The following is a 144,179-nucleotide window of genomic DNA, read 5'->3' as shown; positions in this document are numbered from 1 at the left end:
TATTTGCCACATTTTTCACCATTTTTTCCTGTGCAAGCTGTATCTATAGTACTCAGATACTGATCCAGTGGGAGGAACCTGCAGTTATTCTATATTCTGCAGTGTTCTATAAAACTTTGGTGCACACCATGTTTTCTTCAAAAATTGCAATTTTTACCTTTTCTTGTCACCCATAAAAAAGTGGTGAGAAAATAATGAGACTTAGGTGGAGGGATGTGATATCCCACTGCTTGTCATATGTAATGTAATTAGGTCAGAAATTGGTGTAAATATAGTGGAAATCTTTGTCAACTCACAGCTGGCATAGATTTCAGTTTAAGGAAATCGAGCAGCTAGAGATATGCCTAAGGGCAATGCCCACGGCCGGATTTCTGCCACGTTCTACTGAACCGAATAGCTCAAGGTTCACGCTGCGGAATTCCACCACAGAATTCCGCAGCGTGAAAGAAAACGCGTCATGTTCTATTTGCTGCGGGAATACGCTTGACCAGCTTCTATTGTAGTCAATGGAAGCCGGCCGTCACACTATACTTCTGCTGTAGCACAACGGAAGTATCGCGTGAATACGTGTCCCCACCCACCACCAGCCGCGTCATCCGCCACTGCCAACGCGTCATGAGCTGTATTGCGCATGCGCTTTGGCCTGCCACGAGGGACGTGTACAGTGAATCCGGAGTGGTGAGTATGGGTGCTGTGGCGGACTCCATTAGGATATTTCGCTGGCGGAGTCCATCATGGCGGTGGGCATGAGGCCTTATTTATTAAGAGCTGCATGTCTCTTAATAATTTATTAGGCGTTTCTCATTTAGTATATTGAAATTACACTTATCAACACTTACACAAAAACACATCACATACATGGTAAGTAGCTGAAGTTCTTGAAAGTTTTTATCATATCTAAAACTTACCTAACCTTTCAAATGACTTTTCAAAATTAGCTACCACATATACAATATGTACATGAGAAATAACACCATGTCTTGCCATTAAATTTCTTGTATCCTATATTGTTTAGCAGTTTTCACCTCTGCAGGCTCCATTTCTAATTTATTAGCTGTCCCCTAACTATTGGGTGGAGACTTGCTGCTATGATGTCTCTCATACACTGCTCTATCACTACCTCTCATATACAGAGAAGCAGAAGGAGCATGGAAGACAGTATACAGCAGTACTGAGCAGTGTAGCTGTGACAGGCAACTTGTAGGCTGACCTGTTAAGTGAGCTATTGGATTTTAGTAGTTTTTTTCAGAGTGAGTGAACAGTTTAAGGTGGAGAGGGACAGAGGAATTGGCAAGTGAAAAAAGAAGCATTTTCCTTTGATAAGCTATATTGCAAAGCTGTTTTATATTTATCCGTACTATTGATTTGAATGCGCAGTGCCTATTTAAAGATCATGTTATCCTTGCTTATTGGGTAAAGTTTCACCTTGTCACACTCTATGCTATGACAACTATCTATTTTAAGAAATGTTATTTATGCAAGCATTAGCTGCTTTTTACTTGTATGCTATTCTTCAATAGACAGAAGGTCAATATGCTTTGTGTTTTTGATAATTACACGTATGTAAATTATCTAACTACCTAATGAGCTTCAGCTATGACTAAAAGACCAGGAGAAATAAAAGAAACATAATCTTCTTGCTCTTAATGATACCAATACAAACAAGAATCAAGTCTCTTAATCAAAATCATCATATATTTATCTATGGGCTCATGTATAAATTGGTATTATCCATTATTTACCAAAATAATTACAGAATTATTCATAGGATTTCAGAAAATTATATGGATGAGTATCCTGGCCTGACCATGGTTCAACTGAACAGAACTCACAGCATCTTAGGAATTTATGATGCTATGAGTTTTGGTGAGTAGACCTAAATGCACTCGTAATCCACTTGTATGAAGCCATCCTAAAGAGAAATAGCCGTGGCAGCAGGAAACGATGCAATCACAAAATCTTTATTCCTCCAGACACCATACGACGTTTCGATCTAGCAAGATCTTTATCAAGTACTTGATAAAGTACATACTTGATAAAGATCTTGCTAGATCGAAATGTCGTATGGTGTCTGGAGGAATAAAGATTTTGTGATTGCATCGTTTCCTGCTGCCACGGCTATTTCTCTTTTGACTGATTCCTTGGAGCTGAGCGATCCGGCTCCTTGCTGCGGCTGGCACATTGGACGGTCCCACCCAGAGGGTTGTATGGCGTTGTGCTGCCCTGGACTTTGCTATTGTGTATGAAGCCATCCTAATGTGAAGAATAATTAGTGACTAGAGATGAGCGAACGTACTCGGATAAGCACTACTCGTCCGAGTAATGTGCTTTATCCGAGTACCTCTCCGCTCGTCCTGAAAGATTTGGGTGCCGGCACGGAGCGGGGAGCTGCAGGGGAGAGCGGGGAGGAACGGAGGGGAGATCTTTCTCTCCTTCTCTCCCGCCCGCTCTGCCCCGCTCCCCGCTGCGACTCACCTGTCAGCAGCGGAGCGCCCCGAATCTTTCAAGACGAGTACAGCGGTACTCGGATAAAGCACATTACTCGGACGAGTAGTGCTTATCCGAGTACGTTCGCTCATCTCTATTAGTGACCCCTGTGGCTTGGTTCAAAAAAATTCTAAAATTTTGTGTGGAACATGCATGAGGAAGTGGGTAGATTTCCCTGAAATGTTGTGTGGTAGTGATGTCTGGTCAACAAGTCAGAGTTCTCTGTTCAGTTCAATGAATATTGTATTTAAAACACAAGATGAAGCTTCCAGGAGTTACGCAATTCATTCTCTTTATGAATTCTCACTGATAAAGTGTTTTGCTGTATTGAAGGATTTATTATCTTGAGTACATAAAAGAACTTGTACTTGATAGATGAAAATGGTGAGAGTTGATCCATAGGGTGACCCAAAGTCAGCAACGACTGAAGGCTTATTCATTATCATATGACCACATAGGGACTAAGTGGAGGTCTACTCTGGATAGTACCTATGCTTCAATGAAATGCTGTATAATGGGTGATATGCTATAAAAGAAACAAAACCACACTTTGTTTGTTTTATAGGATTTGAAAGCAGGCCCTGAGAGGAAGGTGTCAAAAGTTCAAATCAGTGTTAAACTCTCATAAGACACTAACTGAATCTTTATCAGCTCTTGGATGACCTGCAGTGAATCGCTGGTGTAGGTAATCTTCCAGTTGTTCAATACAATCAGCAAAAAAGGGCACTAATAGTGAAATACTGCCAAGGTTTAAATTCGACACAGGTTTTAGTACACTTACAAAATGATGAAATCACAAACATATCCAACATAAAGCGTCAACTCCATGTGTCAAATGGGGAGTTTCGCCCCACTAAGCATTCCCGGATGCTTAGAATGACGCTTGGTACTATTTCCTTTTATACATTCTTACAAAAGAATAAACTACATGTTAAAGAATTAAAAAACACCTTCCATGCATCGGACTCCAGAACTTCACTTGTCTATGTGTAATTCATTTATAACTAATCAAACATAAAGCACCAACTCCACCTGCCAAGCTACCGAACTTGAGTTTCACAGTTTCGCTCCCACCGAGCTCCTTCTGGGGCTTTGTCTTACCCTTGGCATTATTTCCTTTATGTACTATTACAAAAATAAAATCTACATAGTAAACAATTAAAAACATCTTCGGGTCATTGGTTTCCAGCACTTCACATGTCTATCTGTAATTAGTTGGCAACTATTTATCAAACTACAGGCAGTATAAACCCAGGACAGAGATGCCTGTTGCCTAAGGAGTTTTTTAGAATAAATACACTTTGAAGTTTGACTGGTAGTTGATCTTTGAGTCACGGGGGAGCTTTCACTCGGCATGTGGTGAGCAGGAGAGGCTTGTGTATCCCACCCCATGACTCGGAGCTCAGCAACAAGCAGTGTTTCAGAAACAAAAACACCCACAGGGGCAACAGACATCCCCGGCATGTGGTGAGCAGGAGAGGCTTGTGCATCCCACCCCATGACTCGGAGCTCAGCAACAAGCAGTGTTTCAGAAACAAAAACACCCACAGGGGCAACAGACATCCCTGTCTAAGGTCCATGTTGCCAGTGGTTCACAGCATGAACCTGATGACAGAATCCCTTGAATGTGGCTGAATACTTCAAGGTATATTTGTATGAGTCTCATAAGCTAGGAAAGGTTGAGGACATCTGTTTTGAATTCTCTAAGTTTCCCCCTATTTTGGTCAGTTATTTGGATAGCAGTATTATTTCTTCATATTAATATTAATAAGCTATAAGAATTGTTGTGTATCGCTAACATGCCCAAGTTCTGATAGAAACCTTCTCTGGGGCAAGAAGCAGGGTTTCTCCATTCAACTTTTCTACCCCGAACAAAGTAATTATAATTTGCATAGAACACTGAAAAAAAATCGTAGATTGAAACTAATAATTCCAAATCACTTTCCCTTTATTCTATAAACTACAGAAGGATTACTAGTAAATGTTAAATTTTTAGCACCATCATGGGATCACTGTATTAGCTTCTGGTAGACAATCAAGAGATCGCCAGGAAGCTGCAGTCTTTGCTATTGTTATGTTTAGAATTGAAAGAGGCATCTAATAAGACGTTGTATGGAAGAAATAAGGGATATGCTCATATTCAGCAGAGGTCACACTCCTTCCTCCTAAATGCTTTAATATACTATGACTTTCTGAAGTTATCTGATACTGCTCTATAATTAGCCAATGGCAAAACAAGAAACAAATGTAAAATATCTGATAATATTTACAAAAGTTTACCATTAGCAAAGCCATTTTCATTAGACATTAGAGGCCGATACACTACTGGTCTCAATGTCAATGCCATATTATAGCTGATGTAGAGGAATTTATTACAATTGCCTCTATTCATTATTCAGTAGCTCTGATAGAATAAAACTTGTCATGCTGGCTTTTCAGTAACTCCTAAATTTTTCCAGGATTGCAGAACAGTTTCAATTGGCAATTAGCCAATAACAGTAGCTCTACGGAGACTCTATACCTGACGTCAGGTTTAGGAGGGCATTTTTGCTGCTTGAAGTAACTGTGCATGTTTATTGTAGTCTTATACCGTACTGCCATATCAAGAAGAACAGATGCTGTATGAGTAAATAGAGTGGAGCTGGGTATTCACAAGATACACAAGCAGTGTAGGGGTATGTGGATTAGCTAGCAATGTCACACTAAATGTGAAGTATTGTCTATTACTGCCGATTATTGACTGACTATGGGTGTGTGATACGGTCTTAAATTAAGTCTAGAAATAGAAGTGGTTTGGAAGCATCACTGCATTTATCCCCATACCTTTGTGTAGAGGACGGTGGATTGGCTTGGAACATCATACTAAATCTAAAGTATTGTCTGTCACTGCTGATCATTAAAATATGTAGGATGGGTTACTGTTTGCACCTTTCTGTGTTTATTGCATATGACAATGAACTAAGTATATTTGCTGCTGTTACAGCCTCATGTCCACGAGTGTACCAGTAAAACGCTGTGGTTGGCACCGTTTTACCGGTGTTTGTGATGCCGGCTCCACCGGCAGAGACCACGAATGGGCAGCGAGTGTACTATGCAGGCTTGCATATCTTCCACACACGATCATGCACAGGGTGACTCTGTCTTTTTTTGTTTTTAAATTCCCGCTGTTTCATAGCGGGATTGCGTATGAATCGCGGCTAGAGATGAGCGAGCACCCAAATGCTCCGGTCGGCGTTATTCGAGTTGAGCTTTTCGTAAAATTCGAGAGCTCTACTCGAGTAACGAACCCAATTGACTACAATGGGAGACTCGAGCATTTTTGTATGTGGGACGCCGGGTGCCGAGCTTCCCCCCCCCCCTCTCTCTCTCTCTCTCTCTCTCTGTCCTGCCCGACAAAAAATTTGCCATTGACCCGCGCTGCGACGCGGCAGGGAGGTGCCAAAAACTGGGGCAGGGTCGAACACAGCTTAATGCTCGTTCGAGTAATGAGCACCATCGAGTACGGTAATACTCGAACGAGCATCAAGCTCGACAGAGTACATTCGCTCAACTCTAATCGCCGCCCATACACAAGGTATTGCATATGGACAATGTTGCATATGCTGCGCATATAAAAGTAAAGGGCTCACACTGCGTGGTACACCGAGAAATAGAGGATGCTGCGATCTATTTCTCACGCGTATCTACATGCAATGTCTACACGCACATGTGCATGGATCAATGAAAGTCTGTTGATTTTCATTGACTCCATTCACCGACTATCTTGCGGCCGTACAACGCACGCGTAATATGCAGTGAAAAAATGCCTGTGGACATGAGGCTTAATACATGCAACAACACTAACTTTAGCCTACTACATTTGGGGCAGATGTTTGCAGCAGTGGCTATTGGATACATCATCAGAAAATAAAGGTCATATAAGAAATTTTCTCCATAAAGGGCAATGTAATCAAGGGAACCTATTATGTCCTATAAACTAAGTTATGGCGCCATTATACAACTCCCATTTGCATTATAAGTATGAGTACTCGATAAGAAAAATGGAAATCCCCTTTAAGGTCATCAGGCACTTATTGACTGTAATAGCTATTATTGACCCCATGGTCACTCTCAGTTCTCTCCTAGATTCAAGGCTTCTTGTATTGTTCATCTGATGGTAATTGTTCTACATGACTTGCAGTATGTCAAGCTGAAATTTAATAGAGCGTGAAGAGTGTATAACAGGTTATAAACTTCTGAGATTATAATGTGAAGATCTGTTTGAAGAGGTCAATGTCAAGTGGGTTTTAACACATCAAATATATTTTACAAATAATTGACTAAGATAAGGTCTCCGAAAGGTTCAAGGCATCATGACATGGACTATTAGAAGCAAATTAGTCTAGCCCACCTTTTCCTAAGCATGATTAATGGGGCCGAATAATTCAGACTGACTTATCCTTTTCCAGGAACCATTGTGAAATGAAATGACCAATGTAACCATTCCATTTCAGGTTTCTATGTGCTTTGCTGTTCAGGGGAATGCGCAAAAATAATTTCAGAGTAACTGTTTTATGGATAGGATGCTGAAGTTTAACTTTTGTAATATTGAATTCATTTATTTCACTCGCACGGCTTGTGATTTGGTCCTCTGTCTTCTATAGTGTGCATCCGTGCAGTGTGTGTAGACCAAGTGATCAATCGAATCTGTGTAGTTTTAACAACTGTATCTGCAAAATATCTGTTTACATCTTTAGTCTTTTCATATTAATGCAGAAGAAATTAAGAAACCTTTGCTCAGCAGAACATTTCTGCAGATTCGGCTAATTTACTTAGTGAAATACATGACATCCACAGAAGTTACTCAGAAACTTGCAAATTATAGTTATCCTTTAAGTCTTTATGAAAACTGTTCAGTACCTTCCAAACTGTTGCGGCTTTGTTAAAAATGTACTCAATGGAAAATCATACTCACTGTATATACTGGTAGTGATAGCTCAGGATACATGAAAAGATACCTGAAGGACAGTGATTGACTTCTTTAGGAAGGTTATCTATCTATCTATCTATCTATCTATCTATCTATCTATCTATCTATCTATCTATCTATCTATCTATCTATCTATTCTACCTCTGGGCCCAATAATTTCAATAAAACAGGACTAGAGATGAGCGAGCATTGCCCCTAGCGAGTACCTGCCCACTCGAGGCAAAAGGTTCGGGTGCCGGTGGCAGGCAGGGAGCTGCGGGGGAGAGCGGGGCGGAACAGAGGGGAGATCTCTCTCTCCCCCCCGCTCCCTCCTGCTGACTGCCGCTACTCACCGCTCCCCCGCGCCAGCACCTGAACCTTTCGTCTCGAGCAGGCAGGTACTCGCTAAGGGCTATGCTCGCTCGAGCAATTGCCTTTAGCGAGTATACTCGCTCATCTCTAAACAGGACCCTTCCACATACAAAGTATCCATTGAACGTTTTACAGACTTCATCCTATTTGCAAGCTTTTTCAAAAATTGGCAATCTATAGTCTGCTATAAGGAAATTTTAATTTCCTACCTTGCTGTATTTTAGGGTCATTCTGAAGTAATCCATAAAAGTATTTTAGGGAATTACCGTATATAGTCGAGTATTAGCTGACCCGAGTATAAGCCGAATCAATAAGTTTTACCACAAAAAAACTGGTAAAACCTATTGACTTGAGTATAAGTCTAGCTATACTTGAGTATATACTAGATAAAAAAAAACCGCAATACTCCCCTCCCAGCGGGCGTCTGTGTCCCCGGCGGTGCGGCAAGCTGCTTGAGAATTCTCCCCACTGTCATCTCCCAGCTCGGCTTTGAATTCCCCCGTCATCAGCGCTGTGTAAGCACTGTGATTGGATCGAGCGCTGGCTGTGATTGGCTGGCACTCAATCCATTACAGTGCTTACATACACAGCGCTGATGACGGGGGAATTCAAAGCCGATAAACCAATCACAGCCATTCAGTGATGTAATTCACTGAATGGCTGTGCATGATCAAGCGCCAGCTGTGATTGACTGGTGCCCGATCCAATCACAGCGCTTACTTACACAGCACTGATGGCGAGGGAATTCACAAGACAGCAAAATGTAAACATGTCCAAAAGGTGTAGAATGGATGAAAATTTAACCAATGCCATCCATACATTGCCTATAGGAGCTTATCTCAGGGAGTCATTTTAAAGGCCCCATACATATTAGACTCCAGTCATCTAAACCTGCTGGTGAGACTATATGAATGTGTATGGGAGCCTCTCAACCTTTTCCCTATGGATGATGTTTGGGAAAAGAAGATTGGCACACCGAATCTCAACATATTCCCCCTTTTTTTACCCCTATAGATAAGTTACCACCAGAGCAGTGGGGTTACAGCTTTCTCCAAAAAAATATGAATGCTCAGCCCAACCAAGCATTCACATCTTTAGGGGATTCAGGCAAAATAGCTGTGGACCACAGCTATGAAAGGTGTATGAAGGTCATAACAATAAGCATATTACAAGTTGGGGGTGATTTTAATGTCCAATTAACGGAAGTGTATAAGGCAGCTATTTAAGACACAGATACTTATTTATATAAATGTATATCTCTGCATTAGGTTCCAACATGCAAAAATATTCTGTTAAAAATATATGAATTTAATGTACATTGTATAGTATATGCAGTTCTATCATCAGAAACATCTCAAACAGACAGAAAGAGGGATGTTCCAAAAGTAATGCCTTCATTACACCCTGATAAAGTTCTCTCCCACCCAAGTATTATTGTCCTGTCTCTGTTAGTCCTTCTTGCTATTGCTGTGATTTTTTTATAGTAATGTCTATTAAATTGGTGGGCAGTGTTTGGATGTCACATTTACTAGTTAGCAATGTTCTAGTAGTAACATGTGACAGCAGCTGCAGACTAAAGGCCCATTTGGACGGGATAAATGTCGGGCAAATGATGCCTGACACTCGTCCCGGCACATACTAGCTTCCATGCTGCTGCCCGGGAGCTAGTATCGCCAGCTCACAGTGGGACGGCTGGAGGAGATTTCTATCCTCGCACTCCCCCGCCCCTCTACATTGACCTAATATAGTGGCCGTTCAATACTGAACATCTGCTATTTACACTGAGCGATAAGCGATCTGCTCATTGTCAATCATTTATGCTGCATAAATGATGAATCATGATCTGAACGATCATCGTTCAGTGTAAATAGCAGCCATTCAGTATTGAAGGGCCTCTGTGTTTCGTCAATGGAGAGGGGTGGGAGAGCATGAGGAGTGAAATCTCTTGCAGCCTCCCCACCCCCCTGCTGGCCGCTCTGTGAGCGAGCCGGCGATACTAGCTACTGTGCAGCAGCATGGGAGCTAGTATGTGCAGGGACGAGTGTCGGGCATCATTTGCCCGACATTCGTCCCGTCTAAATGGGTCTTTACAGTCTCTTAATTCTTTTAGTTTGCAGAATGGCCACTTTAAATACCTGCAGAATTGCCAGTTTCTTATACAAAGCAGATAAATATACCCAAAGTAGACATAAAAGGGCATAAACCTACTAAGGATAAAGCTATAAGACACATGTGGCAATAGTCAGAAATCGTTTCATAATCCTTCAATACTGATATGTGTAAAGCACATGGCTACGGGCACTGCAGCACCTGGCACAGATGGGTGACTGTGGTTGTTCTCAGTAAGAGAAACCAAGTAAACTTGTAGATATGATACCTTTTAATGGCTTAGAAAAATACATGATGTTAATGTGAGCTTTCGAACTACTCCGGGTCCTTCATCAAAGCATAACTAAAGTGTAAGCAGCCATTCCCACACAAATGCTTATGCAACATAAAAGTTAGCACTTTCAACATGTAAATTAAATGTGAAAGTACATCTAAGGCTGTGCCAAGGCTGTGACAGATACAGTAACAGAAACAAGTTTTTAGCACTCATACACATTTAGTATCTACATATGCACAACTATGTATACTGACTGCAAATTAATGCATGCTTCACAGCGCTCATTTTGATCTGTTCCAGGTACACTAAGAACCTTGCATTTTTTACGCGGTTAGTATAAACAGTTATGCAAGTTTTTTCAGAGATTAAAGGTGTATGAGTGTTGAAGCATGTGTTTCTGTTACTGTATGTGTCACAGCCGTGGCTTACGTGCCTTCACATTTATTTGTTGGAAGTGCTGACTTTGTTTTTCGTTGCATGTGTATTTATGTGGGATTGGCTGCCTCCATTCACCCATCTGTCTCAGGTGCTTCCATGACAGTATATATACAAGTATCTTCAATGGAAGTCTTCAAACAGAGACTCAACAGACATCTGTCTGGGATGACTTAGTGAATCCTGCACTGAGCAGGGGGTTGGACCTGATGACTCTGGATATCCCTTGCAACTCTACCAGTCAATGATTCTTTCTTGCTTTCCCGTTCATCTGCAGGCTTTTGGTTCAAAGCGAGGTGTCTATAGAGTTAGGGACCTATCCAATAAGGTTCGCCTGGACATAGTAGGTGGGCCCATGTTTTGATCAAAATGTGCGCTAAGAACCTTGTGGTTTTTATGAGGTTAGTATAAACAACAGTTGAGCAATTTTATTCAGATATTAAAGGTGGATAAGGGCTGAAACGTGTGTCTGTTACTGTATTTGTTGCAGCAATGGCATCCGTGTAGCTTTGCATTTAATTTATTTGTTGCAAGTGTTGTTTTCTGTTGCATGCACTTTTTTCCTTTTGACGGAGGTATGCATTGTGAGCTTACCATTAACGTAATGTGAACAGAGCTTTATGCTGACTACAATCCGTTTGTGGTGTCACAATACCTTACCTGACTGAAACCCGCTAGTAATGTCACAACAGCTTACCTCACAGAAACACAGTTGTGATGTCACAGCAGCTTATCCACTTGTGCTGTGACAATAGCTTACTTGTCTGAGAGTTTTGATGTCACAGCAGTTACTACACAGAAACAGTTGTGAGGTCACAGAAACTTATCTGACTGAAATAAACTTTAGATGTTACAGTACCAAACCTATCAAAAACTCATGTGATGTCACAGCAGCTTAACTGACCATAACACGTATTTGATGTCACAACAACTCAGCTAACTAAAACCGGGCAGTGATGTCACAGTTACCTCAGTAAAACCCAAGTATGATGTCATAGCTGCTTACTTGACAGAAGCAGATACCTGACAAAACGGTTATCTATTGACCATTGTGCCAAAACAGTAATTATGAGATACTGTACTATATGACCAGGAAGGAACATATCCTCTTACACGTTGCCTTGCAGAGACTAGTAACCGTCATTCTTTTTTTTAAGGTAGCAGTGGCCCCCTTACTTTTGACATGTCATAGAAAAGACGTCATCTGTGAAGTTCAAGCTTTGTAAACCCCATAGGCTAAAACTTAAAAATGTTTCTTCTCCTTTGTGCTAGTGATTAGTGAGAGTCTCGGCACATTGACACCGACAATCACAGCATCTAACATGTCTTTAGCATGTATCATGAGTTGCTTAAAGGGACATTTATACTTTAAGTGTATAGGAAATAACAGTTCGTAACCATCCTCCAATTAGGGTAAATGTGTGTTTTGGGATTAGTAGCAGTGCCATTTTTATGTGAGACACTTTCTCTAACCAGCCAATTGACTGGGCTAAGCTACTATATGGATAATGTAGCTTAAGGGCTTAAACAGATAGTCGTGTCTTTGTCCCATTTTGCAACCGTGAAAATTACGTCAGCAAAACGAGATAAAACGAAACCATTGATTTCAATGGTTTTGTTTTCAATATCAGGATTCTCACGTGTTAATAATATGCTTGAGCAAATATTGGACTTGCCTTATCTTTCTTGCATGTAGTTTTCCTATGTATGAATGCTCTTGAAAACGCATGAGCAGGCGCACAAATCAAATATTTGTGTGCCCATTCAGACGGCCCAGTCCCAGCGCATCTACGCCAAGGCCGCAATGCCGTTGGGCGGGAAGAGACAGTTTAGCTCTCCCTTCCCTCCCCCTTGCCAGATCACCTCCTCTCTCCTCCCCTCTGGCTTTTTGCAATGGGAGGGGGTCGGGGGCAGTGCTAAGCTCCTGCCCCCTTCCCACCCTTTGTGCACAGCCAGCAATGGGAGGGAGCAGTGCGGGCAAAACTTAGCTTCACCCCCTTCCTGCCCCTCCCATTGCAAACAGCCGGAGGGGAGAAGAGAAGGGGGAGGGAGTTTAGCAGTGACGCTGCTAAACTCCCTCCCACCTCCCTTCTCCGGCCGCAGTTATTGGCTCCCATAGGAGCCTATGCAGCGGCCGATGTATTCCGGGCAGAAAGATAGTTCCAGGACTGTCTTTGCTGCCTGCCGTAAAAGCATCCGGCGCTATATTGGCCAGCCAGGTGCTTTTATGTCACGGGAATACGCCTATGTGATCTAATGCATTGGAATCCAATGCATCAGATCATAGCATATATTGACTGACTGTGAACGTCGGCTGATATACGCTCATGTGAAGAAGCTTAGAAAGATAGGGCAGGATCTATCATCCCGGTTTTTTTTTTCAAACTAGTGCACAATAGCACAGAGTTTGAATAGTCAAAAAAAAATTTTTTTTACCTGGTTCATGCACTAATATGCTCTGCAGCACGAGTGTATTAGCACATGCGCCTGTCTGTTTAAGCCGTAAATTGGTAACACCAATTCTAGTGTCTACAGCAACATAGTAGTGGCTCTCCAAAGAGTATGAGCTGGGAGAACTTCTGCTGTTCTTCTAAATGTGTGTATTTCTATGTACTTATTTCTAAGTATTAAGAAATTCATGAGTGAGCTGCTATAATTTATCAGCAGGGCTGACCTCTATTCCCAGTGTGACAAACAGGGAATTGCATTGCTTTCTGCAGTTAGAGTAGATAGAACATGTTGTTACAACAGCAGTTTGTGCACCAAGTAAAACACTGTATCAGATAAGAAGACAGAACCATTTGTGAGGACATGCATTTTATTATTTAGGCAGAGGAGTTCTTGAATTATTGTTTAAGAGGTAGAAACAATGGAGCACATATGGCTTTATTCCAACAGATATTAGTCAGAGCTGTTTGCTGAGGCATTGTTCAGTAATTAAAAAGACAAAACAATTCTATGCTGGCAGCAACAGTTAATTAGTATGTGAATTAGTTTGTGAAGGATTTGTTGGGTGAAGGAGGCTTTTTCTTTTTAGTGTGTGTATATATATATATATATATACAGTATATATATATATATATATATATATATATATATATCCCTTTTGCATAGACAGTATGTGGACGTCATCCAAGTGCTGTCAATTTTTTTTTTGCATAGCCATTGACTTGAATAGGCAAGTTTGTTTTTTCATGATTCACGTGTCCATGTGAAAAAAACTATCTGTGAATTAGCATGTTGGTTATTATGGGTCCAAGTGGAGTCAGACTCTAGTCCATTATAGATTGGGACAAATACGGTTGTAGGACTTAGGTCTAAGGCTGGGTGCTCATAGGAGGGAAATCCCGTGGAAATCTCTCAGAATGTCTGCAGCGGGACCGCACAGAAATTCTGTGAGATTTCCGCAGCAGAAAGGCTACTTCAAAACCTGTGCCCTTTATTGCAGGTTTGAAGCAGCCTTTCCGATTGTATTCCACTGTGGGAGAGAAGAGAGCCCCCAGCGGAAACGGTGATACAATTGACATGTCGTGGATTTGAATACTGCACTGCACTGCACTGCATGTCAATTTCTGTGCGGCTTGTCCGCGGCATGTGGTCAAGATTTTTGCAAATCGCGTCCACTTTGCTGCTTACTTTCGGGTTTAAAAATTCTGCGGCAATTTCCCCCCTGTGGGAACCCAGCCTAAGGGTGGTTTCACACGAGCATGTTTTTGTGCGTGCATATGCAAGCACAAAAACACGCTTCTATTTGCAACAATACATTCCCTATGGTGTGTTAACATGTCTGTGCTTTACAGGCGTGTGCCTGCAAAGATAGGACATGCATGCACCATAGGGGATGCATGCATTGTTTACAATGGAGCGGCGGCTGCTGCCGGTGGCTCCATTGAAAACAATGCCATGCCGGCACCCCAGTATTTTTTTTCAGGGAAGGGCTTTACATATAAGCCCTTCCCTGAAAAAGAAAACTTTTAGTGTAAAAAAAATAAAAAATATACTTACCTGTCCGCTGCAGCTGTGACCCCCGCAGGGATGAGGAGCACATCTGCTGCATGCGGCAGATGTTTCCTTCATCCCTGCTAGTTAAAAGAATTCCCTGCTGCTATATCTGCTACATCCTCGTCCACATACAGATGCAGCAGAGGAATTCTTCAATTGTCTACTGCAGCTGTCACACATGTCAGCTGCGGAGGAGGATTCTGCTGCCGGCAATTGATTTCAGGGAAGGGCTTTAAATATAAGCCCTTCCCTGAAAATCAAGTAAAAGTGGTTTAAAAAACAAAAAAAATAGATACTCACCTCCCTTCAGCTGCCGGGGCACAGCCGCATCTTCTCCTGCTTCATTCATTTGGCGGGAGCTGCCTGTGATTGGCTGAGCACCTTAGCCAATCACATTCAGCTCTTTCAGCAGCCGGGGATTTTAAATCCCCGGCTGCTGATGGATCAGCACAACAGTGCAGGGGACAGCAGGAGAAGACACGGCTGAGCCCTGGCAGCTGAAGCAAGGTGAGTATGTATTTTTTTTTGTTTTTTGCAGTACTTTTACAGGATTTTCAGGGAAGGGCTTATATTTAAAGCCCTTCCCTGAAATCAATTGCTTGCAGCAAAATCCTCTACTGCAGCTGACATGTGTGACAGCTGCGGTAGAGAATTGAAGAATTCCTCTGCTGCATCTGTCACAGATGTGGCAGATGTAGCAGCAGGGAATTCATTTAACTAGCGGGAATGAAGGAAATATCTGCCGCATGTGGCAGATGTGTTCTTCATCCCCGCGGGGGTCACGGCAGCGGCGGATAGGTAAGTATTTTTTTTATTTATTTATTTTTTTACACTAAAATGTTTCTTTTTCAGGAAAGGGCTTATATGTAAAGCCCTTACCTGAAAAACAATTTAGGAGTGCCGGCAGAGCATTGTTTTCAATGCAGCCGTGGCTCCGATGAAAATAATGCACGGACCTGCATTCACGCAAGTTTTTGCACATACATGGGTGCGCTCCTATGTATGCACCTATGTACGTACAAAAACAAACTCGTGTGAAGCCACCCTAAGGGTCCAAGCAAACAATGTCAGAGTTCGCTCGGGCAGCTTGTTTATACAGGCAGATACATTGTTGGCTCGTTTAAACAAGAAATCCTTCACATTTACTGTATGAGTGACTGAGAACGACTAAACAATCGGTATTTAAACTGAACAATTAGTGAATGAGCCAAAAATGATTTTTAGACCTGCATAAAATGAACGATGAATGAAAAGCAAGCAATTTACCGTTCATTGTCCGATCATTTACACTGAACGATATTGTTCACTTTCACTTGTTTGAATGATTTTTTTAACGATAAGCGTTCCGTGTAAAAGGGCCTTAAGATTTATCTAAAGTCTCAGTGAATGACCTTTACGGTGACTAGTTTACTTTTATCAAAATTAAAGAGATAACATTTTAGACTTGCATGTGATTCTCAGACATCACATAAAATGGGTTCTATTCACTGAGGATTATGTGTGCAAATACATTCCTGTGAACGAGCCATTACTATACAGTCTTAGGGCTTATTTACACGAGCATATATAGACCGGTGTTTTTACGGCCGGCTGATATACGCTTCCATCTAAGCAGTTCCCCCCTTTCCTCCCCCTCACCAGCTCTCTGCCTCTTTCCTCCACTCTGCCGTTTGTAATGGGAAGGGTGGAACGGGGGCGGAGCTAAGCTCCGCTCTGTCCCACCCACTCACATTGCTGACTATGGACAAGGGGTGGGAGCTTAGCCCCACCCCCGTCCCACCCACACCCCGTTGCAAACCCCTTGGAGGGGAGGAGAGAGGCAGAGAGCCGGTGAGGGGAAGGGGGGAACCTTAGATGTAAGCAAATATTGGCTGGCCGTGAAAACGCTGGCCTATATACGCTCATGTAAATAAGCCCTTACATTTACATTCGGTTCTTTGAAGACAACCATAAGGCTAATGTGGCCGTTGATGAATATACGTTTAACACCCTAGCGTTAGGGCTTTCCGCTTCTCTCTTCCATTTTTGGTACAGAGAAACTGAGTAAAACAGAAATAAACTGATTTGTTTTTTCCTCATTGATTTCAAGGTTTTTTTTTTGTTTTTTTTAATGGAAAGTTTTTAGTTCGCTTCTGTTAAGTTTAGTTTCAGTTTTAAACTTTAGAAATAGTGCAGTTTACAGCACGATTTGGTACATAGTAACATAGTATGTTGGGCTGAATGAAGACAATGTTCATCTAATTCAGCCTGTTTCAACCTCCTTGTTGATCCAGAGGAAGGCAAAATCCTCAAGAGGCAGAAGCCAGTTAGCTCTTTCTGGGGAAAAATTCCTTACCAACTCCATAATAGCAGTCAGAATAATCCCTGGATCAACCTCTAATAGTTCCTACCTGTCTGTAAGACCCGAAACAACAACCCTCTGGTCACCTAATGTTTATATCCTGTGATATCCTTCCGCTCTAGAAAGACATCTAGTCCCCTCTTAACCTCCTCAATGGATTTTGCCATCTTCAGGTCCTCAGGCAGAGAGTTCCACAGTCTCACTGCTCTTACAGTAAAGAACCCCCTTCTGTGACAGTGTTAAAACCTGCTTTCTTCTAGACGTAGAGGGCGCCCTCTTGTTACCGACGCAATCCTGGGTATAAACAGATCATGGGAGAAATCCTTGTATTGTCCCCTCATGTATATATACATAGTTATTTGATCGCCCCTTAGCCGTCTTTTTTTCCATGGTGAATAATCCTAATTTTGATAGCCTCTCTGGGTATTCCAGTCCTCTCATTCCATGTATTAATTTAGTTGCCCTTCTTTGAACCCCGTCAAGCAATGCAACATCTTTCCTGAGGATGGGTGTCCAGAACTGCACACAGTATTCCATGTGGGGCCTGACAAGTGCCTTATATAATGGAAGGATAATGTTCTCATCCCTCGCCCCTATACCTCTTTTAATGCACCCCAAGACTTTGTTTGCTTTTGCAGCAGCTGACTGGCATCCAGTCCACTAGTACCCCCAGGACTTTTTCCATATCACTTTTCCCTAGCAGTGCCCCATTAAGTGTATATTGGTAACATCCGTTTCTCCTGCCCATGTGCATAACCTTACATTTATCAACATTGAACTTCATTTGCCATTTGCCTTGTTCAGTTTAAAAAATGGACCTAAATGCAACGGGGATTTAGAACAGTTCAACCCCAAAACTCCTCTCGAAATTTGCACTTTAAAAGAATGAAAATTCTTAAAAGTTCTAATTATTTTATTATGTAGTTGGTAGTTCTAAAAAGATATTTTCAGCTTTCCTAATTCAGTACCATGCCAGTGCTGAGTAACGAGGAATTTTTAAAAGGTTTTCCAGGCACAAAATGGAAAATCTGAAAATTCTGAAATCTAGGAGGTACAGCTAAGTAGTGTCAACCTGTATCTTTTATCTACCTCTCTGGACCCTCTTCTTCATCTTGTGCCGCCACCGATCAGCTGTTGTTTGCATGCATCACTTCTGCAGTAAACACAGCAACAGACGGATATCTACAACTCCAAGCATGCATAGAACTTGTTTACCAACCAGCGCTGTAGCTCCGCCCACAGCTCACAGGTCCTGCAACTTACCAGCACCAACCCCCTCTCATTCAGGAGTGCCAGAGAAACCTACTAAAGCCGTCAGACAGGACCTTCCGGCACTCTGAGCTGCACATGAGCAATACAGCACAGTGCTTCCACTCTTGTCCTCCCATCATGCACTGCTCACAGGAAGTTGGAGGCTCTGAACTGGGCAGGAAGTAGCAAATGTGGACAAGACGTCAAAGGAAGTGGAGATACTTTTTAGGTAGAGGGTTATGTGACATGGATAGAAAATTGAGAAAGTAGCTAGACCAAGTACAGGGATGTACATTAAATTTAAAAATGTTAGTCTGTCCCCAGAATACCCCTATACCCCTTTTAAATACATTTACATTCTAACTTTTACACCATGACAATGAAGAATATGATCTTAGAACTTAGCTGTACTGTGTCTTGAACCTGAATTAGACAATTGGGACAAGAGAGAAGAGGTAAATTAACCATACATTTTGGTTTCGGCTGGTTGAAGGTAGATGTTGAGTCTTCCAAGAAAAAACAGTTGTAGCAAGCAACATATGAATATTCTTTGCATTAAGCAAATGTTTGTTAAAAGGCAAACACCTGTTTGACTGTTTCAGAAATACTGACACCAGACCTTCGGGAAGCAGCAATCTGACAACGGTCAAAGTCACTCAAGTCACCACGTTTACCTGTGACGTTCTCTACTGCTGCGCAGAGTAGAGGTCAGCACATTATCTGAAAGCAGATCAGTATAGTCATCGCATGGTACTGTGTTACTGACCACAAGATGTTATGCGCCAGCTGGTGCTAATGCAGTCATCATTCAGTGCATAATACTGCATTGTCCGTATAATAGACACTGCAGGGTGAATGAGTATTGATGTTCTAACTCGGGTGTTTTAACTGGTTTGTCCGTGATAAGACAATTCCGTTAAAATCAGCTAAATTCTAGAACCCATTGAATCAAACTAATTACTGACAATGTTTGTACACAAACTCATGTTTTATACATAAAAACCACCTTAACCCCTTAAGGACCAGGCTATTTTGTACCTTAAAGACCCATGTGGTGGTTTTACTGCCCTATTTTTTTTCCTTCAGCTACCAAAATAATTTTTGCTGCGTTTTTTTTCCTGTGACATATAGAGTTATTTTTAAATATCTTTTTCAGTTTTTTGTCTTATTGGGGTAAAAAGCTAAAAAATGATTTTTTTAAAATTTAGATATATTTTTTTAATTAGTATATTTACGCTAAAATAAAGTATGGCAATGCGTTCCTAATTTTTTTTGAACGTTGTCATATATAACATATATGGTTTTAGATTACAGGGTGCATACGGCACATATTTTTGTAACTATTTTTTTTTACCATCTATGTCCCTCATGACACCATATAAGACCTCTGGGGGACATTCACATGGGTTGTTGTTTTTTTTTTATTACACACTTTTCCACTGGAGCAGCATCCATAGTATCCCCAGTTACAGGGGAAAATATTCCCTGTAGTGACAATAGTCTGCTAGGACCCTGCAGCTCTGCTGTGCCAGAGGATCCTGGCAGTCAGGTGACCGCTGACTCGCGTGGTGGAAGAAACACTTCCACTTTCACTTTTTAGTACGTCACACTCATTGAGCTTTATGTATGCAGGAAAGGAGAAGACACAGAAGTGGCTAAAAACTGCTTCTCCCTTCTCCTCCGGGTTCTCAGCTGTGACTAAAAGCTACAACCCGACCTGCTTCTGCTTGATTCTAGAAGCAGAGGCTTTAATCCCATGCTGTATTTCTGCAATTGAGATTAAAGTCCAGGACCGATCGCCGTAAATTTACAGCGCTTGGTCCTTGAGGCCCAGTGTCTACAGGCAGATTTGATTTGCGGAATCTACGCATGGCACCTGCACGTGAGTCCCGCAAATCAAGCTGCCCATGGGGAAGCATTGGGCGTTAGCAGTGCTTCATTTAACACCATCGGATTTGTTTTTTATTTGATTTGCGGATGCCACGCGCGGATAATAAATTACAGCATGCTCCGTTTTACCTTGAATCACACATGGATGTGCTCCATTCATCTCTATAAAAGCTTGCGATCCGCAGTGCATCCACAAATACATTTGCGGATTCACTACGGATTGGAAGGCTAAAATCAATTAGAGAGGTGGGGAAAAGGCTGTGACGTGGCGTTGCAGATTTTTTCCACACAGATGATCCGCAATTTCCCGCAAGCATTAAAAATTCAATTTAATGATGACTCACAGAGCATCCGCTGCGGAAATCCATAAGAAACATCATCGGATGCCGTGGACATGAGGCCTAAGGGGTTAAAAAACATTTAGTGATATTGCCATTACTACTGACCTTCCATAATTAAGCAAATTTATAGAATCTCAATTCTTTCCCGGGAAAAATAAAAGCGGAGCTATCTGCTTGCTGGTAGCCATCATGAAAGCCCTTCTGTTCTCTGCATCTGTATTCTGCTGATGGCGCCAGAGAGAGACCGCGGGGAATTCAAATTTCCCTGCGACTCTGCTTCTAAAAAGGAGAGATTCACAGTTAAGCTTTTTATGGATGAATTACTTATGATGCAATTTCCAAATACTGTGTATTAGCCAAAGTAGCTGCAATGGGGAAGCTTCACTCCTAAATTATTGATAGAGGAGTATTTCTGTATTGCTATAGTTCAACAAGCTTTTAATTCAGTCTAAAGCCAAACTGTCTTACACATTTTTATCAGAGGACATAAAGTACCCACAATAAATGACTCTCCTTTAAACACCCAGCTAAATTGGAATATACTGCATTCCCACCGTAAATACATGCAAGTAAAATGAATCCATTTCTTCTGGCGCTAAGAGGGCTGAAAAAACAATGATGCTTAATACTAATGACTGTTAATTATCTAACTCACTCAAGCAGTGAGGGAACCTGCTTAATGAATATCTGCTGTGTACATGCTGTACAGAAACACTGTAATAGATGGCAATTTAATGACTGATCATCATGGAATAACTATCCACGTTAATACTGGAAACCATCAGAACAGCTATGTTATAGGAAACATCTTCTGGGGAACTGATTATTATATACAGGATCTTGCTGAAACTCTTCTGACTGAGCATCACACGTTTAAGGTAGGAAGTTGGATTTTGTAAATAGTCTCCAAAATAATTAGTTATGTCCTAAGATACTGGCATAATTCCAGAATCTCATGTGTATTAACGATGATTTGGTTAGAATAGTTGCTGAGTAGAGATGAGCGAGCATTGCCCTTAGCGAGTACCTGCCCGCTCGAGAAAAAAAGGTTCGGCTGCTGGCGCGGGGGAGCGGTGATTAGCAGTGGTGAGCAGGGGAAAGCGGGGGGAGAGAGGGAGAGAAAGATCTCCCCTCCGTTCCTCCTCGCTCTCCCCTGTTGCTCCCCGCCCGCCGCCGACACCCGAACCTTTTCTCTCGAGCGGGCAGGTACTCACTAAGGGCAATGCTCGATCGAGCAATTGCCCTTAGCGAGTATGCTCGCTCATCACTATTGCTGAGTATGGCAAATATTTCACTAGTTTTCTTACAATTTAATTGTTTTAATTAACAGCTTTTAGGGTATGTTTTTCAAATATATCTCATCTAAAAACTCTAAAGAAGATTTCTAAGCCAGTAGCTGAGGAGCCATTGGGATTCTTGTGCTCACTGTATGGAGATACTATTGTGCACGATGGCAACATGTGTGCTATTATTTCAGCATTAGGGCGTATTCATATGAGCGTATATCTGCCGGCGTTGTCATGGCCGGACGATAAACGATATCATGTGATGCACAGGCTCGGCATATATGCTGTCAGGCGGGGCCCTTCCCTTCCCCTTGCTGGCTCACAACCTCTCTCCTCCCCTCCAGCTGTTTTCAATGGGAGGGGGCGGGACAGGGGGTGGAGCCAGGCCCACCTCCAGCCCCTTGCCGCTGTTTGAAATGAGATGGGTGGGACAGGGCAGAACTTAGTTCCCCCCCGTCGTGCCCACACGCATTGTAAACAGCAGCAAGGGGTGGAGAGGAGAAGAGAAGGGGGAGGGAGTTTAGCAGTCACGCTGCTAGACTACCTCCCACCTCCCTTCTCCAGGCGCTGCCATTGGCTCCCATAGGAGTCTATGGCAGCGGCCATAGTCAGGCCTGGAAGATAGTTTCCAGACTATCCCACCTGCCTGGCATAATTATGCCGCAGGAATTCGCCTGTGTGATCTGATGCATTGAAATTCAATGCATCAGATGATAGTATATATTGGCCGGCCGTGAAAACGCCAATATACGCTCTTGTGAATAAGCCCTTATAGAAACTTCAGTCAAATATATATTTTTTAAATTTCTAATTCATTGATTCTCCAAATTGTGAATCATTCTAACGCTCAGTAAATCTTGAACCTGTTAATTGATTCTACCATTTCTAAATAGAACATCCCATCCATATTGTATATCCCAGCAGCTTAAACCAGGCTTAGAATTAACTATACGGCCAGCAAATGATTACTGCACTAACATCCAGACTATCATCTGTAGGCATCATTTTGTCTTTCCTGCAATAATGATCAACTTATTGATTGTTGCTTAAAGTCAGACACTCAAAATTAATATGCAAGTCAGTACCTACAGGGACTAATAACCTACTACTTTTTTCTCAGTGCTTTCTGCTTGGTTGCTTAAAACTCAGCTCTATTAGCTTGGTCAGCTGTGACCTATGATTATTGTTTAGCTACAGTGTCTAGTTTGTAGTAGTCTGGGTTGCTTTAAAGGAAATCTGCTGCCTGAGCCACTGGACAAGTGTGGACAGTGCCTCAGTGGACATCTTATTCTTAAATGTTGCAGTGTTTAAAGTTAAACTTGGGAACTGAGCTCCGAGTTACGGAGTTGAGCCGCACTGGCTTCTCCCTGCCCTTGAGACTAAATGTAGACTAAAAAGAGAAATAAGTCAGCACTCCCCAAATAGAAATCTATAGGTACACGTTAAACCAGGGCTGCAACACACTACTCAAGCAGAAAGCAAAAAATGGCAACAGCACTCAAAATAATTTTTTAATAGAAAAATACATAAATACGATGCACATACTACCTACATTAACCCCTTAATGACATGGCCTATTTTGGGCTTAAAGACGCAACAATTTTTGGCGGATTTTCTTCTCCATTTTTCAAAAGTCATAACTTTTTTATTTGTCAGTTGATGCGGCCGTATAAGGGCTTGTTTTTTGCGTAGCGAACTGTAGTTTTTATCGGTGCCACTTTTGGGTACATTACCTATGTTGTAAAACTTTTATTTTTTTTATAATATTTCGTGCACAGTCAAAAGCATGTGCAACTTATTGTATGCGTCGTTACGGACACGACAATACCAAATATGTGGGGTTTTCATTTTTTTTTTACCTTTTTTTATGCTAATATGAGAAAAAGCATAAAAAAGGGTTTTTTTTAACCTTTTTTTTTACATTTTTCTTTATTCATTTAAAAATTTTTTTTTACACAATTTGAGTCCCTCTGAGGGACTTGCAGCACAGCACTGATGATCGCTGTGATAAGGCATGGCAGGGCTACTGCCCTGCCTTATCGCTTATACAGCGATCATAGGCTATGGCACTACAGGACGCCATGGCAACAGGCCGGGTTCTCTGCGATTATAACGCAGAGGCCCGGCAACTTCACAGAGGGAGCGCGCTCCCTCTGTGAACCCTTCCCATGCCGCGATTTAGATCGCGGCAGGGAAGGGGTTAACAGCGGGGGGCGCATCTCCGATGCACCACCGCTGTTGCAGAGGGAGGCCGGCTACGACTGACAGCCGGCTCCCACTGCAGGATAGCGCGAGATCATAAGTGATCTCGCGCTATCTCCAGGACGTAAACTTACGCCCTGGAGCGGGAAGGGGTTAAATAATGCAAGGTTTTTAGTGTATAGTTTGATCAAAGTAGACTTGCCCATCCACCAACAGACTTTTATTTGGGAAGTGCTGACACTTCTTTTTTTGCTTGCATGGCAACTATGGTGGTAGAGCAGTGGTTGCCTCCACCTGGCTGTGAACTCTTGCCCATCTACCTCCTGTCCCTTTAATTGGACCATGTAAATGGATTTCCTGCTTGTGTTGGATTTATTTGTAGGCTTAGGCCCAAGCTAGATGTATTCTTAAAGGTAGGTGCTCATCTTTCCCAGGTTAAGAATAAACCACCTGATATTAGTGTTAGAACCATTCTGAAAGCATGCCCACCTGAAGGTTTGTGGATGGTCCAATATACTTTGATCAAACTATATACTAAGAATCTTAGATTATTTAATGTGGCTATTATAGGCATCACAGTTATGTATTTTTCTGATAAAAATGTATTTTGAGTGCTGTTGTCATTTTTTGATTTCAGGTTAGCATGTTGACAGACAGCTCTCTCTCCCTTTTCTGCATAGGGTGAGCTACCAGTCCACATGCTGAGGGTACAGAGAAGTCCGTGCAGCCCGCCTCTGTGACTCGGAGCTTAGTTTCTGATTAAAACCTCAAAGTATGTTTAGTCTGAGATGTTCCATCCACGAGGAAAATGTACATACCTGTCCTGGGTTCATGTTGAACGTGGTGACAGATTCAATTTAAAACTGGTCTCTGTATTTAGTCTTCAATTCTGGAAGAGGCCTGTGAGGGATTGTTATTTGTCAGGTCACTTCCTTCTAGTTTCTGTCTGTAACAGTTTTTTTGTAGAGCATTGACACAACGCAGAAGATATAAGCTGATATTGGCTTTTCTTTACTTTGCCAGTAGGTAGACCAAATATCCATTTGGGATAAGAGTGATCATATTTTTGTAGTCTGATTTTCAAAAGTCAATTGCTACGATGTGCTAGCAAGAGGGCAGATCTACGCAATGCGTTCATATTCAAAAGCAGCACGTTAAAAGAGGTGTGTAAGAGTGTAAACCTGAGTGGCTAGGGCTGGTGTGAACAGGTTCAGGAACATTGGGTGGTAAGTTTAGTGGGGCCACATGGTAAATTGGGGACAGGGCCTACCTTCTATATCCATTTTGTCCTTGTGATTTTCTTGGTCGCTCTCCAACTGGCATACAACTGGTAGCACTGGTACGGTGAGCAGGTTCCTGGTGTGACCCTTCATAGAAATTCTGGCTCTCCATAATGCTTGAAACACGTAGAACTTTATTTGAAAAAAGGCACAGCTTCTAGTTCTCCTGGTACTCTGGGAATTAGATGCCTGTACAGCCTGTGAAATTTCCTTGGTCTCTATCCTCCTTGAGGAATAAATAAACTTTTCAACAGCATACAGGCAGAGCCTCACTTGAGCATACCCCAAAAGCAGTTTTTATCTCATCTCATTTAGAGCGCAGAAGTGTCTCTGGTTTGTAGGCAACCAGGAACACTGCACATAGCAAATGTGGGCAAACCGAGGGCAAATTGCTTGAATAGTGTAAAGCATTACAAAACAGTGAAAACTATAGTTTGTTCAGTTCCCCGTCTGTTACATCACAGCTCATGTTTTCTGACACCCGCTTACATGCCTAACCCGGTTACTAAGGAAATGGAGATAAGTACGTTTAGCGGGGGCTATAGGCCCTCCGTCCCAGTGTACATAGAGTACAAACCTAAATGTTACTGAACAGTGAATGCCATATAAAACAGTGTCATTATCATCATAATCGTCATACGGTTAACTAGTGGCCAAGGTACGTGGTCAGGTTTGTCCTTGTCAGGACGGGCTATTTGCGGTTAGGGAGGTCCCATTCCTGGGTTAAGTTCATTAGGGAGAGTTTGTTTCTGGAGAGCCTCGTGTGGCGTACAGTGTTCAGGCAGCAGAAATGCAGTCCTAAGCTCTCACTCACGACCTGTTGGTAAAATAAGTACCCAGCTTGGTGGAGGCAATAAATAAATTACCTGAAAGTGCTGCAGAATTAGTTGGTGCTATACAAATAACAAGATTTTAATTATTTATTTTAATCTTATTTAATGCGGTTGTCTTTATGATTTTGTGCTGTTTGGTGTGCAGTAGTTTAGTTATGTATTCAGCGTGTCTCGAAATAAGTGACTGATGTGACAAAATACACCTTAAACACTTACTTGGTGGGATACGTTGCTCATCTTTCTGTCCAGCCACTACTCGGACGCATCTGCCCTGTGCCGGTCACTGCACTGGCTGCCTGTTAAATACAGAATTCAATTTAAACTCGCTACCTTCATCCACAAAGCCCTCCACAGCGCAGCGCCCCCCTATATTGCCTCCCTCATCTCAATCCATCACCCAGCCTGGGCTCTCCGCTCTGCTAACGAAACCAGACTGAGCGCCCCTTTAATTCGAACTTCTCATTCCCGCCTCCAAGACTTCTCCAGAGCAGCACCGGTCCTCTGGAACGCACTACCAAAGGCTACCCGAGCAATCCAGGACTCGCAGAACTTCAGGCGTGCTCTAAAAACGCACCTCTTCAGGGAGGCACACCGCATTCCCTAAACAAACCCCTCTGTACTCCGCCTCATAACATGCTCCCTATCCTAGTGACTGCAGTCCCTGCTAGCCATCATAAACCGCTCCTGCAGTCATATCGTTTCTGCCGTCACACGGCTAAATGTCTGACCATTGTCTATGTGTATAGAATCCCTGACTCTCCACCTCGCCATACTGTGCACATGTCCAGGCCTTTACCTTCTGTATCACCCCATTACTTGTAGTATGTAAGCTGGTTGGAGCAGGACCCTCACCCCTATTGTTTCCATCAACTGATTACTATGTAACTGTGGTTCTATAATTTTTGTACTTTTGTCTTTCTATATTCCCCCTGTCTATGTAAGCGCTGCGGAATATGTTGGCGCTATACAAATAAAGTTTATTATTATTATTTTATCTTGGTATGGATCCCATTGAGGTTTTGAAAGACTAGCTTAGGATGCTGGCAAGTGAAGTCACTGAGAGTAAGCAACGTCATCCGAATTTTGGTGGCTCCAGGTAAGGAGCCTAAGGTTGAATTACTTATTACTGATTCTCTGAAGACGGGACAAGAATTTCTCCCTTTCAGAGAATCTTGCAGGCTTTACATCAGGTTGCACCCTGTGTCCTCAGGGGATGAGGTACAGAAGGTGGGCATCGTTATTTCCAGACTGTAGGGCTTTTTTCTTGCCTCCATCCTCTGCAGCTTTATCCTCTGTGGATAGGTTTTTCCTTCCTCTAGGGTTAATCTATAATTATCCTGATAGAGTATCATTGTCAGAGTTAAAACCCAGGGGTTGACATCAGGGAGACTCTTCTATTGAGGATTTCTGTGCCGAGTTCTGCCGTTGGGCGACAAAGACTCAGTGGAATGACCCCTCATAACAAAGCCAGTTTTATTGTAGTCTGGCCAATAAAATTAAAGATTTATTGGTTGCCTCCCTGTACCTCGCAGCCTTGATGATACTATGTCCTTGGCCATCAGAGTTGGTCGATGGATTAGAGAAATGCATAATGAGCTGTCCTCTACTTTACCATTTATGCCAGCTGGTGGGGAGGAACCCGTGCAACTGGGTTCAATAGTCGGCAACTCCAGGAGAGGGGAGAAGTTTCACTTTAAAGGGCGGTGCTTCTCATGCGATGATGCTGGAGATTTTATTCAGAATTGTCCTTGTCGTAGGTCTCGGCTGAAGGAACTAGGGGGCCTGAAGGTGGGAGGGAAGGTCCTACAAGGTCCACTGATTGCTTAGATGGCATCCTATAGGCTAATTCTTCTTGCTAAGATCCTTCTGAGAGGGGTGATAGTGATCTGATCATGCGCCCATTCTTTCTAAAGGGGTTTTAGTGTCAGCTATTTCACTGGATTTGAAGGGGCAGGTTCGTAATGCGCAGGATTTAGCCCCGTGGAGCTTTCCGGCAGGAAAGCTTTTTGTCCCTGTTCATCTGAGACTGCAGGTTCTGTCTGAAGTACGTAGTTTCGTGTTAGCTGGTCATTAATAATACCAGAAAATTACTCACAAGAGTTTTTTGGTGGCCTTCATTATGACAAGATATATTCAGTTTTGTCTCTTCCTGTGAGGTTTGTGCCAGAACAAAATCGCCTAATAACCCTCCTCCCGGGAGGTTGACACCTTTGCCTATACCGGTGAAACCTTGGATTCATTTGTCTATAGATTTTATTATAGATTTGCCACCTTCTGAGGGTAACACTGTCATCTGGGTTGTGATTGATCAGTTTAGCAAAATGTGTCATTTTGTAGCTCTTGCAGGTCTTCCTAATGTTAAAACCTTGGCTAGATTGTTCATTACTCATATTGTGAAATTAGACGGTTTACCAGCAAATATGGTCTCTGGTCGTGCGGTCCAGTTTGTTTCCAGATTCTGGCATTTTGTTTGCTCTCAGTTGGGAATTCAGCTCTCTTTTTCCTTGGCATATCATCCAAAAAATAATGATCGAGTAGAGAGATGTAACCAGAGTCTGGAACAACACTTGTGGTGTAAGGTCTCAGAGAATCAGGAGGATTGGTCTGGGTTTTTGCCTTTAGCTGAATTTGCTTTGAACAACAGGTCGTTGGACCTTTCTTTTGTAATTTTGAGTTCCACACATGTTTTGGTCCCTTTTCTAAAAAAGTCTTGGAGGTGCCAGAGGAGAACGAGGTGGTTGGGGAAAATATTCAGAAGAATCTTCGAAGGATGGTTCAAAATTTCAAGTGGGTGGCAGATAAAAGGTGTTCTGAGAGGATGAATTTCTTGGTATGAGACTTGATTTGATTGTCGACTAAGAACAAACTCAAACAACAGTCCTTAGGTCCAAGATTTATCAGTCCTTTCAAAATCATTGAAAAGATTAATCCAGTATAGTTTCGTTTGGAGATTCCCAGCTCTATGAGAATAAGTAATGTGTTTCACAAATTTCTTTAAAAAAAGTTTGTTGATTCAGGAAATGGTTCATCTCCACCAGCCCCGATTCAGGTTAATGGAGATATTCAATTTGAAATACGTCGCATAGTGAACTCTCGTCAGTTTACAAAATCTCTACTGTATTTAGTGCATTGGTGTGGTTATAGTCTTAAGAAGAGGAAATGGGTACTAGCTGCAGATATCCATGTGGATCGGCTTATAAACCTTTTCATAGACTGAATCCAAATAGACCTGGTCCTAAGTTTCCTAGGGCCCCTTCTATGAAGGGAAGCACTGTTGCGGCGGTTCTGATTCTCTTCCCTGCTAGATAGTCTGGTGCAGGTTTTGTGTGTGTTTCTGTCTTCTGGCTCTGGTGGGAGTGGTATTAGGTGAGACATGCTTGGTCTTACCTGCGTGTATTTTGTCAGGGCTATTTAGCCTGGTCTGGGGCTTAGCTTGGGTGTGGTTTATATTATGTCATGGGCTGGCTGTAGAGGAAGCCAGAAGCTTGGAGCTGGTTTTCTCGTGACTACACAAAGCTGAGTTCAACAGTTTATATTTATTTTCATCTTGTTTCCTGTGTTATTCCCCTATTCCTCATATGGTTAACTAGTGGCCAAGGTACGTGGTCAGGTTCGTCCTTGTCAGGACAGGTTATCTGCGGTTAGGCAGATCCCTTCCCTGGGTTTAGTTCATTAGGGAGAGTTTGTTTCCTTACTGCAGTTGTCTTTATTATTTTGTACTATTTGGTGTGCAGTAGTGTAGTGTTTCAGGTTATGCATCCAGCGCATCCCATGCAGACGTGAAACACTGGCCCTTCTCTATTTACAAAAAGAGAAGAATAATAATAATAATAATAATCTTTATTTGTATAGCGCCAACTTATTCCGCAGCGCTTCTCACAGCAAATAGGCTAAGCAGGCCTAGGTTACTTATTTGGGCCATAGCATAAATGTGTTTAAAGGGGTTTACCAGGACATACAAAACGTTAAATGGGCTAATTCAACTTTCCCAGTGGTTACCTATCCAACTCTGTAGCCCCAATGCTGACCACATTGAACACGAAAGAAGTGGCGTGCAGTCACTTGCCGTTTATTTTACAAATGATAGCTCAGCCACTCATAGGCTTCAGCTGTGATTATTTAATGGCTGCTGAAGCCTGTGAATAGCTAAGTGGTCAAGTGCACAATAATCGGCACGTGACTGCCACCCCATCTTCCAGGATCTGTGCGGTGAGCAACAGGGCTGCAGTGCTGGAGGGGAAGCCACCGGAATAGACAAATATTCCATTTTTCTTCATTTTTTTTTAAATCTAAATTTTTTATTACAATTTTTTTCAGGCTTTACATCACATATCATGTCATATAACAATAGATCTTGATAAATGCATAATAAACAATGGTTTACGTTGCCGATCCATCCTTGAGAGAAGCCATACATTTAACGTCTAACTTTAAACTGCAGTCTCTGCACAAAGCTACAGACATATGTCCTCATTTGTTTAGAGTCTGAGAGAGTGCAGAGGTTTTTATAAAAATTTAAAGAACATCTTAGTAGAGGGGAGGGAAGAGGGTAGGTGTAAGGGGGGACGTACAGAAGGGAGGGGTGGGAAGTAGGGGTCGAGGGGGGGGGGGGGGGTAGGGAGAGGGGAGTAGGTGGGACAAGCACCCTATTTAGTATCGCTCTCTGTTTCCTTTCCCCCTCACTCGCTCACTGCCCGGGGTTCCACCACACCGCCAATCGTCAGAGGGGAACACCGACACCAGACCTCTCCCTCCTCAAATGACTCAGATCAAAGCTTTCCAGGGGCTCCACATCTCCACAAAGCCATCCCGATCATTTTTGGCCCGGCTCACTAGTTCTTCTAGGTTACAAATTGAATCTACTTTTTCTTTCCACTGATTCAATGTGGGGGAAGTTTTCTGGAGCCACAATAAGGGGATCAGAGCTTTTGCAGCATCTATCAATATTGCTGTCAATTTGTTTTTTAACAGGTGGAAGCTGCTGGTTGGTCTCCATAGGAAAATAATGTCGGCTGTCAGTGTTAAGTTTGGAGAGATGCTTTGTAGGCTTTTCTCTACTTCTTTCCAGTAGAGCACTATAATCGGGCATTCGCACCAGATATGTAGGAAGGAGCCCACGGCGGCCTCACATCTCCAACATTTATTATGGGGTGCTAGCTTGTATGCGTGCAGCCACTGTGGAGTTCTGTACCATCTAACTAATAGCTTATAATGGTTTTCCTGTATTAACACGCAGGGAGAGAGTCCAAAGGCCATTTTCATTATCACTCTTACCTCATCAGAGGTGACAGTAATATTCAGGTCTTTTTCCCATGATAAAAGAAAGGCGGTCTTTGTGGGAGAGGCCGGAGCTATAAAGCGCTTCTTTAACTTAGCTAGTTTCCTCTTTTCTGGTAATATTTCCTCCAAAACCTCCTCAAAAGCAGTCTTAGGTCTAGTAGAATTATATGTTTTCAGGAATTTCTCTATAGTTTTTATTACGTGGGTTTTTTGCAAAACTGAGAAGGAGTGTTGAGGGAGGAGGTTCTGTAATATTTCTGCTGGTTTTTTGTGGGCTTGGGTTTGAAGGTCTCTTACAGTGATTCCCTGGAATTTCTTCCAAATATTAGTGGTCGTTGAGTCTGAGGGTATGTCTAGTAACTTGCGTATCGTGCGTATGGGCATCACGGGGGAAGGGGTTGGAGCCAGAGTAGTCCGAAGTCCCTCCCAGGTCTCGCTAGGGCCTCATAGGAGAGGCTCTAAGTTACGCTTCCTGGATTTAAGTCCTGTAGGAAGCCAGTGGTCTTCCGTCAGAGAGTGCCCGTATACTCCTTCCGCTAGCAAAAATAGAATTGGGTCCTTTATGGGATGACTAAGTTCCATCCAATAGCTTAGTTGTGCTGCCTTGTAAAAGTCTTCAACACAGGGTAGGTCCATTCCACCCTCGTATCGCTTTTTTATCATTAAACTGTGGGCCAGGCGCGGTCTCTTATGCCACCATACATAGTCCGAAAAAGCTTTTTTAATGGCTTTAAAGAAGGATTTTGGGAGGGAAATTGGGAGCATACGTATTTTGTAAAGAATTATCGGGAGCACGTAAGACTTGAGGATATTTTTTCTGCCGAACCAAGAGATTGGGGGCAAGTCATATGACTGGAGCATGTCGTTAATTTTAGTAGTTAAGGGGAGGAAGTTGAAGGTGTATAGGTCTTTGGCCCTCTTGGTGAATTTAATACCCAGATAGTCGATGTGAGAATTGGACCACTTGAAGGGTGAGCTGGACTGTAGGAGGTCATATTGGTGCTTAGGAATGGAAATGTTTAAGATTGTTGACTTTGAGAAATTCACCTTAAAATTTGATAGCGTCCCAAACTCCTCCAGGAGTGAGACAAGTCTAGGGATCCCTTTCGCTGGTTCTGTGACTACAAACATAACGTCATCAGCGAACGCAGCGGTGGATATGGAGTTGGAGCCTATCTCCAGTCTTCTAATGATCTGGTCCTGTCTCACCCTCTGGAGCAGGGGCTCCAATGCGAGGATAAAGAGAGAGGGGGAGAGCGGGCATCCCTGACGGGTTCCGTTATATATGTCAAATGGGGGGGATAAGATTTCATTTATTTTTAGTCTTGCGTACGGTCTAGAGTAAAGGGAGAAGATTGAAGTAATGAAGGGAGGTGGTAAGTTGAAATGTCTGAGGGTTGCTTCTAAGTAGGTCCAGCTCACCCTATCAAACGCTTTTTCAGTGTCGGTCCCCAAGAGGGCCAAAGGAATATTACGGGATTGGGCATACCTTGCCACATGAAGTAGTCGGAAGCAATTGTCCTTTCCCTCTCTTCCCTTGACGAATCCTGCTTGCTCCTTATTAACCAGTTCGGGGATGAAATCCTCTAGTCTTTTGGCCAGCACCTTAGCCCATATCTTCACGTCTACATTGATGAGCGAGATAGGTCTATAGCTGCCGCATAATTCAGGGTTTTTCCCCTCTTTATGTAGTAGCGTGATATGCGCTTCTAGGGATTGTTTAGGTAGGGGCTTCCCCTGAAAAAGCGCATTACATAGGTCCCTAAGTCGAGAAATCAGTATTTCCTTAAAGGAGTTATAATAGGCCAAGGATAGGCCATCTGGGCCAGGACTCTTCCCTGCTGAACAAGATTTTAGAACAGATTCAATTTCTGCGCTTGTGACTGGAGTTGTTAAGGTGTTAGCTTCTGTGTCGTCAAGTTTGGGAAGATTAAGGGTATTCAGGAAGTTGTCTATTTCAGCTTTTGTTTTTTGTGGAATAGGGTTTTTCCCCCGACCATGCAAATCGTATAATTCAGAATAATATTTCTGGAATTCGTTAGCTATATCATTGGTGGAGGAGACCACCCCACCCTTTTGTGTTTGTATCGCTGCTATATGGTTTCTGGCGCGGGCTTTCTTAATTAGAGCTGACATGAATCTGCTCCCTTTATTGCCGTGGGCATAAACTGTGTGTTTGAAATATAAGCGTTGTTTATTAAACCTAGCCTCTAAACAATTTTTTAACTCCCGTCTCAGGAAAACTAGTTCCTCCATTTCTTTTTTGGGCTGGGAGGTTTTTGCTTTTTGCTCCAGTTTTGCGATTTGGTTAAGTTTATTATCAATATCCCTTTGTTGTTGTTTTTTCACTTTTGTCCCTAGAGCTATTAGGAGGCCTCTTGTATAGGCCTTGTGAGCTTCCCAAATTATTGGCATTTCTGTTTCATCTACAGTGTTTAGTTTGAAAAATTCTTCTATCGATTCGGATAATCGTGTCTTTTCTTCGACTGAATCTAATAGAGACTCATTGAGTCGCCATCTCCACTCTCTTGGTTCTATTTTGTGGGATCTGATGTCAATGTGCACTGGGGCGTGGTCCGAGATGGTCATAACATCTATATGGGCTTTTCCCACTTGCTGAAGTAGGGAATAAGATACAAATAAATAATCAAGCCTCTGGAAAGAGGAGTGTACGGATGAAACGAACGTGTAGTACTTTGTAGACGGGTGTAGGCATCTCCACGCATCTGTGACTTCTAAATTCAGGAGGGCTCGGAGCAATGCTCCAAGTTTTCTCTTTGAGACCTGAGAACGACCCGTCGACGCGTCCAGCGCTGGATTCAGAGTTAAATTCCAGTCCCCTCCCACAAAGACCTGGCCCACAGCAAATTGTTTGAGGATTTCTAATTGTTTTACAAACCATGGGACCTGGTCAGAATTGGGGGCATATAAATTTGCGAAGGTTAACTTCACGTTACTAATTGTGCCTTTTATGAAGAGAGCTCTCCCTTCTCCGTCTGCATATTGGGCTTCGTATTTGAAAGGGATGGACCTGTGGATGAGAATGGAGACCCCCTTTGAAGCTGATGTAGAGTGTGTGTTGTGGAACTCCTGTGAAAAGAGCTTCCCAGGGAGTGTCACGTGTTTGTTACCCTTAAAATGAGTCTCCTGGAGGAAAAGTATCTTGGTGCCATACCTCTTTAGCAGGTGTGAAAGGTTGTGTCTCTTGAGAGGCGAGTTCAGGCCCCGGGCATTGAACGTGGTGATGCGGGTGGCTTCCATTTCGTGTCCCGAGGAATGACTGCAGGCAGGATCCTCGACCTTCTCTCGCAGCACTGAAAACAAAGTTTAAAATGAGACTTTGCTATATTCAGAATTCACCTTCGGTTTACCCAAGGGAGTCCTTCCGGTATGATGAGCAAGGGCAGGAGGGCGTGAGGGAAAAGCCGTGGGGGGATTGGAGAGACACAAATAGGAGAGTGGCGTGAAGGAAGGGAAACGGAACAGGAAAAGAATATAACCGTCAATCAATCGGTACAGAAAACTACGGCACCCTCTTTAATTCCTCTTTAGGGTGTAAGTGAAATGTGGGGGGAAAATTTCCTCCAGCTCCTCTAAAGATTCGTGAAGGTGTGTAACTGTATGTAGGTGGGTGTGAGGGGGGTAAGAGGAGTACAGTACTCCAAACTGTGTGTGTGCTCTTTGGGAGCGTAGCCTGATCGTTACAGGCACTGTAGGGACCCAATTTAACTGTGCTTACTCCGTTAGAGAGTAAGTTTACTATAATCATGCGGGAAACTAACATGGTACATGTGTGGTCCTAGTAAATTTCTAACATGGAAAACGTGTTAACAAACATGACTGTCTATACAACCTTAAGGAGTTAGTTTCCTCTTTGGAGTGTAGCTGGTTATAATATAGTTTTCTTCATTTTAAGCCCATTTAACTTTTTTTTTATGGCTGGGAAATCCGCATTAAAGATTCATTTTCTACGTCAAAGATGGTATGTTGCTAGGATAAGCCATCAAAGCTGTGCATTACTTAGTACTGTGCTATGTGTTATCATTGGGTGCTGCAGCAGAGGAAATGCAGCACTTGGCGCTTTTCACATTAGACTTTAGTGTCCAGCGGTGGTTCCGCCTAAAAAAAACTGCATAGGAATGGAAATCAGGAAAGAACTGAGATGGAACCATGGATTCAATATGTGACAAAGAAACTTTTTTGGTCTCTGATTTCCATAGTTTCTGTCCCTGTCAATCTTTTAAATTAGATAAAAAGTGCCATCCTCATTAAAGGCTATCCATGTAAAGCAAGAGCTGCTCCTAAAGTGCTTTTAACCCCTTAATGACACGGCCTATTTTGGCATTGAGGAACAAATGATTTTTATTTTTTTCATCTCCATTTTTCAAAAGCCATAACTTTTTTATTTTTCCGTCGACGCGGCCATATAAGGGCTTGTTTTTTGCGTGGCAAACTGTAGTTTTTATTGGTACCATTTTTGGTTACATAGACTACATAGTAAAACTTTTATTATTTTTTTTATGATCGTAGGGAGAGAAAATGCATCAGTTCTGCCATAGATTTTTTGTTTTTTTTTAAATTATGCGTTAATTATGCAGCATAAATGACACACTACATTTTTTTTCTGCAGGCCGGTACAGTTCCAACGATACCAAAATTCTAATTTTTTTTATAGATTTTTCCACTTTTCCACAATAAAAACCCTTTTTTGGAAATTATTTTTTTTTCTAAACCCACTGCATTCAAAGTGCTATAACTTTTTTTTTCCCATGAATGGAGCTCTCTGAGGGCTTATTTTTTGTGAGACAAGCTGTAGTGTTTATTGGTACCATTTTGGGGTAAACACCTTTTTTAAAATCCCTTTTATTGCGTTTTTTGGGAGGCAAAATGCTAAACATAAGCATTTTGCCTTAGTTTTTTAGCATTTATTTAAACACTTCTTGCCTTGCTGGATAATAAGCACTTTCAGTGTATTGTACGCGTCGTTACGGATGCGTCAATACCAAATATGTGGGATTTTTAATTTTCTTTATGCTAATATGAGAAAAAGCATAAAAAATGTTTTTTTAACTTATTTTTTTTTACATTTTTATTCTTTGTACTTTTTCTCTTTTTTTTTACACAGTCTGTGTCCCTCTGAGGGACTTTTACTGCAGCACTGCAGATCGCTACGATAAGGCATGGCAGGACTTCTCTCCTGCCATGCCTTATCGCTTGCTATAGCGATCACAGGCTATGGCAATACAGGACGCGTTGTTATCACGAGAGCCGGCTGAAGTCACAGAGGCAGCACGCTCCCTCTGTGAACCCTTTCCCTGCTGCGATCTACTTAGATCGCGTCGGGGAAGGGGTTAACAGCGGGGGGGGGGGGGGTTTCCATCTCCGATGCCCCCCACTGTTGCAGCGGGACGCTGGCTACTAGTGACAGCCGGCTCCTGCTGCGGGATAGTGCGAGATCTGCTATGATCTCGCGCTATCCCCATGACGTAAGGGTACGTCATTTTGCAGGAAGTATCCCGCTCCCATGACTTACCCTTACGTCATGGGGCCGGAAGGCGTTAAAGACGTGGAATGATTTCACACTAAAATCTGCAGGTTTCCTTCGGATTTTGCTGTCGAATTGAAATGGCTTAAATCAGCCTGCAATTCTACATCAAAATCCACAGGCAGGTTTTGATACGGAATAAGCATCGCATTTGGGTGTGGAATGCAGAATAATTCGGTCCTGTGTGAAAGCATCCTTGCAGAGAAGCCTTTTGTTCTGGCTTGCAAAGGAAGGGGTCTCAAGAGGGTGTCTATTTCTCTGATGTCATTATGGACAGGCATATAGACTGAGATTGTGTCCACGAGACAGCCCCATTACTAGCAAATATAACTCAACAACCTCGTTATATTTGAACGTAGCTCTGAAACTTTAAACCGGTTGGGGACCTCTGCTCTATTTAGATGGGTGTAATCATTTTGTAGGGACAATGTGAAATACTCTTCACGAGAAGCTTACAAAGAGCTGCAACAAAAAGGAAACTTAGGAAATAATCTTTTTTTCAACTATGTACATTATTCAATATGAGAGTACTGGAGACATACTCTTCAGATTTTTTGAAAGAGATGGAAGAATTGACTCACCAAGTTTCGTGTTCACATTGAATAAGAAGGATTTCCTCTATGGGGAATAAAATGGTTAATAATTTACTGATTTCTGTAGCCTATTAGTTGACATACTGGAATCTGAGTGCCATTCTTGTAGAGAGTGCGTGTGAAGACAGAGATTTCTGGCAATCCCCTTATTCCCAAATCAATCTGTGGAAAATATGTGTGACACAATGACTTCCCCTTTTTATGTCCCTTTCCCAACGCAGTGAAGAAGCCCATGCTCATTTCCTGTCATTCCCCATAAAATGATGCCTCACTAAAATAATACGTTCACAGTACTATTTTTGTTCCAGATCATTGATGTGTTCTATGGGACTACCATTAGTTATGTTGGGTACAGTTTGCCTTTCATACCATAGAGCTGTTGACCTGTGCTTTTCTACTTCACTACAAGCTGTTACAATGTGCAAATATTGTACAAGTGAAGCACGTCGCCTTTCATCGTATGTTAAAAAAAGGATTTTGATGTGCATTTATTGGGCTCAAATAGTTTGCAATTGTGACCTGAACACCAACTCTTGCAGCTGCTGGATGGAACCTATCCATTACTAGATAATATTATATGCCACTTGTACTCTGTATCCAAGGTGTATTTACTTCCTGCTGACGCCGTAACTTGGTATATTTCCTCTATCAGTTATTAACCAATGTGTTCTTTTTTCAGGTAGAATATTTAGCTGTGTTTGCTCATCATCTGTTATGTCTAAAATGAAAAACCTCTCGTGAAATTAATGTGCAGTCATAATGTATATTTACTAAATTATATTCTCTCTGAAGGACTCATATCACATATTGTATCCAAGCTACAGGCGGTACAACAGGGTACTAAAGCCTCTATGCTGCTGTATCACATATTGCATCCAAGCTAGAGACGGTACAACAGGGTACTAGAGCCTCCATGCTGCTGTATCACATATTGTATCCAAGCTAGAGGCAGTACAACAGGGTACTAGAGCCACCATGCTGCTGTATCACATATTGCATCTAAGCTGAAGGTGGTACAACAGGGTACTAGAGCCTCCATGCCCCCTGTATCACATCTTTCATACAAGCTAGAGGCGGTACAACAGGGTACTAGAGCCTCCATGCCCACCTGTATCACATATTGCATCCAAGCTAGAGGTGGTACAACAGGGTACTAGAGCCTCCATGCCCACCTGTATCACATCTTGTATCCAAGCTAGAGGTGGTACCTTCAAGGTGTCAGTTTTCCGCAATAAATGATCTGATATTGTATTCACTTACTTATATCAATATTACAATCACACACATAGAAAGTTTCATTTGATTATGACAACTCCTTCTAGGTGCCTGATTTTTTTTCACAATGAGTGCATATGAAAGTTTATTTAACAGGAACAGAAATTCTAAGCGTTGTGTAAACAGCAATGTCCTCAGCCACGGATGGTATTAATTTAACTACACAGTGAAAATGGAAAATGTCACATAGGCCCACTTTAACAAAAGCTAGTTTCACCTTCTTGATGACTTACAACATGCAGACTTCAGGTTTCGACACATTTATGACACAGATCAGTAGAGGTCATAGTGCAGAACACTTGGGAGAACACCTTTTCTCTTTCCAGAAGTCATTTACCTGACAAGACAGTTTACTCTTAGACATGGTTGAGAAAATCAGTACAAGAGTGCTATGCATAACAGAGAGGAAGGAGATATGAATATCTTGTTCTAAAATGAAAAAAAATCACTGATCTCATCCCTTTGAGAAGAGAAAAAAACTAAAAAAAAAACACTTTCTTTTTAGGACAGTAGACTTTAAAATTCGATGAGTGACCAAGTCGCTCCAGATAAAGGAAGGACTTATACTTCTCTTTCATGCTAGATCTCCTACTGGCTATGTTTATGTAATACTGCATCAAAAACTGTGCTTGCATTTGTTAAAAAAATGTGTGTGAAACCATCCTGAAAACGGACGGACGATATACATTACCGCGTGATGCACGGGGCGGTGTATACTCCGTCGGGCTAGTGTGCTAAGCTCCTGTCCCTCTCTGCAGTTTGCAATGGGAGGCAGGTGGGGCTTAGCTCCGCCCCTCTCATGGCAAACAGCAGCAAGGGGCGGAGAGGAGAGGGAAGGTTGATGGAGTTTAGCAGCCACGCTGCTAAACTTCCTCCCACCTCCCTCCTCCTGCAGCTGTCATTGGCTCCCATAGGAGCTAATACAGCTGCCACCACCGACGTAGGAGCGCCCGACAGGGCGCTTTTACGTTGCGGAGATACGCCCCTGTGCACTGATGCATTGTTAACCAATGCATCAGAGGATAAGCGTATATTGGCCGGGCGTGAAAACCCGTCCGACATACACCCATGAGAATAAGCCCATACTGGGATTATATGGTATGGATATATAGTTAAAGGGGTTGTCTCGCGGCAGCAAGTGGGGTTATACACTTCTGTATGGCCATATTAATGCACTTTGTAATATACATCGTGCATTAAATATGAGCCATACAGAAGTTATTCACTTACCTGCTCCGTTGCTGGCGTCCCCGTCGCCATGGATCCGTCTAATTTCACTGTCTTCTGGCGTTTTTAGACGCACTTGCGCTGTGCGGTCTTCTGCCTGGTGAATGGGGCCGCTCATGCCGGAGAGCTGGTCACCGCGTCGTCATCGTAGCTGCGCCCTGTCACGTGTGCCGATTCCAGCCAATCAGGAGGCTGGAATCAGCAATGGAATGCACAGAGCCCATGGTGCACCATGGGAGAAGACCCGCGGTGCACCATGGGAGAAAACCGCAGTGCATCCCTGGGAAAGGACCGGCGGCCATCTTAGGAGAAGATTTTTATAACTCCATATTTCGTCGGATCGGTGAGTAGCAAGCGGTTTAAAAACCGCTTTAAATTGCTATTTTATGCCAGGAGGGTGACAGGGGGAATGGGCTAATGTAAAATTTTGATGTTTGCCGCGAGACAACCCTTTTAAGGGCTTAAACAGATGACTGTGATTTTCGTTAGCTGCAAAATGTAATAAAACAAAACCATTGATTTCAATGGTTTTATTTTGACTTGCGTGATTCTCGCACGATAATACTACGCACAAGAAAAGATGGGATTTCCTTATCTTTCTATTTTTTACCGCGCACAATAGCATGAAATTTAAACTGTAAAGAAACAAGAATTTTAACTTGTTCATGCGCAAATACGTTCCGTAGTGGCGAGCGTATTTGTGCATGCGCTCACCTGTTTAAGCCTTATACATAGATATATTCACACTTACATATAATAGTTACATATATACACAGGCACATACAGGCCTACATAGTATGGTAAATGTTTGCATGTATATGTCTATTATTTCTCCCTCTACTTCCTTCTAATATTTTAAATAAATAAATATACATTGCAGTATACAAGGCTGTCACTGGAAATATATCTGGACCTCATCCAGAACATTGGTTCTCCTGGGCTATATCTTATCCTTCATTTGTCTGTACATCTGGTAGGTAACTGAGGACAGAGGTTTTGGTTCAGGTGAGATCTCTGGATTATTATGGAACATACACATTTTGTAATCCATAGGACCAAGTATATGATCTTTAAAAGGGTGTTCTGGTTTCAGCAAATTAAATTTACATTTCTTCTGTATTCAAAAAAGAAATACAATTTCTAATGTACTTTCTGTACTAATTCCTCGCTGGCTTCATTGTTGTAGTAGATATACCGTTAATTCGTTTTAGCCATGTGATGGGTACACAGGTACAAGGATCCTTACAAGACACATATATGATAAGTGCACCATAACCAGCCCTGCATCTGTGTCTCTATCACATAACCAGGATAATTTATATCCATTGTAAGTGATGAATGAGGGTCTTATTGGATGACAGTAAATGGAGGTCTTACAAAATATGAGGAATGAGTAATATGGTGGCTCAGTGATTAGCACTGTTGCCCTGAAGCACTGGGTCATGCCTAAAGATTTATTAGGACTATTGGGATAAGTGGGCCATATATTTTCATGAAACTGCCTTTTAAATACGACTCTGCAACTTGTAATAGGTCGTAAGGTGTTTGAGAAGAGTTATACAAGGTCCGGTTAATGACTGTGGTTAAAGTAACCCTCCGGTTTCAGGACTAAATTCTGTCCCAAAGCCGGAGGGAACAGGGAGTTTATTACCTGCAGTTACTTTTCTCTGTCGCCCATCATATCTGCTGGTTCCGGATTCTATTTTCAGTTGTTCAAGATGGCCGGCACAATCTTCAGACTACCTAATTCCCACAGTGCATTGGTAGTGTTAGACTACCAATGCATTATACTTACTCACTGATTGACCAGGGCTGTTTATTTGATCAGTGCTGTTAATCAGAGAGCAGTGTGCATAGTTATAAAATTGCTGCAGTCCTCTCGAATGTTTGAAGCCAGGACGGGGATTTAGAGGAGAAGAACAATTGCAGTATTTTTCCCCAAACTAGAAGGATGCTTTAAGGATTATGGATGCAACCTAGAAATAGATTAATTGAAATAACTCTACCTTTCATGTTCTCAATATGGCGCTCTGTGTCACTGTCACTTTTTAGCCCCACCCAATCCTCCATTACAAACCCTGATGCAAATTGCGCTGTCAATCCAAGTCAAGGGTATAATTCCTCTTTAATTGCAAGGTAAATACGAAATATATTGGTCTTGACTGAAGCATTGGAGCACATGCCTTATTTTTCTTAATTACATCAAAACCCTTAATGGTATCTTGCACTAATATGTTACCATTAGCAAAAACAATTTTTTTTTAAATTATTGCTCATTATATTTATATGATTTGTAGCCGTGAAGCTGAGGACACAGCGGTTCCATATTGTGGCTCCATATGTTGTGGTCATCAAATACCATGTACTGTACTAACAATACATATTAAAGACTCTGAGAAGAAGACACATTAACAATGCTTTGTAGAACAAGTGCTTTAGCCATGCTGGGCACTGCATGGAATAGGATTGTAATAAAATGGATAATGCTGTTCATAAGACTTTGTACTTGGCAGTTTAATCCTCCTGGCAATCTGATTGCAGTATGGGCACATAATCTGTACTCTGTAAATAAATACATGACTGATGTTCTGTGTGGGTTTTGATTCTCTATACATAATATTAGATATCTGCATAGAGCAATGCATTCATTTACTGTGCAAGATCAGCAGATACATTATTAATCAGGGGAAAAAGGGAAAAATGTGATGCAGTACCTTGCATGACAAAAGTGGAGATAAATGATCTAAGACATCATGAGACTCAGGATATGTGCTATTAAAAACACATTTGTCACTATTAACGTTACAGGGAGTATAAGGATCATTATACCTGTACCCTATGTAAGAGGCCCATAAATCACTCAGCGATACAGAATTAGCGCTGCTGCTTGCTGTTGTGCTGCTACTTATTAATAAACTTCTTTACAGAAATTAATATAGATTGTAAATTTAATGCGTATTATCCCATAATGATGCTGGAAGTGGATATGCAGAAAAAAGCAGTATGATATGGCACTAAGGCTGCTTTCAAACGGCCGGAATTGAATTGTAGATTCTGTGATCGTATGATCCGCGGTACTACGCAGTTCAATCAAATACATTGGATTACACAATTCCACTCACACTAGCAGGTCGGAATTGGGAATCCGCTCAGGCCCCTCACGGACGTCACCACCACGTCAGTACTTAATGCCCACAAAGGACCAATACAGACATATATTATATTGCTAGAATGCGGGGGGAAACAAATTAGGGCAGATATTGGTAACAAAAGTATGGGAATGGGTAAGCTATCCCTTACCAACCTTGGCATGGCAAACCCTGCCTAAAAGCAAGGTAATCACCCCAATAAGGATGGCCCCATGTCAGGAACCTATGGGCTTAGTCTATCTCTGAATGAGGTTAAACGGCCACTCTGGCAAAAAGTAAAGTTTTCCTTGCCTGCCTCCTCACCTGATTGCCTTACACATTCTGTTGCAGACACTTCCATGCAGTGAAGTCTCCTAACTGATATTTTTCAGGCACCAACTTGAGGCTAAGATTTTATTCAATTTATATCTATGCCATGATGCATTTTGTCTACTGGGGGGGACACTTTTATTATCATTACCTTCTATATTCACCTAAATAAGCTACAGACCATAATTATACTGTCATGAGGATGAGCTGTGATCTCCTTTATTATAACTGTGTGACAGGAGGTGTGATCATCATCAGTAACTGTGACAGGAGAGTCTGTGTCCCCCTATAGGCAGTTTCTGTGGTAGGGATCATGTAACTGCAGCACACACTGAGAATATGACTAGAAAATTAATCCATAACACCAAGCAGATCTGAGCTGGTCAGAACTGAGATCACATGATCATCGAAAAGAGGCTGAGAGTTTCAGATTAACTAGAAAGAAATAACTAACCAAGGTAAGGGTGCATTCACACAGGCGAGAAAATCATGCGAGTTTTGTACGTTGTATGTCACATGAAGCTGGAACATGCAGATGTGCGGTATCCAACACACCAAACAGCACATGGACAGAGTATCCACGTAATGTACAATGCAAGTCACACCCGAGAATGTGAGGTGCGATTTGCTGTTGCCCCTGTGAATGCACCATAACACTAGCTCACTTATATATACTGGAGGGATGGCTATGCAGTGAATGAAAGCCAAATCACTGGAGTGACTCTTTAAATGCAGAAAGAAAGAGCAATGTATACCAAAGTATGAGTAGCCACAAGTACATTGTCTGCTGCTTTACCAAAAACCACAGGCAAAAAAATAAGCAGCATTCCTGTAGAACCAGCCCGGAATAAATACACTGCCATTATGGCTAGTTGATCGTCTATGGAAAAAACCTCCCTGTCAGCCAATCAGTCAATACACCGCAGATAATGTTGCAGGCTTATGAAGAAGGGCCCATTGAGAGATTTCCAACAGACAACACCTCAGGGAACTTCTATAGTTAAATCCGTGTCCAGTGCTGAATGACAAGGTGTACGAACCAAAGGCATGGTCACATGGGCAGTTGAAGCAATGCCATCCTGACTCCCTCTCCCGATTGTGCTTGATAAGCTCTAACACCTAGCCTGGCTAATTAGCACAAATAAAAGATTGCATTCATGTTACGTTCGTCCTGGACTGCCAACAGGAACCTAGTACGAGAGCAGCCAGAACGGATGTGGAAACTAGCTTATACAGGTGGCTAGACTCAGAACAGACAAAAGAAGTGAGGTAAAGGACAGAGCTGTCACTCAGAACACAGATAGGAAGACTAACCCTAGGCGGCAGGGAGGATGGCAGGACCCTACCTATAAGCGGGGCGATCGCCTCGATAAAGGCGGCCCTGTGCTGGAACCTCGAGCCTGACTATCCCTGAAGGGGTAGCACATGGAACCAGGTGGAACTGACAGCAAACAAATGCAAGACAGACAATAGACACAAACAGGGAATGAGCCAGAACACAGGAGCCAGACACACAGCAGCTCTGAGCAGGCAGACTGCTCAGGGAACACTGAAAATCATCGGCAACTCCCAGCCAGGAAGAGCAGGATTATATAGAAAAATGGGAGAAGCCGATTGGCTTACAACAATGTCAATCACCAGCCACACTTCGCTGACAGCTGCAGGACTAATTAACCTGGACTAGTATGCACAGGAGATTTTAACGCTGGCTAGACAGAATAGAACCCACAGAAACAAAAGTGTGCTGGCAAATACTTGATAGAGTGCTGACTGTGATGTGACAATTCAATTACACAACAAATGAAGCTAAGATAGACTGTAGGTGTAGTGTTGCTTATAATGTTCATGCATTTTTTTTTGTTTTTTACATTATTTCACATCATAAATTTATATCCATATTATTGGGAATTATAATTAAGTAAACAATAATAGTTTATTTAGAACTGATTTTTTTTCAGTGGTTTTCATTTTGATAGTTGAGAAATGATTCATAAATAGTGATCAGATATCCTATCTTAAAGCATACCCACACTTTCAGGTGACTTTGCAGAATAAGCTGCCCTGTGTATGTAACACTATTTTTGACCATTATGTGACCAGTATGTGGAATTTTTCACCATTATCCCCTCTGCAGGCTTCATCTTTTATTTTCAGTTTTCCCTGAGCTGCTGGGTGAAGACTACTAGCTGTCATGATGTCTCCCCTACCCTTCACAGAGGATATCTTCTCTAGCTTTTTGTAGCACAGACTCATAAGTAGCAGAAGCACGAAGGACATTATACAGCAGTATTAAGCAATGTAGATATGAATCCTGCACTGGGGTGAGACAAAATACTTACTAGAAGCTACAGCAGCATGTCTGTGTGAATTTCTTTGCTGCTATGTCCATTCAGCAGCTCTCTCTTCCTCCTTTCCTCTCTCCAGAGACTTCTATGACCAACAAGGGCTAGCAGAAAGCAAGGACCTTCCACACTTCCTGTAGCCCATCTTGGTGTTTCTGTTACTAGAGACAGATTTTACTTGACAACTTGCAGTGGACAACAAATCAGAAGGAGGAGAGATCCCTAGTGGGAATTTTCATCACAAAAATTTAATTTTAGGTAAATAAAGTGATTTGCGCTTTTGCTAGTTTTCAAAATTTCTATCACATAAGCATATAAATTTGTACAAAGTACAGTGCCTATTTAACACAGAGAAAAAAAACGTCTGTGCAATCTCTCTGTTGTCAGACAAAGCTCCGGGTGTCATGGTGGAGCTTCTGACAGCAGGACATATGAAGATCCTCCGGGGGCACATTTGTACCCATACTGGTAGACTTAAAGAGACTCTATTACATACTTTGAGGGTGGCTTCAGACGACTGTATATCGGCCAGGTTTACACACCCAGCTGATATACGGTGTCCCTCTCTGCAGGGGGAGGAGGCTAGAAGAGTCGGGAGCAGTGCATTGAGCTCCCACCCCCTCACCACTATTTGCAATGGGAGGGGGTGGAGCTAAGTTTCAGGACTTAGCTCTGCCCCCATCCCACCCCCTACCATTGCAAATAGTGGTGAGGGGCAAAGAGGGGCGGGAGCTCAGTGCACTGCTCCCGGCTCTTCCAGCCTCCTCCCCCTGCAGAGAGGGACACCGTACATCGTCCGGACGTGAAAACCCGGCCGATATATGGTCGTCTGAATAAGCCCTTAGCCTTATAAGCTAGGCTTATGGGCTGAAAGAAGGTGACCAATGGAGTCCAGGAATGTAAGTGCTATATTTACCTTTCACATTGTTCCCCGTTATGAGCTCTAGAAGTCACTGTCCAGCGCATTGAGCACCGCTGCTAAGTAGTCCGTCTATTAAAAAATTATAATGGGTGGACTACTTAGCAGCACCACTCAATGCAGTGTAGGGGTGGCTTTCAGTGCTGACACCAGGAAAATTACTGGGGAGGTAAGTATAATACTTACATTCCTGGACTCAATGGGTCACCTACTTTCAGCCCATAAGCTTAATTTATAGTAGTTGCTAAAAGTAGTTGACAAAGTCTCTTTATGCAATCATTGAATTTATCTAAATGGATGCCATTTAATACTGCATTTCCTGCATTGCTGCCTTGACATCTACCAGCAAAATCAGCTGTTTTTCAGAGATGCCACATTTTCTGTTATGAAAATAAAGCCTAATTTGATATTCTTATAATATATAATACTTCTAGTATTTACAAACTGAAAACATGGCTATTTTTAATGTAATCAGACACTAATGGAAAAACAATTAAAGGAAAATCAATTTTGATATAATATCTGTTACTTATTCAAGGATTGAAAACAAAGGCAAAAGAATACATTCTATTTATGCTTCAGCCCTAACTGTACAGCTAGAAGCTGCAGCAGGCGAAAAGAGAAAATATCACTGTAAACCGAGACTGCAGAGTTGCAAAAAAAAGCCACATAAAGGGTTAATGAAGACAATGAAGCTCTTTTGATGAATAGATAGATGGAAACATCCTGCAGCACAATGCTCAGGAAGGGACAACACCTCCAGGATTATGAAAGGTGCAGCTGCCAACTGCTGATCACCTTCCTGAGTGCCAGAGTCTTCCAGGATGCCCCTCACCTTGTAGAGGCTGGAGGAGGAGTGACTGACAGCAGCAGCCTGTGCCTTGACTGGCTCCTTCTTCTGCCTCCCTGACTCCCAAGGACTTTAATTAGCAGCTCTCGGAGCAGAGGAACAGATCAGCTCTGACTGGAGGAGATACTCTTCTCTCCCATCCTCACGGTCTATATATCAATATATGGGCACAACTAATGCATCTTACTGCAGAAGAAGCTGCGCCAGGAGAATGTGGACTCTGACCTGGCAGCATCTTCTGTCATCTGGAGCAGAGTAAAAGGGAGACTTTTCTACTGCAGACAAGAAAGCTGTAAGTTGTACTAAGTAATTGATATTATTATTGCTATTTACTTGGAGAACTGGGTGGTTGGCTAGTAGATGACAGTTCTGGCTACTTAAAAGAGCAGGAGGAGAGGTGACTTGCTGAATGCAGGGTTAGCAGCTAGCTATACAGGCAATTCTTTATTCTAAAGCCGGTCAATATTGTTTTTCCATCGCATTAAGTTTGTATTAATCATCTGAATGGTATCTATAGTAGTCATTAACATGTATACTGAGTGCCAGAGTATAGGAAGCATGCTCCAATTTAAGTGTATACTGTGTGGACTTAATTTTATTTGTAAGTAGTCATGTGCAAGTCCTAGGAAATAAATTAGGACGCATGCTGTAGCTCTCATCTATCTATCTATCTCATATCTATCTATCTATCTATCTATCTCATATCTATCTATCTATCTATCTATCTATCTATCTATCTATCTCTCATATCTATCTATCTATCTATCTCATATCCATCCATTTGATATCTCTCTATCTATCTATCTATCTATCTATCTATCTATCTATCTATCTATCTATCTATCTATCTATCTATCTATCTATCTATGCCATATCCATCTATCTATCTATCTATCTATCTATCTATCTCATATCTATCTATCTATCTCATATTGGTAAATACAATTTCTTGCTAATACTCTAATTAACCCTTTACTGATAGTATTAGCTGTAATATGAGCAATTAACACAGTGTAGAAATCCGCCGTTTCTCTCATTCATGAATTAGCTGTAGTAAGTACATTCGGTACATCATCTACTTTATTCTTTGGTATATTATATATATGTTGTATATTATTCATCATATCTAAATATTGTAGTTAGGTGGAAATAAAGATACAGAAAAATGATAGATATTTTTCAATACTACTGCCAATTGTGTTTGCCCAAAAATGTGCATAAAGTCTATTTTGTTTTTACTTGGCATGATCCTTAATTCTGATCAGAATGTATGCCAAGATCACAACTTGCAAGTTTCACTGTTGGTCTACAGACATTAAAAGTTTTTTTTTCCATGGCTTAAAAACAGTAATTATCAATTGAATGTAAGAAAATGAAATATTGACATTGTATACACAGATGGTTATGTTGTAGCTTTCTGTTTGTTAACTCTTCAGGGTGCTGTCTCTATGATAACATGTCATAGATAAGATAACAAGTGTATGTGCCCTGCTGTGTAATACCAGAGTTAGCACATTGGGATCATTAGGATCTCATGGTCAGTTTTACGAAATGCTCTAAACTAAGCATTGCAACATCTAACAAGTCTGCTCTGATACTGCAGTATCTGTTACTCATTCCTGTGCCATTTAACTCAGTGCGAGCTATGCCAAAATTACTGTACATTTTTAGTTATGACTAGATATGCCAGATCTGTCTGTTTCCTAGTTACACATTTTACAACATTTACTTCACATATTAGCGTTATAAAAGTTATATAAAAAGAGAGGGTGTGGTGTTTAAAGTTGCAAAACTGAATCCTAGCCAGTGCATACATCCGTGTGAAATTAGAGGCCTCTTCACTTCCCTGTACTCATAGGGTCAACATCACTGTAACCTAATAAAGCTCTAATAGGTGGCCAGACATAAGCTTTCCATGCTATTAGGAGAGGTTTGTGCTTATTCAGGGTCAATCTGCTATCGAAAATCATTAGGCTCCAATCAATAATAAAAGCTTGCTGCAAGACCAGGACACTTAGGCCAGTTTCACATGGCCGAGAAAATTGCACGAGATTTGTGTATTGCGAGACGAACGAATCTCGCACAAAAGTATGAACCCCATTCCTTTGAATGAGGTCATACACATGAACGGAAAAAATCGCAGTATGTCCTATCTTTGGCCATGCCTTCACATCACATCACCGATTATTTTCAATGGAGCTGTCAAAGCACCGCACCGCGTGCTAGGTGCACATGTGTGTGATGCAATGTTTCCCATTGAAAACAATGGAACACAATCCGCGATCTTCCACCATGGCTGTCAGCCGTGCCAGAGCATCGCTGCTTCCCCGAGTGATGTGGGGCAGTTTTAACACAAAAATGCCTTGCATCTGCTGTGATATAGCATGTTGGCGGCTCAATATCGGGCCAAGTTTCACAGCCCGAAATCGCACTCGCCCATATGAAATTAGCATCAGACGTAAGAGCTTATGTACACAAACACATTTGCACTGCATATTACACATGCAAAATTTGCGCATGCAATATGTAGTGAATAGAACCCATTGATTTCAATGGAATCGGTCACGTGTGTTTTTTTCAGGCGCATTTCGGTCCCACCAAATTAAGCAGCATGTCCTCTTATATTCTGCACATTGCCAACAAAAACAGCAGTTTTTTACACTTATTGCCCATTGAAATCAATGGAGCATGCTTGCGTGTATCATGTAATCATATATTACAATGGGAGTAGTTGTATTATATTGTGCATGTATATTTAGTTATGTGTTAGTACATATATACCATACTTAGGTTGTTTACTGTTGAACATAAGCACCTTTAATATGAGTGACATAATGTATGTGTACCAAGAGAATAGTTTTCACTTACTGATAGCTAGATTCCACCTATTTATCCATGTAACAGGTGAGATGATTATGAGGAATCTATAGCCTCTTTACAGAACATGTGCCCACTGTTAGTGGAAAGAAGGTATCCGATAACAGACATCAAAAATATATTGGATTCATTGACCTGCGGTCTTATTTTGATTGCCAAGCTTGGGGATAAGTAGGGAAGATTTTTCATATTTTATGACTTACCTAAGTGGTTATGTTACTATTTTATATTAATTGTTAATATATTATACAGTATTGAGGCACATCTGTCATGGGAAAGTGCATTCCAAATATATCTAAATGAAACTCATAAAGTGTTAATCCAGTGCCATCAGATATCTAGGTGGTGAATCAGTGGGGGACCCTGGCTGTCAGCGGCTCCTTGACTTTAGTGATTGAAGGAGAGAGCCTAAGAGACAGAATCGTTTTCTGCTTCACCATCCACATCAAATCCAAATCAGTAAAACGTCTAAAGAAGCTTTCAGTAGCTTTGAACACTGATTCAAGAGGCTAAACTGCAGACACCCTCAGAAACTATTAGTTTTAAGGCTTTGGGCTTGTTGGGAGTCTTTTTTTATTACTTAGCTACATATATTTGGGGCTCACAATCATTTTTGCAATAGGGTTTAATTGCAAATATAGTACGGTTTGGCTTCTGCAGCTTCTACATATCACTATATATAGTGGATAGTAGAAAGCCTTCTACTTCGGATCCATCAGTGTGCTGGACTGCTGGCTTGGTTCTCAGTTCTTAGCTTTTTTTTGTCTTGAATGTTCTTATCAGCTAATTTATGACCAGAGCAGGCATAAGGATCTGATCAAGTGGCTCAGAATTTCCAAAATGTCAGTTTTTGGGGGGTGTTCCCAGTTCTTACTGATTAGAATCTACTAAAGGAAGGACAGTCAGTGATCCGCTCCGGCAACAGGGTCATAGGTGCCCAAGAATCATTCATGGCCATGCAAAGCAAAGGTTAGGTTGTTTCTGCTGATCCCACAGAAGAACTACTGTAGCACAAATTGCTCAAAAAGTTAATGCTGGTTATATTAGAAATCTGTCAGAGCACATAGTGCATCACAGTGCCTGCATATGGGGATGGGTAGCCACTAGAGATGAGCGAGCACGCTCGGTTAAAGCAGTTACTCAAGCGAGCATCACTCTTCTTGAGTAACTGCTTACTGGTCCGAGCGTGCTCGGGGGAGTGGCGGGGGACGGGGGTGAGCGGTAGGGGGTAGCGGGGGGAAGAGTGAGAGAGATCTCTATCCCCCGATACTCCCCGCCACTCCCCCCCCCCCCGAGCACGCTCGGACCAGTAAGCAGTTACTCGAGAAGAGCAATGCTCGCTCGAGTAACTGCTTTATCCGAGCATGCTCGCTCATTTCTAGTAGACACAGATCCTTCAAAATATCCATGCTGACCTCTCTCCACAGCCAAAAGCTCCTACAATGGGCACCTGAGCATTAGAACTCGACCATGGAGCAATGGAAGATGGCATGGTCTGCTGAATTACATTTTCTTTTATATCATGTAGACCACTACCTGTAGGTATGTCTACATCACTTAAATGAAAAAGAGATGGCAGCAGGATGCACTATAGGAAGAAGGCAAGCCAAGGGAGAAAGTGAGATGTTCTGGGAAATATTTTGCTTAAAAGCCTTATGTCCTTGTGGATGTTACTTTGACATGTACCACCTACCTAAACATTGTTGCAGATCGATTACACACAGAGGCGTAACTTGAAGCACCGGGCCCCAATGCAAAATCTGTAACAGGGCCCTGAACTATAATGCTTTAATCGTAGTACTGGGCACCCTATATGGAGACGAGAGGCCTTATGGGCTCCCTAAGGCTCCTGGGCCCGGATGCAACCACATCCACTGCATCCTGCATAGTTACACCCCTGATCACACCTCTTCATGACAATGGTATTCCTTAATGGCATTGGCCTCTTTCAGTAGAATATTGTTGATACATTGACATACAACCCGTGCTGCAAAAAAACAAGCCAAAAAAATTAAAAAGTTAGGATTTTATGATTTTTTTTAAAAGTGGGGTTGGAAAAATGAAACCAAAAAAATGCAAAAAGGCTACAGCCACTGTATCTTCTATACTGTGGGCTATGGAAAGGAAATAGTTAAAGCAACATATTAATGAGGATTAACTAGCCCAACAACTGCTTCATCAGTCTACGGAGTTAGGAAATTTTAACTCTATCAGTTCCAGAGCACACAGCTTAAAGGGAACAGTGGATGTGGTGGAACAGGATTAAGGGATCTGCTGCTAACAACTTGCTCTCAGATACTATGGGACATCTTCAGAGGATTTATCGCATCCATGCCTCAATAGGTCTGGGCTCTTTTGTCAGCATGAGGAGACTACACAATTTTAGGCAGATGGTTTTAGTGGTATGGCTGATTGGTGTAGATCCAAAAATTATTTAAAGCGTACCTAACTTTTAAATGACTTTTCAGAATAAACTGCCTTGTGTGCATAAGGTATAACACTGTATCTGGCTTATATCCGGGATAGTACCACATTTTACCCTCTGTTGGGTGTATATCTGACTATCAGTTCTTTTGGATCTGCTGGGAGGGGTCTAGTTGTTATGCTGTCTTCTATACATTGCACACAAAGAACTGCAGATTTTGCTCCCTGTCTATAACACACACACATTATTATCATGTAGGAAGGTGTATAGTAACATTGAGCTGTGGAGCAGTGAATAAATAGCAGTAAAAACCTCAATATTAGCTCTAATACCACATCTGTGTGGGTCTGCTTTTAATTCTTCCCTCTGCTCTCATAGATTTCAATGAACAGCATGACTCATCCACCTCCTACACTTCTTGTTCTGCCATCTTCAGTTACAGAGATAACACCACTTGACAAGACTGTCCACCTAATACGTTCTGGATGTATTAGGTGGACAGTCTGAGAGGGAATCAAAAGAACACCAGGGGATGCCATAACAAGTATGTAACAGTAATATCTAGACACACGAGCATTTTTTGACAATTATTTCAATTTAACCCCTTAAAGGACCAACCTGTTTTGTACCTTGAGGACCAGATACTTTTTAGGGATTTTACCCATGTGGTAGTTGTACTGCCCTATTTTTTTTCCTTTAGCTACCAAAATTATTTTTGCTGCATTTTTTTCCCGTGACATATAAGGCGTTTTTTTAATAGCTTTTTCACTGACTTTGTTTTCCGTTTTGAGTTTTATCGGGGGTAAATAAAAATGATATAAGTACATAAAATAAAAAGTAAATAAAATAATTTTTTTTAACATTTCTATTAATCTTTTTAAATTAGTATATTCACACTAAAATAAAGTATTGTAACAGGTTTTTCATTTTGTTTCTGACGTTTCGATATATATTATGTATGGTTTTGCATTACAGGGAGCATATAGTGACGGTTTTGGTTGGCGTCAGCTTTGGGTTATTTTCTTTCTTATTCTGTATTTTTTTTTAACTTATTTATGGATTTGTGTTTTTTTTACTATCTATGTCCCCCATAATGTCATATAAGTCCTCTTGGGGACATTCACATATTTTTTATTTGACACTTTCCCACTGTAGCTGGGGGCATCCATAGAAGTTCCAGTTACAGGGGAAAACATCCCCTATAGCGACATTAGTCACTGTCAGAGCTGATCAGGGTCTGCTGCGACCCTGCAGCTCTGCTATAGCAGGGAACCCCAGTGGACACGTGAGCCCCGGGCTCCCATGGTGGAAGAAACACTTTCACTTTTAGTTCATATCGCTCATTGAGCAATGTGTACTGAAGAAAGGAGGAGGCAGAAATAGATAGAACCCACGTCTCCCTCCTCTGGGTTTTTAGCTGTCACTAACAGCTGACAACCCCTCCTGCTTCTGATTTATTACAGAAACAGGAGCTTTAATCCCCACCGTAATTTCACATATGGCTGGGCTTAAAGCCTGGGACCAAGCACCGTGTATTTACAGTGCTTGGTCCTAAATAGGTGAAAAAAATTATGGTTTGCCCGATTTAACAAATGAATTTCATATGTATGTTTGAGATAACACTTTTAATGTAGAAAATACAGAAAATAGGGGAAAATATCAGATACTTCTTCTCTCTTCCTTATTCCTTGTTTATATCCTGTCTCATAGAAATCAAAATCAAACATGGAAAAATATAAAAAGAATTCTTCTATATGTGTCAAAAGATATTAGCTATTTCTATACCACACCATTTCCTTCTCAAATATTGTGGCCAAGTGTAGAGGCTATCTATACAGGGCAAGGCCTGTGAATGTACAGTAGCCCTATTAACCCATATGGTCATCTTAGAAAGGAGTCCTCTACTTGGGACCCTCCATCATCCAGAGCAGCTCTTTCTCTCTGGCAAACACAGGACAGCCAGGTATTTACACTTCTACCCATAGACTTGAATGGGCAACATGTTTGCAGTGTGCTCCACCAATAAGACTACTTTCACATAACATTCTTTAATCCAGCAATAGTTCCATCTTGGGCTTGCGTCTTTTATATTGAGAACCGCATGGATTTAGAATCATCAAACAGAATCAGGACAGAAGCCATAGAAATTAATGTGTAAACAAGAGACCTCTGTGGTCTCCGCTCCACCAGGTCGCTCTTCCGGTCAGTCTTTTTAGCTGGATAGGAAAATATGCCTGCTCAGTACCAATTCTGTCCAAATTATTGTCTTCATACTATTTTCATCATAAAATATGAAAACCTGAGATGAAGCCCACACTGGATTCAAAAAGATATATGTGAATGTAGCCTGGAATCCTGTGATCACCTGACCACCCATGGCTACAAAGGGGATTGTCTCCATATCAGTATGTTCAACGCTGTGTAGTAAAGTTGGAGTTTGGAGCTTGGTAACAGACAGAGAGATGCCAAAACACTATGAGAAGGATTTCTAATGGGAAAATTGGCATTAAAAAGTTAGAATTAGTAGTGAAAAACTTACTAGTTCGAAATTAATTGCAATATTTTGTCTTTTGCTATTTCATGTTTCTTTTTTTTAAAAGTGGGCGTGGCCCATCAGGGGGGATATTGTTACCTCCCTGGAAGACTTAAGTATAATTTGTTCCAGAAACTAAGCTAATATTCCCCAAGAAGATTGCATTTTACCAGGTACAGCCCTTTAAGAACATCCTGATTCTCAGTAGTTCTATGTTCGTATGAATTGCACTCAGCCAGTAAAATCAGGCAAGATGCAGAATCAATGGCAATTTTCACCTTTATGATCCAAGTAGAAACCAGATTTCCCATCACATCTTCAGATAGAACACGTGTGATGAACCTCTCAGCCTTTACTATATTTAATATGCTTGATATGATGCCTTTGTGAATACAATAAAAGGACTCGTTTTTCTACTCCAGCTCATGGTTGGCATAGATTTCTGTGCAAGCCCACAGAATGCCAAGATGTGTCCTCTTCTTACATTAGATGCATTTTACTTCAGCTGGGATTATGTTAAAACTGGCATATGAAATGCCAGTTTTAATAAATTCCCCCCTATATGTATATAAAATTAAATTACCCCAATTTTGCAGCAATTACCCACCGGTTTATTATTTTTGCCTGTTTTGAAAAACAAATTATTTTAATTTATATATGAAATTATACAGTCAGTAAAGATATTCTAAATCATCTACTTTGTAGTACTGTCTGTCATGTCCGACTTGAGCATAATGCACACCACTCCCAGGATGAATGCCAAAAGAGGCTGGAGGGGATGGATTGGGATAGGAGCATGTGCATACACGCTAAACACCATAACAAACGGAACTGGAGGCGGGACTTGCAAGCAGGCAACCAACAATGTCTGACGAACGCCAAAAAATGTACCTAGAATACCAACACACATAAGCAGATGGAATAGCTAAAGTATGTACGAGGTATTGGTTCGTATTTTGGTCAAGATATTTAATCTCACGACAAGGGTCCTGGTTATCTCATAAGTCTCTACTCTAACAAGACAACTTAAACCCCAGGGAGTCCTGGCTTCAAGTAGGGTGATCGTCCCAATAGGGACGGCCCCACGCTGGAACCTAGTGGCCTGGTTCGCCCTAGATGGTAAACAGCATACAAGCTGAACAGGACACCATTCACACTAACAGATGAGCGAATCCCACTAGAAACCTCATGCATGAAGCAAAACATGCATGACTTCAAACAGCAGGGTTCTGGGAGGGAATGAGGAGAAAGATAAATGTCGATCTCTCTCTAGCAAGAGCAGCCACATTTCTGTGCAACACATCGGTGGTGATTGGCTGGCTGCAGCAATACACACCCAGCTAGTTCAATCATCCCACACCTGTAGAAGCGTGCTCCTGGATATCCATAGAACTATAGGTCCCAGGAGCACAACGTGACACTGTCTCATTAGTGCAGCTGTATCCCATGCTCATGGCATCCAAATTGATATACTTAATAGATGATTTAGTGAACATTTACTTGGAATCAATACTAAAATTACATTTATGCGCAGGACTTGAAATTAAACAGAACACCCAATCAGACATGACGTTCAATGTCAGATTGTACTGAGTAAGATATTTATTACTGGTTGATAAGCCACAAGGCTCACGTAAATCCAGTGTTTATGATGATACCCTTTTACATTAAAAAGGCACAAACATGGCATTAGGCTGCTTAATGCTCCATCTCTTGACACAAAAGCTGAAAAGCTTACACCATTTTACAGCATTGTGGGGAGGACTGGACAGTATTACAAATAGAAATTTCATTAGCATGCCATTTGCTGTCAGCTGCTAGGAATAAAAAAATCAGGCTAGCAGTTACTAATGTTTCCTCTCGGAACAGATATTACAGGAAAGAAAAATCAATCTCCCAGTTTGTTCTGAAAAAGAGCATTTTCCTGCCAAATAAAAGGATCATTAAAAGTTACCTAATTAGTAAGTAAATATGTTGTTCCCGTTTCATAGATTATTTGTTAGCATTCCCTGAACGGTGGATGGAAGATGAAGCGATTAGCCTTTTCTACTTGTTGGTTTTCATTACACAGTCTGATGTATCATACGCTATGATGTATCAAGCGCACATGTAGTAGAGCTAGCATGGTCACCTGATCCTTTGTGACTGCGTTGTCTGTGCCTTGTGATAAATCTTGGTGTAAAGATAATGCAGATTTAGGCCTCGTTCACATAAGCGTTTTTATGTGGCTATGTAGCCGCGGAAAAACGTCGGCCAAAAATCGTAACCATCTAAAGCACTGGATTCCAATACATTCATACAGATGGGTGATGTTTAGCCACGTGAAATTGGCTGGCCTAAAAATATAGCGACTCGGAGCAAATTCGGCAGCCGATCTTACACACGGCCAAAAAAGATAGGTCTTGCCCTATCTTTTGGCCGAAATACGCTGGTGGCTCCATAGACTCCTATGTGAGCGGCCAGAAAAGGGGGGTTAAGCAGTGGCTAGCACTGCTAAACGCTGACAGGTGCCTCTAGTGAGGCATTTAAAAGTGATTAATAGTAGTTCTACTGAACGAGGGATTTTGGGTCTGTGGCGTATTTTCCCTGCCATACTCCGCAGCCGGTCGTGTGAATGGATAAAAAATTGCGAATAAGGCCACAACTTAGTCATGGCTATTCTTCATACATACGATTTCCGGAAGAGATGCAGTCAGCGTTAAAACCCAAGTGAATTAAGCCTTAGTTGTATTCCAGAAACCTCAGAAATCCTAAATCAGAGACTAAGCTTGGTTCCCATCATATTCAGCTATTATATTCAGTGAGACCGTATGCTGACTGCAGGCTCTCTAACTGGGCCAGGAAGAATGGACTATCTGTTGCCACAATGGGTTGTGGACCTGCATCACCTGCAGATAACCTGGGCTTCACAAAGTCATACCAAGTCATATGTTGTATCTCACAGGGTCAGAGGCAGAGGAGGGAACAGGTAGTGTAACATGATAATACTCTAATAGTTCTTTAGTGAAGAAACTTTCAGTGAACAGTAGTAACAGGCGCTCGATTTCTGGTGGAGACAGCATATGGTAGTGGCACTCAATACTGACTCGGCTTTACTCAGTCTCTAGTAGTCTCGCTCCCTAGACATTACTAGTCTGGTAGAACTTAGGCTCATTCTGGCAATGGCTTAGCACTCCACAGGGGTATGTACAGTATGCCGGCTACATCTGCTTATTTAGACCCTCTTAGCAATGTCCTCCTTAGTACAACTCCTTTAGAAGCACGCGGCTCGACTTCTCCAAATCTCATGTCATAACGCTACGTAACCACGTCGGACTCACATTCATTATCATCACAGCTACTATGTTATGCATTTCAGAAAAAACATACTTAGAACTTGGACTCACAACTCACAACAGCTGGAACAGAGCTCCGAGTCAAGGAGGTGAGCAGCGCCAGGGTCTTCCTGCCTGCGTCACCAAGACTCATAGCCCTCCCCCTATACACAAGAAGGAGAGGAGCTGTCACTCTTGATGCTGGGGGTGAGGAGAGCCCAGTGCAGCTCACCTTTTCAACCCAAGCGCTCAGAGAGCTCACTTCCAACTCAAACTTTTAAGTATGTTTTTTTTTTTTTAAACGCAGTAGCACTTCCTAATAAAACGTGCATGGGTCGAATGGGCATGACTCTCACGGGTTCATGATGCTCGTGGTTCAGGCAGTATAAACCTCGTGATCCATTTACATGCTTCCAAGATACACAGCCACCCTGCCTACTGTTTACACACCATTACATTTTGTCAAGTCATATTTGTTAAAAGGACAGTGTAGAGTACAACTTTAAATAAACTTTGATAAATGCAAACAACTGTACATGACCCCATACATTAGGTAATCAATGAAAGCTAAACAGTATTGAGAGGTTAAAGGGGTTTTACAGGGAGAATACTACTGATGACCTATCCTCAGGATAGGTCATCAATAGGTAAACGGCTGGGATCCATCACTCGGAAACCCTGACCGATCAGCTGAGTGGGCACAAGTCTTCAGTGCCGCAAATACACAGAGGTCAGAGCAGAAGCAGAGGAAGTCTCTGCATTGACCTCTGTGTCCTTGCCGGCGCTTGTAACTGCAGGCACAGCTCGCATTGATTTCAATGCGTGCCTGCAGTGCCTGCAGTTACAAGCGCCGGCCACTACACGAAGGTCAATGCAGAGACTTCCTCTGCTTCTGCTCTGACCTGTGTATTTGCGGTGCTGACAGCATGTGCCCGCTCAGCTGGTCGGTCAGGGTCCTGAGCGGCGGACCCCAGCCGATCAACTATTGATGACCTATCCTGAGAATAGACAAAAAGCTATGTTGTCAGCAGCACTACCAATAAACCCGATAAGGGGAGTCACGTAATCTTACACACGCGGCAATAGATTGAACTCCAGTAATCCACAGAAGTTCCACAAGTAGTAAGATGAGCTGAGCAGCAATGAAGCGCAAAAAATTCTTCACCTAATAGAAAGAAAATTTTATTTGCTCCACACAAAACAGGCAACGTTTTGGCCACCTTCGTAACCTTTGTCAAGGCTATCCTTTATAGTTGTTAATTTTTTAAATAAGTATATTTTTGCTAAAATAAAGTACATGAATGGGTGCTTCATTTCTTTTTGAATGTTTTTGATTTATAATTTGTATAGTCTCAGATTACAGGGCAGATATGGTAATGGTTTAGGCTGGCATGGATGGTGGGTCGTTTTGTTCATATTTTTTATTTTATTCTATATTTTTATTTCTTACCTATTTTTGTAACTATTTTTTTAACATTTATTTCCCTTATAATGTCATAACAGACCTCTGGGAGATATTCAAACTTTTTTAATATAATTTTTATTATTTCACACTTTTCCACTGTAACCGGGGCGTCCATAGGAGACGCAGTTACATGGAAAAGCATCCCCCTGTAATGGCAGTCACTGGCAGAGCAGCTTTGCCTTGTCGGGGGGCACTCATCAATCACGTGATCACCGGCTTGAATAGCAGAAGAGGCCCTTCGCTTTCTCTGTTCCCTACATAGAGCTGAAAAAGAGAAGGCAGAAGTGCTTAAAAACCATTTCTGTCTTCTTTTTCGGGTCCATGGTTGTCATGGACAGCTGAAGACCCAACCTACTCCTGCTACAGGAGCTTTAATCCTGAGGTGTATTTTTAGTATTGCATGGGATTAAAGCCCAGGACTTGTATATTTACAGCTCTTGGTCCTTATGGGATTAAACACAGTTCTAATAAACTCCTTCCTTTGTTTCCAGTGCTGGTTTCCTGCTCTTTCATATCTGTAGGCAAGATGCCGCTACTCTTAATTTTAGAGTTTTAGCCTACCATAAGAATGGCTTTTACATATTTTAGTATGCCAATGTTTAAAGCCATGCTATAACAAATTAACAATAGCTTATTAGTCATAAAGAATTGTGAACCATGCTCATGGCTGTGTTTGCTCAATCTCCCATTAGGTTACTTTGAGCACTAGTTCTGCAGCCTTCCTATATTTCAGCCTCTTTGTTAATTAGTGTCCCACGCTCACTAAAGGTGTAAATATATGCAATAAGGAGAGAAGGCTATACAGCCATAGAGGGAGTTTAGAAATGAAGGTGAATGCTGTTGTATGAAGGCTGACAATATTTATTGGAAAATGGATTAGTTTGCCAACAGCATTTGCGAACAATATTGCATAGTGTTGTATGCGTCAGTGCAGAAGAAAATGTGCTTCACCAACTGCTTTCTACAGTATTTCACGAATGACTACACAAGGGAACAATGTATTGTATATTTTTACTGTTTAGATTCTTTAGTATTTACATTTTAATTCTATGTTAAATTTAATTAGGCAGAGGATGACAACATTTGTGCCCTCTAAGCATATCTGACTGGCCAAGAGGGATTTGACTAGCTCATTGGCATACAGTACTTAAAGCGTAACCAACTTTTCAGATGAGTTTGCAGAATAAACTGTAATGTATGAGTACAGTACTTCAGAAATAACACTTTTTCTGGCCATTATATCACTTGTATCTCAGAACTGGTGGGCGAAATCTTAGCTGCAGTGCTGAATTCTGTTCCTAACTGTTAGAAACACACACAGAGACAGAACATACCATGTTGCACAGGGTACAGCAGTACCAAACATTATAGATGTGAATCAATAGCCATAAATCCCTCACCATAAACTTTGACTGCATGTCAGTTAAGGCCCATTTACGCGCAAAGACAATCTTTCAAATGATTGAAAGAGTAATAGTTTTAGCGATTGTTTTGCATCAAGTGTTAATGGACACTAATATCAATTAATACTTTATCAGCTTCATTTGCCTGTAGAAGGGCCTCTGGTAGCTGTTTGCAGAGCACAGCATGTGGTTTAAGCTCTGCACACAGCTCCATTGTTCTTGCAAGGGCTGTCAGCAGAATACAATGTAATCTCCGACTCCCCTGCAGAAAACAATGTGTGGTCCCTGTTATCTCTCTCCGGCTGAACAATGGATTTTAAGCTCACCTTAAAATCATTGTTCAGCCGAAGAGTAAATAATGGCAGTGTTTACACACAACTATTATCGCTTGTATGCCATTGTTTGAACAAATTTTTAATGATAATTGTTGCATGTAAATGCGCCTTTAGAGTTTCTGCTTCACTCCTCCTCCACCCCTCTGTTGTTATGGGCTTCAGTGAATAGGATGACGCTAATTAAGTTCAGGACTCGATCGCGGCTATTCTTCATTATTGCGATTTAACAGCACATGTGGCCACCGTGAAAACTCACACGCTTGTGTGAATGAGGCCTTAATGAGACTGCAAGTGTAGTTAGTAACTCCTCTTATAAAATACAGTATTCTTACCTGCATTAATACCTGCCAGCCGGCACAGTATCAACCCTTAGGCCAACTGGGAATATGCTTAGGGCCCAGAAGCAGAGAGGGTCCGGGAAGATGTAAAAAATATAAATAGAAATGTAAAAAAAGAGTAATAAACAGGGTATTACAAATGATTTTCCCAATTTGAAACCCTCATAGCTCACATTAAATGGCACTCAGATATATAAATTTGATATCAATGGAAATAGAAACTCAAAAAGTTTTGTTGCACAACATCAAAAATGTTTTCCACATCAAAGATGTTCAATGTGAGCCCCCTTTGTTACTAGACACACATGATGCTTGTAGTAAAGTTCCTGCCATACAAGTTGTAGCGCATCATGATTGACTGATGCAGTGGATTCTGTGATGTGTATTCGCAGATCATGCATGGTAGGTGGTAAGCCGGGGCATGTAGACTCCATCTTTAACACTCCCGGAGAGGAGAAAATCACAAGACGTAATGTCTGGGGAACATGAAGACCAAGAAAGAAGTTCACTATCATCTAGACCTGCCTAGCCAATCCATCTGTTTGGTAGTCACCTATTGAGCTCACTTCTGAAAATAGGGGCGGGGAAAGTGCCCCATTCTGTTGGAATATGGAACCTGGGATTTCCTGTTGCAGCTGCGACAGAAGCCATATCTGTAGAATGTCCAGGTACAAAATCCCTGTGATTGTTTCCTCATGGATTAAGAAGGGGCCATACACATTCCTACAGGTTATAGCACATAACACATTCAACTTGGGGGAGTCCCGCTCACGCTCCACGTAGCTCTACAGATTTTCCCTCCCCCACATTGCGTTTGTTGTCTGTGCTAGAAAAGTCGAAAGCGGCTTCATCACTAAACACTGAAGACTCCATGAAACCATCGTTTTTCATTAGAGTTTGCATACTCTCACAGAAAGAATGCTTTGCTTTATTGTCTGGTTTCAGGGCTTATAGCAATTGTAAAGAATAGGAATAGCATCTCGAATGTTTGTGCAGAATCTTCCACACAGTCGGCTGCAGGACGTCCAGTTCTCTGCTGGCTCAGCCGGTGGATTTCTGAGGACGTCATGTGAAACTTGCACAGACACGCTCCATGGTTTTCACACTTACTGATGGACTGATGATTTTTGCTCCCACATACAACCTTTTTTCTTAAAATTGTAGTGCTTATTAATTATGGGCCCACTGGGTGGGTCTTTACCAAACGTTCTTCAAAAATGACGTTGCACACTAAATAAGAGACTGGTAGACATGAAAATCAAGGACACAAAATGCTCTCCTGCCTTCGCTGGCGGCCAATTTGCCTCATACACCCCTTACGAAGAGTATCGCAAAATAAAACTCTTTGGGCTTCATTTAGCAAAATTGTCTAACAGTAAGACTGTCTTTGTTGCCCACAGCAACCAATCACAGCGCAGCTTTCATCTACTATGTGTGTACATGAGGAATAACACTATATCTGGCCATTATATGACGTGTATCCTGCATTGTCACCTGTTTTCCCCTATGCAGGTTCCATTTCTGATTCATAGTTCTCTCTGAACTGGTTTGAGAAGCCTACTGTTGTACTATCGAGCTAGGTTTTCCTGGACTCGGGGCAAAGAATCAGTTTGGTGTCCCTCCACACACACATATGAAGTTTAACTCTGTTTGCTGCACCCCTCCCTACCACTAATTAAATAACATACAAATCACTATACATGTATGCATCCCATGGTTATAAAGCATTTACACTTTAATATTAAATGGGAATTCATAGAATAATATATTTGCCCTGTGGTTAGGGGATAAATGTCTGATCACTACCAGTCACAAGAATGGGGGTCCCGTGTCCCCATCTCCTTCTCACTGCACTCTCTGCAAGTGGGTGGACCTCCGGCAATCTTACATTTTTCACCTTTTCTGTGGCTAGCTAATAAATATCAATTCTAGGAATATCCCTTTAAATTTAACATTGGAAAAAAAATAAATTGGTGTTCATATCAGTAAGTGAGCTTTCCCAGCATTGCCGGCCTCAGACAGAAGACTCGGATGAGATGACACAGAACAGTGCTGCTGCGCCGCCCCCATCCTCTGACATACACTAAACAGCGGATTTCTGTGACTCAGCACTCCAGTCCTTACACATGAAAAGCAGTGGCGGTCCTGAGCCCAACATACACACAGAGCGCAGACTAGTGTCAGACTGGAGTATATAGGACCCACTAGTGGAATTCATTAAGAGGGCTCCCACTCCATATATATAATAATAATACATGTTCAGTTTTATTGTGAAATTATCTTTGAATTAACTATATCCGAAAGCATAGGCTTTCTTTCACATTGCTCAGATATTTAATAAATCAATATATTCCACAGGAATTCTAAATAAGAGCAAAAGGTGGCAGGTAGAATGTATATAGTCGGATATGTAACAGAACTGAGCTTACCACATAGATGTGGTAATAAAACAGAGCTTACTACATAAATACAAGAACAGACTAAAAGTTACAACATAGATACAGTAATAGAACTGAGCTTATTGCATAGATACGGTGATAGAACTGATCTTACTGCAATGATACGGTGACAGAACAAAGTTTCCTGCATAGATATGGTACCAAAGCCAAGTGTATTACATAGATATGATAAGAAAACCAAACTTACTGCATAGATACAGTACCAGAACCGAGCTTACTACAAAGATATGAGAACAGAACAAGGCTTATATTTATCTCTGTTTAAATAAAAAATACATCCACTATCAGTACTGTATATAGGTAAAAAAAACAGATCCATCAAAAACAGCATATAGCTCACATACAACTGCGTCCCATAATTGTGTAGTACACCTGAATACATTGAAAACATGGTACAAATCTAGCCTAAATTACAGGTTTAGAAAAAAATCTGTTTTCATACATACATAGGGAATGGCCATCTGGTTGTTATTATAATACATTGTTATGCTTCAGTATTACAGTGTATTATATTGCCTATGAAGCTGTAAATGTCCTTGAGTGGCCCAGTCAGCTACTAAATTCGATTGAGCCGTGACTTGAACTCAATCAAACATCTCCAGAGAGACCTAAAAATGGCTTCAACAGATGGTTCCCATCTAACCTGACCGAGCTTGAGAGGATCTGTAGAGAAAAATGGCAGAAAATCCCCAAATCCGAGTGTGGAACCTTTGTGGCATCATATCCAAGAAGACTAAAGGCTGTAATTGCTGCCAAAGGTGCTTCAACTAAGTACGGAGTACAGGGTGTGAATACTTGTGTCAATGCAAAATGTTAGTTTTCCACTTTTAAAAAATGTACAAAGATTTAAAACTTTCTATTTTCACTTTGTCATTATGGGATACTGAGTGCAGAATGATGGGGGAAAACTTACAGTAGAGGGAGCTATAATAGAAAACAGCCAGCCTACTGTGATAATGGACTGGATTGGTGGGCAGAGCTTCCTCTCTTCCATTACTACCAGCACTGGCGTAACTATAGGGGATGCAGCGGATGCGGTTGCACCCGGGCCCAGGAGCCTTAGGGAGCCCATAAGGCCTCTCTTCTCACTTTAGGGAGCGCAGTACTATGAATAAATCAGTAGAGTTGGGGGCCCTGTTACAGGTTTTGCGTTGGGGCCCAGAAGTTTTAATGTATGCCTCTGCAAGGGGTTAAGAGAAGTTGTGGGGGGCCCAAGATAAACTTTTGCACCTAGGCCCATGAGCCTTTAGCTACGCCCCTGACCGCGAGCATTGGAGGGGCTCCTGGAGATACAGCATTTAATAGTTGGCCGTGTGGGAGAGACAGAGAGATGCGGTAAATGGGTGCCACTCAGAAGATCTTGCCAGAAGCATTAGCATAACTGCCCATAGGGGGGAGAATGGGCAGTGCAGCTCTGTGGCTCTCCTGTGTTATGATCATGCCGGGCTGCAGTATATCAGTGTACAGCACATCTGGCATACACTGCCTTTCCTACTTGTTGGAGGCATAAACCCCTAGCTACAGTGTACAGCAATAGTCAGCAGCATGGATGTGATTGTAGCATCTGCCAGACAGTGTAATTCACTCACTAATGCAACTGCAGTACTGTATATCAAGAAGGAATTAACCAAAATGGTTTCTTTAGATGAAGCAGTGACAGTTTGTCCATAAAAAAACTCAAAAACACGTTTTCTAAATTATGAATTTCTGATCTGATTCTGGCCTGCTTAGGCTGTTGTTGTATTGTACATGGACAATAGTTTGTAAAATGCAATCCAAAAACGTAATAAACTAAAAAATGTGTAAGTACTAATGTTACACCTGTGACCTGATATTTACTTATGAGCATCATGTTCCAGTATTACAAGTTCCTTATATGCATAATGTTAAGGGAGAGAATTGTAATTCTTTTTTTTTTTCATTTACAAGCTAAATAATAGAGAACAAATCTCTCGTGATATCCAATCCCACTGTACAAACTTTAGGGCCTTGCTATTTACACATTACAATCCTTTCATTAGTTGATCTGTTTCAAGAGCATTAACACAAACTTGTGGCTGCAGGATGGAAGTGGCTTCAATGCCAGCCTCAGGTTCTCTTGCAAATAGCAAATGCAATTGAAGCGAGCCATCTAATCAACATGCAGTGTTCAATGCACTTCTGTATGCATATACGCATAACCTTTTTTTATCTGTCCACAAAAATGCCATCATTTTTAAAATTAGGGTACCCTTACATGGGGCGATTATTGCCCAAAATATTGCTGATTGCAGCCGCCAACAGGGTACTCAGCGACAAATCACCTAAACACCAAGTAACTGTCGGGACGTATAAACAGGAGTCGCGCTATCTTTGAGCGACTACCTGTTTATTATGAAGGGAGGCAGGGGGACCAGAAGGATCCATGGCTTGCTCTACCTCCATTCACAGTGCAACTTTCCCTCCTGTGTAAAGCATGGAGCAATAGTCACTGGGACAGCTGTTGGGCATTAATGTGCCTGACAGTCATCCTGTGTAAAGGGACCTTTAGTTAAAACAAGGAAAACCAAAATAAAAAGGGGAAAAAATGGCTTACAGATCATGGGTTCTTCTCGACTATCGTCTTCATGGATCCCAACCGATGCATATAATATGCAGAAAAACTGATTGACCCAGGGCTTGGTATGCTTTTAAACCAAACACTAGTTCGACTTGATTTCCTATAAAAAATGTAAACATTTCTTGCACATACCACATACTGCTTTGGGTTAATTTAGTTTTGGCCTGCAAATATTTATGCACTTGGCCCAATGGATACAATGATTGACTATGCAAAGAATTCATCATACATTTATGGTCTTGGTTGCCTAAAATGATACTGATCTCAAGTTAAAAATGAGAATGGATTGGAAGTGATACACACTCAGCCATGTGTTTCTTCATTAAAACAAACACATTTTAATTAAAATGTAAGAATAATTTTGCTTTGAAACGTTTTAGTTTTAAAGTCATTGCCACATACTGTATATTTAGTAGAAAGATTTACAATGGACACAATTCTATATATTGCTTTTAATGTAATAAAGATACAATGAAATCATCCCTAAACAAAATGATTGTAGAACCACAATTATCACATGAAGATCAGGTCATATGCTGTTGAAAGAGTATGCCCATCTGAGACATGAAAGTTTAATAGATGAAGGTCCTACCTCTGGGACCCGCACCTATCTCAAGTTTTGCCTCTGCTCCAGCTGAATTCAGGGGCTAAGGGTAGTAGGTACTTATGGAAACAGCTCAGGAGACACGACTATGTTATTTCCATAAATCCTATAGAAGTCGAAAGAGTTGCAGAAATGGCAAAGCACAGCGAAATACGTCTCCTCGGCTCCTCAGTTAAGGAAACTTTTTCAGAAATTTCCTTTTACTCATTAACATTCCAATGGGCAACTTGTGGTAGAAGTTGTACAAATATAGACACTTCAATTAAGATCAAGTTGGACTAGCAATTGTTCCATCATTAAATGGTTGCAGAGATCTTCCATTTTCTCAGTTTAACAATAGTAGTGTTCTTATAGTTGTTACAAGATTTCCACAGATCTTACTTGGACTGTAATCCTATTTATATGATGGCACAAATGTAATATTAATCTTAGTTAATAGCCTTAGATTTTTAAAAATATCAGATATTAGATATCCCTTTAAATTGTCTTAGGAAGACAAACCGTTATATATTATATACCAATATATTCTGTATTAGGGCACATGGATGTCACAGAGAGGGTCCCTCACCTAAAATTCCTGGTTTTCCAGTTAGAATGATAAGAGCCTATCCATGCATTACATGGACAGCCATTCATTTAATGTTTCCACTGCTACATTTCCACTGTAGCAGTACATTAGAGTAGAGGTTTCCAGGGTTATGAGTTGGATTCTTCTTACGCATCTCATCAGCGATGTGACTTCTCTAAACAGCAATCGGCTTGACACCAGCCTGGCTAGGTTGCAGAGTTTAAGGAATCTTCCAATTCCTCACCCTAAGCTCCTGCTAGGAGGTATGATCTTACCCATTCGGATTCTAAGGTTTCGGGCCCCAGAATATCAAATGACTATTAGAGGAATTTAGCAAGGAACTTGTAGTGAAGTCAGGAATGTAGCCTGGGGTCATCAGTAGGATTACAACATGCAATAAGCCAAAGGATGAGGCAGAACCTAGTCAAAAAACAGGCCAGGGGTCAATTCCAGGAATAGAACCACCAGGTGACAAGACCAAAGAATGAGACAGGATGTAATCCAGATTCAAACACCAGTATATGAAACAACCAGGAGAATCAAACATAATCAAGTAACAGTCCTGGTTGGATACACCGATAAACAACAGTTTGTATTATAAGGCAGCACAGCAGCAATAACCTAGACTAGAGGTACGAAGCAAAATAATCTGGCAAGGAAGTAGTGCTAGAGTCAGGCTGATATAGGAAGTTCAGTGGTGGGGATAATTTACAAACAAGGCAAAGCAAAAGATCTTAAGAGGCAAGGAACTAGACATTATGTTATTCAAAAGGAGGTGTCCAGCATCACCATTAACATCACCGCTAAGTGTGAAGAGCTACTGCCTGGGACATAGGAGGTTATGTGAATCCTGACAGTGCTCCCCTTATGACCTCTGGACATCCCTTCCACTAAATCAAGTACTGCAGCTTATTCCAATGGATTCTGAAGTCCAATTTATTTTCAAGAATATACTCATTCTCACCTTGCCCTTTTGTTGGTGATGGCAGAGAGGATAAACTGAAGCCAGGAAAATGGTTTTCATTAAATGTCTTTAAGAGAGAGGGAAGAAAAACAGGATGCACCTAGTTGTATCAAATTGTAAGCAAATGGTTATTTTAAGCAGAAAGTTGAAATGGTCCAATCTATTTCTGGCCCATTTTTGGAGAAGTTATTTGCAGCTATAGATTTTTCTAAAAAGCCAAACATTGCCACCTACATGAAAAGCTGGGATTGTTTGCAGTCTGTTTGAATTGTTTTTGAGCTTTGTGCAGAGTTTCAACAGTCTTTTCTTGAACCTTTTGTGGTGTCTTTAGGAGTTTAGTTACTTTTGAGAGGTTAAAATTGGCCAGTCGAATGAAGATTTGGTTATGCCTATATTAGCATGGAAAGGACTTTGTAATGTTCAACTAGGATTGGAGTTATTATATGTAAACTTAGCTATGAGTATATAATGATCCAGTCCTCCTGAAGATAATTCATGAAGCTTCAAAGGTGCTGTTCAAGAGTTTGATTAGCGCTTTAAGTTTGCCCATTTGATCGAGGATGAAAGTCAGATAACAACTTTATTCCTATCCCAAGAGCATGTCAAAAACGTTTCCAAAATTTGGAAGTGAATTGTTCTCCTTGATCTGAAACCACTTTGATGATTAGGGAAGTATTTAAATTACATGCAAATCCTGACCATTTAACAGTTTGTTCCGGAGTGTGTATTCCCTTAGTTGACAGTGGACCATCTCTGTGTGACAGTCTACAAAAACGAGGATGTGTTCATTTCTTTGAAAGTTAGTTCCTGAGAATATTGTTGGTGAAGTGTTGGAAAGCAACTGCAGCATTACAGAGTCAAAAGATATTCAAAGTGTCCATACCACATCCGGAAGACAGTCTTCCATTAACTCCCGAGACAAATTTGAACAAGGTTACAAGCTTATTGAATATTTTAGCTGTACAAAGCCTTCCACGTAACTCTGGAATTAAAAGGAGAGGGTATTGATTCTTAACTGACGTTATTAAGCTTCCTATAATTAATGCAGGGACATAAGGTAGAATATCTTCCTCAACAAAGATGAAAGTAGTCCCAGCAGGAGATATATTGTGGATGGATGGATAAAGTCATTTTAAAACGATCATCTAAATATTCCTCTAAGGCCTTTGGTTCTGTTTCAGAAGGAGTATAGATGTGACCAAAGGGTATTTCAGCTTCAGGTAACAGTTCTGTTGGACAATCATATGGAGGTCACGTATCTGCATTCTATTTATCATGGACATCCTAAAATTCTCTGTATTATGGTGTTACGACTTTAACATAGAGTTCAGAAATGGATGTGCTTTCAGATAGTGAGGACATAAGTAGACAATTAAGCTGACAATATTCAGAGGGATAATATCACAGCATGGTTCCCAATTAATGGATGGATTGTGTGTACATAGCCAAAGAATTCCCAAAGTACATCCAGTCTTTGGAGACGTAATCAGTGGAAAATGAATAACTTCATGATGATCAGGCTTGGTGAGTACTTGAAACTGCAGTCTAATGAGTAACAGACCATGATGATAGCAGCGATCCATCAACTGTTTTTTCATGTCTACAGATGCTAATTTTGCTTACAGTGCAATATTGTTATCATGAGGGTTATGTCCATGAAATTTCCACCAGCCCGAGGATCCAGTATAGCAGAGCCAGAAAGAGTGGAAACCAGCTTGTTATCAATGTAATCAAGATTTGGTGCATGGAATGCACTCAGCCAAAACACGTATATAAGGAACCAGAGAAAACTTTTCTCTAGCACCAAATAAGATAACTTTTGAAGACTTTTTTGTAAACATCTAAAAACCACCATAAAACCAGGTTGATAAAACAATGATGCTTACGTGTTTCAAAGAGAGGGTGCGTCCTTAATCATGGCATACCAGTTGTGAACACCTGCCATGTTTTAAATTTAAAGGGAGTCAATTACCATTAGAGATGAGCGAGTATACTCGCTAAGGCACATTACTCGAGCGAGTAGTGCCTTAGCCGAGTATCTCCCCGCTCGTCTCTAAAGATTCGGGGGCCGGCGCAGGTGACAGGTGAGTTGCGTCGGGGGGGGGGGGGGGGGGATAGAGAGATCTCCCCTCCGTTCCTCCCCGCTCTCCCCAGCCGCTCCCTGCCCCCCGAATCTTTAGAGACGAGCGCGGAGATACTCGGCTACGGCACTACTCGCTCAAGTAATGTGCCTTAGCGATAATACTTGCTCATCTCTAATTACCATCATTAGGTTGCTCTCTCCATTGGCACCATACGGTAGTGACACACTGATAACAGTGGTAAGTCTGTTTTAGGTATCTATGCAGTTAGGTAGAAGCTTGGATTTTATTAGTAGCAGCCACACATAGATTTGCATGAGCTTTGTCTAGCCCCATCCACTCATAAGACAAGCCGAGCCCACTCTGTGCTCTGGTGACTGATTGACAGCTTTGTCCCTGTCTTCTATAGTAAATAGGGAGACAGCTGTCAATCAGTAGCCAATGAGTGTTATGGGCGTAGTTAGATGGCTATTAAGGGGCCTTTTATTGGATACCTCTGTGTGAGGCTACAACTAATAAAATGCATGTTTTTACTAAACTACTGCATATATACATACAGTAGACATATTGCTTTAATTGGCATATCCGTTAGTACCTCGCAAAAGTGATGATAGATTTCCTTTAATACCAAATCAATTCCCCAATATGTCTTCTCAATGGCATAATATTTCTGTCTCTGAATGTATTGTTGTTTTTATAGTTTTTATTTTGCACTCTCTGCAGTCTTTGCCTATGGGTGCCTGCATACCAGCGAGAAAATCGTGCAAGATTTGTGTGTTGAGAGACGCACAAATATGCCGTCGCAATGCGATGCTATGCGGGAAACACATCGCGGCATGTCCTATCTTTCTGCAAAATCACCCACTGCTATTAGTAGAGCCGGCAACGGCAGTGCCGGCCCCATTGAAGGCAATGGGAGAACCCTGAGATTCTCTGTCGTGGCTGTGACAGCCATGGCAGGATTCCCTTTATCCCCGCAGTGATGCAAGGCTGTTTTCACATGAAAAGCCCTAACATTCACAGGCTTTCACATGGATGGCAAGGGCGACATCACCGTCTCCAATGTGAAGGAGCCCTTAGGCCGGCTTCACACAACCGGATTCCTATTGCAGAATCCATGATCGGCGTCCACGCAAATCGCCACATTGAAAGGCGTGTAGTTTTGGGTTTTTGCTAACACACACAGATACAAATTGCGTTTTCAGCAAACCAAGGAAAAATTGCAGCATGCTCCGAAGTCAATAGAGGCCATTCGACCCACAAGCCATACACAATTAACATTGCGCATGGGGCACGAGTACCCGTGCCACTTCTAAGTGACGGCACGGGAAATACAAATATTGAAAAAAGAAATCTGTACTGTTCATGATTGACGTCGAGACGCCGTGGTCATACACAATACAGAAACCGCAAGTACGCAGGGTCACCAGCCGACTTCACAGCCGGAATCCACTGTGGGACCTGGCATGCAGAATCCGACCCGGTTGTGTGAGCTGACCTTAATAGGGTTATTTGCTGATTTTCGTTATGTCATGACTGGAACTTATGCCTAATGAATGGTTAAACTAATCAGTCATATGATTGGCTGGTTTTTAATGTAAAATATGGAGGGTTTTCACAGTTGGAAGGGACCTCCAGAGTCATGGGGTCCAGTGCAGGATCACTAAATCATCCCAGACAGATGTCTGTCCAGCCTCTGTTTGAAGAAGCTATGATTAAGGATACACTTTATGTCTGCAATGCATAAACATTATTGGTTATTCAACCCAGTTTTATGGTAGATCTTATATCTTTACTATAAAGTCTTCAAAAGTTCTGCCAGGCGCTGGACAAAAGTTTTTACTCATTGCAGCACAGCAGAACAAGAAATATCCTGTGTTTTAGCGTGGATGTGTGTTGACACTGAAATCAGACTCTAGTGCCAACATCTTGTCTTCACCCTGTTTCAAATGAGAACTAGAATGTTTTCTGATTCCGGCAGATCAGATGTTTCCAGTTTAATCTGTTCGGTTACATCAGTGACGGCACTGTTTGAGCAATTAACAGCATAATGCTCTGAATCCTCACAACAAACAAACATTTTCTGTAAATCATTTCTTTTCTGCTGTACTAAGCGCGTTCGAATTACATTAATCTGTAGAGATTCAGATTTAGATTCACTATTTTGCCGGGTCTTGTGTTGTTTGTCTGGAACAGAGAGAACGATTGTTCCAAAACGTCCCCAATTTAGCTCTTCTTCTTTTTTAAGTCTTTGATCAATTTGGATGCACAATTCCAATGCATTAACTCCTTAATATGACAAGCACATTACATGTATAGCGCTTGTCGGGTGTCATTGTATGGAGCAGGCTTGGGAATCAAGCTGGCCAGATGGAGGGGGCCATTTGGTTACCATGTCAGCCTAGGGCATTGTGAAGGCTCCAGGCCTCCTGAAAATGTCTTCTTATAAGGTCCTTATTGTCTGCCAATATGCCATTTTATGGTGTTCCCTAATGGGTGTTAAACCTGTATATACATCTTTTTATGGCATTGTAAGTGTAATACAACATGGATGTCCCATTCCTTACAGTCAGTCTCCTGCTCTAATGGCCAGTAATAAAGAAACCTCCAATCCTGGCTGTTTAACAATTTATATACCACAACATGTAAATGGTTGACAGGAGCTGGGGGCTCGCCCTGTCACTCATCAGCATCTCATGATGTGATTGCAAGGTCCCAGTGTGGTCCCATGGCAGCTGGAGGCCTTACAAAGTCCTACGGCACTGCTTTAAAGGCTGTTACCAAAGGCATAGTACATTGTACGACGTGAGTAGAGTAGTAAATAGAGACGAGCGAGCGTACTCGCTAAGGCAAACTACTCGAGCGAGTAGTGCCTTATGCGAGTACCTGCCCGCTTGTCTCTAAAGATTCAGGCGGGGGAGAGCGGTGAGTTGCGGGAGTGAGCAGAGAGGAGCGGGGGGAAGAGAGTGAGAGAGAGATCTCCCCCTCTCGTTCCTCCCCCGCAAAGTAGTTTGCCTTAGCGAGAACGCTCGCTCATCTCTGGTAGTGAACTATGCCAGTGATCAAATGCTCGCCAATTCAGGTCGAATTGAAAGACCTGAAAAAATAAATACAAACAATGCCAGAACTTCTATTTTTTGTATGCCCACTTCCAAAAAAAAAATCCACAATGAAAAGTGATCCAAAAGACAGATGTACCCCAAAAAGCTCAAATGAAAAACTACAACTCTTCCTGCAAAAAACAAAACCTCACATGGCATCTTTGACAGAAAAATAAAAAGGTTCTAGGTCTTGAAATGCAGCACTGCAAATTATTATTTTCTCTTTAAAAACAATAACAAAAACTATAGATTTTGCATGCCCTCCTGTCTCTTTTTATTAGAGACCATAAACCTCTCACACTCTTAAATGTGGACAGATTAAAGATTTACTCTCTAAGCTCATCCTGTTCTGTTATTTTTCAAATACAAATTCCGAAGAGACAGGAGGGTGGAGGAATACAAGTTTGTAAGAATCCTCAACACTCTGAACACGAGTCTCAATATTTCCGAAGGATTTTATGGCAGTGTATAACATCTGAGAGATCTGGTGCAGGAATAGTGAAGCACCAGGACTCTGAACCTACATCAATATATACTCTGTAGACTAATAGGGTCTTCCGGGTCCTTTAATATTGATGACCTATCCTCAGGACTGTGATATAAAGAGATTGAGAAAGTGCCACCCCAGATGCCCAGTATCAATCAGCTGCTGCTCAGGGCAATAGGAAAGTTGAGCTGACATCTTTCCTCTTGAAGTCTTCCCTTACTAGGCGACTGGGATGGGCTTTGGAAGTGATCTAATATGAGATCAACCACCATTGCCCATCTGAGATCAACCACCATTGCCTACCTCAGCTTCCATTTTATGTTTGTAATTTGTCAGGCCTTAGAAAAGCTGAATGAATTCAATGCTCTAATCTTCCCTCCTCTCTTGTATCTGGCCAGTCTTTGATGTACAAGAGGACAGGTAACGCCTTGGCCCAGTGGCCATAAACTGGCTAATGACAAGGAGATGCTAAATTGACCCTATTCTGATGTAGAATGACATCTTCCTCCATCCACCCAGCTAAAGCAGTGCCAACTTCACATCACAAGGAAATCTTTTAATAAAGGATATATGGGGGTATGGAGGTCCTATCCCAATATGAATCATATCAGAATCGAGCGGCCCAGTCGAATAAAGCGTGTCTACACACATTGAGGTCTGAGGCCCAGAACACCCAGAGCCACATATCTGGGAAAATATGTACCCAGACATATCCATGTGTGGGCTCAATACATAGGTAAAATCATGACTAAAAATATGCCAGACCTATATTCCAGATAAGATAACCTCATGCGGGGATAGGACTGAAAATAGGGAATTATGATTTTTCAGAGTTCCTACAAATCCAACCCTTCCTTCTCTGTGTGACCTCAGAGAGGGCGGAAGAAGGTGTGTACTGAAAGATCTTTTATAATGTGGGACCCCACAGGCTCAAGTTGTCGATCCATAGAGCTATACTACGGTATTTGGGCCTTCGCTTTGTTCTAGAATCAGACCATTAGACCTATATCCAAGTCTGTTAACTTTCTTTTAATTTTCCTTTTTATTTTAAATACTGCTGAGTGTGTACTCCTTATTCTCCCCTGTACATGTCATATATTGCACTGCTAGACCTTTTCTAGAATAAATCTGCAATTTATTAGTTCAAGCCTTGTCCGTTTTAAAAACGAATCATACTCCAAAGATCGTGTTCAGAATTCATAAATCTGGTTCCAGTTTACCAATAATAAAACTGGTGGTGGCAGCATTTACTTGTATGAGTATTGTAGAGCTCAGGTGGATGATTTAGGCTTTCGCTTCGCATTCGTGCAGAAGCCCAAGAAAGCTGGGTACAAATCAGCCTGTATTCTAATGACTTCAAGCTTGCAATACTGCTAGAGTAACAAATACTGGCAGACATATACTGTAAAATGCAAACAGGGACATGAGAAAGGGGGAAACAGGGACGGGAACAAAGGGCAAACGGACATGAGCAAATATCTCCTTATCCATGTACATGTATATTCAGTAATGTCAAACTGGGACATGAACACTCAGCAGAGTCTTACCGGTATGTGGACTGCAGAAATGCGAACTGGACTCGGAAACAGTGAACATAACCGAGCAGCAGACATAAAACACTGAATCACAAACACTCAAAACATTCACCAGCACGAATAAACAGATGGAATTGCTATAATAAGTATGAAGAATTAGTTTGTGGATTGGCAGAGATCCCCGACACTGGTCCCTCGCAGATCAACTATTGATGGCTTATTCTGAGGATAGGTCATCAATTATAAAAGTCTCAGAAAACCCCTTTAAGGATTTACTCTTCAAGCTAATATGGTTCTGTTATTTTTTTTAATCACACCATGACCCTGCTCTGTTTGTGTGTGTCTGTTTCTTCAGATTTATTTTGTTATACAAGCCTGATGGAGACCTAAGTAGTCTTGAAAGCTTGCTGCTGTAACATCATTTCTTATTGTTAAAGGGGTTGTCTCGCGAAAGCAAGTGGGGTTAAGCACTTCTGTATGGCCATATTAATGCACTTTGTAATATACATCGTGCATTAAATATGAGCCATACAGAAGTTATTCACTTACCTGCTCCGTTGCTGGCGTCCCCGTTGCCATGGCTCCGCCCCCGTCACATGTGCCGATTCCAGCCTCTGATTGGCTGGAATCGGCACATCTGATGGGGGCGGAGCTTCGCGATGACGCGTACAAGGGGGAGGGGCCAAAATGCCGGTGATGCCGAGCCGAGCCGAATGGAGAAGATAGATCTGTGCAAGCGCGTCTAAAAAAGCAAGAAGACACCGAAGTTAGACGGAGCCATGGCAACGGGGACGCCAGCAACGGAGCAGGTAAGTGAATAACTTCTGTATGGCTCATATTTAATGCACGATGTATATTACAAAGTGCATTAATATGGCCATACAGAAGTGCTTAACCCCACTTGCTTTCGCGAGACAACCCCTTTAAGCATTAAAAGGTATAATATCTACAAGATTTTTTTGTTTGTAAATGTTGAGAGCAATAGTATTTTGTTCTACTGGCTAAGGCTTCCTGTCCATTGGTGGTCAGATTTCGCAAGTGGAAGAATATTAAAAGCCATTGCGATTTATAGCAGAACTGACTTCAATGGAGGTTTCAACACGTAGATTCGCAGCAACTTGGGCATGCCATGATTTTTATTAAGCGAGCCAAAAATTGCAATGGGTTTTTGCTCGTGGACAGCGGGCTGCGTTTTCCATAAGCATCCCTTGGAAAGCATTTGATGGGCGGATTATTGCCGCGGATGTAAAATCGGCCTAACACAGTACCAAACTTTTTTCTTTAAACCTTGAAAAGAGTGATACATCCTAAGTAGAGATGAGCAAGCGTACTTGCTAAGGCAATCTTTTCGAGTGAGTAGTGCCTTATGCGAGTACCTGCCCGCTCGTCTCAAAAGATTCGGGTGCCGGCGGGGGAGAGCGGTGAGTTGCGGGAGTGAGCAGGGGGGAGCGGGGGGGGGGGGGGGGGGGGGAGAGAGAGTGAGAGAGAGCTCCCCCCCCCGTTCCTCCCCGCTCTCCCTCGCCGCTGCCTGCTCCCAGCTTCTATTGACTTTTCCGTGGCAATTAGAACATGCTGTGGTTGCTTTCACACTGCGAAATTCTGCGGTAGAATTCTGCAGTGGGAACATTGAGCTATTACATTCCGCACTATTCTAAGTTGCAAGAATGTATATTTGTAGTCCTCCAGAGAAGGAGGCTGTCTCTCTCCTGTCATCTACCCTATAAGTCAGTGTCCAACCTATTAAAGAGCCTTGAAACATTACTAGGGATTTCAGCCAAACTAGAGACACCTATCAGTAGACATCTGTTTCAGGGTACCTTCCCCTCAGCAGTAAAGAGAGGGGTACTGGTTGGCAGCCCCCTATGATGAGACCAGTACTATGAATGAAGTATTATAATTCAAGGGCTCTGTTACAGATTTTGCATTGGGGTTTGGCAGCTTAAAATTATGCCTCTTCCTAAATAGTTTTCTTCAATTTAGAGCAAATTTGTATACATTTTTTCAGAGACTGCCTAAACTGGTTGGATCAGAAATAGTCACCCCTCCTTCTGAAACACACTAACAAGAATGGAAAATCCTTATGCTGTCCAAGTAATACTGTATAATTCATAATACTGTATTATGTCAGGCCAACACCTGGCATGGTTGGGCTGATGCCAAGACCCATTGCTGCATTTACATATCCTGTAAAGTTTGTATTACACAGGACACTGCTGCACTCTTCAAGGAAATGTTCTACACTACAGTATATATCAGTACAGAGAATAGGTAGAATAGGTTAGAAAAACAGGGATGAAAAGTTGTTTTTTCTCTGTAAAACTACAAAAAAATAAGAGAACAAAAAGAGCACTATTTAACCCATTTATTTTACAGGATGTGCATGCACATTCTATGTGTGTGGGGTAATATAGCATGGGCTCGGAAACCAAAGCTTCACAATTAGAGATGAGCGAACGTACTCGTTCAGGGCGATTTCGCAATCGAGCATCGCTATTTTCGAGTACCTGACTACTCGGGTGAAAAGATTCGGGGGGCGTCGTGGGTGAGCGGGGGGTTGCAGAGTGGAGTGGGGGGGGGGGGGGAGAGAGAGCTCCCCCCTGTTCCCCACTGCAACCCCCCGCTTCAACACGCCACCCCCCGGCGCCCCCCGAATCTTTTTACCCGAGTAGCCAGGTACTCGAAAATAGCGATGCTCGATTGCGAAATCGCCCTTAACGAGTACGTTCGCTCATCTCTATTCACAATACATGGCTGGTGTCGATTGTCTGACACTTGGCTGCAACAATCACTTAATAGATTGCCTGCAGAAATAACATATACTGCAATACTATATGGTTCAAGCAATCAAATGATCTTAAGTTCAAGTCCTTTTAACGGACTCAAGAAAAGTAGAAATAAGTGAAAAAGTCTTATTACTGTAAAAGGTTTTTTAAACCCCTTTTCATACTTATAATAAAAAAAGTGGTATTGCTGCGTTAATAAAAATCCGATATAGTAAAATAACACATTATCCTGCATGGTAAATTTTGTCACAGGAAGAAATATACTCAATATCAGAATTGATCAAATTTTCTCCAAGAAAAAAAATTAATAAAAAGGGATCAAAATGTTTTATGTGCTACAAAGTGGTAGCAAAAGTAACCACAGATCGTCCTGCAAAGAACAGAGCTCTCAAATGGCTCTAAAAAAAAGTTATGGTGAAAAATGGAAACCTATGGGTTTATCCAGGGATTTGAGATGTAGTCTGAAATGATGTGTGAACACAGCCTAAACGGTGTAAAAGAATGGCACAATTGCTTTTTAAGTAGTTGTACATTTATGTCTTCGGAAACTACAGCCCCCAGGATACCCATAACATCCCCCCCCACACACACACACACCTCCCCCGCCCCGCAATGTACATTTACAGCACAGGTGAGAAGACATTAATGTGAATGGCCTACATTTGCAGCAAGTCATGAAGCTAGTGGGTCTGTGTGCTTTCAAATGCTAGAACGTAACTTTGGTCCCAGTGCAGCCGTGGATATTGTATTCTGCATTGTTTGACGGTTTTTTGGCAAATTTTATTGCAAACATCTCCTCCATCACCTTCCCAAGACTCTTGAAAATGTCATTCATTTTATCTAAGTATTACGCATGTTCAATATATACTAGACCACTGGCGTAACTATAGAGGGTGCAGGGGATGCGATTGCACCCGGGCCCAGGAGCCTCAGGGGGCCCATAAGGCCTCTCCTCTCCATATAGGGAGCCCAGTACTATGAATAAAGCATTATAGTTGGGGGCCCTGTTACAGGTTTTGCATTGGGGCCCAGAAGCTTAAAGTTACGCCTCTGTACTAGACGCAGTATCCTCTAAACCTCACCTATTTATGAATGTGTTAGGGGATAGCACACACAGCAATCCCCTAACATTTACCATTGCAGTAATAAAACAACATTCCTGTGAGGGTTTAAAGAGATGGGCATTATTAAGGGCTCTTTCACACGAGCATAGCGATTTTTGGTAGGCTGTATCACGGCCACAGCACAACCAAAATCGCGTGAACGGGTGCACAAATCTGCTGTTTGTGCGCCCGTTCAGACGGCCCGATCTGGCACATATACCCTGAGCCTGGAAAGCTATCGGGCAGGGGGGAGACAGTTTGGCTCTGCTATGCTGCTTCTTCCTTTCCGCCTCCTTACCGGCTCTCGGCAAGGGGAGGGGGCGGAAGCTAGAGTGCTAAGATTCCGCCGCCTTTCTGTTCCTTATTGGCTGTCAGCAATTGAAGGAGGTGGGATGAGGCAGGAGCTTAGCAACTAGCTCCTGCCCCTTCCCGCCCTCTCCCATTGCAAACAGCCGGCAAGGGGCGGAGAGGAGGAGGGAAGGGGGTGGAAGTTTAGTAGACTTCTCCTATAGGAGCCTATGAGAGCTACCGCCGTATTCCAGCCAGCTGCCGCATGCGCCTGTTTTTAAGCCCTTAGGATGATGATGCATACTTATACACAGCGTGCATCAGGTAGTAGGAGAAGTGGTGCTGCCATCTTTATTTATCCAAGCTTGGAGGGTCGCTTTACCTATATTCATTACTCCTTCATGATTTTTTAATAATCCATTTACCCGGATCCTTTCTGTTATTGCAAAGATGAATTCTATTTAGCAGACATTAGGTAATTAACTCCAAGTTATACAAATGCTAATTAGCTAATTATACCTTGAAGCAGCTCATAACATAACTTTAATGATAGGCAACTGACTGTTGTGTTGTAGCATAACATTGTAATATTTTTCTAAAGCTATATGGCACGAACAGCAGGGGTTTGATTAAGGGGCATATTTGTTGATGGCCTTATTTTCCGACTGTTTTATATATCTGAATGGGGTTTACAGTAATCCATTCACATGCTGCAAAAACAACTCTATTTCTCCCTTAAAGTTTCAAATTACAAAGCCATAGAATTTGAAAGTACAAATTTATAACAACTTTTGACATTTTCAGCAGAGACCGAAATTCTTTAAGAGGATTCATGTGTGACTGGGAAGTATGAGAAATCTATAGCAGAGATAACATTCTGGCCTGGTGACCTCCTAACACTAATTCAGAGACCATAAAACTGTGACATCTTTATCAGTGGACTTTTTAACTATTTATTTATTTCTCTACTCGTTCTGTTCTGGTATTGTTTCTACGTGCAAATTAATCACATCATGATAATAGTAATCTTTATTTGTATGGCGCCAACATTTTCCGCAGCGCTTACAAAGACAGGTAGAATACAGAAAGACAAAAGTACAAAAATTACAGAACCACGGTTACATGTAGTAATCAGTTGATGGAAACAGTAGGGCTGAGGGTCCTGCTGCAACAAGCTTACATACTATAGATAATGGGGTGATACAGAAGGTAAAGGGGCTGGAGATGTGCACAGTATGGCGAGGTGGAGAGTGAGGGATGCTATACACATAAACAATGGTCATACATTAAGCTGTGTAAAGGCAGAAACGGTGTGACTGCAGGGAGCAGTTGATGTTGGCTAGCAGGGATTGCAGTCAGTAGGTCAGGGAGCATGTTATCAGGCGGAGTGCAGGGGGGTTTGGTTTAGGGGATGTGGTATGCCTCCGTGAAGAGGTACATTGTTAGAGCACGCCTGAAGTTTTATGAGTCCTGGATTGCCTAGATAGACTTTGGAAGTGCGTTTTAGAGGACTGGTGCTGCTCTGGAGAAGTCTTGGAGGCGGGAATGACAGGTTCGAATGAAAGGGGCACTCAGTCTGGTTTCGTTAGCAGAGCGGAAGACTTGGGCTGGGTGGTGGGTTGAGATGGGAGAGGCAATGTAGGGTGGCGCTGTACTGCGGAGGGTTTTATGGATGAAGGTAGTGAGTTTAAATTGAATTCTGTATTCAACAATAATGATAATGTATTCTGCATTTTTGAATGCTTTTGGCAAATTTTATTGCAAACATCTCCTCCATCCCCTTCCCAAGACTCTGGAAAAAGTCGTTCATTTTATCTAAGTATTGCGCATGCTCAATATATACTAGACGCAGTATCCTCTAAACCTCACCTATTTATGAATGTGTTAGGCAGGGGTGTCAAACTCATTTTCACCGGGGGCCATATCAGGTTTTTGGTGAACTTCAAAGGGCCGATTGTAAGACAGTATAGTAAGGGCTCGTTCACACCAGCGTATTTGCGTACATAATATGCAGAGAACAGAAGCCATTGATGTCAATGATTTCATTCACATGATGTATATTCTCACACAGCATGACCTATATTGTTTCAAACTACGCACCCCGATAGGCCATTGAAGTGAATGGGCCGCGCAAATACGTGGTGAATGCGCAGGAAGCCTATGTATTCAATGCATATTTGCACACCATCTCAGGGGCCCATCTGCGTTCTTTTCTGCGTGCCCAAATACGCAGGCATAAGCGATTTTCGATCGCGCAAATACGTAGCGTATTTGTGCGACCGAAATGCAATTACGCCCGTGTGAACGAGCCCTAATAGTGACCCCCATAGTGGTCGCAGTAGTAATAGTGACTCTGATAGTGGCCTCAGTAAAAATAGTGACCCCTATAGTGGTCGCAGTAATAATAGTGACTCTCATAGTTGCTCTAGTAAAAATATTGACCCCCACAGTAGACCAGTTAGTAATAGCGATCCCCACAGTGGCCCCAGTAGTAATAGCGACCCCTACAGTAATATTACCCCCTCCCAGCAGCAATATTACCCCCTCCCAGCAACAATATTAACCCCCCCACACAGCAACATTAACCCCCACCAGCAATATTAACCCCTCCCCCCTGCACCAATATTAACCCCCTCCCAGCAACAGTATTAACCCCCACCCACCCAGCAGCAATATTAACACCCCCCCCCTCCCCAACCCGGCAGCAATATTAACCCCCTGCCAGCAACAATTTAACCCCCCCCCCCCCCAACACACCAGCAATATTAACTCCCTCAGCCCCGGCAGCAATCAGCATTATTAACTTTCTCCCAGCAACAACAATATTAACCCTCACCCCCCAGCAGCAATATTAACTTCCCCCTTCCCCAGCCATATGCTTACCTCCTCCTTGCTGTCAGCACCGTTCCTCCTCGGATCGTGCTGAGCCCGGGTGGCATATGAACTTTTCCCACAAGACTTCTGCACTATTGAGCAATTCCAGCAACCTGATTGGTTGTTTGGTTCTCTGGGTTGGCTGATTCCCCAATCAGATTGCTGGAATTGCTGACAAGTGCAGAAGTCTTGTGGAAAAAGTTCATATGCGTCCGGGTGTGCACTGACATCAGTGAGCAGCATGGCACGCTTCCTCCCTGAGTCCTCTCCTGCGGAACTGAAGAGCAGGGGACTCAGGGGAGAAGGGATCAGCGCTGTCAGTGTGATTACCAGCGGGGAGCTGCGGCACCCCAGCTGGTAATCACTACAGTGGTGAGCGGCCGTCGGCACGCCGCGGGCCACATAACACAAGGCAGCGGGCCGGATTCGGCCCGCGGGCCTTGTGTTTGACACATGTGTGTTAGGGGATAGCACACACAGCAATCCCTTAACATTTACGATTGCAGTAATAAAACAACATTCCTGTGAGGGTTTAAAGAGATGGGCGTTATTAAGGGCTCTTTCACACGAGCATAGCGATTTTTGGTAGGCCGTATCACGGCCACAGCACAACCGAAAATCGCATGAATGGGCACACAAATCTGCTGTTTGTGTGTCCGTTCAGATGGCCCTAGTCTGGCACATATACCCCGAGCCCGGAAAGCTATCAGGCAGGGGGGAGACAGTTTGGCTCTGCTAAACTGCTTCTACCTTTCTGCCCCCTCTCCGGCTCTCGGCAAGGGGAGGGGGCGGGAGCTAGAGTGCTAAGATTCCGCCCTCTTTCTGTTCCTTATTGGCTGTCAGCAATTGGAGGGGGCGGGATGAGGCAGGAGCTTAGCAACTAGCTCCTGCCCCTTCCCGCCTCCTCCCATTGCAAACAGCCGGCAAGGGGCGGAGAGGAGGAGGGAAGGGGGTGAAAGTTTAGCAGACTTCTCCTATAGGAGCCTATGAGAGCTGCAGCTGTATTCCGGCCAGAAGATAGGAGGCAGGAGAATTCCTTTACTCCTTGCATTTTTTATTTTTGCACAGACCAAAATATGCACTAAGGCCTCATTCACACGAGCGCAGTATAGGGGCGTGAAAAGTTTGCGGCTATACTGCACTATAGATTGCGTGAACAGGTGACTTTCAGCTATTTTATTTACGGCTTATTTACACAAGCATATACCGGACGCCGTTTTCACGGCCAGACAATATATGCGCCATCTGAGTTGTCTTCCCCTTTCCCTCCCCCTTGCCGACTCTCTCCTCCCCTCCGGCTGTTTGCAATGGGAGGGGGTGGGGAAATTAGTTCTGCCCCAAACCTTCCCCCTGCCATTGCAAACAGCCAGAGGGGAGGAGAGAGGCAGAGAACCGGCAAGGAAGAAGGAAGACAGCTCAGATGGTAGCGTATATTAGCCGACCGTGAAAACGGAAGCTGTTATATGCTCCTGTGAATAAGCCTTTAGCCTGTTCACATGATCAGGGGTGCGTGTTTTCCAGCTCCCACTTGTACTTTAAGTTGCTCTCACACGTGTTTTGCCCCATTTAGCGTTTTTTAAAACTGAAGAAAGCTGTTTTTGAAAAGTCTGTAGTGTATAATAAATGTTTATATACGCTGATGAAAAGTCTGCGTGAAGGAGGCTGCTGGGATATATTCACATGATAGATTTGCTGCAGAAATTTCTATGAGGCCAGCTTACACGTGTATGTATATTTCTGCGCACACGAGTGGCACGTATTTGCAGAATGAACTATGCTTTGTTGCATACGCATCAATTTAGATTCATGTTTTTTTCCCGCGAGCATGGCATATACATTTACGTGCACCAAAAAAAGCACCAGTCATTAAAATGGTTAATTAGTCTAATAAGTTCTAGGTGCGATCCTTTTCATGCCCATTTCCGCAGTGTATCACGGATCACATAACATAATGCACACATTTGAAAATCCCTATTGACTTCTAAGGGGACTTCAAGAAAATAGAGCATGCTGCATATTGCATGCGCAAATAAGCCGGCTTAAGGTTCCGATTACACAGGCGCATTTCTACCAATAAAAAGCGCCAGTTGATGATATAGCAATTCAATCAGCGCTCATTTTTAGTTTAATTTCCATAGGACAATAATTGGGAGGGTTTGAATAGACAATCGTTAATTTCCGCCTGTTCTCCTACACTTTGTTGCTCTCAGCAAATACCCTCCCTACTGTGCCGCCAAGAAACTACCGATATTGGTCATCTGCTGTTTGACCGCAGGGACTTTTATTGCGAATGAATCTTCATATGAATGTTTGTTCAGCTGATCAAAAGCCCACATAAGGACCGCTTCCCAAGGGCATAGGCGCAAATCGCAAGCATTGGCGTGACATATTTGCACCGTGAACATCACATTTTTGCATCTGCTTTTTCTCCATGAAATTGTGCCGCGTATTGCAAGTGGGTATCAAAAAATGATAGTGAAAACAAAAACACTGAAATCAATCGAAATCAGGGATTTTGTTTTGTCCCGTTATGTCACAGCCGCATAACAGGACAAAACCACATTCATCTGAATCCACCCTGAGGGCTCTTTCACACGAGCGTATGTGTTTTATATTCGCTTGTGCGTGTCATTAATTCGCATGAATGGACGATTTTCCGTGATCAAGTTCCGAAGCTTAATTAGCGTTTTCTCGTCCATTCACACGGCTGGGCGTGACAAAAAATACACCACACACCGGAAATCCCTCGCTTGGCATAAATCCTCGGAATTACTGCGAAAGGCCCACATAGAGGCACTTGTAAGTTTTTCGCAGCGCTGGACGCTGCTAAACTGCCTTCCCCCTCCCTTTTTTTTCAGCTTCCATAGGAGTCTTTGGGAGCCGCCAGCATATATCGATTGAAAGATAGAACCCAAACTATCTTTTTATGCAGCGTATAATAACAGTCACCGAATTCGGTTGTGTATGTTCTATTTTTTCTGGTGCAACATTTTTACACGCCGCAATATGCCTCAGATGGTCGCATTTTTCAGCCAGGTGCGAAAACACAGCTACATAGAGGATTTGTTTCTGGCATATATTTGCGCCACAAGTGAATCGATCCTTGAACTAGTTCAGAGTCACATAAGCATATTCCCAAAAACGGTTACGTAAGTGCAGCGCATTTGCGCAGTGAATTATGTGCTTTTGAATATATAATTGTACTTTTTGCGCTTGCTGGGCCATTTCACATGGGCACGTAACATAGCCGTCCACCCGATTTAAAGGTCTTTTTAGCGTAATTAGTCCCCGATGTTTTCTTTCTACTGCAAAATTGCGCAGCATATTGTGCAATTACGTGGAAATTGAGTGCGTATTTGCACTCCTCACATAGATTTAAATAGGGCCCTTGGTGCACGAATGTGCACAAATATAGAGAATGCCGTGTTATTTTTGGGCATGCGCAGAATAGAAAGGGAGTGTCACGTGCGTGTGAAGTGGCCCTGCGTGCGCAAATATTACAGAAATATGAGTGACATGCGCGCACCAGGCTGATTACGTGGCTCTTCGTTCATGCGCAAAAATGCTGTTTTGCTTAATACAGAATGTAAGCTTATCTATCTATCTATCTATCTATCTATCTATCTATCTACTATCTCATATGCATCTATCTATCTCATATCTATCTATCTCATTATCTATCTAATTATCTATCTATTTCTCTCTCTCATATCTGTCTATCTATCTATCTCATATCTATCTCTCTCTCTCATATCTATCTATCTATCTCATTATCTATCTATTTCTCTCTCTCATATCTATCCATCTATCTATCTATCTATCTCATATCTATCTATCTATCTCATATCTAACTATCTATCTATCTAATATCTATCTATCTCTCTCATATCTATCTATCTCTCTCTCTCATATCTATCTATCTCATATCTATCTATCTATCTATCTATCTATCTATCTATCTAATATCTATCTATCTCATATCTATCTATCTCATATCCATCTATCTATGCATCCATCTATCTCATATCTATCTATCTTATATCTATCTATCTCTCATATCTATCTATCTATCCCATATCTATCTATCTCTCATATCTATCTATCTATCTATCTATCTATCTATCTATCTATCTATCTATCTATCTATCTATCTCTCTATCTGTCTGTGTGTGTCTTTATGTACTTTCTGTGCATATAAATTTCTGTGTGTGTCTATGAATGTGTTTGGAAATACTCAATCATAAGTTGCTGACATGTAATATGGACTCAACAACTAGACAGGCTGGAACATAACTGAACAAGCGCTGCGGAATAAGTTGGCGCTATACAAATACCAAGATTTATTTTATTTTTATAAGAAATGTTATTAAAAAAGCAAATGATTGTTGTTGCTTTTGAAATTTGGACAAATCTACATGTGGTTGTTGTTAATGTTACATTATCTTTTTCCAAACATTCTAGAACTTTACCAAGATGTTACTCATCATGTTACATAAATAGCATCATGAAAAAAAATTCTTAAAAGGGGACGAATCTGGTTCTTTATCTGTTTAACAAAACATATGTTTTAGAGGAAATTTTAAACTTGTTAAAGCGACCCTCCGATACTGGATAAAGATGGTTGCAGTGTCTTAGCGCTTAAACACATTGGCCTGCTTTTGTCCTGCTATGCGGCCATTAAAATCAAGGCCACATAACGAGATGAAGCCAATAGGGGAGTTTGAATAGTAAAAAAAAAACAACAAAAAAACCTGGTTCATTCGCGGTGAGCCTATTAGCGCATGCACCTTTTTGTTTAAGCCCTCACACTAATGATGCATACTTATACACAGCGTGCATCAGGTAGTCGGAGAAGTGGTGCTGCCATCTTTATTTATCCAAGCTCGGAGGGTCGCTTTAACTATATTCATTACTCCTTCATGATTCTCTAATAATCCATTTACCCGGATTCTGTTATTGCAAAGATGAATTCTATTTAGCAGCCATTAGGTAATTAACTCCAAGTTACACAAATGCTAATTAGCTAATTATACCTTGAAGCAGCTCATAACATAACTTTAATGATAGGCAACTGACTGTTGTGTTGTAGCATAACATTGTAATATTTTTCTAAAGCTATATGGCACGAACAGCAGGGGTTTGATTAAGGGGCATATTTGTTGATGGCCTTATTTTCCGACTGTTTTATATATCTGAATGGGGTTTACAGTAATCCATTCACATGCTGCAAAAACAACTCTATTTCTCCCTTCAAATTTCAAATCACAAAGACATAGAATTTGAAAGTACAAATTTATAACAACTTTTGACATTTTCAACAGAGACCTAAATTCTTTAAGAGCATTCATGTGTGACTGGGAAGTATGAGAAATCTATAGCAGAGATAACATTCTGGCCTGGTGACTTCCTAACACTAATTCAGAGACCATAAAACTGTGACATCTTTATCAGTGGACTTTTTAACTATTTATTTATTTCTCTACTCGGTCTGTTCTGGTATTGTTTCTACGTGCAAATTAATCACATAATGATAATAGTAATCTTTATTTGTATGGCGCCAACATATTCCGCAGCGCTTACAAAGACAGGTGGAATACAGAAAGACAAAAGAACAAAAATTACAGAGCCACAGTTACATGTAGTAATCAGTTGATGGAAACAGTAGGGCTGAGGGTCCTGCTGCAACAAGCTTACATACTATAGATAACAGGGTGATACAGAAGGTAAAGGGGCTGGAGATGTGCATGGTATGACGAGGGGGAGAGTGAGGGATGCTATACACATAAACAATGGTCATACATTAAGCCGTGTAAAGGCAGAAACGGTGTGTCTGCAGGGAGCAGTTGATGTTGGCTAGCAGGGATTGCAGTCAGTAGGTCAAGGAGCATGTTATCAGGCGAAGTACAGAAGGGTTTGATTTAGGGGATGTGGTATGCCTCCATGAAGAGGTACATTTTTAGAGCACGCCTGAAGTTTTATGAGTCCTGGATTGCCTAGATAGACTTTGTTAGTGCGTTTTAGAGGACTGGTGCTGCTCTGGAGAAGTCTTGGAGGCGGGCATGACAGGTTCGAATGAAAGGGGCACTCAATCTCGTTTCGTTAGCAGAGCGGAGGACCAGGGCTGGGTGGTGGGTTGAGATGAGAGAGGCAATGTAAGGTGGCGCTGCGCTGTGGAGGGCTTTATGGATGAAGGTATTGAGTTTAAATTGTATTCTGTATTTGACGGGCAGCCAATGCAGTGACCGGCACAGGGCAGAGGCATCCGAGTAGCGGTTAGACAGGAAGATGAGCCAGGCTGCCGCATTCAGGATGGATTGGAGAGGGGAGAGTCTGGAGCAGGGGAAGCCTATCAGCAGCGAGTTGCAATAATCGAGCCGGGAGTGGATGAGGGCAACAGTGAGAGTTCTTAGCGTGTCCAGGTGAGAAAAGAGCGGATTCTTGCGATGTTCCTGAGGTGCAGCTGACATGTTCGGGCCAGAGATTGGATGTAGGGGGTAAAGGAGAGATCGGCGTCAAATATGACCCCAAGGCAGCGGACATGCTGTCTGGCAGTTATGGAGGTGCCACACACTGAGATGGAGATGTCAGGATAACATTGGTTAGTAGAGGGCAGAAATACCAGTAGGTCAGTTTCAGTGAGGTTTAGTTTTAGGTAGAGAGAGGACATAGTGTTAGAGACAGCGGTCAGACAGTCAGTGAAGTTTTGGAGGAAAAGTGCAGAGATGTCATGGAAGGAGGTGTATAGCTGGGTGTTGTCAGTGTAGAGATGGTATTGGAGGCCAAAACTCCTGATGGTTTGTCCAATATGGGCTGTGTAGATGGAGAAAAGGAGGGGGTGAAGGACCAAGCGGTGAGGGACCCCAACAGCAAGGGGAGGAGAAGGGTAGGTAGAGCCAGCAAAGGCGATGATGAATGAGCAGTAGGTAGGTAGGAGGAGAAAGCAGTGTCCTTTTGGCCCGATGGAGCGAAGCACACTGAGGAGGAAGTTTGTGGTCAACAGTGTTGAATGCTTCAGAGAGGTCAAGGAGGATCAGTAGGGAGTAATGATTGTGTCTTGTCATACGTATGTGCGTGTATATATATATATATATATATATATATATATATATACACACACACAGACCTCTTTGGATCTATTTAATTGTGTCTGAAGAAGAGGTTCGAAAGCTCGCTATAACATCATGTATTTTTGTTAGCCATTAAAATATATCATATCTACAAGATTTCTTGGTTTCTCTTGCTGAGAACAATCACATGTATTAACAACTTTTCCCTTAAAGTTAGTACAGTATCTGTTTTCAACAAAGATAAGTATTTTGACTATTGGAATAAGTGGCTTAACCTAGATGCAGCAAGGGTTGTTTATGTAGTATCATTTAAGTGTTTCCTTCTTTATGATGACGGGACAGTCACACAAAAAAGGGAAAATGCCAAACACTTCTTAGTGGGCTGTGTCAGCGGATAATAAAACTCATAGTAAAACTAACCAAGTGAAAGAAGCTGCCGCTGTGAAATTAAGTACATATGCACGATCTCTTCTTGCTCCAGATAGAACTGTCAACAACAAGGTTCAACACCCTGTGTTCATCCACCGATAGACCAGAAAAGTAGGCACTAAGGAATTAAAAGATGCTGGGGAGGAGAGTGCTACAATTAAAGATGTGAAACACCCTGAGGTTATGGACAATGTGTCTCCGGTTGGTCCTTGCATAGGCTGTGCGGCTGGGGTGTCGACGCCTGAGACTAGTAACTCTTCTGTTTACTCTCCCAGTTTAGGAGATATACTCAAGGCCATTCAGCAGTGTGACACAGCAATTAAAGGTCTTGCTTTTGGGATGTTGAGAGAGAAGAATAATCTTCTGAGAACTGATGTGAAAAAATGTAAAGAAAATCTTGTTATTACTGAGGATAAGATCTTACAATCAGAAATCAAGGTCTCAATATCACAAAAAGATGTGCAGGATACTGTGAAAGACAGTAAGCTCTGTAAAGCTAAAAAACTTAGGCTGCCTGTCAACGGGCGATAGTCATAGTGTGATCTGTGGCGATAAAACGACCGTGGATCGCGCTATGAAAAGCTTTCCATAAGCTAACTATGGAAAGCCCAGCCCGACATCCACAAGTGGAGAATCCACATGCTGCGATTTGCTGCGATTCTCCACGGTGAGCCTATAAGATAGGCTCATCGTGGAGACCTGTCAGCGCTCCCCCTCCTCCCCCGCGGCAGAATATCGCTAGCAATATTCCGTTACAGCCATGGACAGGGGGCCTTAATCTGGAAAATAGATCAGGGCAGTTAAATATTTGATATTTGGGGCTTCCGGAATGTATAGAAGGGAATTCGGTATTGAATTGTATGTAGACATGGTTCTCTGAGAAATTTGATATTAATAATTTATCACTTCTTAGTTTCATTGAAAGAGAACATTACATTAAAAGATTACGAGTGACTATCACTGATGTAATCAAGGAACCTGACAGGGCAAGTGAGCAAGAATCAATCACTTGTCAGAGTTGCTTGGATTTTAGCTCACCTACAAGCCACTATCTGCTGTCACGTCTGTGCAGCACAAGAGCACCACGTTCAGCATGGGCGCAGGATGACGTTCACACAGAATGCAATTGCAGTACACCACATAATGCAGGACAGTGAGCATCACTCCAGGAAGATGGAAGCCTGTCCCTTACCTAACAGGGAAGTGATGGGTCCCTGCCTGCAAGCAGAGTAATTGTCCTGATAAGGACAGCCCCGCTGTCTTCTTCCTGGGCCCTGACTATACCTATAGGAACCCCTGAAGAGATGGACTGACACCGCAAAGCACAACAATAAAGGTAACCAAAAAACAGCTGAAAGGATTCAGTAGTACTTATCTAAATCAGGAAGAAATTCACCCAGTACAGAGGATCAAACTCCAACCTGTCCTCTAGAGAGTTTATTTTGAATGGAGTCAGGCAGCCAGAAAAGATCTCTAGTGTCCGCCTCCTCCATTCAGTGAGCAGTTATCGCTCCTGTGTGAAAGCAGACAGTAGTCGGGCACTTTAGCACCTGACAGTCATCTTGTGCAAAAGTATCCTAAGCTAGGCTTTAATGGTAAAGATATAATTTTATTTGCAGATAATTTGCCTCAGATCCAAAAAGATAGCATTAGATTTTTGGTAGTGAAAAAAGTGCTTAGAACATATAATATTTGGAAAAATGTAACAATTTTTTTAAAGAACCAGCGGACACTAAAGACCCATTTACACGCAAAGGTAATCTTTCTATTTGCATAAAGTGTCAATATCCATTAATACTTTATCATCTTCATTCGCATGTAAAAGGGCCTGCAGAAGCTGTTTGCAGATCCCAGCATTGGTTCACAAAGAAGAGGTCGTCAAAGAAACTCATTGCAGAAACAATCATGGCAGACACTTAATAGACAAAAATGGAGAGAGTTGATCCATGGGGTGGCCCAGAGCCAGCAACGATGGAATGGTTAATCATCATCACCCCAAAAATGGTACCAATAAAAACTACAGTTCACCATGCTAACAACAAGCCGTCATATGGCCAAACTAACAGAAAAATAAAAGTTATTGCTTTTGAAATGTGAAGGTGAAAATCCTAAAAATAAATTGTCACGTCCTTTCCGCCAAAATAGGCCGTGTCCTTAAGAGGTCAATGGGATTCTAGATAATTAAATTGATAGATTAACTGTTGATATTGTAGATCAGAAGTACATTTCTAATAAGATAAAACTGAAATACTTGCTGAATTTAATTGTCTTGATCTTTGGAGATCCAAATATCTGTCTGCACTAAAATTGATTCATATCATCCTATATTGTTAATGAACTCCGATGTTATTAGCTAAGATGTTGGCAGCTGGACTACGAGGAATCATGACCTCTATAATTCATAGGGATCAATTATTATTCAATGCAGATTTCGGTTAATCGTTACATCGTTTTTGAAAAATGAGTGTATGTTCAAAAAAAGTAAATTACCACTTTTTATGTGTACTTGGGGATCTTGGTTTGGAAAACTAATGTTGAAAGAAAATCTGGAGATGCTTATGAGTTTCTGAAGGGAGGGGGAGGATTGAGATAGGGAAGAGAGGAGACGACTTGACTTTGGTTTTCTTTTTCTTCCCATCTTTTTTTTCTTTATTGTTATTAAGTAATTGCATGTTTTTTGTATTGTTTTGCTTAATTATATTAATTTTTCCATTGTATGTAAACATAATTCTCTGCGTGATTATTGCATGGTGTTATAAAGTTATTGGTGATGGAAAATCCAATATAAATAGTTTTGTTAAAAAGTTAGAAGCTCTTTAAAGATGAGATACTGTTCCTCTGCTACTCTGGAGTTTGGTAGTTCATGTTCTTCACTGGCACATCTGTTTGTGACTTACAGTTGTTCTTATTTGTGCATATTTCTCCAGACTGTATTGCTCATAAATTATATACTGTACATGAAAATAGACTATTTCATTAGTCAAAGTTATTTTCAGCCCAGTTACAAAGTCACACATTTTATTTTTTTAGTGGCATTTATTCAAAAATGTTCTGTATGCAGCCTAGCATCAAGTTTGCTTACTTTTCTACAAGTTAAAATGAATTTTAGTTGGCCTTAAAAGGAACTACTTAACCTTTAGGCTACAGCTGCATGGCATTGCTCCGCAGTTAAAGTAAGACCTGGCTAGAATTTTTTGGATGGTCACAAGGTAGTCAGAAACTTTTTTTCCCACAATAATGTGTCAATATGGAACTAAACACTACATTTATTACTACCTCCATATGTTGGTGTCTGGGAGCTGCCATTTCAGACTGAGGAGAGATTGACTAAAGGGTCAATGTAACCCTCCCTTCCCCGAATCACTATTTTACCTCACATACCTTCAGTTCTTGAGAACCTCTAGAAATATTTGGATAAATATTTATCCCTGGGGTCCGAAGCTTTCTGTTTATATGCTTTTCTTTTTTTCTGTTTAGACACACTTAGAAGTTTGACTCAGAAACTAATCTTCGAGTCACAGAGGTGGGCTGCGCCAGTCTCTCCCCGCCAACAGCATGTATATTGACAGCTCTCTCCATATACACAAAAGGAAAAAGAGAGATGCCAGTCAACATGCTTGCATGCTGCGGGCGAGGAGAGGTTGGCCGTGACAACCTCCTCTGTGACTCAATTTGGGATTACATTCCTAACAGGAATGTGACATTCATATATCTTGTAAGTAAAAGTGACCTTAGTGATGGCACCATGTCAGATATGAACAATTACATTATTGTTGAACATTTCCATTGGCAAGAATAAAGCATCAATAACATTTGACATGGACCTGCCCAAAGGCTATCAGGACAATGCTTGCCTTCAGTGATAATCCTAGTCATTTCCTGATCAGAGATTATTTCCCTTTTATTGTTGATACAATATTCTATTGAGATTCAGTGAGTAGCATTGATGCCTTCAACACCACGGCCATGGATCCTATACTAGTCAGAGCAATGTGCACTCAATGTCAAAATAGAATCAAGCACCTAGAAGAGGTTGTCGGGACTGAATGATGTCTGATTGTAATGTTGATATAAGTATGTGATTAAAATATCAGAGCAAAAGGATAATTTATCGCAAAAAACTGAACACTTGTAGGGGAGGCTCTAGTATCCTGTTGTACTGCCTTTAGCTCGGATACAAGAAGTGATATGGGCAGGCATGGCGGCTCTAGTACCCTGTTGTACCACCTCTAGCTTGTATACAAGATGTGATATGGGGGAACATGGAGGCTCTAGTACCCTGTTGTACCACCTCTAGCTTGTATACAAGATGTGATACAGGGGAACATGGCAGCTCTAGTACCCTGTTGTACCGCCTGTAGCTTGGATACAAGACGTGATACAGGTGGGCATGGAGGCTCTAGTACCCTGTTGTACTGCCTCTAGCTTGGATGCAAGATGTGATACGGGCAGGCATGGAGGCTCTAGTACCCTGTTGTACCGCCTCTAGCTTGGATGCAAGATGTGATACAGGCAGGCATGGAGGCTCTAGTACCCTGTTGTACCGCCTCTAGCTTTAATACAAGATGTGATACAGGCAGGCATGGAGGCTCTAGTACCCTGTTGTACCGCCTCTAGTTTGGATGCAAGATGTGATACAGGCAGGCATGGAGGCTCTAGTACCCTGTTGTACCACCTCTAGCTTGGATGCAAGATGTGATACAGGTGGGCATGGAGGCGCTATCACCCTGTTGTACCACCCCAAGCTTGGATGCAGCATGTGATACGGGCGGGCATGGAGGCATACATGTTCCATATGGTATCTTGCGGCATATCAGTCCACATTAGCTATAACTGAGCCTTTAGATCGTGTAAACTCGTAGGCTGTTGAAGTTGGCATCGCAGATAGACCTATACATGTTTTATTGGTGATAAAAATGATGACTGGGCAGGTTACAGAAGTGTAGCAATGTTGTGGAGGTATTTCTGTGATACCCTTGCAGTATGTGGCTGAGCATTATCCTGCTGCAAAATACCTCTTGGGAGCCGCCATGAGAAGAACAAATGTGGCTGCAGGATGTCCTGAACATATTTCTGAGCTATCATTGTCCCTTGTATCACTACTAGGGGGGACCAACTGTTGCATGTGAAGCTCCCTAAATCATCACACCAGCAGTGGGGGCAGTGTGCCGTTCCACAGCACCTGGATTCTTCGCTGAAGATAACCCAGTCCCACTCCATGGTATTCCAGTAGGTAGGTGTCAAAGGCAATGCACATAATGGGTGCCATGAGACAAATTGGCCTTCAGCCAAGCACCTGGAAATAGTTCTGACAGACGCAGGGGTCTGTAACAATGGTGTCACCGGTTTCTGGAAAGCAGGAAATAAAACATATGGAGTTGCTCATGCTTTTTGGAATCAGACAATCCTCTCTACTGGTGAGCATTCTGAAAATGGTCACCTTGTATGTGTGTCCTCGCGCATCCACTGGTCCCAACATCTCCTAACAGACTGGTCAAAATGGCTCAGGTGGCGGCAATTTATTGATATGACCATCCATCTTCTCACATTCCAATAATGTGCCCCTCTGTCAACTGGGTGAAATCTCATTTATTGTATCGTAGAAACATGTCTACACAAGCGGAAAAAGAGGTCTGCTACACAAGAGTAGCCTCTGAGAGCCTTTTTAAAGGCCACGAGTGGAATCACTTTTAGAGCTTCAGGTGACTAGACCGTTCATCTAATCATGCCACAACTCTAATTACTTGACTATCTGCTTGAGATGTAACTGCATGCCGAGTTTTGCTGCAAAATGCCAACTCCTTCTAGGGGATTGTTTCTTTCTTTTAATAAAGTGTATCTGTATGGAGGTTGGTGTATCCCAACATCTGATTACTCCAAGTTTCCAAAACAGCTACTGACTTTCTTCCTGTGAATTGGTCCATATATGTGTTATTGATTTGTTGACTTTCTATTACTTTTATAATGTCATCATATTTATCTGTGCTGTACACATGACGTACAGATGCAGCAAAGTTTTACCTAATGCTTAAAGAGGATCCGTCATGTCCTGTTGTCAAGGGATCCAGGTGCACAGCATAGCACTCCAACAATGTATTCCTTTTGTTCATACTCACCCCTTTTCTACCTCTTCCTAGATTCATTTCCCAGCTCTGTAAATGAGTCAAGTGCGAGGTCCCTACCGCTCACTGTCAACTAAGTCTGATGTAACCCATTGACAGTGGGGACCGCCCATTTGGTACATTTACAACTTCAGGAGGGAAGTGTAAGAAGAGTCAGAACGGGGCAACAGGGGTGAGGATGAACAAGAAGAACACATCATTGGAGTCTCCGGGGCTGCGGCTGAAAAGCTATACAGTCGGTCCTGTTAGTATACGGACATGACAGGTCCTCCATAACACATTAGGAAAAAGTTCTGTGCCAGTTTATTTGCATTTTTAATACCTTTTAAATAGATTTTGTTGTGTTGAGATAACTTGTTGCAGCAAGTTATCATAATTCAGAAAACTTTGCTACATCTGTATTTAGTTTTACTATGTGTCACACACACTAGGGCGAATTTCATAGGAAGTCAAATCAGTATGTTAGAAATGTTGATGATTGAAGACAGGGATGATTAATGAGTAATTCTTATAAAAAGGCTTTTCATCTTGTCAAATGCATAACTTCCTTTCAGAATGCAATTGTCTAACAATCAACTGATATTGTGGGCAACCAGACATTCCGTATTACGTAGTGCCTATCAAGATGATTGAGTGATTATGTAGTACAAATTCAGCAAAGTTTAACTTGACTGTGACAACTTTTTTATTTTAAGCCATTAGACAGCTATTATGTTAACACAACAGACCCAGTTGTAAAGCAATTGAAATGGTAATCTGTGGCACAGAACGTTATAATGTGTTAAAAGTCATGTTCAACTTTGCTACATCTGTACACAGCCCTGTTGATTGCCTCGATTAGAGGGTACTGATGGGACTACCCTTTTCACTTGCATTTATTGAACTCCATATTGCATAGTATTGTAAGTGTTATAGACTATCATTATGAATATTACAGGGTTTTTTAAAGGACATTTACCATTTTTCAGGACATTTATTCTATCCTCAGAATAGTTCATCAATATCAGTGGCTCCAGTAAAAAGCTGATTGACGGAGGTGCCAGGCTTGGAGTTGCTCTGCCTTTTGCTGGAGTTTCTCTGGATTGGTGCTGCAAGCAAGTGAATATGACTGAGCTTAGAATACCATTCCAGGTCATTGTTCAGCATATGGAGCTGTGCTAGTTATTGCTATTGCGAGCAGCTGATTGGTGAGGGCTACTGAGTATAAGACTCCTGCTGATCTGATATTGTTGACCTACCCTGCAGTTAGGGCATCATTGTAAGGTCCTGGAAAACACCTTTAAAGAAGGATTGTCAGATCTTCTAATATGTCTGCTTAGTAAGAAAAATACTCCTAGTAAGGCCGCCTGCACACGGGCGGATTTGCAGAATCCAGGGAGGCCGTCCACCTCCAGGTTCCACAGCAAATACTGTCCATAGCATGCTATGGAAAAGTTATTCTTCCTGCATATCGCAGCTTGCCCCATTTTTTAGAGGATTCCGTGCATATGGGTTCCATTGAAGTCAATGGAAGCCGTTCGACCTGCGGCTCTTCTTACATTGCAGAAAGGTCTTGAATTCTGCATCCTCGCTAGGCTATGATGCGGGAAAAGCAGAAGGTTAAAAAAAAAAATCTGTACTGTGCCTGTACAACAACGAAGCGTGAGAACCATCTGCAGTACAGATGAAAAGAAAGGCTGCCTGCAGATGAAAAGAAAGACATCTAAGCGTGGATGCCACTGCTGGGAAAGACGTATTCCACTGCAGGATTCCGCATGCGGAATCCGGTTCTGCCGTGTGCAGCCAGCCTAACATAGTATGTAAGGCAGAAAAAACACACATACCCATCCAGTTCATCCTATTACTCCCTCAATGTTGATCCAAAGAAAGGCAAAAAAAATCCAATGAGGTAGAAGTCAAGTATAATTATAATGGGACTTGGTACAGAGGTAGATGAGGGGTAGAGAAAAAACTAAATCTGTGATAGATATAGCAGGCCTGTGGCTATAAAGCTATTCAGCCAGCCCTGCGGACCAGAGATCATGACTGGTCCTCTGTTAGTTTAGACCTTGTGACAACACAGGTCCTAGCAAACTACTAATGATCACTTGTCTGTATGTATGTGGATGAGTGATTCTTATGCTCCACCCCTGGTAACATCATTGCTCCACCCCCCGGTGACACCATCATAGGTCCTACAACATATATAAAACACAGAGTCTGACCAACAGAAGAACAACACAGTTAGGGCTCTTTGACGTGAAGGGCAAAAATAACAATTCTACTAAGCCATTATTATCTCAGAAGACACAACTCAGCAGTCCTGACAGAACACACTGACCTACCACCACCACAGAGATCCAGTGGGCTAAAAGACCCATGGTGATGTCACTGCTGTGGGAGGAGCCAATCTGTGTTAGTCTTGTGTGGTAAACAAGCTACTGTGAGTGTGATGTGCCACCAGAAACACTGATATTATAATGTCCTAATAATTATTAGTACTGCTTATATGAAGAAAATAAAACAATCTGCAGTACAATGATCATCAGCATAGTTAAACTTGATGATTGCAGTGAGTGTACTTGCTGCCTCAAGACATGACAAACTCAGCATTATCGAAGGTAACTATAGCTTCTGCTCTCTAATAGAACATTTGTTAGGAGAGATTCAAGTTATCTACCTGTAATCTGAAATTTAAAGGAACCTGTCAGCTTGAAAATGCAGCCCAAACTGCAGGCAGCATGTTATAGAGCTGATCCGATTGATATATAGTTTGTGTGAAAAGATTCAGTATGAGAGTACATGTAAAATTGGTCCAAAAATCAGACAGAAATAGCATTTGAATGGGTATGTGCACATGGACTTTTTTTAGCAGGACGAAAAAAAAAGCGCAGCATCTCCTTTTTTTTGTTCTAATTTTTAGATGAGAATAGCACATGTCGATTTGTGGCCTCCTGCACAGTGATGGGATGTGCATTTATTAACTGATTTATGCCAAAATTATGGAGTAGAGAAGTTGCAAACTTAAGTAAGCCCTGCTTGCGCAAAAATGTTGTCATTTTTCTTGTTTCTGCACCAGCCTGACCACTTTTCTGAAAAGTGGGTGGGGCTGATTGGGTGGGGGTGTGGCCACCCTGGACTGACAGCTTTATGTATACTTTAAAACAAAGAATGGCAAAAATTATACTGTAAATGAACACCAGATAAGACCCAGTGTACATCTCTGTGTAGGAGTACAGATGTGCCATTATGCAAATAATACATGAAGAGGCCTACAACTGCATCCAAAACCATGGCGGCAAAACAGTGTGTGGTTTTTCCAATGCAGTTTTAACCCTTTCCAATCCACTGCCTGACGTCTGAAGACATTATGATTTAAGGCTGTACAGCTCCAATGTTGGAAGACGTCCGTCAGGGTTCTCATTCTGTATATTGCCGGCCTCTCTGCTGTCGGAGCCTATCCAATGTGTCACCTCATGCAGTACTGGCTTTAGCCAGCATATAGCACCGTTGTATAACGGCAGAAAAAGAGTAAGCCCCCTAGGAAAACCAGGATACAAATTGGATTGGAAAGGGTTAACTGCACCTCAATTGCACTAAAACTATTTAGTCTACTTTCTTGGGCGCAACTCACATCACACAGTATATGGAGATCTCGTCTGTGTACTGTTCGATCTACGGGACACACGCATATGTACACATGCTATTCTCATCTGAAAATAGGACATGTGGTGATTTATTTCACTCCAGCTATTCGTCCGAGTTAAAAAAAAAGCGCATGTGAATACACCCATCCATTTAAATGGGTTCTGTTTCTGTCCAAAAAAAATCGATCAGAAAATGAGACCGGCAAATCGATCGCGTGCAAGTAGCCAAAGATTAATATCAAGTTCTAGGAAGCCGCTGGCTCTGTGCTACATGTTTCTGCCACAGATTATTTTTTCATAGTGTTGCATTTTCTAAAGCATAAATAATACCTAATTCATCATTTTCCACCCGCTGTCACCCGGCCCTTAAATTCAATCTCCATAGCGAGCAGATCTCATTACAAGACATTATACATAGCTGGTCAAGGATAGTACAGTTGTCTGTACTCCCTCCTATGCCTTTCTTAAGGTTCAATAAATAGTTGTGGTGCAGAAGATCGTGGACTTAACTATTCCGTGAATAGCGTGATCGCAGCCCGATCTGGAAACTGGACAACTGATGCAAAAACAAAACAGTAAACTATAAAAAAAAGCATCCCAACTTTCTGTGGCCTGAGGAACACCTTGTCAAATTGTGCAACTCCAAAAAGGTAGCAGTAAAACGTAGCGGGTGTCCTTTTGTCCTCCGTTTGTCAGTATACGTATTCTTCTAATTCTATAAAACGTATAGCCAAATCCACTTTTCTATGAAAAGGCACTCAGTAAAACAACCCTATACTGGGCGATATACTTTCTTTTTCCATGACAGCGCGTGGAGATGAGCTGCTTCCGTAACTCAGTGTGCTGTACTGTTTCTGTAACTCCAATTCACGTCTTGATGAGTGACAGAAACAGCGAAGAACTGCTAGTATCAGTGGCTAATGTGAGCAGTGACAGGGTTGGGGGACCACCATTCTGACAATAGGCATGGGTCTCAGAGGTGGGATCTGCATCTGTCAGACGTTTATGGCATATGCCATAACAATTTGACATGGGAATATTGTTTAGCCTTGTTCACCACAGGGATGTGGATGTTAGTACGTTTACATCTGTAAATGACAATGAATGTTGCCATTAACCATTTCTTAACTAATACCCATTTGTCCACTGAGCTTCAGATATTCTCTCATCACCTTGATAATAGTGACTGGGAATGATTGTAGACAATAGTCCTCTTTTCAAGTTGACACTCCTGTTATATTAGGGTGGCTTTAGAAGGGCCAACTTTTGACTAGCAATAATTAGGGAGTCTGTTATTATGGACCCCCAGTCTTTGTAATGGCTGAACAACACGCAGACTGATTGCAGGACTATAGTGGGAGAATGCAAAGGGAGCACCCAGACAATCATCACATATTCTGAACCAGCAGCGTTATTTCATCTATCCGGACATTACAGTAGTTGGATGGTGTTTTCTATAGTAGCAGATTGCCCTCGGAGATATGATGATCACACATCACAGATTAAATCCACACCAAAATCTAACTTCAACATAGAATTCACTAATACTTTGCAATGAATGAACAGTGTAAATTTGAGGCATTTGCGCAACAAATAGCGCATGCTGTGGATTTTACATTCTTTATTTTGCTGTGGATTTCATCCATTGTAAACAAATGAGGTTTGCTAAGGCTCTATTTACTTAAGGTTCATTTACACGTAATGATTGTTGCGCAAAATAGGTTCAAAGGAACAAAAATGTGCAATAATTGTTACGTCTAAATGCTACGCCATTGTACACTATTCATTTTCTTTGCGTTTCAACCAGCATAAAAATCATTGCTGGTTCGCTCACTCCTCGCTGCGTCCAAAAACTCTCCGCTTAGGGTTATACATAGAATGTGAAGCGCTGAGCAAGAAGTTAACAATTCTCAGCGATGATTTGTCTGTGAAAGGCTGGGTTCACATGGGACTGATTTGCCGCGGAAATTCCGTGCAGAATTTCTGTGTGACAAATCCGCCTGCGGCTCCTAATCCTGGTGTTAGCCAGCCATGTGGAGGAGATTTTGCAAAAATCTCATTCCCACGGGGCGCCAATCTGTTATGGCAAAGCTGAGCGGAACCGGCGATGTGGCGCGGAATTGACAGCCGCAGCATGTCAATTTTTTTTTTCTGTTGTGGCCTCACTCTTCTTTACGGGGAGAGAAAGACGCAATGGAATGCCGATGGCTGAACCGCTCCAAAACCTGGGGCGAAATGCCATGGGATTTGAAGCTGCACCTCTCCTGCGGAAATCTTGTGGCTTTTCGGTGCAGCCAAGCCACGAGTTTTCCGCGGGATTTCTGTCTTGTGGAAACCCAGCCTACACATTCTGCACGAGTGCAAACAACCAGCAGTGACATCACCCGCTCGTTCAGCTGGTTTAGTCGACCGTTGTCCCGTGTAAATGGGGCATTAGTCAGTACTGTACATTGTAGAAGAATTTTAGCTCACATCCTTCAGCCAAAATTTCACAGAAAATCCTCTGTGGGTGAACTCACCCTTAAACGTAATAGTATTATTATGTGCTAAGTGGGTTTAAGTTCTATAGGGAGAGTTTCCTTCAGGAATGCAAAGTGGTGGCTATTATAGATATTATTTTTATTATTATAGCAGATATATTAGGTTGACTTTTATGACTCATGTTTCTTTTTCCCATTGTCTATTGCACGCATGGCTTCCTGTGGCTGAAATCACTGTTCTTACATTTAGTGACTTTTACAGCTACAGTACTTCATATGTTCTCATCAGTCATTAACCTTTTGTGTTTTCCCAGAAAACTCCATTACCATGATAAGCAGAGGGACTCTTATTATGAGAGAACACAAGAAATATCACAGGGCACATGATGTCTGAAGCCACTAGGGACTCAGTGTAAGTTTCTTCAAGATGTTTCCTTATTGTCCTAAGAATCCATGTGAACTCTTCAAATTCATTTGGAAATAAAATTCAAGTATAGTTCAGGTAGGGTTCAGTTACCCGGCTTGGGTAGGACTGCTACCGTGTTTCCCCGAAAATAAGACAGTGTCTTATATTAATTTTTGTTCAAAAAGATTTAACTTTTTTACATATATAGCTGCCTGGACACTACTTAAATTGACTTTTTTAAATTAACTGTAAGCAGCACTTAATTTTGGAGTAGGGCTTATATTTCAAGTATCCTCAAAAATCCTTAAAAATAATTTTGCATCCGCAAAAATCCTGGAAAATTATGCTATGTCTTATTTTCAGGGTATGTCTTATTTTCAGCGAAACAGGGTAGTATTAATATTAATCTTATTTGTATAGCGCCAATTTATTCCACAGCACTTTCAGGTAATTTATTTATTACGCCCCTGCAAGCTGGGTACTTATTTTACCAATCTCAGAAGGAGGAGCCAACCTTGAGCCAGCTACCTGAACCATTCAGGGATTGAACTTGCAACCTTCAGGCCATGAGTGAGAGTTTAGGACTGCATTTCTGCTGCTTTAACACTCTGCACCACACAGGGCTACTTTTTTAATGCATCTATAGAGATTGCAAACTTGTTGAGAAAAAAACCTGGACATTAATAACCAGGGCAGTAAGACATTGTTTATTACTTAGGGGCTTCAATTGTCCAGCTATCTACTGGTATACCTGGAACCTTACTGGTGTGAAAACACTCTCCAATTCTTCAAGGGTAAGACAATCATCAAATGTTGATTTCTTTAGTAATGTTGTCAAGATTTCTACATGTCATCTGTAGATTTAATAATTTTGGCAGAATACAGATCTGCATAGAAGTAATGAAATACCTTCAGTATTTCTTCAGAGTCTATCAACATTTCTCCAGTAGGTGGTTTCAAACATAAGATGGACCCTGCTGAGCTCTTGAAAGAAGATGTCCTGCTCTTCTCCCCTCAATAGTAATGTTGATTAATAGAGAATCATTAAAGAAGTATTTTGAGCATTTAATCCCTTGCATTACTGATGACCTATCTTCAGGATAGGTCATTAATGCTTGATAGACTGGGGTCCTCCTTTCTGGTCCCCAAGTAATCAGCCGATCTCAGCCGTGGATGTTGACAGCTTCGTCTGTACTGGGGTTGGAGCCAATAGTGCAACAAAAGGTATAATCTGGAACCTTCTATTATACTTCTAGCTTCGAGCCCGGAGACAGAGCCGGAAGTGTTATAGAAGGCTTCCTCTGGAATCAATGGGAGCTATACCTTCTATTGCACTTCCAGCTTCAACCCCAATGCAGGTAACCTTGCCGTAGGGAGAGCGGGGGCTGAGATTAAAGGTTCAGTGGTAGACCCCTGCTGAAGAACTGTGGATAGGTCATCAATACTGGCAATACCTCAAGGGGTAAATGCAGGAAATAGTCATCTATTTCTTAGCTTGGTCTAGCAGATGATCATGGAGTCATTTCTGTGCTTATAGCCATTTAGCTTTGTTAGTAAAAGTTGGTTTCTCAACATATTTACTTTCTTCTACTCTTAATTTTAGGGTTGATGTTAATGCTCTATTCTTTGCAACATCCCTGATAAGGTATCACCTTCAAACAGCTTTTATTGGGTCCCAGACAATTAATGGGAAGCAGTGACCATATTGATGTATGAAAACTCTTGTAGACAGCGGGTCAGTCGCTTTCCATTGCCTAATATAGACAATCAATAAGGATTTAACTTATATAAGGTGGTACCCCTTAGAGAATTATTAACAACGTCCGATGTAAGCCATAATGGGATATGGTCTCATAGACTTTCCAGTAAGATATTCAACCTTAGACTCTAGAGGAATAATAGCAGCATTGCCTTTAGCAAGACCAACTTATGATAACGATACTTGGGAAGCAAAAATATAATCTTTCCACGAAGAATTTGAGCCACCAAATACTCATAAACTGTAGTTCTTAAAGGAATTTTGACAGAGATGACACTTCACAACAGTCAGATATTGTGTCATTATAATATTTGTCAAAGTAGGGATATAGCAATGTAAATCGCCAATTAGGACAGGTGATATTCTATTTACCTCCACCGGCGATGGCACGTCATGGAGTCTGCATAAAAGTTACATAAACTTGCTCTTGTCTATTACAGTTCTCTCACACACAGGCCCGTTTTGTGAATAAGGATGCTTACAAATCTGGAGTAAGTTTTAGGGTCCTTTCAGACAAGCCGATTCTTGTTTGAACGAGCAAGTGAGTTAAGAATCGTTAAGTCTCTGTATAAGCGAATGAGAGGGACTGAATGATTGCTCTTTAAACCGAATGATAAGCGAACAAGCCAGCGATGGTTTTTATGCCAGCATAATTCTTGTTCGGCGTTCAGTCATTGGCTTGCGTTTAGACCGAAGCATTATTGTTCATTTTCACTCATTTGAACAATTTTTTAAATGATCGTTCCATATAAAAGCACCTTTACGCATAGAATGAAGTGAATGGCGTAGCCACGGTCTATTAAGTAAATGTTAATTTTGAAGAGTGATATGGGTTTCATGAATTCATAATATGGAAAGACCATAAGATTTAAGGAATCTGAAAATAGTGTTCTTTTTATCAGTATCTCCAATGACTTTGTGGTTCCAGGAGATAATAGTAACAGAGTTAGCTCTAAAAATAAAGATAGCATAAGGTCAACATTGGGAACTTTTTAGACCCTTTTATTACAACTGGCGCCACTATAGGGATCACTATGACTACTGGGACAACTATGACTTCTGGGGCCATTATGGGGATCACTATTATTATTGGGTCACAATGGGGGTTACTTACTACTGGGGCCACTATGGGTAACCCTATTACTACTGGGGTCACTATGAGGACCTTATAACTACTAGGGCCACCATGGGGGACTCTATTACCACTCAGGCTACTATGGGGGTCACTATTACTATACAGTCTTACAATTAGAATTGGCCCTTTGAAGGCAGCCATAAGGCTGATGTGGCCCTTGGTGAAAATGAGTTTGACACCCCTGGATTAGGGCAATTGCACATTTCTTGTTTCTAAACATCCAGAAATTGTGCACGAAGCCTCTGTACTTCTTCAGAGAAGTATGGAAAGATGGATTCCTTGCTTCCTGCTGCTTGTTATTTAGGACATTTTCCAGTTAGTCATTGTGAAAGTATTGAATTATATTTTATACAGTAGTGCCATGTGCATAATATTTGTGCTATGTGCATAGCAAGAAATATGTGGGTAAAAGACACATTTTAGGGTCTCGGACGCTGAGTATGCAGTTTTGTCATCTTTTACTTTGTAATGTTTTACTAAGAGATAAGTATCACACATGCTGTGGACTTTGAACTGTTGACTGTAGGGGAAGCCACAGTATATAATCTCTTGCATTGTAGCAAAAAAACAGAAGAGCTTGGACAGAGCTCCCTCTGTCAGTCCATCGACTTCCCATGATGCATTAAAGGGGCATCAAGGTATAACTATAGTAGCCAGACACCTAACCAATGCCTCCAGGACTGCCATTAGCATTAGCCTATTAATCTATAAGGTGTGGCCTAATAGTTGTAATAAGGCTTTTGAAAACAATGTATTAAAGATCTCTACTTCAAGTCCCCTAAGGGGACAAAAAAAGTAGAATTACAATTTAATTAAAAAAATAATATACACATACACAAATAAATAAATCTCGTTATTCATTAAATTATTAGATTTAAAAAAATATATATCACAATAAAAAGTTATGTGTTTTGTACCACTGTGACTTAATGCCCTATAGAATGAAGTTAACTTATTTCTACTGCATAGCATGTGTTGCTGTGTTTTTCCACTCCCCCTCAAAATTATAAAAAATAGTTAATAAATTGCAGGTACTCTAAAATGGCACTAGTAATGAACCTCCATCTGTCCAAAAATGAAAGTTCTTGTACAGCAATATTAACAAAAAAAAAAGAAGTCATGGTTAACAGAATGCGGCAATACAAAGATTACTTTTGCTGTAACTAGAGATGAGCGAGCGTACTCGCTAAGGCAAACTACTGGAGCGAGTAGTGCCCTATGCGAGTACCTGCCCGCTCGTGTCTAAAGATTCGGGTGCCGGCGGGGGAGAATGGTGAGTTGCAGGAGTGAGCAGGGAGGAGCGGGGGAGAGAGTGAGATTCCCCCCCCCCCCCCATTCCTCCCTACTCTCCCACCCCGCTCCCCACTGGCACCTGAATCTTTAGAGACGAGCAGGCAGGTACTCGCATAAGGCACTACTCACTCGAGTAGTTTGCCTTATCGAGTACGCTCGCTCATCTCTAGCTGTAATACATTATTAGTGTTCAGAAAATGCTAAAACATTAAAAAAAACTGTTTGTTTGGTATTTTTGCATTCAAACTGACCTGTAGAGTAAAGTTCACTCTTTATTTTTAGTTCTCGGTAAACAAACAAAAAAAACAACATATGGACAATTTGTAAATTTTTGCAGTGTTGCCTGTTTTCAATCATCAGTTTAGTTCAGTGAAGTAGAGAAATGTGAGGGGAACTTTCTAACATCCCACAGTAATAGCTGTAACTGATCTTCCCCATCTCCCACTCACCCTTCTACTTTCGTGAATCTTTCACTTACTTTTTGAACAAGTCCTGTCTGATGAAGGGGACAGATATTTCACTGCAGCCATGTGAGCATTTGTAGAAGATAGGGCAGTGACCGCTTGGAAAACATCCTTTATTGTAAACTCCCTAAGGCATCTCCTATGCTATGAGTGGGAGCAGAGTCACATGTGTGCAGGGAATGAAGAGGCATCTGACCTGATTTGTGCGGAAGCTTGCTGCACACAGTTTCTCACAAGCTCAGTCTGGCTCCTGGGCGGAGCTATAATGCGCACCATCCCTTTAAACCCTGAGTTAAGATAACCTATTGTCATACTATAGTATGAAAATGTTACTTTGCTGCATTTCTATGTCATTGAATATCCCACTGTATGTTAACCCTCTTCTTGTTATTATAGAACATATATAAAGTCAGTGATCTTTGCAATACAGTATTTGAATGATCAGTATATTTTAGAAACAGACCATACAGGGGAATTATGGGGCATACCTATAGGGGGTGCAGGAGTAGCAGCCCACTGCTAAATAGGAAGAGACTGACATTATAAATGGCACATAATACAAGGGAGGGGGGCAAATTTGGGACCTCTTGAGCATTAGGTATATATTTTATTTTAGATTATGATTCGTTTGCCACTTTACACTATGACATAGGTTGCAAATATAATCTTTAACATTTATATATTGTACCAGCTGTTCCGTATATCTTTGTATCCAATGGACTTAAGACCTTTTTGGTCAAACCCGGCTTGGGCAAATATTTACAGAACATACAGGAAATTATATTACCGTGTTATAAATGAGTAGCTTGTTTCCTCTGCAGTGAGGTTTCTTCCATTACATTGAGATATTCACGTTGATGGGTAAGGTTAATTATGCCCTATGTCCTAGACTTGACAGCACTTTCCTATAATGTATTCTTAGAATTTTAATTACCTACTTGTCAATAGTTTCATTTGTTTTTCACATTTGACCTCTATATTCTAAACTGAGGAAATACATTTAATTCTGGACCATTAGCCATTCACTGACTGTGGCCTTTTCTTTTTTTCTTAAAGGGATTTTCATTTATGCAGAAATGAAAACTGTACGACGAAGATTGGACTGATTGCTTCTGGGAAACAAGAAAATAGTACAGTGGATATTAAAATGGACATGGATGGATTACAGTATGTGCCTGGGCAGACCATACCTTACAATGAGACACTCTTTAAACTTTACAACGAGACACTCCCTAAACCGGAGCTTATTGATATTACGAAGCTCATAGGTGTCCAGGTGATTCTTATCTTGGCATACAGCACCATTATTCTTCTGGGGGTAATCGGAAACACCCTTGTAATTTATGTTGTAATCAAGTTTAAGACTATGCGCACAGTCACAAACTATTTCATTGCCAACCTGGCAGTGGCTGACTTAATGGTGAACACTCTGTGTCTCCCATTCACATTGGTTTACACTCTTTTGGATGAGTGGAAATTTGGAATAGTGTTGTGCCATTTAGTGACCTATGCTCAAGGCTTGGCAGTGCATGTATCAACAGTTACCCTTATGGTTATTGCCCTTGACAGACATCGATGCATTGTATACCATCTAGAGAGCAAAATCTTAACAAAAATCTGTTTCATAATCATAGGTGTTACTTGGGCTTGTAGTGCCATACTTGCCAGCCCGCTGGCAATTTTCAGAGAATACTCTCTCATAGTTTTTTCATCAGATTTTCAAATTCAGGTTTGTACAGAAAAGTGGCCGACAGGACAGTTCAACTTCAGCACAATATACAGCATCTCGATGTTGTTGATTCAATACATTTTACCCCTGGCCATAATATTATACGCGTATATAAGAATATGGAACAAACTTAAGAACCATGTCAGCCCAGGGGGAGGTAATGACCACTATCACCAAAGAAGACGTAAGACCACCAAGATGTTAGTAGCTGTAGTAGTTGTGTTTGCAGTGTGCTGGCTGCCTTTCCACATATTTCAACTTGCAAGTGACATTGACAGCAAAGTTTTGGACTTGAACGAATATAAACTCATTTATACAATATTTCATGTCATTGCAATGTGTTCTACGTTTGCCAACCCAATCCTTTATGGGTGGATGAACAACAATTACAGAACAGCATTCCTCACTGCTTTCAAATGTGAAGAGAGGATGGATTCTATACACCCTGAAGTTTCTGTTGCCGTTCAAGTCAAGAAGAAGCACTTACAAGTGAAGGCGAATAATGGACCATTCAATAACGGTCAATGCAGCAGCATACCGCCTACCAATGTGTAATGCTAAAATAAGCAAGTGTCACATGAAAAACTTTACTTCAGTGTTGAAACGCGGTGACATCAATGCAGGAAATAGATAGAGAACTGTGATGGTAAGGTCATGCTGCTTCATTTAGATAGAATAGGCCATTTGGCTCCATTTAGTGGCAACATATGTTTAATCATGATGCTGGAATTTTGTATCCAAATCTGGCCATAATGTGCCTGAAAAACATCACGAATTTCTAACACAAATTTTCTCATACTTTGACTTGTAGAAAAGGTTGTCAGGGTTTGTATTCATTGGCCATTAATTAAAATTAGCTAATACATATTTGCACTTAAAGGCTACGGACAACTTTCGGCACATTTTTTTTAACGAAAATGCAAGGATTTTTTTTCCCTCAAATCACTATTGCAATTGGATTTGATTAGAAATGTTCAACTTTTTTGCTTCTGCAGCTCCTATGCATCATAGTACATAGGTAAACTGCAGAATGTAGTTCACTATCAAACCTGTCAGACTGCTTGCCTGACAACTCGGTCTCCAGACCATCTCTCTTTTCTTCTGAACAATCTTCTAGGCTAGTTGATCTCAAAGTTCTTTGATCATAAATCATCTTAGAAGATTTTTCAGGAGAGCAGCTAGTCTGATGGATTTGCTGGTGAATGGTATTCTGCAGTTTGCTATATACTGTGATAAGTAGAAGCGGCAGAAGCAAGTCACTTGAAAAATTGGGATAGAACCCAATTCTAAAAATTATTTGTAGCTAATAATACATGCATTTTGAAAAATAAATGCTCTAATAGATTCCCTTGGTCTATGACGCCAAGCCTTCTGTCTTTATAAATATTACAAAATGGGTCAGCTCCCTGACTCTTCATTGTATTCTTTCCAGGTTTTTTGTAATATAAACTTGCCAGTAATGATAAAATAGTGCTAAATGACATTGCACAGTGCACTTGATATCCAGCCATGCATTTTCTAAATTTAGACATCAGAGTAACAAGCATCATAAGGCTATATGTATTACATGGAGCAGAATACAAGCAATTTTTGCCTTAGTTTTTTTGTGATTGGGGTAAGTAATTAGAAAAGCTGCAATCATGGTAAAATTGTGGCAATAAGTGTTAACTACAATTCAGCCATAATGCTGTAATAGTGCAGCTCTCTACCACACTATTTCCCACTATGTGAATACACCCAAAAGGCAATTTGTTTCAATTGTTAAGCAAGCCCAATCTTTTTTTTTTACTATTTCTATTTACCGATCATCATAAACTATACATACATGTATATGTTGTAATATACAACAGTTAGTATAGTTCTACTATATGTACCGTATTTGGGCGATAACTAAAGGCTCGTGGGTTCTGGTGCAAAAGTTCAAAAAAGGCTATTGTCTACATCCCAGGTGGCCTAGGGCAGTGAAGGGAGTAATGCCTGGATCTTTGGTGGTCTCTGTGAGGTAAAGTTGTTAAGTTTTTAGCATTCCTGGTGATCTGAGCAGTAAAGGGGTTTAGGTCAATATGCCTTTCGGTATATGGCATTGAAAGGTTTAACATCAGAATTCCTAGTTGTCTAGAGAAGTGAACAGGTTAATTGATGTCAGAATTATTGATGGTCTAAGGCCGACTGCACACGAGCGTTCCGGATTCCACTCGCGGATTTTCACGCGCGTATGGTACCTAAATGTGCTTGCGGATAGGTGCGGATGCGTGAAAAATCACGTGCGGATATACGCGGATGTGTTGCGGAAAAAAACGTGCAGAAAAATCCGGAAGACACCCTTATTGTAAACCCAACCCTAGAGAACTGCCAATTCCCTGGAAAACAGCTTAAAAACCAACACCCAGATTCTGTTTTGTCCCTCTTGCTTGTGCGAGCACTGTTAAATTATTCTGGCAACATGCTTTCACCCGGTGAGCAGATGTCTTTGTGGGCATGGTTGATCCATGTAACTTTTTTCGGACGTACTGCGGTAACGGAGGAGGAAGAGCCCCCCAGGAAAAAAAGGAGGTACTGGGTGCACCCTGGCTGGTGTCTGCTGGCTGCTCTCTGGTAGATGGGGGGACTGAAAGGACAGATCTGCAGTTGAAATGTGCCTGTGAAGCTCTGTGCTGTGTGTTGGGACGCCTCCTACCATGCCTACTTCCTGTAGTCATAGCAACCAGTGACTCCATCCGCAGCTGCACTCCGGATGTACTGCGTGAAAAAACGCACCCATTCACTTGTATTGGAGGCTTCACGCGCATGATCCGACCAAAATTAGAACAGGTCGCAGATTTTTTCACTCGCGTGAAAAAACGCGATACACATCCGTCCGTCTGGGGACAACTGCGGATCCTCATAGGAGTATATTGGCTGCGGTCTGGGGCGGATTATGTGCCTAAAATCACGCGCTTGAAATTCTGCTCGTGTGCAGGCACCCTAAGGCATTGAGGTGGTTATTGTAAAGATCCCTGGTGGTATAGACCAAAAAAGGGGTTAATGTCAGAATCTCTGGTGGTCTAGCAAGTGAAGGGGTTAACAACTGTATCTCTGGTAGTCTAGAGATGATCTATGGCAGTAAATATGTTGATATCTGCATTCCTGGTGAGCTAGTGAAAGCATTAATATGCTTATTTCTGGGATCTAATGCATTATGTCTGGTGGTATAATTAATGGTCTAAGGCAATAGAGGTATTGATGCCAGAATCCCTAGTGGTCTAGCACAGTAAAGCATTGATGTGGTTAATAAAGTGTTTTTGTGGTTTAGGGTAGTGAAGGGGTTAATGCACTGGCGTTACTATAGGGGATGAAGGGGATGTGGTTGCACCCAGGCCCGGGAGCCTTCGGGGGCCCATAAGGCCTCTCTTCTCCATATAGGGATCCCAGTACTATGAATAAAACATTACAATTTGGGGCTCTGTTACAGGTTTTGCATTAGGGCCCAGAAGCTTCAACATACGCCTCTGGGTTAATGACAGTGTACCTGGTGGCCTAGGATAGTGAAGTGGTTAGTGTCAATACACCTGCTGGTGTAGGGTAGTGAGAAGGAGTATCCTTGTGGAGGACCGTGGAAGAGTCAATGTTGCCTATTTTGGTTAAGTGGTTACTTACCTCTGCCGGCTCCAGCATTGCCCTGGCTGTAAGTTTTAATTTTCTGCCTGAACCGATCATGGAAATGACTTCATAGCTGCACAGTCCTCTCTGTGATTCACAATCATTAGGAGCAGAGTCAACATGTGGTGAGGTTTATGGACTTGGTTGCAAGTGCAACCCCCTATAGCTATGCCACTAGTGTGAATCTTTTCATGAACCTCCTTTTTTCATAACATGGCATGTAGTGCAATAGTGATCTATAAGGTAATCTATTTATCTTGTATTTTTATAACATGCGATTATTTTATGGTAATGCTGTTGTAACCAGTACAAAATTCATCTACTAAATTATTTATGATGGTAAAACTGCTTGCATGAATTGCCAAAGTACATAAACTGCAGTGCCAAAACCTCTTTGGTATAGCTTGAGCTTAATGTATGCTGTTTTATGCGATTACCATAGTAAATATACTGAACTGCAGACATTGATGTTTTGTACATGAGCAGTCTGAATATCATGGTTGAATTATTCATTTGTACTAGATTTCTATTCCCAGTTGAGGTAAAATATACTTTGGAAGCACAGAATGAAATATCCTTCAGCAGACTTTCCCAATGGTGAAATTAAACAGTTTAACATATAGGTAAAAGTAATTTTCCAAAAACTGCATAAAAAAGATATAGAAGAAGAAATTCCTTCTTAATTACACTGAACAATAAAAATGCACTTTGAAAGTTTTTCCTTTCTTTAAATAGTTAAACCACCCTAATTTTGGGTTGAGAAACACAAATATGACATTAGATTTTGTTTATTTGCTCTGGTTTTTAAGATACTCTAATCTCAAATCAAAATACTAAAATTACGCTTTGAAGTTCTTTCTTTTCTCAAAATAACTAAACTACCCTAGTTTTGGGTCGAGGATAATGAATGTGACATTATATTTTGATTAGTGGGCCTAACTCTGGTTTTATAGATACACTAACTTCAAATAAAAGGGCTTAATCACGTGAACGGGTTCTCTTTGCTAGTCGCTTGTACTCCTCTTCTGGGGCGCCTCTTGTCATTGTCCAACAGTAGTCTGCAGGCAGAGAAGCTTCCATTGTCCATGATACCTTCGTTCCACTTTCAATATCCTGATGGAATTACTCACCATGTTCTAACCTGAAATTATGGAAAAAAACAAGTTGGAGAACACTTAATTGCATTTTTTCTTGTAATATATACATATCAGTTCTAAGATATAAACATTACGGTATCTGATTTTCATGTTAGTTAGGCCGCCTGCAGACGGGCGGGTTGGATCCGGCGGCGAGAATTCTCGCCGCGGGACACGACCTGAGCGCTTGGAGGGAGGAGTGCGTACTCACCCGCGCCCGGCTTTCACTTTTCTGCCGAATGATTATTTTCAGTTTGGCATAAAATCCATTGTTTGGTAGAAGAGCTGATAAGGAGGACTGCATGCTGTGTTCTACCTGGGGAGCGCTGTCAGCTTACACTGTCTCAGCTGTCAGCCCCATGGCAGAACAAAGGGAATGAATTCAGAGAACAGACCACCCGGCGGCTCACGCACATTGCTTAAGCTACTAATTGGTACTAATAGGCATTAGTACCAATTAGTATTTTATGCAAAATAATCGCTCAAAAGCCATCGTTTGAGCGATTATCTTTGTGTGTAAATGGGCCTTTAGTGTGCCGCTCAATGCACCGCAGTGGCAGCTTTCAGCCCTCACATTGGGGGACCACTTACATCCCCGGACTCAGCGGGTAAGCTTAGCCTATAATGCTAAAAGTAGGTGACATTCCCTTTAAATAATACATTCACAGAAAAATACACAAGAAATATGAGGTTCCTGTTGTGGTTTCTGAAAGTGGTATAGCTGCAACCTTACCACTATTGTCCTGCCTCCATTGGGGTACCTTCACATGGAGCATATGTGCTGTGGGCTTTAAGCAGTGGAAAATCTACAGTCGATAAGTTACAAAAGCCACAGTGGCAAAATCCACATCTAAGGGCGCCCACCCACTGGCGTTTGCGATTTTCGTGCGTGAAAAACGCAGCGTTTTCCGCGCGTTTTTGGCGCGTTTTTCGCGGCTTTTTCGCGCCTTTTCCGTTCATTTCCATTGACATTCATAGGTGCATTAAGAGAAAAATAAGGACACATATGCAACTGACAGTTCCTATGTTAAAAATTGCAATGGACTGAAAAAAAAACGCCAGTGGACAGGAGCACATTCAATACTAATTGCTCTTGAGAAAAAACGCAAAACGCAAAGGAAAAAAAAACGCCAGTGGGTGGGCGCCCTTAATGGTGCACATTTTGCCACTGTTTTTGTTGCAGAACTGCTGTGGGTTTAAATCTTTGTACTTCAATGGTTGAAATCTGCAGCATAGTTCCGCAGCATGAATACACAGATTTAGAATTGGCAGCATATTTGAAGTATGCTGTGGATTCTGTGCAGTAGTTTTCCACTCCATGTGAAGGAGATTTTTGCAATCTCCTCCATATGCCTTGTACTAAATACTGTGAAATTTTGCAGAAAAATTCCACAGCATTTACACTGTGTGAAAGTGGCCTTATAGTTTATGTGATCGATGCTAAAAAGGCTTATAATTAGCCCATTCCAATAAAGGGGTTTTCTTCGTTTTATTAAAGCCTGAGACAGAGAAGGATATGTTGAAAATAACAAACTAAGCTATACTACTACAGCCCAGCACCACCATTCCCATCCTCACTGCCGGTCTTCAACTATTGCAACCTCCAACTATACCTGGCTGTCATGTGTGTACATGGTACATCACTGCTGTAGACAAGTACACATAGACCAACAGTGAGGATGATTACGGTCGGCTCAGAATAGTGAGTATACCTTAGTTTGTTATTTTTAACCTATCCTGTCTCTAGTTTTTAAAGAACTTGGACAACCCGTTTTCTGGTGGCAGATATCATTGTGATGTCATGTGTTTATTACATTATGTCTCAAAACTCATCATAATACGATTAATTTTACTTTGGGATCTACAAATAAACTTGCTGCATCAATTCACTGAACATTATGATGCAGCATAAAACCCCCAAAACTTAACTGACAAACTGATTCCTGCTATAGCTATCAATTGGAAGCAATATGAAAGCAGAGATATAGTTGCATTTCTTAAACCTGCTGCTTGGTGGCTGGACTCATCTATGTGTGCCCACCTGCTCAGATCGGCCTACCTTCAATAAACTTTTATTTCTTAAAAAAATTAAATAGATGAATAATAAAATTATGCGGTTCTACATCTACATCCATAGAATCTTATATTTTACTATTTTATGCTATATTTGTGGATGAAATCACAGTAGGAATCCCTGATTATACTCAGCAGCCATGTGTTCCTTGCAGCCAAACATGCTGAGAACTCAGATTTCTTTACAACCATTACTTGATTTAGAATAACAATAAAGAATAATAGGAAATAAATATATGCTTCATGGTGATATCACAGGATAGAATACAAACAGTATAGATGGAATGGGAGAGTTCTTTTATCTACTTTGAGAACTGAACAATCCAGGAGACACAAAGATGGTAACATGAAACCATACCCACCAGTAGAATTGACTCTGGAGGCCCACCCTGCAGTTGCATACAAGTATTATCATTAATTTTAGGTGTCATGCACGCCCATATAATATGGTAGCAGAATTATACATTAAAATAGCAGACTCAAGCTTATTGCATAAATACAATACCAGAACCAAGCTTACTACATAGATATGGTACCAGAACTAAGCTGCTGCATAGATACAGTACCACTGCTGCGCTTACTACATAGATACAGTAACAAAACCATGCTTAGAGCATACATCCAGTGTATATTACTGTTAGAATAACAGACTCAAACTGACTTCAAAGACTGTACCAAAACTAAGATTACTACATGGATACTTGTGAATTGTCTAAACAAAGGACGAGGAATGGGCATTCCCATCACATTTTCGTTTTCATTCCAAGATTCTCTCTGGATCACTAAAAACAGCATTGAATTCTTGTGGGAATCACAGTTGTCATGAGTATATCAGAGAGCAAAACGACACAATAGTGCACTCGACAACATTATTCTATACGGCATACCTTCCAAGTTGTAGGAAACAAATGGACATTTGCTGAAACAGAGACCAAAGCTTACTGGTTCCATATTACCTTTAGGGCTTATTTACACGAGCATATATCAGCCGGCGTTTTCACGGCCGGCGGATATACGCGTCCATCTAAGCATTCCCCCTTACCCCCCCTCACTGGCTCTGTGCCTCTTTCCTCCACTCTGGCATTTGCAATGGGAGTGGGTGGAACAGGGGCGGAGCTAAGCTCCTGCCCCCTCACCGCCCCTTGTCCATAGCCAGCAATGGAAGTGGGCGGGGCAGAGCAGAGCTTAGATCCGCCTCATTTGCCCCCTCCCATTGCAGATTCCGGACTGGAGGAGAGAAGCAGAGAGTTGCATGCTGTGCTTGCGTAAATAGAAACAGTACTACTACTGTAAGTATGTGGTGTAGCTCAGTATTTGTGCCACTTTCATCAAACCATGTACATTGTATTGATAAATACTGCAAATACTACACCAGTTACATAGTAACACGCTTTGCACACCACATTTTTTATGCAAATTTTTGGAAACATTTCATTTTTTGTTACCTTAAAAAAAAATATTCAAAAGTATCCCATTGTATATTTTTTGTGTAAGGCAATGGCAGGCATGCTAAAATGGAAGAACGTATGATTATCTAGTCCAGATATGCCTTTATCATAAGAAAAATAGATCCTCTTCCATTCTAAAAAAAATTGCAATTGCAAATGGGTACGCCTAAACGAGAATATGGTCCCCTGTCCACGGGCGTTGCGGTATCCCGCGGTGAATCTCAGCCACGTGAGCCGCCGCCAGGGAGCAGCAGCCGGCAGGCGAATCTCCTCAGGTCAGCCTATCTGACAAATAGGCTGACCGCGGAGAATCGGGGTAATTTGCAGCATGCACAGAAAGTAGGCACAGCAGGACAGAGATGACAAAAAAGATGTTGAGACTAAAGAAAAGGTGACAGACACACATATAATGTACATAAAACTTTTATTAAGGTTTGCACTTGATTGAATAAATGGGACTCTAGGTAGATAAGCAGATCACGCAGGTTATGCGGTCTCTAGCTGTAAATAGAGAAGTATTACAATCTGAGGCCCTAATTTAAATGAAGTTATGAGGTATATACGATTATTCAGGCAGGCGCCTTTTTCACATCAACATGGCCATATGAGGGCTTATCTTTGTGTGGTCAGCAGTAGTTTTCATTGGCACCATTTTTGGGTACATATAATGTATAATTGTTATTCATACACATCAATTCTGCCATTGTTTTTTTTTTACACTGTTGCAGCATAAATGACTTGATACATTTTTAATGAGGGTTGGTACGACTGTGACATTAACAAAAATATCTTTTAAAAAATATTTTTCCACTTTTGCACAATAAAAATCCCTTTTCTGGAAAAAATGTATATAGACTTTCTTGCATTGCTGCATTCCCATGAATGTTTTTATTTTTTTATCAATGGAGCTCTGTGAGTGCTTGTTTTTTGTGTGACAAACTGTCATTTTTATTGGGTACATATGGCTTTTTTCATCACTTTTATTGCATTTTTCGGGAGGCAAAAATGACAAAAAAAAGCATTTTGGTTATTTTCTTTGCTTTTTAAAAAAAATTATGTGTGGGATAAATAGTGTGTTCAAAGGATTGTATGAGTTGTTACAGACACAATGACACCAAACGTATAGATTGCAGGTAAAAAAAATGGAAAATTACTTTAAAAAAAAAGAGGGGAAGTGCACAAAAAAGTTTGTACTTTTACATATTTTATGGCCCTGTAGGGGACTTGAACATGTACTGCTATGATTGCACTGATAATACACTGCAGTACTTCTGTACTGCAATGTATTTTCGCTTATCATAGTGATCACAGGCCATGGCAGACCAAGACACCATTGACTGACAACCCATCGACTGTCCATGATTACATGTCGTAGGGAAGATGACATCACAGAAGGATCACCTTCCCTATGTGAACCTTTTACATGCTGTGATCAACATGGATTGTGGCATATAAGGGGTTAACAGCAAGGATGGGAGTTCTCACAGATCTCCTTTGTTGCAGGGCGAGGCCGGCTGTCAGTGCGGATGTCGCTCAGCTTCTGACAGCTCACCATCCATAGGACATACCTGTATGCCAATTTGTGGGAACCCTTTCTCACTCAGGACGTGTATATATACACCCTGGGGTGGGAAGGGGTTAAGTACACAGCAGCATGCTTTTAATACACATACAGGCACAAGCCTTCACGCACACACATAAAATGGCAGAATTTTACCTACAGACACACAGATGATACACTTCTATATACACACACAGCAGCATGCTTTTTCGGATGCATGTACACTATGGCGCATTCTTACATACAGACACAGCGGCACACTGTTATGAACCCACAGGCATGCCTTTACACATATATGTACACACACTGAGGTCCATTATTACACATACATACATGCGGGTACACTTTTACACATACATGTATACACATAAAGATACTATTGGACAAACAAGTACAAACAAATATGCTTATTGACACACTGTGTACATAAAGCTGACTGGGCAAAGTTCACATTGGTCACCTACATAGGCCAGTGTGCTCCATCTCATGGGCCTTCCTGGCATTCTGGGCCCAAGCTTACAACCAGATTACTAGCCTTCACCTGCACTGCGTGGCGGGCGGAAGCAGCAGCGGGCACTAAGTAGCGTTAGGAGACACTGACTTCTGGAGATGGGGCCCTATGAAGTGGGAACAGGTAAGGCTACTCCATCAAGCTGCCCCATAGAAGGCAGCAATTGCTTTGTGCGCCCCCCTAACGAGTGAGGGGAGGGTCTTCAGCACATGGACCTCATTTAAATTAACAGTGAGTCTCTGTTCTGGGCTTGAGGGCCCACCAAGAGAATTCACCAGCTCTCTGGTGGGCCAGTCCGAGCCAAAGTCATAGGCCTCTCATATAGCCAAGGCAAATACCTACTGCACACTGATGAGGGGCAAAACCCCCAAACAGTCTGTCTGCGCATGGTTTCTCTGTTCCTTCTGGAGAAGACTCTGGCTTGGCTATTAGTCATTGTTACAGGGCTTGTTAAAAGGTCAGACATTAACTTGTGGGAATGCTGTCTTCTATATGGTGGAGCTGTAGAGACATTGCTCCATCTAGCCATTTGCATGACAAATTGCTGTTATGCTCCCACCTTGTTGTTTTTTTCTAAATGATATTATGTCATTTATTTAATACATCATAGTTTAACTACAAAATGACCGGACCTTGTTGGTATTGATCCAAAATTGCTGTTACAAGTACCTGAAAATAGTAAGCAAATAAAATGTATTTTGTGCATTATGTTTAATGCAAAAAGGTGTTTGTGTTTTTATTCAGATTACGTTTATTATGTATTTTTACTGTTTCATGTGAATGAAATACATGGAAAATGAAAATAAAAAAGTATTTGTGTCAAATTCATTTGGAGCCAATCAACAGACAGCTAGTGTCCTGTTTTAGGACATCTAGTTTCGGCCGCATCATAGTCAACATTAGCATGCGTTCTACTGGTGGATTAACATGATAGCCTCAGGGAATCTGAATAGTATGAGATTTCTCTATTTTGTAGATCTGGAACTTACTATAAATGCACCTTTTTAATGTTTTATTTCCATGCAGATAATATAGTTTCAGACATTCACTCTATTTGGTACCATGACATGAGAAGCGCAATGAGGAAAAGCTGCTATATATCTATAGAAAATATAAAACTACTTAGATACCTTAAAAAAAAAAATCACAGAAAAGGGAAATATCAACAGAAAAAAAAAATCACAGAAAGCAACCATGTACCTACTGATATACTGATACAAGAGGGCAGGTAGAAGCACCACATCCAAAAAACATGCAGACTGCCAAACTGCTATATGAAGGAGCAATAGCTCACTCACACACTTTCCTTATACTAAGGAGGGCAGCTGATTAGTACTATTCTTGCGGAAAAAAAGGCTTATACTTGGTGTCAGGTCATATGGTACGTGTAAAGCACCATGCAACTCACAGACTATTAATGACGCCATATTTAAATCCAACGGGCTGCCCTGCCCCTCACAGGTGAACCACACTGACACCCCGAGCTCCCCCAGCTCTCAAAGCTGCACTGCATGTCACTGATACATACTGATAAATAAAAGGTATTGGGTAATATTTTGGCCAAAATATACAAGCTCACAAGCCTATGTAAAGGGTCATTGTTTACTTGTGAGTCCCTACACTAGCATCAATCAAAATCACAGAAAATGTTAAATATAAACAAAAGAAATCACAGGAAGCAGCCATATACTTACTGATATACTGATACAAGAGGGCAGGTATAAACACCACATCCCAAACAAGCAGACAGCTAAACTACTAAATGGAGGAGCAATTGCACAGGTGCAAGGTACTGATTAAAAACCACTCAGACACCTTCCTTAGATACCTACAGGCAGAAAGCTGTTCAGCCACAGTTATTTCAATAACCCTAAACCTTAACATGTATTTGGATTGGTAATGCATTCTGCTTCAATTAAATGTCCTAAACATCTGCTGAAACCGGCCATCCTGGAGAGAAACAAAAGTTGACTGGTTCAAAAAATCCTACACAGTCAACCGTTTGTAAGGTGGACTACCATTAAAACGTAACCTTTATTATAACCTTATATAAAAGGAAGGAACGGTGGTGAGGGGGGCAAGCAAGGTCCTACTCTCCCTGTTCTGTCCCTACCAAAAACAGATGATAGTTGATTTTGTAAACTGGATTATTATATTCCGATTTCCATTTTTGATTCACACTATGATTTACACAGTCAACAGGCAAGGTCTACCAAGTGTATTGTCAGCATATGTTGTCACTGTCAGAAATGATCAAATATATTGGAAAAAAGTGGGGTAAGTGGAGTAGCTATTAGAGATGAGCGAGTATACTCTATAAAGGCAATTGCTCGAGCGAGCATTGCCTTTAGCGAGTACCTGCCCGCTCGAGACCAAAGGTTCGGGTGCCGGCGGCGGGCAGGGAGCTGCGGGGGAGAGCGGGGCGAAACGGAGAGGAGATCTCTCTCTCCCTCTCTCCCCCCGCTCCCTCCTGCTGACTGCCGCTACTCACTGCTCCCCTGTGCCCGCACCCGAACCTTTGGTCTCGAGCGGGCAGGTACTCGCTAAAGGCAATGCTCGCCCGAGCAATTGCCTTTAGCGAGTATACTCGCTCATCTCTAGTAGCTATATTCATTAGTTACAAATTAAATTGTTATATATAGGGGGCTATTTTGTTTTCTGCCATTTGTATTTTAGATATTTTGGCCAAAGTTTGAATTAATACTCATTTATAGAATATTGGCATTTCATTTAAAATAAGAGTCTCAGCAGTGATGGTTTGGTTATTACCAACAAAACTCCATAAACATTGCAATCTTGAATAAGTCAAAAACTGTTACCTTTAAAGTCCTGCCATTTTTAAGAATTAAGGCCCATATACATGGTCAGATGATGCTGATTAGAGATAAGCGAACATACTCGTTTCGAGTAATTACTCGATCGAGCACCGCGATTTTCGAGTACTTCCGTACTCGGGTGAAAAGATTCGGGGGGTGCCGGGGGGTGGGGGGAGGTGGGGCGGAGCGGGGGGTAGCAGTGGGGGACAGGGGGGAGCCCTCTCTCTCTCCCTCTCCCCACTGCAACCCCCCACTCACCCATGGCGCCCCCCCGAATCTTTTCGCCCGAGTACGGAAGTACTCTAAAATCGCGGCGCTCGGGTGAAAACGGGGCGTGGCCGAGTAGGTTCCCTCATCTCTAATGCTGATCCCTAATGCATTTCTATGAAGGCATGCATACTGCTACCTATATTGGTACAGAACATTTTCTGTTATGTGGAGTATGCATTAAATAAGGAAAATATGCATAATAATGGATCATATTGTCTTCTAGAAGCAATTCTCTGGGATTATGGATCGAAAGAGAGTCCCTGTCAGATAGGGTTACCCTACTGTTCCATGCCCACCTATGTGGCTCAGCAGGACAGATGAGACATTTTACTACATCCCAAACTTTGACTGCGAGGGTTGTATAGTAGGTGCTCTTACCGCCCAATGATTTATGTCTTGGGGGATCAAGTAGACGTAGTTGATTGACACTTTACTGTTCTTTCTCATCCATTAATTACATTTTCAAAATGTAAACTAGTTGTACTTTTCTGTAAATTAAGTTATAAAGTTTATTCATGTAACAATTATTATAATCACAATGTTCTTCTGTGAAGTCGTGCATTACGTGTATCTACGTCAACAAGTGTCACTCAAGATGTAGAAGACATTTAGATTGACAACTACTGGAAATACATTTTTTGTAAGGAAACAAAAAAATGTACATTTGGCCCACAGTTTTCTATTTTAAATTACTGTTTAAAATGGATCTAACCTGGATCTGACATGAGTTTTCTTTTTTAGTCAATTTACATGCTATAAAAGTTGTGCTTAAAATATCTTATGACCTTTTTAATGAAGAATCTTCAGTTGAAATAATAGTCTAAAAACTCTGAGAAACAAAAACCATTATAACTGTAGCTATTAAAGCCTGAAATTGGAGCAGTTGTTTATACAATGCTCATCTGTGGTCTTGCCTTTAATTAGTTATAACTTAATTTGGCATCTACAAGAAGCAACCGAAGGTTCAGACTTTTTTTTTACACTTCACTAACTCCATCTTAAAAACTATAAAATACAGCTGAGCTCTTTTGCAGATGTCAGACCGTCAAGTTCCTGGGAGCATGAGAAGATACAAGATTTCAGTCATTAATTCCCCTAAGGAATTCAACTGGTTCAAAACCTTGATATCAGCCAATGCACAGTTATCAGGCACGACGAAGTTTCCAAGTATGATCTACATCCTATCTTCTTTATCCCAAGGTAGCACAGTAAATGTATTAAAGTTTTATATTTGATCCTTTATAAATTGGCTGCATCCACCTTAAAGAAAGATTTCATCAAGATACATTATTATTAGAGATGAGCGAGCACCAAAATGCTCGGGTGCTCGTTACTCGGGACAAACTTATCGCGATGCTCGAGGGTTCGTTTCGAGTAACGAACCCCATTGAAGTCAATGGGCGACTCGAGCATTTTTGTATATCGCCGATGCTCGCTAAGGTTTTCATGTGTGAAAATCTGGGCAATTCAAGAAAGTGATGGAAACGACACAGCAACGGATAGGGCAGGCGAGGGGCTACATGTTGGGCTGCATCTCAAGTTCCCAGGTCCCACTATTAAGCCACAATAGCGGCAAGAGTGGGCCCCCCCCAACAACTTTTACTTCTGAAAAGCCCTCATTAGCAATGCATACCTTAGCTAAGCACCACACTACCTCCAACAAAGCACAATCACTGCCTGCATGACATTCCGCTGCCACTTCTCCTGGGTTACATGCTGCCCAACCCCCCCCCCCTGCACGACCCAGTGTCCACAGCGCACACCAAATTGTCCCTGCGCAGCCTTCAGCTGCCCTCATGCCATGCCACACTCATGTCTATTTATAAGTGCGTCTGCCATGAGGAGGAACCGCAGGCACACACTGCAGAGGGTTGGCACGGCTAGGCAGCGACCCTCTTTAAAAGGGGCGGGGCGATAGCCCACAATGCTGTACAGAAGCAATGAGAAACATAATCCTGTGCTACCGCCATCAGGAGCTGCACACGTGGGCATAGCAATGGGGAACCTATGTGCCAAACACTATTCATTCTGTCAAGGTGTCTGCATGCCCCAGTCAGACTGCGGTTTTTTATAAGTAGTCACAGGCAGGTACAACTTCACAATGGGAATTCCGTGTGCACCCACAGCATGGGTGGCTCCCTGGAACCCACCGGCGGTAGATTAATGTATCCCATTGCAGTGCCCATCACAGCTGAGGTAACGTCTGATTAAATGCAGGTGGGCTTCGGCCCACACTGCATGCCCCAGTCAGACTGGGGTTCTTTAGAAGTGGACACATATAGTTACAACTCCATGTGGACCGACAGCATGGGTGGGTGCCAGGAAGCCACCGGTGGTACATAAATATATCCCATTGCATTGCCCATCACAGCTGAGGTAATGTCATGTTTAATGCAAGTGGGCTTCAGCCCACACTGCATGCCCCAGTCAGACTGCGGTTCTTTAGAAGTGGACACATGCAGTTACAACTCCGTGTGGACCAACAGCATGGGTGGGTGCCAGGAAGCCACCGGCGGTACATAAATATATCCCATTGCATTGCCCATCACAGCTGAGGTAATGTCATGTTTAATGCAAGTGGGCTTCGGCCCACACTGCATGCCCCAGTCAGACTGGGGCTCTTTAGAAGTGGACACATGTAGTTACAACTCCGTGTGGACCCACGGCATGGGTGGCTCCCTGGAACCCACCGGCGGTACATAAATATATCCCATTGCAGTGCCCAACACAGCTGATGTAACGTCAGCTTTTATGCAGGTGGGCAAAAAATTAATTGGATTACACTGTAGGCGAGGGCCCAAAAAAATTGGTGTACCAACAGTACTAATGTACATCAGAAAAATTGCCCATGCCCAACCAAGAGGGCAGGTGAAACCCATTAATCGCTTTGGTTAATGTGGCTTAATTTGTAACTAGGCCCGGAGGCAGCCCAGTTAAACTAAAAATTGGTTCAGGTGAAAGTTTCAACACTTTAATGAGCATTGAAACGTATAAAAATTGTTTACAAAAATTAAATGACTGAGCCTTGTGGGCCTAAGAAAAATTGCCCGTTCGTCATGATTACGTCAGGTTTCAGGAGGAGGAGCAGGAGGAGGAGGATGAATATTATACACAGATTGATGAAGCTAAAAGGTCCACGTTTTTGATGGTGATAGAGAACAATGCTTCCATCCGCGGGTGCAGCCTACATATTGTTTAGGTATCGCTGCTGTCCGCTGGTGGAGAAGAGAAGTCTGGGAAAATCCAGGCTTTGTTCATCTTGATGAGTGTAAGCCTGTCGGCACTGTCGGTTGACAGGCGGGTACGCTTATCTGTGATGATTCCCCCAGCCGCACTAAACACCCTCTCTGACAAGACGCTAGCCGCAGGACAAGCAAGCACCTCCAGGGCATACAGCGCGAGATCAGGCCACGTGTCCAGCTTCGACACCCAATAGTTGTAGGGGGCAGAGGCGTCACGGAGGAGGGTCGTGCGATCGGCTACATACTACCTCACCATCCTTTTACAGTGCTCCCGCCGACTCAGCCTTGACTGGGGAGCGGTGACACAGTCTTGCTGGGGAGCCAGAAAGCTGTCAAAGGCCTTAGAGAGTGTTCCCCTGCCTGTGCTGTACATGCTGCCTGATCTCTGCGCCTCCCCTGCTACCTGGCCCTCGGAACTGCGCCTTCGGCCACTAGCGCTGTCGGATGGGAATTTTACCATCAGTTTGTCCGCCAGGGTCCTGTGGTATAGCATCACTCTCGAACCCCTTTCCTCTTCGGGAATGAGAGTGGGCAGGTTATCCTTATACCGTGGGTCGAGCAGTGTGTACACCCAGTAATCCGTAGTGGCCAGAATGCGTGTAACGCGAGGGTCACGAGAAAGGCATCCTAACATGAAGTCAGCCATGTGTGCCAGGGTACCTGTACGCAACACATGGCTGTCCTCACTAGGAAGATCACTTTCAGGATCCTCCTCCTCCTCAGGCCATACACGCTGAAAGGATGACAGGCAAGCAGCATGGGTACCCTCGGCAGTGGGCCAAGCTGTCTCTTCCCCCTCCTCCTCATCCTCCTCATGCTCCTCCTTCTCCTCCTCAACGCGCTGAGATATAGACAGGAGGGTGCTCTGACTATCCAGCGACATACTGTCTTCCCCCGGCTCTGTTTCCGAGCGCAAAGCGTCTGCCTTTATGCTTTGCAGGGAACTTCTCAAGAGGCATAGCAGAGGAATGGTGCCGCTAATGATTGCAGCATCGCCGCTCACCATCTGGGTAGACTCCTCAAAGTTTCCAAGGACCTGGCAGATGTCTGCCAACCAGGCCCACTCTTCTGTAAAGAATTGAGGAGGCTGACTCCCACTGCGCCACCCATGTTGGAGTTGGTATTCCACTATAGCTCTACGCTGCTCATAGAGCCTGGCCAACATGTGGAGCGTAGAGTTCCACCGTGTGGGCACGTCGCACAGCAGTCGGTGCACTGGCAGATGAAACCGATGTTGCAGGGTGCGCAGGGTGGCAGCGTCCGTGTGGAACTTGTGGAAATGTGCGCAGAGCCGGCGCATCTTTCTGAGCAGGTCTGACAAGCGTGGGTAGCTTTTCAGAAAGCGCTGAACCACCAAATTAAAGACGTGGGCCAGGCATGGCACGTGCGTGAGGCTGCAGAGCCGCCACCAGGTTACGGCCGTTGTCACACACGACCATGCCTGGTTGGAGGCTCAGCGGCGCAAGCCAGCGGTCGGTCTGCTCTGTCAGACCCTGCAGCAGTTCATGGGCTGTGTGCCTCTTATCTCCTAAGCTGAGTAGTTTCAGCACGGCCTGCTGACACTTGCCCACCGCTGTGCTGCCGTGCCGCGCGACACCGACTGCTGGCGACGTGCTGCTGCTGACACATCTTGATTGCGAGACAGAGGTTGCGGAGGAGGAGGAGGAGGGTGGTTTAGTGGAGGAAGCATACACCGCTGCAGATACCACCACCGAGCTGGGGCCCGCAATTCTGGGGGTGGGTAGGACGTGAGCGGTCCCAGGCTCTGACTCGGTCCCAGCCTCCACTAAATTCACCCAATGTGCCGTCAGGGAGATATAGTGGCCCTGCCCGCCTGTGCTTGTCCACGTGTCCGTTGTTAAGTGGACCTTGGCAGTAACCGCGTTGGTGAGGGCGCGTACAATGTTGCAGGAGACGTGGTCGTGCAGGGCTGGGACGGCACATCAGGAAAAGTAGTGGCGACTGGGAACTGAGTAGCGTGGGGCCGCCGCCGCCATCATACTTTTGAAAGCCTCCGTTTCCACAACCCTATACGGCAGCATCTCCAGGCTGATAAATTTGACAATGTGCACGTTTAACGCTTGAGCGTGCGGGTACGTGGCGGCGTACTTGCGCTTGCGCTCCAACACTTGCGCTAGCGACGGCTGGACGGTGCGCTGAGAGACATTGGTGGATGGGGCCGAGCACAGCGGAGGTGAGGGTGTGGGTGCAGGCCAGGAGACGGTAGTGCCTGTGCCCTGAGAGGGGGGTTGGATCTCAGTGGCAGGTTGGGGCACAGGGGGAGAGGCAGCGGTGCAAACCGGAGGCGGTGAACGGTCTTCGTCCCACCTTGTGGGGAGCTTGGCCATCATATGTCTGAGCATGCTGGTGGTGGTGAGGCTGGTGGTGGTGGCTCCACGGCTGATCTTGGCGCGACACTGGTTGCATACCACTGTTCGTCGGTCGTCCGCACTCTCAGTGAAAAACTGCCAGACCTTTGAGCACCTCGGCCTCTGCAGGGTGGCATGGCGCGAGGGGGCGCTTTGGGAAACAGTTGGTGGATTATTTGGTCTGGCCCTGCCTCTACCCCTGGCCACCACACTGCCTCTTGCAACCTGCCCTGCTGCTGCCCTTGCCTCCCCCTCTGAAGACCTGTCCTCAGTAGGCGTAGAAAACCAGGTGGGGTCAGTCACCTCATCGTCCTGCTGCTCTTCCTCCGAATCCTCTGTGCGCTCCTCCCTCGGACTTACTGCCCTTACTACTACCTCACTGATAGACAACTGTGTCTCATCGTCATCGTCCTCCTCACCCACTGAAAGGTCTTGAGACAGTTGCCAGAAGTCCCCAGCCTCACCCCCCGGACCCTGGGAACTTTCAAAAGGTTGGGCATCGGTCACAACAAACTCCTCCGGTGGGAGAGGAACCATTGCTGGCCATTCTGGGCAGGGGCCTGGGAACAGTTTCTGGGAGTCTGCCTGCTCCTCAGAATGTGTCATTGTAATGGAGTGAGGAGGCTGGGAGGAAGGAGGAGCAGCAGCCAGAGGATTCAGAGTTGCAGCAGTGGACGGCGCAGAACTCTGGGTGTTCGATAGATTGCTGGATGCACTTTCTGCCATCCACGACAGGACCTGCTCACACTGCTCATTTTCTAATAAAGGTCTACCGCGTGGACCCATTAATTGTGAGATGAATGTGGGGACGCCAGAAACGTGCCTCTCTCCTAATCCCGCAGCAGTCGGCTGCGATACACCTGGATCAGGAGCTCGGCCTGTGCCCACACCCTGACTTGGGCCTCCGCGTCCTCGCCCGCGTCCACGTCCTCTAGGCCTACCCCTACCCCTCAGCATGGTGTATTACCAGTAGTGCAGAAACAGAACGCTGTCATTAAATTTGCCGCTTATTGGCCTGTGGTTGGAGGCTGACTTCGCTTACGGAACGCCAGGAAATAATTTGGCGCAAGCCTGCTGTAACACTTAGCTGGCTGCGTATGAATTAGGAGGACAACTACACCCAGCACAGACCCAGTACACTGAGGACAGTCACAGGCAACCCAAATAGATTTTTTTCCCAAATGTTTTTGGAAAGGCCCACTGCCTATATTCAATAAATATATGTCTTCTGTCCCTGCCTCACCACTACTGGCCCTGAAGTATGTAAAATAACTGCAGACTGTTGCACTGTGGACTGGAATACAGCAGTGATGTAACAGCCAACACAGAGCCAGGAAATAATTATGCACAAGCCTGCTGTAACACTTAGCTGGCTGCGTATGAATTAGGAGGACAACTACACCCAGCACAGACCCAGTACACTGAGGACAGTCACAGGCAGCCCAAATAGATTTTTTTCCCAAATGTTTTTGGAAAGGCCCACTGCCTATATTCAATAAATATGTCTTCTGTCCCTGCCTCACCACCACTACTGGCCCTGGAGTATGCATAATTACTGCAGGGCGCAATGCTCTGCACGGCCGATATACAAAAAAAAAAAAAGTGCAACACTGCAAAAAGCAGCCTCCACACTACTGCACACGGTTAGATGGGGCCCTAAGAAGGACCGTTGGGGTTCTTGAAGCCTAAAATACTCCTAACATTCTCCCTATAGCAGCTCCGGCACCAACAGCACTTTCCCTCATCTATGTCAGAATAAATCTGTGGCGAGCCGCGGGAGGGGCCGATTTTTATACTCGGGTGACACCTGATCTCGCCAGCCACTCACTGCAGGGGGGTGGTATAGGGCTTGAACGTCGCAGGAGGAAGTTGTAATGCCTTCCCTGTCTTTCTATTGGCCAGAAAAGTGCGCTAACGTCTCAGAGATGAAAGTGAAAGTAACTCGAACATCGCGTGGTACTCGTCACGAGTAACGAGCATCTCGAACACGCTAATACTCGAACGAGTATCAAGCTCGGACGAGTACGTTCGCTCATCTCTAATTATTATCATAAAAACTGTAAACATATTAACAGCATAAAGAAATTGTCAAATACATTTTTAAAGCCAGTACTGCATAACAATTTATTTGCTACATATTATTTTTATATATCATATGGCATTTGTCCTTCTGGTAATGTCTATTAAGATGTCACATCACATGACCATGGCAGACAATAGTAGCACGTACCTGTGGCTTTGTGTCCACAGGGCTGTTCCATTATTGCTATTCACTGAAAAAGTCTTCCCATTAAAATATAAAGTTTTAATACATATTATAAAAGTTATCAGTGCAATTCACACTACAAGAACCATCAATTGATTAGGGGTTGATCCTATTTTGAAATATTGCTCCTTACCATTTGTTCTTAACTGCAGAGTGACCGCCCTGAATAGGGTGATCCCGTTTTCCAGTTTCATCGTTCAAAAGCCCTGTTCATCTCTATATACACACCAGGACCTCTATTTTTTTTTTCTGGGCTGAATTAGACAGTCTATATATAGCACCTATTCTTTAGTACAGGTACTACTAGCCAATTCAAAAAGAGTTCAAATTGTCAATACATATTTTCTAAATCATCTATCAGTTAATTCTCTTATTTTATGAGTTGAGGAGAATAAAAGTTATATTTTAATGGGAAGACTTTTTTAATGATTGGTGTTTTGGGACTTTCTAGGAAAATAGGCTTCGTGCCCTGGTTAATGCTTGATTCAGTGAGTTCTGTTACCTTATTATGAACATCCCTTTAAGCATAGGTAGCTTCTAGATATGAGCAAGCACGCTCGTTTAAGGCTGATGCTCGAGCGAGCATCGGTCTTTTCGAGTAACTGATTACTCGTCCGAGCACCATGCGGGGGGCGGCAGGGGGCTGGTGGAGCGGGAAGGGGAAGAGTGAGAGAGATCTCTCTCTCCACCCCCACTCCCTGCTGCCCCCCCCCCCCCGCATGGTGCTCAGACGAGTAATCAGTTACTCGAAAAGACCGATGCTCGCTCGAGCATCAGCCTAATCTCTAGTAGCTTCTATTGCACTATATCTTACTGCAGTTTGATCAAATTAAAGCTAAGTGGTTTCTTTGCAGCTTTTATGGTGTATTCTTGTTCACTAGTATTACATATTGTATTATTATATGGTATAATAAAAGGTAAACTATGGTATAACTATTATAAATTTATTTATGTGATGATAAATACTCTTGAATAAAAAGGCCAAATTATATTTGCAAGCTTTCAAGGCTAAATTTGCCTTTTCATAAGCCTAGTAAGAAGCCTAAGTAATCTTGACAGCTTGCAAATATAATTTTTTTTAGTTAGACAGTAAAGTTATCACCCCTATAATACTTTTGTCTTTTTTGTACAAGAGTATTTAACATCACATAGATTTTTTGACTAACACGGCACTACATTGTTTCTGCTCTACCACAGTTCATTTATAAAGACTAAGGGCGCCCACCCACTGGCGATTTTTTTTCCTTTGCGTTTTGCGTTTTTTCCCAAGAGCAATTAGTTTTGAATGTACTCCTGTCCACTGGCGTTTTTTGTTTCAGTCCGTTGCAATTTTTAACATAGGAACTGTCAGTTGCATATGTGTCCTTATTTTTCTCTTAATGCACCCTTAATGTAAATTAACGCAAAAAGCCGCGAAAATGCCGCGAAAACGCGACGAAAACGCTGCGTTTTTCACGCACGAAAATCGCAAACGCCAGTGGGTGGGCGCCCTTATACATGCAAATAACAAGTAAGGCCAGGTTCACATCTATGGTGGTACCTCCATTCGGTGGTTCCATTGCAGATCCAACACAAAATACTGAAAGGAAAAAGCACTGCATGCAGAACTTTTTCTTCTGGTCAAAAGCCGGGCAGCTGAGTGAAAAGCGAATGAACCCTTTTATAGTCAATGGGGTCTGTTCACCGGTGTTTGGTTTCATCATACCACCATAAGATTAAACCATTTGGCCAGGTAATTGCCCGCTGCAGATGTGAAAACAGCCTAACATAAACATATTCCATAATAGTTACAAGCTGACTCATGGTTGATGATAATTTGTCCAAGAGCGCAGTTTTTAAATTGGGTTTAGTAATAAGAACAGAAGCAGGTTTCATATAAAATCTCTCTGTAAGAATACATATTGATTGCAAATGTGATGTGATGAGATTAATCTGATTATTTTCACTTTTCTCTTGCAATGATTTCTTGTTATTACTCAAAGCAATTATTTTCCTTATGAGGCGTAATAGATGAATTGAGGTCTTCGCTCAATATAAATTTTGAAAATAAGTGTCTATACTTCAATAAGTATCTCATTAAGTACTGTAAAATCCGTTTTCTGAGCGAAAGTGCACAGTTGGTATTATTTCCCTTATGAAATGTAATAGATGAATCCAGGTCTTCAATCAATATAATTGCTGCAATTAAGTGTCTATACCTAAATAAATGTCTCATTAAGTCATGTAAAAGCTGTTAAAATTACAAAGCAATAACACAAGATAAAAATGGGAAAAAGGATTAACACATTGAAATTGACTTAGAATTTAGCATAAAAGCAATTTTATAAAGTATATGTTTGAGTCTGCACAGCTTGCATGCAATGGCAGATTACAGTAGGGGTGGCCACCCTAGGTCCAAGGCCACTGGGGGCCCACAGTGATACAAACTGCACCTTCTGTCTTCTTTATATACATGACGGGTTGTCATCCCATCAACAGCATTGACACTCACAGCACAGTAGGTAGGGCGTTATGCACTCCTCCAGTCTCTGGCCCAGCACCTCCTTCTCTTAGTGTAGCTATAAGCAGCAGGCTGGAGACCGGAGGACTGCATGCAACGCTACTGCCTGTGCTGTGTCAGCACTGTTTATGGCATGCTGTATCATGTTGCAGCACTATTGATGGCATGTTGAATTGTTGTATGAGGTTTGGCGGGAGTACGGGAGAGGGGCGGTTTGGGTAAAGAGCACAATTACTTTCTGCTGGCCACAGAGGAGAATGCACTCTCAGTTATTTTCTGGGGGTAGTATAAGGGATGCAGACATAGAGTCTTACTAGGTACAGAGGAGATGCAGCTACTTGCTTCCTGAGGGGCACAGATCTGTCACAATTACTTTTTAGGGGAACCACATGAGGGACACAATTACTTTCTAGTGTGTCATAGAAGGAACACAATTACTTTCTAGGAGGTCAAAGGAGAAACACAGTTATTTCTTGGAGGCCACGTAGGGGACATAATTACTTTCTTTGGGCCACAGAGAGGGCACAATTGCTTTGCAGGAGCACTATACTTTGTGGGCACACAAAGGTGGTATTATTATCCAAGGGGGCAAAATGGGGAAATTTAACTATGATAGGAAATATGGCTGTATTATCAATGTATCGGCACAATTTCTTGTGGTAGACACTATAACTTTGTGGGGCACAAATGGGGAACCATGTGGGGCATTGAGAGGAGCATTGGAGATAGTGGCAGGATATGGAGAGAGTTCAGATACAAATTGTGGCTGCAAAAAATCTCCATGTTGGTTTGGGCCTGAATAGAGAGAAAAAGGGAAGGCAGGCATCTCCAATCAGTGGAGGTATCACCTGTGATTACTGGAGGTAACTGCACTATAATCTCCATCACTGTGTAGAACTGGTATCTGACTATTATATGGTGACTGCATTAATATGGCTATATGAGTATTCAGTACATAGAGCTGAGCCACTGGATTTGAGCCCACTGTTTTAACATTGTCTTGCTGATTTATAATATTTTTTAGGGGAAGGGCAAAGAATATGTATTGAGGCTTGTATCTATAATATTTTAATCTTTTTTGAATCACTGCATGAGAGAATTGACAGGTGGCTATTTCTTATGGGGGATCGGGGGCATTTTGGGGCACAATATGAAGTGCATTTTATTAACAGCTTGAGGGGGAATACTTTTATTCAGGGGCACAATGACAGGCACATTTTCCTATTGTAGAGGTACAATGTGGGGCATATTAATTGAAGGCCACAGTATTGGACATACTTTTATTCAAGAACACAATGTGAGACATACTTTTATTCAGCAGCAAGGTATCAGGCAAACTTTTATTCGAGGGACAAGGTGTCGAATAAAAATTTTCAGGGTGCACTATGGTGCTTGTTTCTTCTGCTATATTTATATACCGAGTTTGGTTTTGGTGCCATACTTATGTTATGAGTTTGGCTCTGGTTCTACATTTGCATACTGAGATTGGTTCTGGTGCTGTATTTATGTTATGAGCTTGGTTCTGCTGTTGTATTTGAGTTCTGAGCTTTGGTCCTGGTGCTGTATATATGTACTAAGTTTGCTTCTGGTGCTTTATCTATGCAATGTGCTTGGTTCTGGTGCCCTGTTTACATTACAACTTGCAGAGGTAAACAGGATGATGGTGGGTGACTATTCATAAGCCAATACCATGCTCTTGCCCCCCCAAGCTAAAATTCTTCAGGCAGCCCCTGGTGGGAGGCCTAAGTTGTGTGAACAGCCCCGGACATTTTGACTCCTTAGTCTGGCACTGCCTGCATGGGCTGTCTATAGAGTTTTGCAATTATTTAACCTTGTGTATTACAGTTACCTTAAAACAAGTCACCAAGATTTTTTCTAGAGCCTACATCAGTGTTTCCTAACCAGAATTTCCAGGGACCCATGGGTTTCTTGAGCCCCAATTAAGGGTTCTGCAGAATACAGCACAAACAAGACCGGACACGTTTACATTATAGCAGTGGACAATAATTATAGAATGTTTTACTTGCCCCTACACCAAGCTTTTTAATGCAGGAACTGCATTAGGGGCTCCCCAGGAGTAGAAACTCAGAGGTTACTCCAGTGTAACAAGGTTGGGAATAATTAAGTAATCCAGGGACAAATCCATCCTAAATGTTATGTATTTCAATATTTTAGGTAACATTTGGAGATTCAAATACTTTGGCAAACCAAATGCAATTAGATATAATAATCTATAATGAAAACAATAATCTTTATAAGAGATTTAAAAGGGAGAAAGAATCACAGTTCCAAAAACATTTATTCTGGAATCGGATTCTGGAGTCAGATATAGCTCACTCTGTTGCACAAGAGATATTAATTGAATATTTTACCTTAACTCACCCCAATCATTACAAGCTTGTAACAGCTGCAAGTCTTCCAGATGTTACTTTTGCCTTTTGTGCTTTTAGTGCAATTTGTCTGGTAAGCAGAGATTTAATTCTGCCATGCTAGATTTGTCAAAGAGCTATTAGTTGTATCTGGAACGAAACTGTAAATCAGTATTTACATACACCTTGCATTTAATTTAGAATGAAAACAATTAAAACACAAATGTATAATATGCTAAATAGTAAAGACCAAAAATAGAGAATAGCACTACCTACAGGAATACATAGTGCCTACTATGAAAGTCAGTGATTTAGATCTCGTACTACCAGTAGAGAGCAATGCTCATGCTGCATCATACAAATATGTTTTAGACAAATGTATGTTTTCCTCTTTATGGCAACAATTTGAGGACGTCCTTTTCTGTCCTTGTGCCCCTGTGTACGAAGGGTTTATAAAGTCAAGTTTTGATTAGAAAGGAATGGAGCTCGAGTGGCCTGCACAACCCCATTGGAACATCTTTGGGATGAATTGAAGTGCTAATTGCAAGACAGATCTTCTGTGTCGGCATCAGTTCCTGACCTCTTTAATGTTATGATAGAACATGAAAATAAATGCACAGCAGCAAACACACTTGCAGAATAGTAATAAAAACATCACAACCTCATAGGCTGGTTTCAGACGAAGTGTAGCCCTGGCCAAAATTTAAAGTGAAGACGCAAATGGTGAGCAGGACTGTAGCGCCTCTTTCACACTTTTTTAGGGGAGCTAGGCTTCTTTCACATTAGCGTCAATTTAACGCTCCAATAGCCGCGCTAAAAAAATTGCAACTATCGAAGCTTAAAATCGTGTGAACAAAGAATAGCCGTGGCCAAAATACAGCTATTTTTTGTGATTTTTCACGGCTGGCTGCAGCGTCTTGCAGTGCACTGATGCCACAGCCCCGAAATCCCTCACTCGGCAAAACAACTTTAATGATTTGAAATGCCTCACTAGAGGCATCTGCCATTGTTTACAGCTAGAGATGAGCGAGCAAAACTCGATAAGGCAAACTACTCGAGCGAGTAGTGCCTTATTCGAGTACCTGCCCGCTCATCTCTAAAGATTCGGGTGCCGGCACGGGTGACAGGTGAGTTGCGGCAGTGAGCAGGGGGGAGAGAGAGGTCTCCCCTCAGTTCCTCCCCGCTATCCCCCGCCGCTCCCCGCCCCATGCCGGCACCCGAATCCTTAGAGATGAGCGGGCAGGTACTCGAATAAGGCACTACTCGATCGAGTAGTTTGCCTTATCGAGTATGCTCGCTCATCTCTATTTACAGCAGTAGTCTAAAATAACCCATAGGAAACCATTGGTTCTTTTAAACACAATTTTTTGGCATGCCTGCTCTGCATTAAAATGACGCTCGTGTGAAAGTGGCCTTACTGTGGTCTTAAAAGATAATACTGCTATATGAGGACGGAATATTACCACCATGTAATAGTTAAATATTACCTCAATACTGTTATTAGACAAAATGGAATGTAAAAATCTCAATGTAACCAATGATACAACCATACAAGATCCAAATAATAGAGCCACACCATGACCACTGACATTAACACTACATAGTGAGTAAATAATACTGTTACTAAATAGAAAACTATACAAAAACCAATATTACCACTGTACAATGACCATATATTAGTAGATACCAGTTGTACACAGTTACACTGCAAATCACATAAGAGCTTACAGTATATAGTTAATTTCAATGACTCCAATTGGTGTTTTCTCTGACTTTAATAGTTCACTTTCTCTATCTTATCCATCTGGCCCAGACCGCCATGAGGAGCACAAAACTCTACAAGACTGCAATAGAAATATGAACAAAATGCTGAAAAAAAACATGTCATGGAAACCCAGACCTATTTTGTTCGAAAATGCATACTAGTTAAAATTGGGGGATTGAAGCCTTTAGAATTAGTGGTGAATTGTTCATTAGACCTAGGGTTACACATTGACTTTGGCTGTGCCAGGAGTAATGTGACTAAGGACTGCTGTACAGCCCTGTGACCTCGTAATGTAATTGAAGTCAATGGAGCCATGGTGCGACTCACATGTTGGTGCAACTGTAACACACAAGTAATTCAATTGCAGTGCATTTTTTGCAATCTATGGGTTGCAGTCATGGCAACTTTCATCACAATCCCATTGAATTGATGATAATGCCAGGTCACAGGGCTACACAGTGATCTATGGTCATCCAACCCTTGCCATGGCCAAAGTCATTGGGTATTCCTAGCCTTAACTGTGCACAGGAAAACTAGAAACCATCTGGGTAATAAAAAATTGGATTCGACAGAAGGGAAGAGACCATCTCACACATGAACAGGAAAGGTATGTGCAGTGTATCCAGCAAAAACTAAGCAACTCTCATCCACTGGGTATTGGAGCATACAGCAGTGGGCTTTTGACATTGGCAACAGTGTGTCTAGTGGTTCATGCACACAACAGTGGCTCCCCATGAGAATGGAAGCTACTTTAAGTGATTGCCCAGCTGTGTATGTGTGTTCATTTACTTTTTTGTATCTTTGGTATCTTGTGTTGTATGTCTCTTTGTATCTACTTTATATGCTCACTTAATAAACAATATTGATTCTCTCAGCGATTGTGTGTGAACGGATTCATTCTCACAATCCTTAAACCTTCTATAAAACACTAATGGCTGGTCAACTGCCTTTCTGAATTATACATTTTGTATTTTGCAGATAGTTTGTAGCCCAAAGCAGCACTTCCTGCATCATTTAGTTGTACATTGATTGTTTCTTATTGCTTGAAAGGGCGAATCCACTTAATGAGCGTACTCTCGTTTATGTTAAAGTATTGTACAGAGACGTTGGGAAAATACTTTCCTTGGCACAGATGAAAATGTTTTGAAAATAACTCTGTAGCCTGAACGTTACTATTAGACAGAAACAACGCACAAGAGAAACTGCCAGTGGAACAAAGCTGTGCAATAATACAAAGTATGTCATTATATTGACCTGAAAATCCCAAGCAATTGCCAAAATAGACATATTTGTCACATTGCTTTCTTTAGACTTAAATACCAGATACTATATATAAAAAATAGCACAATAACTCAAAGCCATTAATCAAATGAAACAAAATAAATAGCAAAAAAGACACAATAGATAAAGGTCATATGAAAGAGCTAAAGCATTTACTGGCTAGATCAAGACAAAAACGCTGAGATTTTTCTTTGTCTCCATGCTGGACAGATTGTTGAAAGATGAGAAAAGATATACTGTATGAAAGATATTGGTTTTAAATGCATCCATCAAAGTACTACTGTCTACTTTTAGAGATCTATCTATCTAATATCTATCTCTCTATCTATCTAATATCTCTCTCTCTCTCTATCTCTCTCTCTATCTCATATCTCTCTCTCTCATATCTATCTCTCTCATATCTCTCTCTCATATCTATCTCTCATATCTCTCTCTCATATCTCTCTCTCTCATATCTCTCTCTCTCATATCTCTCTCTCTCATATCTCTCTCTCTCGTGTCTATGTATCTATCTCATATCTCTCTATCTATGTCATATCTATCTATCTCTCTCGCTCATATCTATCTCTCTCATATCTATCTCTCTCTCATATCTCTCTCTCTCTCATGTCTATCTATCTATCTATCTCATATTTCTCTATCTATGTCATATCTATCTATCTATCTCATATCTATCTCTCTCATATCTATCTCTCTCATATCTCTCTCACTCATATCTATCTCATATCTCTCTCTCATATCTATCTCTCTCATATCTCATATCTATCTCTATCTCATATCTATCTCTCTATCATATCTATCTCTCATATCTCTCTCTATCACATCTCTCTCTCTCTCGTGTCTATCTATCTATGTCATATCTATCTCTCTAGCTCATATCTATCTCTCTAGCTCATATCTATCTATCTATCTATCTCGTATCTATCTATCTATCTCCTATCTCTCTATCTCCTATCTATCTTTCTCTCTCTCATGTCTATCTATCTATCTATCTATCTATCTCATATCTCTCTATCTATGTCATATCTATCTATCTATCTAGCTCATATCTATCTATCTCTCTATCTATCTCATATCTATCTCTCTCTCATATCTATCTCTCTCATAGCTATCTCTCTCATATCTCTCTCATATCTCTCTCTCTCATATCTATCTCATATCTCTCTCTCATATCTATTTATCTCTCTATCTCATATCTATCTCTCTATCTCATATCTCTCTCTCTCGTGTCTATCTATCTATCTCATATCTCTCTATCTATGTCATATCTATCTCTCTAGCTCATATCTATCTATCTCTCAATCTCATATCTATCTATCTCTCTCATATCTATCTCTCTCTCATATCTATCTATCTCTATCTCATATCTATCTTTCTCTCTCTCATATCTATCTATCTATCTATGTCATATCTATCTATCTATCTATCTCAATCTCTCTATCTATGTCATATCTATCTATCTATCTCATATCTATCTCTCTCATATCTCTCTCATATCTATCTGTCTCATATCGCTCTCATATCTCTCACTCATATCTATCTCATATCTCTCTCTCTCATATCTATCTATCTCTCTATCTCATAGCTATCTCTCTATCTCATATCTATCTCTCTAATATCTCTCTCTCTCTCTCTCGTGTCTATCTATCTATCTCATATCTCTCTATCTATGTCATATCTATCTCTCTAGCTCATATCTATCTCTCTAGCTCATATCTATCTATCTATCTATCTATCTATCTCTCTATCTCGTATCTATCTATCTCTCTCATATCTATCTATCTCATACCTATCTTTCTCTCTCTCTCTCTCATGTCTATCTATCTATCTATCTATCTCATATCTCTCTATCTATGTCATATCTATCTATCTAGCTCATATCTATCTCTCTATCTATCTCATATCTATCTATCTCTCTATCTCATATCTCTCTCTCTCTCTATCTCATCTCTCTCTCTCTCCCATATCTATCTCTCTCATATCTATCTCTCGTATATCTCTCTCATATCTCTTTCTCATATCTCTCTCTCATATCTATCTCTATCTCATATCTATCTCTCTATCTCATATCTATCTCTCTATCTCATATCTATCTCTCTCATATCTCTCTCGTGTCTATCTATCTATCTATCTATCTATCTCATATCTCTCTATCTATGTCATATTTATCTCTCTAGCTCATATCTATCTATCTCTCTAGCTCATATCTATCTCTCTAGCTCATATCTATCTATCTCTCTCATATCTATCTCTCTATCTCATATCTCTCTATCTCATATCTATCTTTCTCTCTCTCTCTCTCTCATGTCTATCTATCTATCTATCTATCTCATATCTCTCTATCTATGTCATATCTATCTATCTAGCTCATATCTCTATCTATGTCATATCTATCTAGCTCATATCTATCTATCTCTCTCTCATATCTCTCTCTCTCTCTCTCATATCTCTCTCTCGTGTCTATCTATCTCATATCTCTCTATCTATGTCATATCTATCTCTCTCTAGCTCATATCTCTCTATCTATGTCATATCTATCTATCTCTCTATCTACCTCATATCTAGCTATCTCATATCTATCTCTCTAGCTCATATCTATCTCTCTAGCTCATATCTATCTATCTCTCTATCTATCTATCTATCTCATATCTCTCTCTCTCTCATATCTATCTATCTATCTATCTATCTCATATCTCTTTATCTATCTCATATCTATCCATCTAATGCGATAGTGATTGTTTTATAACATGCAATGATTGTACTCATATAGACTGTTGAAAACGTCCCTCTTAACATATGCCAGTGAAGCGTACAGCTGTGTGTCTGTACAGTTCCATATGTTTGCCATGATCATTAAAAAAGTTACTACACATTGGGCCTCATTTATCAAAATTGTCTAACATAACATTGTCCTTGTTACTCATAGAAACCAATTAGAATTCAGCTTTCATTCTACAAGAACAGTCTCAGAAATGAAAGCTCATCTCTACTTGCTATTGTGTAAGACAGTTTTACTATTAGACATGTTTTTTTTTTTAGAACTGTATTTTTACTTCATTTTTTAAAGTAATTCTAAATATAAACGAATAAAGTTTCAAAGAAAAAGAACTGAAAAAAAGATCATACAAAGCAATTTATTAACAATAACTCTGCAATGAAAATACTAAGCACTATATACATATCTATCTCTCTAGCTCATATCTATCTCTCTAGCTCATATCTATCTATCTATCTATCTATCTCGTATCTATCTATCTCTCTCATATCTATCTCTCTATCTCCTATCTATCTTTCTCTCTCTCATGTCTATCTATCTATCTATCTATCTATCTCATATCTCTCTATCTATGTCATATCTATCTATCTAGCTCATATCTATCTATCTCTCTATCTATCTCATATCTATCTCTCTCTCATATCTATCTCTCTCATAGCTATCTCTCTCATATCTCTCTCATATCTCTCTCTCTCATATCTATCTCATATCTCTCTCTCATATCTCTCTCATATCTCTCTCTCTCATATCTATCTCATATCTCTATCTCATATCTATCTCTCTATCTCATATCTCTCTCTCTCGTGTCTATCTATCTATCTCATATCTCTCTATCTATGTCATATCTATCTCTCTAGCTCATATCTATCTATCTCTCAATCTCATATCTATCTATCTCTCTCATATCTATCTCTCTCTCATATCTATCTATCTCTATCTCATATCTATCTTTCTCTCTCTCATATCTATCTATCTATCTATCTATCTATCTCATATCTCTCTATCTATGTCATATCTATCTATCTATCTCAATCTCTCTATCTATGTCATATCTATCTATCTATCTCATATCTATCTCTCTCATATCTCTCTCATATCTATCTGTCTCATATCGCTCTCATATCTCTCACTCATATCTATCTCATATCTCTCTCTCTCATATCTATCTATCTCTCTATCTCATAGCTATCTCTCTATCTCATATCTATCTCTCTCATATCTCTCTCTCTCTCTCGTGTCTATCTATCTATCTATCTCATATCTCTCTATCTATGTCATATCTATCTCTCTAGCTCATATCTATCTCTCTAGCTCATATCTATCTATCTCTCTATCTCGTATCTATCTATCTCTCTCATATCTATCTATCTCATACCTATCTTTCTCTCTCTCTCTCTCTCATGTCTATCTATCTATCTATCTATCTCATATCTCTCTATCTATGTCATATCTATCTATCTATCTCATATCTATCTATCTCTCTATCTATCTCATATCTATCTATCTCTCTATCTCATATCTCTCTCTCTCTCTATCTCATCTCTCTCTCTCTCTCTCTCATATCTATCTCTCTCATATCTATCTCTCGTATATCTCTCTCATATCTCTCTCTCTCATATCTATCTCTATCTCATATCTATCTCTCTATCTCATATCTATCTCTCTCATATCTATCTATCTATCTATCTATCTATCTCATATCTCTCTATCTATGTCATATTTATCTCTCTAGCTCATATCTATCTATCTCTCTATCTCATATCTATCTATCTCTCTCATATCTATCTCTCTATCTCATATCTCTCTATCTCATATCTATCTTTCTCTCTCTCTCTCTCATGTCTATCTATCTATCTATCTCATATCTCTCTATCTATGTCATATCTATCTATCTAGCTCATATCTCTCTATCTATGTCATATCTATCTAGCTCATATCTATCTATCTCTCTCTCATATCTCTCTCTCT

General features: G+C 41.8%; 1 protein-coding gene across 2 annotated transcripts; it reads left to right on the top strand.

The window, feature by feature from the left end:
• The first annotated feature begins 47,667 nt into the window (after positions 1-47,667).
• On the top strand, positions 47,668-115,804 carry NPY2R (neuropeptide Y receptor Y2). 2 transcript variants are annotated; one of them, XM_066573606.1, is made up of 4 exons: positions 47,668-47,835; positions 103,718-103,815; positions 109,517-112,353; positions 113,159-115,804. In XM_066573606.1, the coding sequence occupies exons 2-3, from the start codon at positions 103,787-103,789 to the stop codon at positions 110,742-110,744; spliced, it is 1,257 nt and encodes a 418-aa protein (XP_066429703.1). In that variant the 5' UTR covers positions 47,668-47,835; positions 103,718-103,786; the 3' UTR covers positions 110,745-112,353; positions 113,159-115,804. The 2 variants fall into 2 exon arrangements, with proteins under 2 accessions (XP_066429703.1, XP_066429704.1); XM_066573607.1 differs by lacking the exons at positions 47,668-47,835; positions 103,718-103,815 and adding an exon at positions 106,022-106,109.
• Positions 115,805-144,179: the final 28,375 nt, after the last annotated feature.

The sequence above is a fragment of the Eleutherodactylus coqui genome, chromosome 7, assembly GCF_035609145.1.
Source record: "Eleutherodactylus coqui strain aEleCoq1 chromosome 7, aEleCoq1.hap1, whole genome shotgun sequence".
Taxonomy (NCBI): Eukaryota; Metazoa; Chordata; class Amphibia; order Anura; family Eleutherodactylidae; genus Eleutherodactylus; species Eleutherodactylus coqui.
Note: the sequence above shows the minus strand (reverse complement) of the source record. Positions and strands in the feature narration are given on the sequence as shown.

Bases quoted from the DNA above. Each gene is read 5' to 3' on its own strand.
- NPY2R (XM_066573606.1), top strand. From the start codon at position 103,787: ATGATGTCTGAAGCCACTAGGGACTCAGT. The intron at 103,816-109,516 runs GTAAGTTTCTTC...TTTTTCTTAAAG, and splicing joins GAAGCCACTAGGGACTCAGT to GGATTTTCATTTATGCAGAA.